We start from the raw sequence: 144,179 nt of genomic DNA, 5'->3' as shown, positions 1-144,179 counted from the left end.
AGTGAAGAGATGAATCTATCGGGTTATGTAATGAGACAGAGTGCTCAGGGCTAGACCCCTTCATGTCCACTTAACCTTGTGTCCAATGGGGGTGATAAAACTTATCAGGGGGAAAAGGTGATACTATATTTTAACCAATATTGGGTGTTGACTTCCAATGAGCTCAAATTAAATAAAAAGTTACATACCTTTGGTTCTTGAAATTCTAGATAAATACCGGACCTTGTCAATTTGTGTGGCCAAGTCGCCAAGAGTGTTCAGTGTGTATTTTGGGTAGGCATGGAAGTGTTCTGGCATGCTATGCTCAAGCATGGCAAAGTTCTTAAAGAGTTTTTTATTTTTTATTCACACTAAAAGATAAGTCTAAGGCTACTATCACGGCATAGGAGGACTCATAGCTAGATAGAGTTTAGAGATTGACATAGTTGTTGACTAGATGTCATTGGATCAACAAGGATTGGGTGTTGGAATGCCCCAAATTTTGTGCCATAGTGCCAAAAGCTTTAGGTTAATCTAGACGAGCACTTCGTGAAGAGGCTCGGGCATATTATAAAAGATGGGTATATAAACAATCCAACTTGAGAAGAGTATATTTATGGGTACAAAGTTACTCATAGAGGAGGATGGAGTTACTCAACCAAATCAAGGGAAAGATTTGGTGTTTTGATAGACAAAGTAAAGTGGATGCCATTCTTCTTTATTTCATGAAAAGAAAACTAGTACATATTTGTGTTTTGTAATATGTTTTTGAAGTGTATGCAAAGACCATTATTCTTTGCTGGTCATCGATTAAATATCGAGCTCATCTAGTGAGGCGGTGGACACTGATGACCCGCTTGGGGGATAGGCCCCACTTTTACACCACTGGCATGGTTGGTGAGAATGATGGGCGATATGCGGCTAGTGGGATGATAGGCTGTGTGACAGTCATTCTAGAGATTGCCATAGTTATAGCGCCAGCTCATTTAGTTGGGTTCACACTATAGAGAACCCTAGTATGTATTTGGTTGAGTACCTTTTCATATGTGTGTACTCTTATCTTTGTATATGGTGTGTTGAGTGTTAAGTGAAGAAGATGAAGATTTTCAGCCTCTCACCTTGTGTGTTCTCTATTAGGGTTTTGTGAGTGTGTGTGTGCTTGCAAGAGCCCAAGCTCTCTTCTCCTCTGCATCTTTTCATGGTATCAGAGCCTGGTTTATGCTAAGGGCTGAGCTGCAAGCAAGAGAAGCACAGGAAGCGGTACTAGGGTAACCTATTTGTATTAGCGATGACTACACCCTTGTCGGGAGCTCTACGGGAGGCACCGGCAAACGATCTCTGATTGAGGAGCTTTGTTCGCGAGAATAAAACTGTAGGGCAACTACCGGATAAAATTTTTTGGGCCGAAAACGTGTTTCGGGCGTATCTGGACCTCTGTTTTTCAAAAAGCAGGCGATTTCGAGCACTGCGGCGGCGGGTAAGTCATCGATTCTCTGTAGAACTCTGTTTTAAGAACTGCAGGAAGACAGATTGGCTGTGCAGACACTGTGTGTGCTGCAAGGAGGTCAACAGTTGCCATTGGGTATATGTATGCACATTGAGGTCACTGGTTGTGACATTTGAGTGTTCTGGTAAATTTGTGTGTCTGACAAGATGTTAAATAATGGTTAAAACCAAATTGTTGGTGAGAAGCTTGATAAGAACAACTTCCATGCTTGGAGGTTCAGGAGGCTGACAAATTTCCTGATGGAAAAGGGTTACCAGGACTATATATAGAAGGTGAGCATGAAGAGGCACTGGAGATACCGGAGATCAATCCGACTGCTGCAGATGTGAAAGAGTTCAAGGATTGGAACCAAGGAGCCAAAAAAGTTATGTATTGGCTCTCTATCAGTATACAGGACACCATGATTGGGCACATACAGGATGCCAAGTCCCCCAAGGAGGCATGGGACACCTTCGTAAAACTCTATGAAACGAATACCAATGCACGAAAGATATAGTTGAAGACCATACATGATGTAACTCCAGAGGAGAGGTTTACTGGGCAGAAAAGCTGATTTGTCTCATCTGAAAGTCTTTGGATGCATTACATATGTGCATGTGCCAGATGAGCTGAGAACTAAGCTAGATCCAAAAGCTAAAAAATGTGTGTTTATTGGATATTCCCAAGAGCAAAAGGGATACAAGTGTTATAACCCTGCTACACGTGAGTTGAGGGTAAGCAGGGATGTTGTCTTTGATGAGATGAGGAGCTGGTATGCTGCTGAAAAAGAAGCTGTTGGGGCTGATGTGAGTGGAAATGTGGTTGCACAGAATGCAAGTTAGTAGAAATCACAGCCTTTGAGTGGACCAGGAGAGTCCTCATCTAGTGGTTCAGTTGATAGACCATGGAGTGGCAGGCTACATCATAATACCAGTCCTGCAAATGTGATTAGTACATCACATAAAGGCAAAGAGAAAGTAGTTGAGCCCCTTAGTATGCCTGACATTTCTGCAAGGCATTCTCATGTTGATGGAGAGTCTAGTCGCTCAGAGATGAGCCTTGATGAGGAGCTTGGGATACCAGCTATGAGAACACCTGGTGTAAAGAAGTCTATGGAAGCCATGAAGATCTGGGAGAGTGAAGAATCCTATGCAGAGGTCTACCTATGATGGTTATGTGTGGCACATCACTATGATGGTTATGTGGCACATCACTATGCATACATGGCAAAGGTTGTGTAGATTGTAGAGCCCACATGCATTGATGAGGCTGTTGGAAATGTGTGTTGGGAGAAAGCTATGGATGAGGAGATAGATGCACTATATGGAAATGAGACTTGGGATTTAGTGCAATTGCCTGAAGGCAAGAAAGCCATTGGATGCAAGTGGGTGTACAAAGTAAAATATAACAGTGATGGAAGCATAAGTAGGTACAAGGCTAGATTGGTAGCCAAAGGATATGCGCAGACATATAGCATTGATTATGAGGAAACTTTTAGCCTAGTTGCCAAGATGGCAACAGTGAGAGTTGTGATAGTAGCGGCTATGTCAATGCACTGGTCTTTACACCAGATGGATGTAAAGAATGCATTCTTGCATGGGGATTTGCACGAAGAGGTGTATATGTTGCAGGGGCAGCCACCTGGTTATGAGGATGTGAGTCACCCCGAGCATGTTTGCAGGTTGAAGAAAGCCTTGTATGGCTTAAAACAAGCACCAAGAGCATGGTCTAACAAGATTTTTGAATATCTTGTCACTATTGGCTTTCATGTAGCCAATGCAAATTTCTTGCTGTGAGACACAGTGATAGAGGGGTTGTGCTTGTTGTCATCTATGTAGATGACTTGATCATTACGGGGGACCATGATGCAGAGATCTTTGATGTAAAGATCTTGCTTAGACAGAAGTTTGAGATGAAGGATCTAGGGGAGCTCAGATATTTCTTGGGCATTGAGGTGATTAGGTCACCACATGGTATTGGATTACTGCAGAGACAGTATGGTTTGGACATGTTATCCAAGTATGGTATGACAGGCTGTAAGCCTATCTCAGTGCCATTGGATCAGAATAATGGCAAGTGGAGTGCAGATTCAGGAGAGATTTTGGAGGATCCTACTATGTATAGGTGCATAGTAGGAAGCTTGATCTACATGATGATCACCAGGCCAGATTTGAGCTATGCTATTGGGTTGGTGAGTCAGTTTAGTGTTGAGTGAAGAAGAAGAAGATTTTCAGCCTCTCACCTTGTGTGTTCTCTATTAGGGTTTTGTGAGTGTGTGTGTGCTTGCAAGAGCCCAAGCTCTCTTCTCCCCTACATCTTTTCAAAGTTGGGGTAGGTTATTGCCACCTACGGGTATGTAGTGCATTGCCACTATAATGCGGAGGTAGCAAAGATTTGTTATATGCCAAACTTCATATTGATATTGAACACAAATTGGATGTTGTGTTATTCATACCAAAGCAATCTCAAAGTACATAGATTGATTTTGTTTGTTTATCAGTGTAAGGTTTGTTGGAGGCATATCTAATCCACATATCATAGCATATGTATATATAGATTGGATAAGCAATAATGAATTTCTCATTTATTTCTTAATAGTAAAGCATTTCCCATAATTGAAATGGTTTACGATATTGTTTCACCTAGTTGAGGTGTCTAGTTAGACCACACTTGTAGAGGTGTATCTCGATGGTGCTATTAGCTTTTGGATGGACCATATATAGCCCATAAACATGTCCATAGAGACATGGTTGGTCGTAGAGACATAGATATGTATTGCCAAGCAATCAAAGTGGTTGCAAGAGTGGACATGTGGATAGGCATGTATCTTCTGGTAGGTTGGGAAATAATCTTCATTGAAAGATGTGTAATCTACATGGTCAATTGAACTTTACCACATTATTGAACAATTTACTAAAGACTTGTAATAGTTGCGCAAATTTGTTGAATGAAAGTCCATGAGGTTTTTTTTGTCTGCAATTAACCAATTCATCCCAAGGATTCCATCATAAATTCCTAATGGCCAGACTCTAAAGTGGCCATGACCATTACATACATATATATATATATATGTATGTATTGATCAAAAAACATTACATCTTATCAACATTACAATAGCTAATTTATCATTTAGGTCCTATTAAGCAAACTATGGATTAGATCCCATCTATTATCCTTAAATACAAAGGAAGATTTCTCCCAAGATATTTAATATCCAAGGTGAATATAGGCTTCAACCATAGCTTTAGTGGTGCATTCTCTGGGTGCTTGTTTTTCCAGCACATCCCCTTTCTTGGACTAAATTTAAACTGTAGGTCTGGTGCCAGCTAGATTCTCAATAAAGGTAACAAAAGTGTAGTTTATCTACTTCACCTTCCTGTACCATCTCTTAGTCTTTGGTCCATACTTGATTGGTTTAGACTTTAACTTCACCTTTGAGAGACCGTGAAAGCAAATACACCAAATAATTAGGCAAAGCCCAGTATGAGTGAAGATCTCTCCCAAAGGAAAAGATCAAGTGATGGCTATTTGCAGGGCCTAAATCATCTGAACTAGGTCCATCATATTCAATTTGTTAACCAAACATATGGACCATCACATACATATACACTTATGCATCAACCATGTTATATCAATTCTTGTGTCACAAGCCTTTTGAAATACAATATGATTCCTGGAATTTCATATCTCCCACGAGCAACAAACTTGATTATGTTAAAAATGAGATTAACATGTCCAACGCTAGCTATCCATCTTCCTAATAACCATTCCCCCCATTGACCTTGTACCCCTAAGTTACTATGAATCCATTTTTGAATCTTGGTCTAAGTACTCCTAATGGCAGGGCAATCCTAAAAGACATGCTTTCCATCTTCCAAAGCAATTCTGCATCTAAGACATTATCCACTAGTAAAGTTCCTTTGTACCAACCTAGATCCAATAGGCAAGGCTCCCATGCACACTCTCCTTAGGAAAACCTGAGATTTTGTAAGAATTTTAATCTCCCATATTGCCTTCCATTTCATTCTCTAGCAATCAGAACTCGAGCTCACTCTCCAAATTTTAGTACAATAAATAACATTATCCTCACTCTTTCTCAATGCTTTGTACAGAGCCTTAGTTGATCCACTATCCAGTTGAGACCCATTAAACCAGACCTAGTCCTTTATCCAACAAGACTCATCCACAATTGTGGAGGTCCATCCCTTCTGTACCTCATCCACCAATACATGTCTATGAAGTTGCCCTTCCTTGTAAGACAAACCAAGTTCCACTTCCAGCTGCTCAGGCTCCTTCCAGCCAACTAAAGTCCCATCCCAGCAGTTAGAAAATCTTTGCAAACCTTTGTTGTTTAGGATTTTGGCTATTCTAGGATCATGCAGAGCTAAAGGAGGATTTAACTTTTCTGTGGGGAGGGGACCCCTGGATTAAAAGGATCCCTAAAGTTAGGTGGGACTGGTGTTGTTTGGAAACTAACAAAGGAGGTCTAGGCCTCAAAGATGTTACTAATCTTGCTGACAGATTGGCAGCTAAATGGATATTGCGAAGCTTCCTCCACCCCTCTGATGACTGGGCTTGGCTAATCAATAGGAGCTTTGACTAGTTCCAACTCAAACACTTCCCCAACTGGAAGAACCTCCTTCCACTCACAATCATGGCAAGCAAATTTCAAATAAAACTTGCTGGCAGCTAGCTTGTATCATCTCTTTTGTCTTCTTGGAATGTTGTAAAGGCTAACCTGGTCCTATCTGAGAAACCTAGTAACACTTGGGGAATCCATGGTAGAGATTCCCCGTGGCGGGCCATGCATTCCCCTCCCTCCTCCAGTTGATGGTGCCCAGGCTGAGTGTGCGCTTAGGATGCACAGGATTGGTATATGTAGTTGGTGGGATATTTGGGACTGGGACAATAAGTCTTGGATGTCCAGAGTTGATTTGATCAAAGTTTACAATGTGTCTAATGCACAACTTGACCTTATTGGGAAAGGATCAGTTTGTGGAACATTACTGATACTTGGCTGCTATCAATCAGAGATCTTCCACACCCCAAAGCATTCCAGTGGAGGACTCAGGTTGATATCTTTCCCATTCCCCCCAAACTGTGTACCCCCCTATTCACTGCAAACTAAACAACAGATGGGGAGTTTGTATGGACACATCTCAATGGTACTTTTTGTTTGGTAAGTTGTGGAACATATCTGTGGAGCCTAAGAAAGTTTTCCTGGCTTGGTTGATCATGCATAGAGCCCTTTAGACACAACAAAAAGCCCTCAGAATAAATGTTGGAGATGGAAAATGTCACAGATGCCATGAGTTGGAGGATGACATGCACATCTTCATTCATTGTCCCCTTGTAGAAGTGTGCTTTAATAACTTGGCCACATGCATTCAAAATTGGAATGGTTACTCCTTAGGCTGGAAAAATTTGTTACCAAGAGTAAGCATTGGGTGCACCATGGAATTATGGGTAGTTTTGAGAAGTGAAATGCTATGGTGTATTTGGTTACATAGAATTGAGTTCAGCAATCCTACTAACAACGTCTGGTTGAAAGAGAAATTGGTTCATGCATGTGAAAGATACATACAAAGGAAGCTGAAAGATTTGGACTCACGGTTAGGGAAACTTCACAGCAACGCTAAAGACAAACAAGTGGATCAGCTGAGTCAAGCAATTCAAGAACATTTGATGATAAGAAAGACTATCATTTCCAAGGATATTGTGATGATTACAAACAAGTGGATCAGCTGAGTCAAGCAATTCAAGAACATTTGATGATAAGAAAGACTATCATTTCCAAGGATATTGTGATGATTAGAGCTCTTTATATGTTGTAACTTCTTTCTCAAATTTCTTAATATAAGCAGCCTTTATTTGAAAAAAAAATCCTTTGGGTGGGAGCCCCATTAGAGAGGGAGGGGAACTCGAGTACTATTAATCCCCACTACCCCCCCTAGTACTTTTTAGGAGGCTTATCCCAGTAACTCAAGTGGGAGTGGAATTCGAGTGGGAGTGGAACTCGCTTAAAAGCTGGGTGGGAGCCCCGAGTACTATTAATCCCCACTACCCCCTAGTACTTTTTAGCAGGCTTATCCCTAGTACTTTTTAGGAGGCTTATCCCAGTAACTTAAGTGGGAGTGGAATTCGAGTGGGAGTGGAACTCGATTAAAAGCTGCGGATAAGTCTCGTAAAAAGTGGTCTCACCAGGGGTTAGTGGGGATTCATTGTACTCCTCTATGTCTGCTGTCCAACACTCAACCAGTCGCCTGAATCACAAGAGAGAGAGAGAAAGGAGTCGCTCTCTGTAGCACCTGTTGGAGTCGCTGTCTGTAGCACCTGTTGGAGTCCCACTCGAGTTCCACTCCCACTCGAGTTACTGGGATAAGCCTCGTAAAAAAGTGGTCCGCGTCGAGTCTCACCAGGAGGAATTGTACTCGACTTTACTCCCACTTCAGTTCCTACCATGTGCTTCTCCGGAGTCCGAGCTATAAGATAGAAACCATCGTTCACCAGCTTCTCACCTGCATCCATCACTTATACTGCACCGCACCTGCACTAGAATGGCTTCCCCAGCGCTTGCAGTAGCATCATATAATACTCGTATGCTGCTTGCTGCAATTCTGCTGATCATGATATTGAAGATGGAGGGGAGCCAGGGGGCTCATGATCTTCCCTCTGCATCTGCAGTAGAGTATTGGGAGAAGATCTTACCTAATGTTCCTCTCCCTGCGCACCTGCGCAAGATGGTATCGCCCTTGGACTCCTCCACAGCGTTGATCACCCACTACAAGGACATGATTTCATCAGGCCGAGTAGTGCAGCCGGGCATTTGCATGGCCGCCCGCCTCTACTGCAATGTCCAGCAGTTCGCAGAATTTCGACGCGTCCTCCCAAGGTGCGTTGTCCAATCAGGCTTCCGCTATCCTGTGTATGAGACCGACGCCAGCAGAAATTGATGCAGAGCCAAGGTAACTTCTTCAGAGAAAGTGATCTTGTACAGGGCGCCCACCTGGTGCTAAGAGACCAAAAGGATAGAGCGCCCACCGCCTCCCTTCTCCCTCGGCAGCTAGCGGAGCTGTTCCAGCCTCTAAACACCCATCTCGTGCAGGCGGCTTTCAATATCCCTTCTTCCTCTTTGCTTGGAAAGGAGAGCATGTATACGTCGCAGCTGTGCAACGCGCATGCACAAGAGCTTCTTCCTGGAGAAGAAGCCTTCTGTGCGCTCTCCTTGGAGGATCTCGCAGACCAGCTTAAAGCCAAGGTTCTCGACAAGTCGCACGGCAGCTCACTGCGGTTTCTACCGGTCTCTAGCGGCAGCTCTGCCTCCGTGCCGGCCAAGCTTCTGAAGATGGAGCTGCAAGCGGAGGCGGCACAGCCCTATCTGTCGTGCCACGCCCAGACATACCCGTTCGCGGTGCATTTCTGCCACCATATCCCCAATACTCGCATCTACAGCGCCACTCTCCAGTCCACGCAAGCAGCCGACAATGAGCTCGTCCACGCGGTCGCCATCTGCCACATGGACACCAGTGATTGGAGTCCCCTCCACGTGGCGTTCGTGGACCTGCACTCCACCCCAGGGCGCACAGAAGCCTGCCACTGGACCCATGAGAACAGTCTCATCTTCGTCCCCACCAAGAACTAGACTACAGCTCAGCGAATAAGCTCCTCTCTAATAATAACCTTCCACAAGGGATGGAAGTTTTGTTCACTTTATGAAAGTAAAGTTGTTAATCAATGTGTCCTTATGTACATTATATTAATACTAAGTAACCGTTTTCAGATAATCAAACCTCATATGGACTATTATTATATGTCATGCTGGGTATGTGTGTCGAGAGAGAAGTGAGAATGCATGGATCCTGCATCCTTTTCATAAGTAAAATGTACCCTTTTTGCTTTACAAATCTGCAAATTCTTTTCAAACTTGTTTAAAGAAAACCTTTATGTGAATAAAATATTGAAGAGATTTGATATTAAAATTGTCATTCTACCGAACTCACATAGTATATATTCACATACTTTTTCGTGAATCTCTGCAAACATGGCCGGCACACACATTGCAACAGCCTTATTTAAGCGGTGATTGATGCTGGTGAGACAAGCATCTCCTCCGCTCTCTTGAGCTTGCTGCTTTTGGGTGTGGGTTCCCCTTCAGTATAAATCCCAAGCCCTAAAGCCCCCTGTTCGGGTGGGCATGATACTACTCCATTATGTTTGAGAGGCCATAGACATTTTCCCTTCTCCTCCCTCTTTGGGCAGGTATGACCTTTCTTCTAGCGGCCATTACCCTCCCCCCCTTCCTCTGAGCCAGCGTGATCCATCACCACCTCCATCTCCACCTCCTTCAAGCACTCACATAAGGCTTCTCCCTCTTCTGCCGACGAGGCGTCCATCTCGTCGCTTGAGTCAGTTTGAAGCGCGTTTTTGTGCTGATGCTATTGCCCGTAGATATTTTGATGACATCAACCTTTGCTCACAGTCACAATTGATAGATGCTTCGAACAGTCATCCTCTCATGGAATAGCGTATTGCAACGACCCAGATTTGGAGCCCAAGATCCAGGAGGGCTGGTGCTACGGTGGTTGATAGCATGAGCCGCTCATATAGGTCACTGTCCAGGAGGAGTTCTAGAGATGCTTTGGCAGCCCGGTGCACACTGACGGCGATCGTCTCCAGTGCAGACATGATAAGTATGCTCGCACGTTGTCCATTCGTAAGTACTACTTTTCAAACAGGGTCTATTAGGAGGCAGCATTTGGATGCTGAAGGTGGATAGGATCTATGGGCTAGTAGTGGGCGTGCACCTCGTTTCGCATACATATTAGATCCTAGGATGAGGGAGTTGATAGGGCAATATTGGCAGAAGAATTGTCGTGCTTTATCTGATTACAAGAAGCATTGCGTCATAGGGTTTGCAGAGGGGAGTACATAGCTCATGGCGCATGTATCCTTGAGATGACCCAGACTCAATTATTCTTTAGGTTTCCAGAGGCACACCTTGAGATTGTCATTAGCCAACGCTCTTTTGAGGCATGCAAGCCTTGGTTTGTGCACTACATATGCAAGCATGCTGTTGTAGTTTCAGCTGTTGTACGATGTGTTTTGCGGCTTGTCTGGGATCGTCATGCAGACGCTTCAGTGGATGGTGTTGGGAGCTCTTCGAAGCAGAGTGCCATCATTTGAGAGCACCATTTTCACATTAGTGATGATCGATCACACATGGCCTACTTTGTGCAGCACTGTTTTCAACAGCATAATGAGTGTATGTGGCATCATGGCATCACATGCTCCTCACAGCTCACATGGCCAGATGGTTTTGATATGTAATTTAAAAGCACCTAGCAGTCCTTTTGGTTGTATAGGTGACATTGCCACATAGGGGTCCAAGTCATATGGAGCTTCTTTGAGTCTGGGCATGGGAAGGGTGAGCACAATGGAGTAGGTGCATACGTCAATTATGCCTTACATTATTGCTCTCTCTCTTCAAAAGAATACACATGTACACACACACACCCATTGCATTCCCTCTTACTTCTTTGAGTCTGGGCATGGGAAGGGTGAGCACAATGGAGTAGGTGCATACGTCAATTATGCCTTACATTATTGCTCTCTCTCTTCAAAAGAATACACAATTACACACACACACCCATTGCATTCCCTCTCACTCTCACACACATACATATCTTGCGCAAGAGAGAGAGAGAGAGAGAGAGAGAGTAACGGTGTGTGGTTTATTGTTTTGTAGATGACTACCATGAGGTTAATATAAATTGCACTTTCTTATTAGGTGAATTTTGCCATGTTCTTGGATTCATCTAGGTATATATATATATATATATATATATATGACGTGTGTGTGTGTGTGTGTGAGAGAGAGAGAGAGAGAGAGAGAGAGAGAGAGAGAACGGTAGCATTGTGTGTGAGTGAGAAGAGAGAGTACCATTGTTTTGTGTGTGTGTGTGTGTGAGAGAGAGAGAGAGAGAGAGACCAGCAAAGGGGTCTCTCATGAGTTGGGGGGCTCTTGTATATATATTTAGGTAGAAGAAATACATCGTTGTCATTATTTTGTAGTTGAATTTAAAAAAAAAACTGTATGCATCCATTCATTTAAAACATTTTAGAGTATCCCAACATTGCATTACAAGAAAATACCCATAGACTACATGCATGCTCTATCTCCTTCTCTCACAAGCCTTAACTTGATAAATATTGTTTTCCTTGCTCTTCAAAATGCAAATCCAAATGCAGGCTGACAACACTTGAAGTGATGTAGCGCTAGAACAAACACTGGAGAAGAAAATGCCACCTCTAGCTCAAGCAACTTCAAGGTCTGATACCATAATAGAGTGCACAACAAAAGCACGAGACAAAGTGAGAGAGAGAGAGAGTGTGTGTGTAGAGGAAACACAGGTAGAATCTTGTCGTAGACAAATGCCAAATATAAGGGTGGGATCCCGAGCAAGAGGGCACAACCTCATAAGTGAAGGATCGGCACCACCAAGGCCTATAAATAGGGTAATGAGGGCCCTACTCACCCATCAATAAGCTGCACAACCTACTAAAAAAGAAAATGCAACATCAAAAAAAAAATGATGATGTCCTCAGCAAACCAGCAAAACAGACTGACGCAAGCTAGGGATAGCCCATGATGCCTAGGAGAAAATGGAAACAGGGTGGCCAGCCATGGCTAACATGGCCTCGACATAAAGGGCACCTCGGATAGAGCGAAAAGGAAGCATCCAGGGAGGTGAAGAAGATGAATATCGCTAACAATCCTTTGTGAAGACTTTAGGGCTAGGTGGGGGAGGCAGTCTGGGTCCATGGCTATCACTACCTGCATATAGGCGATGGTCTAAAACAATGCCTCCCCTACCATGAAGAATGCAGTAAACTCCGCTAATACAATCGAGTGTGGAACTTATGGTTTGTTGTGAATCATCTATGATAGCATGAGGATCTGAGCCCTCTCAATCCCCTACCAATCTGATGCGGACAGACCAGGGGCCCACATGGAACGGCAAACATCATCGCTAGAGTGGCCAAAGTGTCAAAAGCCACTCCTTCATGCGACCGTGTCGTAAAGCCGCTCCTTCGTGCGAGGCTCTTGAAAATGGGACCGGTGGCACTGTCGCTCTCCAAGAGAGCTAACGTGACATATCCTCGGGTCAGTGTATCTTGTGATTCTTGCCTTATAGAGAAATGACCTCTAGTGCTTGTGAAGGTGACCCCAAGATATACATAAGAGCTCGTCACCTCCGCCCAGCTGTCCTATATCACTATGTCTCTCATCACTCTCCAGGAAGTATGAAAGACCATAACCTTGGTTTTCCCAAAATTCACTGTAAGCCCCCGTTGTGTACAACAATCCTCTAATGCATACATATGACACTATGAGAGTTAGCTATCAATACAATGTCATCCGCCTATAGCAACAAGGCAACGAGAAAACCTGACAGTGAAGCTCCCGTGCCTCTATCTCTATTAATAAAGGCTGAGATCTCACCAATGTATAGGCCAAAGAGTGTTGGAGATAGGGGCACCCCTACTTCACGCCAATGGTGCTAGCAACCTCGTCCTCTCAAGGGCAATGAACTCTCCCCACCACCCTCTTAAACAAGGCAATGATTTCCCAAATCATGTCAGCGAGCATGTCAAGAGGGACTCCTAGTGTTTGTCATCTCTGATCAAGCTCTCGCGCGGTAGGGTGAAGATGCGATCTAGTGCAGAGAAGAAGAAAAGGGAAAGGTAATTCCATCTCTACCTCCACTTTTTGAAATAGACTTCACTATGGAAGAACTAAACATAGACAATAATGATCGGGCCACAATGAAGTTGAATGATGCCCCTGAGTCTTAGAAAACACTACCATCATTCCTAGGAGAAGATGAAACAAAAGCACAATGCTATATTGTATCCTCTTTAGGAATGAAAATTTAAATATCTTGTGACACCAATAGTCTACAAGCAGTGTTATCAGCCCATGTGATTGTAATCATGCCTCTTTCAAAAAAATTTAGATCAAAGTCATAGTCATGGAATGAAATCAGGGATTTAATATTCACGTGATCACAAGTTTTTTCTTGTTAATAGCACATGTGAACATGTTAATAACATGTTTACATGATTACACGTTCACAAAATAGCAGGTTGCTGGTTACTTGGTAACCGGCCAAAATCCCACCGGGATTCAGAAAAAACCTGACGGGCCCGTCGGGTATAATTAAAACCCGACGGGAACATGGCAATCTTTTTGTAATGACAAATTGTACTATGTTCGGTATGTGCATTGTGCGGCATAGCAATTAACCGTGGTATTTATGCTATGTTCGGTATGGCTAATGAATACAAACCACCGGGGTCTCCCTCTGCTACTCCTAGTGTACTTCGCAATCTCTTTCAAGACGAAAGCTAAATGTACAAACACTTCTTGTGTAATGGCAATCTTTTTGTAATGACAAATTGTACTGACATTATGCTTTTATGCTAATAAAATTATGGTAAACTGATGATTTAATTCCATAAATTGGATTTAAGCCTAAGGATAGTTATTCTATCATAATTGTATTACAAAGTCTTATTCTTTCTAGAAATATTAAAAATTATCAGTAATAGTAGAGCGAAGCTATGGTAAAATTTTTAGAAATTAATACATAACTCATTTTTATGCATAATGCTAAAAGAGGACTTCCTACCATATTCTAGGATTGGATATCCATCTCATCGAATTTTCATTATTGCTTCTATTCTTATTTGTGATTGTTTACATTGTAATGATGTCTCAACTTCTCTCTTGTAGATTATCTATACACTTTAGATCTCAAAGATCTAATTTAGTTTCCGAGGTTGATGTGAGGATGCTCGATGCAATCATGAATGAAAAGGCCTCAACAAGGACCATGAATTTATTCATGATGTGAGTTTGTTTTCACATCCTTCTAGTTCTCATCGATAGATTACGGATGCTCTTTAGACTCTATATAACCATTGGTTGATTTTGGCCCTTATAGGTGGCTTGAAAACACATTTCCAAAAGGAATGCTTGATAGGGTCTGGTAACTTGATAGTTTATGGTATGATTATTTGATGCCACGTCTCCCACCACGATAATAGCACTGGAGTCAAAAACTATTTTGGTTGCATAGTTGATAGGTATGGATGATTCTTGTTTCTACTATGAGTATTTTACGCTTTGGTATTCTTCTTATGCATGGTTGTTTGTTTCTCATTTGAAGGGACCATTGGGTTCTCTTTGTGATATACAATAACCACATGAAAAAACTTGTATGTTTGCCATGGGAAGATCATGGTGTTATGTACTTCAATTCATTATCTAGATCTGACTATCAACATCACCTTCCTATTGTGCATCGGTGTTGTGCATCGGCAAGACAAGTACTTGTGCTTGAGAGTTTGTATATGAAAAATACATCATATGATTTTCTAATGTTTTACATCACTTTTACTTTAGAGAACTTCAAGTCATATCTCAAAATTGCTCAAACACCCATCTAAAAAGGTTTATGGAGAGGCCACGAAAGGCATTAGATCCACTAGAGATCCCAGAGGTATGTCAAAGGAAGATTCAATATTGCTAGGTATTTTTCAAGCCCACATTTTTATTTTGGAGATAATGTTGATTCTCTAGGTACCATGCCAAGTGAATGCCATCAATTGTGGCTACTACATCATGGCATACATAAATCATCTCATTGATGGTGCTTATGGGAAGAGATCTAAGAGTTGGGTGAGTTTTGCATAAACAAAGCTCCTTTTTTCGTTATTTTCATGTTGAAATAAAAGGTCTTCATGTCATGAAATATCACATTAAGTTCTCCTTTATTGTGTACAACTCTAAAAAAGAAAGGTTGAAGCATGAGGATGTGCTGGGGTCAAAGGAAGGACTTGTTGACTGGACTAAGAGTACTAAGGGAAAACTAGAAGTGAACTATGGTAAGCCTGGGAATATACATCAACCAAGAGGTAGGCTTGATGGGGGGATAGAGGGGTGGATATAATCAGAAGTGAACTAGGGGTGAACTAAGGGAAAACTAGAAGTGAACTAAGTGTGAACTATGGTATGCCTAGTAATGATAGAGGGGTGGATATAATCAAAAGTGAACTAGGGGTTAACTAAGTGTGAACTAGGGGTGAACTAAAAGTGTGAACTAGGGGTGAACTAAGAGTGACCCATCAAACACAATAGTTTCATTTGCCCTTTTTATTTGACTCATTGCTTTCCTTCTCTACAGGCTTGCCTAATGACTCTGATTTGGCTTGTAACTACCCTAACGAAAGGACTTACCTTTGCCTCTTTGTTGACTATCATAAAAAGATTGATCTCCCATACACATGATATATTTGTTTTCTGTGGATTGCTTAGAAGACAACTCCTCAAACTTCAAGGCATTTGTATTACCTTTCATTGATACGAGTCCGGCAATGCATTCAAGATAGTAGCCACCAATGAACTATCAGGATATATTTCATCAGCACTAGTAGTCCATTGCTCCTTAAAATCCTTGATTTTTGTAAGAAAATGATCTATGGATTCTTCCTCATCCATATGATCTGACTCTAACGCAAGTGCATCCCAAGCATGTTTAACAGTCCTGCATAACCGAATGCATAACCGAATGTGAGGAATGCATTAGGAATTTTTGGACCCAAAAAGGGCCTCCTAAGGATTCTTAATTTTAAGGGATTAGAGCTTAAAAAGCTGGGCTTAAGGGAGACAAAGGCTATGATGACCCCTATTTTTTACCTTACCACATCAGCCATATCTCCCTAGTTTCACTTTTTAAAGAGAATATTCTCATACTCTCTCTCTTACTTTTTGACTTTTCTCATACTTTTTGAATTTTTTATCTTCATTCTCTACAAGTTGAATATTTCTTGTCATTTTGAAATCTTCTTCCTCATTAACTCCCACCATATCTCCCTTCCACATCAGCAAAACATTCTCGTATTTGGGTGGGTTCCAAAAAGTGAAAATTTTTAATTTTTAATTTTTTTACATTTTGAGGTGGAAAAAACACCACCCAACCACTATGTATGATGAAAATACTTTTTTTCCTCCAAAAAGCTTGTAATTCAAGGGTCACGTGAGAAGCCTCTCAGGAGCCAGTACATCCATAACTAACTGTCAAGTCCCCACAACCCCATAAACATAACTAACTGTCAGGAACCACTACATCCATGAGATCTCGAAATTGTGGGGATCCCAAAAATTAATATTTTTTACTTAGAAAAATGGATTTGTGTTAAACCTCCAACAGCAAAGTTTTAACACTCTTAGTCTCTCTCTCTCTCTCTCTCTCTCTCTCTCTCTGAGGATCTCTCTGCTTTAGCTTCTTCCTCTGCTTAGCTATAGAGCCTTTGCAAGCTGTGTGTGTAGCCCCTTGTGAAGCTAGAAAATGGAAGGTTGATTTACACATTCGTATTCCTGAAGAGTATGGCAGCTTTTAAAAAACCCATCCTATTGATGCACAATCTGTCCAAGCTCGTAGGATAGCTAAGGAGGAGAAAAATGTAGATCTTTGGATTGATGGGCGTCTTTATCCATTTGACCCTCCATTAAGAGCAAACCCTCCTTTCTGCGATTTATCATCTTTTATGCAATTTGTTGGTGAAGGAGAGCTTGGCTTGTTAGGATACCGTAGAAGATTGACTACAAGTGGAGTTTAGCAGACCCATATTCTCCAAAATCTCAATTGCAAGCATCATAATTCACCCTTTTACAATGTCAGAAGGACTTAAAACATCATCAGATAAAATGAAAGAGATCCTCACAGAGAATGTGGAGAAGGATGCAAAGATTCAAATGCTAGAGGAACTTATCAAACGACTCAAAGCAACACCAAATGGTGCTCGTGAACATAAAAAGACATTAGCTGGTATAGAATCTCTTGCATTTAAAGGTGGAGCACGGAAGAAAAGGATTCATACAATAAAGTAAGTAACATAAACTTTCATCATGCACTTAGTGATTTAAACAAAATAGTCATGATTTGTGTTCTGCCAGGAATTTTCTACAAAGAGGTGTGTGGTTCTAACAAAGAGGGATGGAAGGATTTTATCAAAGCCATTCTGAATACCAAGGATATTCTCTCAATTATTACTGACCCTCATCGTCCTAAAATATTCCAAGTTATTGTCAGTAATGTGGTGAGCGAGATTACCACCTCCATTGATTCTTCATGCTTGTGATGCGGCTAGAATCGGCATGAAAGGGTACCAAGTAATCTGTAAGGTTGTAAAAGATGCATTTCTAAGACAAGTAATCACTGCCACTTTATTTCCTACACTCAAGGTGATTCACAATGTCAAGTATATCAATAATGATGATGTGCAGCGAGCTATAGGACAGTTTTATCACGTTGAGGTCACACTAATAGTAGACAACAAGCTTGAGCAAAAAGAAAATCAAGAGAACAAGTACAAAATTTCACTATGATGTTTACAATAACATCTTTGTTCATATTGAGAGACTACAACAAGTTATGGTGAAGTTCTATGGTCTTTCACCAGAAGGTGAGAACTTGCAATTGCTACTATTCATGTTTTTCAGTAGAAAATGATGATTATTTTGTTTTGAATATTGTAAATTACCGTTTACAATAACATCTTTGTTCATATTGAGAGACTACAACAAGCTATGGTGAAGTTCTATGGTCTTTCACCAGAAGGTGAGAACTTGCAATTGCTACTATTCATGTTTTTCAGTAGAAAATGAAGATGATTATTTTGTTTTGAATATTATAAATTACCGTTTATTTACAGTTTTGGTGGGGAGCACACTTTCATTTGTGCTCAAGCTAGATGAGTGCCAAATTGTGAAAGGTCGAAAGCTAGAATGTATGAGCATTATGCTCATGAATGAGGCCATGATATGTGCATGGGAAAAGACTACCAAACCAAGTTTTAGTGTGCAATCTGAGAAAGAGGTCTGATGGCTTGGTGCATTCGAGGTACCGAAGGAGACACGTGAGGTATTGACATGGATGTTTGAAAGGACTCCCTAGATAACAGATGTAATCAAAAAGAAAATTGATGGTCAACTTTTAGATGTAGAAAACATAGGAAAGTTCAAGGTGGATTGGCATCTTGGGGGAGATTTGAAGACAATTAAATGCATGATGGGTTGTGCTGAAGGCACGACATCAAGATGGCCTTGTCCATACTGCAATGCTCATATTAATATTCCTAGGCAGAAAAAGACAAATGGAAAAGGTATGCAGAAGGTTGGTTCTGTTGGGAAGGATACCTCGAAAGGTCCCAGGAAAGGGAAGAAGCAACAGGAAGATGTAGTAGATCCAACCGAGTCAATTGATAAGATGAGGAACAACCAAATGCAAGATGGGTGGAAGGTGTCATGTCTCCTGATATGCTAGGAGAATCAAACATGAATTCAAATTAGAGCCCCATCATTAATTTTCCACTAAAGAATATTCACTTTTGCACACTTCATACATTCATGAGAATCTTTGATCGATTGCTTAAGTGCCATATCGATTATGCATTCACAATGCCTACACAAGAGAGGAAAGTTGTAGCCCTTGGTAAATTAGAGCATCTTTTGAATTCTTTGGGCTGCCATGGCAGAAATGAGAAAATTGAAGTGAATAAGCAGGCCTCTCGTATGTCAAAGGAGGTTGCTCAAAAGGTTTCCATGACTGGAGCAAAGGCAAAGGAGATTTTCGGAGAAGCCAGCAAACATAGAGAATTCAAAGAAGACTTGGGGACTCTAGAGAGACCTATGTGCAATCACCACAAATGTAGATTGTCCAATGCTAGCTCTTGTAAATATGTGCAAACATCTTTGGATAAATTTCAATAACATGATTCGCTTCATTATGAATCAAAGTAGCACAACTGCCCAAGAACGAGCATCATTCCAACAACATATCGTAGAATGCACCAAAAGTGTGCTAGGTGCTTGGGGAGAGAGTAAAGTAACACACTATATGGTAAGTTGTATAATAAAAAAATAAACTGGTGTTTTAACTTGGACTTTTTCTAATTAAATTCTATTATCATGTGTACAGCACATAGTTTATGCGCATGGTGCATATTTCATGAACAAGTATGGATCGCTCGACATGTGGAGTACCCAAGGGATGGAGAAATCACATTATAAAGCAAGAGGGGTTTATTTCAAAAATACAAGACATGGAGGTGGAGCTTCTGTAGGAGAAACACGTATAAACTATCTACAAGAGATGTTCAATTGGTTTTATCGCACAACCTTTGGAAGGGTATTGGTTAGGGAGTAGGCTCAACAATCAAAGCTTGCACAAGAGGCATGCAAGGCTGCAAAAAGTCATGCTCGGCTTGAATGGTTGTTGCAGACCAATGCTCCCCATATGCATGGTGCTTGGCATGCACAAATGAAGAGACAAGGGAGGCATTGGGTTGTGTATGCACCAGCACAAATCTAGATGTAATAAGACTAAGAAAATAAGTTTAGTTAGGTTTTTTCTTTGCCCTAAAAAAGAACTATTAATAATTCCTTCTCTCACTTCATTTTCATTTCACTTTTTTTAGAGACCTTGAGCTCAAGATCTACGTAGGCACCCACATAAGGACACCAGCACATCACCACGTTAGCACAATAGTCATAGTCGTACATGGATATGGCAAGCATCAAGAACAGTGCACGTGTTACCATGCCTTCACAAAACACAGTGCAAGGCACCCAATGACCACATACTGGCGACACCACGGAAGAGAGTGACCCCTTGGATTCTAGGACACGCCCAATGGGACCACCAGAGTCCAACCCTCCTCCCACAACAACATCAATGCACACACATGATGCAGGCCCTTATAGTGGGAGCAAGCGTGTGAAGAAGACCCCACAATGGAGTCACCCTAGAGATCAAGATAGAGAGGCGGATGATGAGCAGTTTGACTCGGTTGGTGATAACATTCCTACATTGCACAGCACCACAGGTGGCAAGATCCTACTACACCAGGACAGGGTCCCCTACCTACCCGGGAGGAACTTGATACAGTTACCACAGCAGTAGGAGGAGGAGGATTTAGAATATGAGAGAGACCAAGGAAAGGTTCCTACAAGTGCGCGCAAGCGTAGAAGGTCAATCTCTTCAAGCCAAGGAAGTCCCAACCTCGCCAACGCACCAACACAACACAGAGAGCTCCAAGGAGAAGGATGCACCAAGGGCATAGGGCACTACAAGAAATCAAGTTTTATCAGAGGAACACTGAGTTGCTGATAAGAAGAGCCCCTTTTGCTTGCACACAATGAAGGAGATTCTCCAATGATATAGAACAGAGTTTTGTGTGCCGGGGATTGCCCTTGAAACATTGCAAGAAGTCGTTGAGGCTTACCTTGTTGGGCTTTTTGAAGACACCAACCTCCTTGCAATACATGCAAAGAGGATTACCATTTCTACCAAAAGGACATGTAACTAGCTTGGCATATTCAAGGTAAGCGAGACACGATCTAGAGATCTTAGATGTTAACCTGCTTTTTGAAGCAACTCTTTTGTTTGAAACCCCCCTTTGTAACAAGCCTATCTGGCTTTCATTTGTAACCTTTTGATAATTTAAATTTTAAGTTTCTCTTACAATGTCTCGGTGTCATCATGTTTGTTTAACATGGAGTGTTTATCATGTGCTAGTTTGTCACCCAAGGCATCAAAAATGCTCCTGGAGGACTGAGGAAGTTGTGTCAGAACAGTGCAAATTTGGCCTCTGTGCAACGGCGATGTAGGCTTAAAATTCCCATTGTTCTAGCACTTCTCCCCTAGCCACTTAGGATCATTTTTGATGCATTTTTGATGCATTTATAATGAAGTTGAGTACATTGATACATTTATAATGAAGTTGAGTACTTGATACATTTATAATGAAGTTGAGTACACTAATTGTGAGAAACAGTAGTTTACAAGATAAAAACACCTTTAATTATGTGTAAAATACATTTTTTGTCATCCAATGCATCAGAATTGCTCCTGGAGAATTGGGGAAGCTATGCCAGAACAATGCGAATTTAGGCTCTGCAACAATGCAGGCTCAAAATTTGCACTATTCTGGCATTGCTTCCCTAGCCACTCACGATTATTTTTGATGCATTTATAATGAAGTTGAGTACACTAATTGTAAGAAACAGTAGTTTACAAGATAAAAACTCCTTTAATCATGTGTAAAAATACATTGTTTGTCATCCAATGCATCACAATTGCTCTTAGAGGACTAGCGAAGCTATGACAGAACAGTGTGAATTTAGGCTTTGCAGTCGGCAGTGTAGGCTCAAAATTTGCACTGTTCTGGCACTGCTCCCCCAGCCACTCAAGATTATTTATGATGCATTTATAATGAAGTTGAGTACATTGATTATGAAAAACAGTAATTTACAAGATAAAAACACCTTTAATCATGTGTAAAAATACATTATTTGTCATCCAATGCATCAGAATTGCTCCTGGAGAACTGGGGAAGCTATGCCAGAACAGTTCGAATTTAGGCTCTGCAGCGACGGTGCGGGCTCAAAATTCACACTGTTCTGGCACTGCTCCCCAGCCGCTCACGATTATTTCTGATATATTTATATTGAAGTTGAGTACATTGATTATGAAAAATAGTAATTTACAAGATAAAAACACCTTTAATCATGTGTAAAAATACATTATTTGTCATCCAATGCATCAGAATTGCTCCTGAAGGGCTCGGTAAGCTATGCCAAAACAATGCAAATTTGGGCTCTACAGCAATGATGCAGGCTTAAAATTCACACTGTTTTAGCACTGCTCCCCTAAGTCCCCATGGTCATTTTTGATGCATTTACAAAAAAATTGATGGTACAAACTAGAAAAAACAATGATATACTTGATGAAAATAAGTTTACAAAAACTCTATTGTATTCATAAGAAGAAGTGATACATCATCTTTACAAAAGCTTTCTTACAATATTGAGCTTCCTTCTCTTGTTATTGGGCAGAGTGTGCTCATCAAGGAGTGATTGGGCTATTTCTATGCTTTTGGCTATACCTATACGAGCAAGAAGCTTACCCCTAAATCCAAAACCAAAAACATCGAAGGCAAGGGATTTTTTAATCAAAACTATACATTTGGTGCTCTGCACCATAGAGGCTACATAGAGCACCTTAGAGAGGGCTTTCAAAAAGAAGAGAGTGAAGGTAGATTGAGAAGTGTAGTCCCTGTGGATAATGGTGATGCCATCCACAGGAAGTTGACCAAGATAGTGCGCCAATGCAGCATCATGTCCATGGACCTTGGCCATGTCTCTGCTGCCGTCACCTCTCCTAGCAAATGCATCAATTTCAACCACCCTCTGCAATCAAAGGAAAAATCAAAATATTTTTCTATACATAATTACAAATGTTTCTAAGTTGTAAAAGGTTGATTATTACCTCTTGCTCAATGTCTTCTTTTGTCAAAGTGCTCATGGGGGTGGAGAGGTCAATTGGGGTCTTAGCCTCATCCTTTTTAGGTGCTTTGGTCTTTTCCATCACTCTAGCAGCAAGGGTATCCTTTTCAACCTCTAGCTTGTCTTGTAAGGTTGTGAATTCCTCCTCTGGAACTAGGGCTTGCTCCGTGGTCAGAACCAGAGTTTCCTTGACCAAAGCAACTGTCTCTGCGATAGATTCTCCAAGGGGTAATATGACACTATCTAGGTGAGGACCGAGGTTGGATATATCAAGGTGGTCCACCACCTCACATCGTGTGCATATAATGCCCAAGCATTCATCCATTCTCAAGCCACCTACATTTTCAAGGTCATGAAGAAATAAGTATTCTTCACCTTCCATCACAATGGTGCTCAAGAGATTGATCTCAAGCTCTGGCGGCACAGCACCTTGCTCTCCTTGTGTGGGAAAGATGGCCCCGCATCTTCTACTATAGCGGACTGTTCAGCTGCAGATTGTGCACCCTCTGGAAAGTGCTCTGATGCAAGCTACTCTTCCACACCAGCACTCGTACTAGTGCCTTCAATACCTTCTCGTCCCTCAAATACCCTGCCAACTGCAATGCAGGCATCTCTACCTCCTCATCCAAATCCTCATCTCGCTATGAGGAACGTAAAAGTGGCGAGCCATAAGAGGAACCTCGTTCCTAAATTTGCCTTCCCCAACCTCTTCACCTCTTGCTTATTGAAGGTACAGTAAGCTCCCGCGGGGATGCAGATGTTGATGAAGCATTCAAGGCGTTGGATGTTGTTGGATGTAGGGAGGAGCATATTGTTGAATGTACTTAAGCAACTCAACAGGCACCCATGCATCATTGGGGAAATGGGGAAAGGAGATGGAGTGGGGAGCCAAGTATTGCTCCATGTATGCAATCTGCATCTCATAATGTTGGGACGCAAGGGCTAGCGATTTTTCAAAGTCGACTTCACGAGCGAACATGGCAAAGAGCTCGCTGGCTGCCTGCCCACGGGGTAGTGGAGATGAACTCATAGAAGTTGTCAAAGTGGGTAGCCATGTGACTGCAAAGAGATAGTATGAGCTCGTGCTTCTATTGTGTGAAAATGAGAAAGAAGGCACCTTTGGCTATTTATAGTTAAAATTTAAAGTTTGACCTTTTCACACTAGACTGCTAGACAACACACTTCTCACACAATGCATAAAGCCATAATCCATAAGCTACAACACACTACATGTGTTGTGTCCCCACACTATGACTAGCTGGATGCGGTCATTTATGTCTCACATGTTACTACCTAACATGCCAGCACATAGTTAGCTGGGACAAGCTGACATCGAGCTTGAATCTCAATAGCCCCTCTCACACAATGCATAAAGCCATAATCCATAAGCTACAACACACTACATGTGTTGTGTCCCCACACTATGACCAGCTGGATGCGGTCATTTATGTCTCACATGTTACTACCTAACATGCCAGCACATAGTCAGCTGGGACAAGCTGACATCGAGCTTGAATCTCAATAGCCCCTCTCAAGCTCATGATGTAGTGCCATAGATGAAGATGTAGATGATCTTGGGCTATCAAAGCTCTCAACACTCCCCCTCAAGCTCATCCCATGTACTCCCAACATAGTACGGAAGTACTCAAACTTCTCCCTGCTAAGTGGCTTTGTAAAGATGTCAGTCACTTACTCTTCAGTCTTCACATACTGCAAATCCACTGACCATCCACTTTCTCTCTGACAAAATGATAGTGGACCTCTATATGTTTGGTCCGCGCGTGAAAAACTGGATGAATGAGAACCTTGCCATCAATAGGCTCACCCAAATCAGCCAAGAGACTCTTTAACCCCACCATACTCCTTCACATGTAGCAATGGCTGCACCCCTGTGTATTCAGCCTCTGTAGTACTAGATAAAGCAACAGTAGGTTGCTTCTTACTGCTCCAACTCACCACTGCACTTCCAAATGTAAAGGCATAACCACTAGTAGACCTTCTGTCATACGAGCTACCTGCCCAATCTCTCCGTCTGTGTAGCCGTGTACATCCAAGCCTTTACCATGCTCATAGAGAAGATCATAATGTGTAGTGGTCTTTACATAGCACATAATGCATCTCACTGCATCCAAATGAGGTTTTCTCGGGCTTTGCATAAATTGGCTTACTAGCTCCACAACATAACTGAGATCTAGTCATGTGATAGTCATGTAAATAAAACCGCCAACCATCTTTCTATACATAGATGGATCATCCAACTCTTCACCAAAATCAGCCTGCAACTTCACATTCTACTCATTGGCTTACACCCTAACATCCCATAGAGTTTAAAACTCCCCCACACATGTGAAATAGGCGCCTCCTTCATGAGGGGAGATCCCCACACTGAGGTGTCAAAATGCATCATTTCCTCTAAATATCTCTTAATTTTTAACTAATAAACCTTGTACTCAGTCAACTCTTCATCTTATGTGAGCATTTACTCATTTTTGGGGGTTTTTCTTTTATTCTTTAATTTATCTCCTCCCTACATTTGGATTAATCTTATTGGTCCATAGAAACCTTAATTAGAGCATAATTCAAAAAGTTTTAAAAATCTGAACCCTTAGGCTAAGGTCCTTTTTACCTATTTTTAATTAGTTCCAATTGCACATTGGAAAGTTCTTTTTGAATTTCTGTTTTAGGGGAAATCATTTTAGACACTAGGAAGATTTTTATATCTAAAAATATCTCAATTTTGAATTACCTCCCTCTAGACATTTTCTCTCTCTAGACCAAAACAGGGTAAAACAAGATCTTTCTTTTATTTCAGAGAGGGGAAATTATAAGATTGAAAGGAGAGGTTCTTATACCTGTACACCTCAAAAGTTGGAGGGAGGAATCTTACAATCTCGATGGCATCACTGGGTCAGCAATAGTGAGGCTCCCACACGATGGACAACAGTAGCTTTGGAAGCTCTTCATCAAGAGGCTACTGAAGCTTTTTTGGTGGACATGTTTGGTGATATAGTGTACGTAGCAGTCCATGCCAAGAGAGTCACCATCATTGACAAAGATATGCAGCTAGTTCTATGCATGCGAAAGTGGAGGGAAGATTATGGTGATGAGTCGCAGATTTAGGGAGATCTTTTATCTTGTAATCCAATGTATATGCCACAATGTAATCTCATATGATCATGATGTAAATGCTTTACTTATTAATGAAAATATTTTTTTATCCTTGCCAAATATCTAATTGATTATATCTGGCAACCATAATTGTATTGTGATTTCAATCTCAAATTAATGATTAAATATTATTTGTTGATCGCACGAATACAACAAAACTTCAAAATTATATTTTTATTAATATAGAAACTGTTACATCATGACATAAAAGCAAGTACAAAAATCCTAAACTCTGTGCCTATTAGTACTAGGCTCAGTAGAGTCAGTAGTAGGAGCTTTAAGCAAAGGAATTACAACAAAATTTCCTTCGAGCTCGAGTTGGATAACATGAAGATCAATCTTCTCGGTAGCAAGGCCTAGGCCAACAAGTGAATGAATATTCCATCCATGCTGAGCTTCGAACAAGTATAGGAGCTTGGAGCGCTTCACAAGCACCACCTTCTCTAAGCTTGATGTCACTGGCATGGACTTGAATGCAGCACCCTTTGTTAAAGCCTTGATCTCCATGAGAGAGACTTGTCCATCAGGGGAGCATACTTTGTGAAAGACAATGATGTCTTGGAAGATCTTATCCCAATATACTCCTTCAAAGCTGCATCCTGGAGTCTTCCTCTACCACCCCTTGTTCCACCAACTCTTGATGCAAATTCATCGACATAGATAATTTCTTGAAGAAAATATTTTCATGCAAAAATAAAATATCAAAAATTATTCCAAAATACAATTGCACATGCAATAAAATATTTTCAAATGAGTTGAAATTGTATGTGCAGGGCCTCAGGGGCCTAGGGACACACATGTATGTGCAGGGCCTCAGGGGCCTAGGGACACACATGTAATGTGGCATGCATCGGGGCCCTCCAGGCATGCCAGCCAAAGGTTGGCAGGATGTCTGATTGAATCAAGGCCCTCCACGCATGCCAGCTGAAGGCTGGCGAGGATGGCCCCTGCACAAAAATTTTCAGGAAGATTTTTAAAAAAATTTACATACCCTCTCAGCCTCATCATTCTGTTTCCCGATTGGTGCATCTAGGTCAGCCCCCCAGTGATCACTCTATCACCATGTAGAGGGTCTGAGAGGTCAATGCATGGTCGAGGTCAAAAGAGCTCCTCCTGCAACCTCTCAAATTCTGCATCAGAGATATCATAGTAGTCAGGAGAAGCTTTTGCAGCACTTCTTTGGATATGGATGATTGCAAAGACATCATCCATGCTCGTGTCATCGTATCATAGTAGTCAAGAGAAGCTTCTGCAGCACTTCTTTGGATGTGGATGATTGCAGAGACATCATCCATGCTCGTGCCATGGTATCGGCCAATCTCAGTTACTTGTGGAGGGACATCCACAGTGTCAAAGTCAACGAGGTCTTCATCATCTTAGACAAGGTGGCAGTACAACTCTTCCTCCCTCAAATCCAAGACCTCAAGGACATCCTGCATGAGCAAGTACTCAACACCATCCATAGTGATGGCACTCAATGATGCAAGTTTTGCATTCTCAGTAGGATGGGCTGCCTCCTGGTGGATAGTCGACAAGTCCAAAGACAAGCTATGTGCCTCCTCCTCTTGCTTATCTAGGACTATCTCCTCTGGCTCCTTCTCTTCATAGGTGAGAAGAGGCACCACTAGCTCATCATCATTCTCCTCTTCAAAATCATAGCATAATATACAAATAGCAAAGGCAATATCCCGCTCGATGAGATGGATCCGGTCTATCGACTCAAAAGTGAGGGGCACAAAGGTAGATTGGAAGGGGGGGGACATGTGCAAGTGCTCTTTGCACAATCTTTCTATGGTTGTCACCACTCTTCATGGAGAAGAGGAACTCTAGGGGTATCCACCGAGCAGTGGAGTTAGGAATAAAAAATGTGATATCATCACATCCTACGTAAAAATATGCAAGCACTGAGCTATCATCACATCCTACGTAAAAATATGCAAGTACCGAGCTATCGGGATCTAGAGTCATAAATATATTCTCTAGCTCAACACTATAACAAAACCTAGGGTAAATCTGGTCCCACATCTAACCGTAATGGGTTTCACTCATCCACTGTGTGAACGCATTATGATGAGAAGCCATGGTGAAGGCGTAAAGGGAGCAACAAGCAAGGTGGACAGAAAGTGAGAGATAGAGAATGTAATAGAAGTGAATGAAAATAACCCCTACTTATACTTATAAATATAAATTTATATATTATTTCATTAAAACTTTCATAAAGTAATATATATTTTATTAAAATTTTAATAGAGTAATATTTATTTCATTAAAACTCCAAGAGCTCCAACACATCCTGCATGAGGAGGTACTCCACTCCTTCAATGGTGATGGCACTCAATGAAGCTAGTGGTGGTTCATGACTTTGGGTTTCGTGAGGCTGGATGGATGCAATTTATACTTATGTTTATTATTATACTTTAAATATCTATAAACTTATATTTATTTTAATACATTATGTTTATAATTTAGTAAATAAAGGACACTTCAATAAAATATAATAAATAATAAATCATACTTCTATTTCTTGTTACATATTATTATTATATTATATTATATTATTTACAAAGTTACTTATATTATTATTTGCATTTAAATATATACTTAAAGTTATATTTATTTTTATACTTATATCCATAGACTTAAAATTAATGACACTCCATTAAAATATAGGAAATCCTAAATCATATTTATATTTCTAAGATAATTAATTATATTATTGTTTACACTTAAATATATATTTATAATATATATTCAATTGTACTTACTTATACTTATCTTTATTTTCTTACATATTAATGGGTTTGAAACACATTAGACTTAAAAAAACCACTACAATTTATGAAAATGAAATAAAATTAAATTTACAACACTTTTAGCGAAATAGTTTTTAATATTCACTTGGAAGAATAAGAATTACATGGACTCTACAATTTCAAGGACGTGTGGAGCAACACACTGCTTGCATGTTTTGCAATGTTCACTTCACCTCCCAATCTTCCTACTATCCAACTTGAAATAAAAATTACAAGGGGGATCATTGGACATGAGTTGGATTTCCTGCCTTAGAAAACTAAGGGGCCAATGACTTTCTACATTAACGCTAAAAGGTTCATGACCCTCCCAAAGAATATTCACATCAATGAGTGCTAAATACGTGCCGTCTTGCATGTCTTGGTGGTCCAGGCTGAGCCACTCCCCGCGTAGAAGTCGCCACCTCCTATACTTGAAGCGAATGCACAAAGTTTGTCTTGCAATGAAGTACCCGTCTCATAAAAAACAACCAACCAACATAAAAACATAAAAACAACAATCAACAATCAACAATCAACAATCAACAATCAACAACAAACATAAAAACATAAAAACAACAACAACAATCGACGATCGGTGTCTTGCAATGAAGTACTTATTATGAATAAAAACTATAAACAATCAACAACAGTGTAATCTTACCTAAAGGTAACATCTGACACAGTGATTCGGAACTCAATGATATCATCATTGGTGAGTTCTCTTGAGATGCCATGACTCACATAGTAACCGAGTCATCCAATCGTCAGATGGGCACTTGCATTGATACGTAATCTTAGTTTTCTTTACTACTTCACAGGATCCAAACAAATGTGCAAACAAACCAAATGGTACAAACCAACTTAGATGTATAAGAATATGGCACAACGGAAAGAGATAGCAAGACAATGCAATAGATACACAATGGAGAGAATTTAAAATTTTGATTATACCAAAGAGGTACAAGTGATGGTGCTGTCCACCCGTGCGCTCTCAAGTCACTAGGGAGAATTTGAGATTAAAAAGGGCCCTGTAAGAATCCCTAATTTTAAGGGATTAAGACTAATTTTGCTATGGCATAAGGAGACATAGCCCATAAAGAAGCGTACTTTCTTTGCTAAAAGTAGGGGATCTCTCTAGGCTCTCCCTCTAGGCTCCAGTTTCCCTCTCTAGGATTTCGTATCTCTTTCTCTTTCCACATCATCAATCTCGTCCATTAGTGAGGCCCGAAAATAGGAAAATCTATTTACTTTCAATTCTACCCTTTCAATCTTATTTACTGCACTTTAATGCCGTATTTGAAATTCTCACCAAATTTCACATCAACCTCAAAAATCGTTTTCATTCATTCTCCCAACTTTCCACGCCTACAATGTGATTCTCTCTCTTTCTCCCATTCCTGCAGTATCTGAGCCATCTGTTTGAGTCTCTCCCAAGCTCTCCTTTTCCATGTGAAGATATTTTCTCTCTCTCTAGAGCTACCATCTTAGAGTTACTATTTCATACATACATATTCATATACCCCCAATTCTTGTTGTAATGGCACTCAGAGAAGTAATAAACACCTCAGATAATCCATCACGAGTGAGGAAGGTAAACTTGCATGTTCACATATTGAATGAATATGCACCTATCAAAAAAGAACGTCTTAATGCACAGGACAAGAAAGAAAGAAGACAATAGGTTTGGAGTAATGTGGATCTTTGGGTTGATGGATATTTATATCCTAATGATCCTTCTTCGAGCTGCTCTCCACCTTTCACAGATCTACCATCATTCATTCAATTTGTTGGAGAAGGTGAGAATGGACTGCTTGGGTACTGTACTGTTGACTTTCTTTTATTTTCCTACAGCACATTCTCTATGCTCATGGTGCATACTTCATGGATGAGTATGGTTCTCTTAACATGTGGAGTACCCAAGGAATAGAGAAATCTCACTATCGAGCTAGAGGCATATATTTTAAAAACACCCATCATGGAGGGGGGAAGACTCGTACAAATTACCTCAAGGAGATGTTTAACTAGTTTTTTAGATACACTTTTGGATGGAAAGTATTCATGGGAAGGGCTCGTACAAGCAATTTAGCAAGGGTAGCAAGAAATCATGCCAAAATAAGGAGATCATCGAAGTGGAAAGCTGGCATAAGACCAGCACATCATGCGGAATGGAGATCTTCATGAAGTCGAGTAGGAAAAATTTGGAAGGTTTCATATTACTAAGAACTTGGATTGTAAATAGACAGCACTTTGAATACCAACATAAAACATGGAATTTTGTTTATCTAGCCGAAACATGGTTTTCATTTTATAAAATTAAAAAACGCTAATTACAAAATCCAGTTGTTTACAAAATATAAGATCTACTTGCTTTCCAATATGTTCTCTTCTTCTTCATCCCATTAGGCATTTCTCATCCTATAACATAGAAACTTCTTGCGACTATAATGTTGGAATATATGATCAATGTCATGGTCTAAGGTTAAGGCACACAATGAAATGTAAAAGGACCATGTAATATGAAGGGAATCCAGGTGAATGAAGGGTAAACCCCCACTTGAGATAGGCGAGTTTCATTAGATGCTCTGGAGGCTATATTCTAGGGAGCCATGTGGGGGGAGATGGCCTTGGATGCCTTTGATAATATGTAAGCAGTGATGTCACTCAACCATGTACACCTTGGCTATAAAATGGTGGCCCTCCTAATGAGAAAAACACGAATTTATATGCTATGAGAAGCTCCTTATTATGCTGTCATTATGTTCTCTTAATCCTTGATTAAGTGCTAGTTAATTACATTTTTGCTCATGTGACCACCATGGTTTATCTTGAACCACCATAGCTCTTTTATCACTCCTTGCTCACATTAAGCTTGCATTATCACTCATTATGCTTTTCCCAACATGGTATCAGAGCCATGATTATCCTTAGGCATAGTAATTAACCACATTAATTAGATTTCTCATTTTTTCAAGCTTTCCATTAAAGCTCCAACTCACCCCCTGCTGGTCTTTTGCTTCATACAAGCTCTATAGTTCATCAAATCACAAGCTTTTTGATTCAAAAGAAAGCTCGCAGCCGGCTCCATCGACGCCTAGCTCCCACGAACTCCACGCGACGCAATCAACTCTGCAACAACAGCACGCTTCTACGCAGCGAAATTTGTCAAATTAGCACCGTACAGTGAATGGTTTGCTAATTCCTCTTGTGAGCATAACATTGATGCTATGAAGCTCTCACATGTTGATTTTCATGAGCAATGGTCCACTGTAGCTATTTGAACTAATTTATCAGTGGCAGTACATGTTGTGTTGCAGAGAAGATTTCCAGAGATTGATGCAGCATCTTGACATGTTTGAGTGCTGAGTTTAAAGCCAACACTTTGGTTTTCACTTGGTTTAAAGCATTTTATGTTTCTCATTCGGGAAGAGCTTCATTCAATTGCTCAAAGCTCACTCTGGTTTTTGGGGCAGTTTTCTCTCTTTAAATTAATCACCTCCACTAATCATGTATTTAATAGTAATTATCTATTGAGATGACATTCTAATATGCATATTGAGTTGAATATCTCTTTGTACTCATGACTTCGGATGTGGAATCATCTAATGAAGCTTATATCAAGAAATCATTGAAACCCAAAAGCAAAATTAGAAAACCTAGGATGAAAATCAAGTCTAGGCCCAGTTATTATTACTATGCAAAGGCTTATGGGTTTGGGGAATTCTTGAGTAATATCATGCATCTATATGGTGAAGGGGGATTCTAGCTTTTAATACTTTGCATTGTTCAGTTCCAATCATGGAGTCAACTTACATATCATCCTCTTTCATCAAGAAATTCAACGGTCATGACTTCCACACTTGGCAAGTCAAAATGAGGTTTTTACTAATGAAAGGAGTTTGGGGCATAGTCAATGGTACTATACCTAAACCTGCCACACGAGAAGGAGAAGTCTCTTGGCAAACCAAGGATGAGAAAGCATTAGCTCTCATTGCCCTTGGAGTTGAAGATAGTTATATACATTACATTGGTAATGGAACATCTTCACAAATTGCTTGGAATTCACTGGATAAATCCTTTGGTGCTCAAGGCCTCCATAGCAAAATCAGTCTCAAAGTAGACTTTTACAGTCTAGAGTTCAAGGTTGATGAGACACTTGCGTCTCACATCAACACCATGAAGAGCTTGATGGCCCAACTCGAAGCCATCAATGAACCAGTCAAGGAGAGTGATGCCATAGCCATCCTCCTAAAGTCAATGCCATCGGAGTATGATACACTCACGAAGGGTGAGGAAAGAGAATGAAATGTTGATGTGTAAGAGAATCTGAAGTGGATGAGAGTTTATCCAACCTTCTGCAGTTAGAGAAAGAGAATGATGAGAGGCTTGCAAAAGTACCTGGGCAACTCATTTGTAATGTATCCTTCACAATGGAAGATGATTACTAAGTTCTCTATTTCTTTCATCCATATAAGGCTCTATATTTTCTACAGTTTTGTATGTATTATCCTTTTCTAAAGCTTTTCTTCAATTTCAGGACACTTTTGAAATCCCTTCTGCCAAACCAGGCAAAGGAGATATTCATTTGTGATCCCCTTGTGTCATTAGTCCTTTCGGACCCTAGGACGACCACCTCAGATATTATTCCGTCTTTCAAAGGACTGAATCCAAGGGCATGAGCACTGCTTTGCGGTTCTGCCATATGTAGAGAAGTAAGTACCCACTTTATTTATTTTATGTTTTATCATTGTTGTAAATATAATCTCATGTATTTATTTTATAGTTTTTATCATTATTTATATTTATTTTTTCAAATGGCAGAGGGCATTGGAGTGGCTGCATTATTAATTTGGTGAAGTGCCGAGTTCTATTCATGGATAGCATGGTTGGAATGCATGGAGAATGTAAATTGTAAGTACTACTTTGTATGATTTGTACCATACTACTTAAGTTCTTTTAATTTTGAACATTGAAATTTTGTTATAGGGCATTTAAGAGAGCGGTTGCTACCATTGAAGCTCTGTATCCTCAATTAAAAAAGAAGACATAGTATAAGTTTTTAAATCAACCCATTCCTCTTCAAAAGGATTCACACTCCCGTGGGTGGCATGTTATTGCAAATGTATGGAAATTCATTATTTCCAAGTACACTGAACTTAATAGCGGTGTAAGTTACGTTACTCGTTCTCCCATTTTTGTTGCTTTCACCTCTTTTACAATATTCAAATTTGAGCCATTTTTATTTTTAATGCAGTCTCTTAGTACACTTGATTTTTGGTTGTGGATCGTGCAGGCGAAGGCGATTAATATTATACTTAATAATGCAATTACACTAAAAGATCTTGACTCGCCACGTCCAACAGGTGAAACAGGTGAAGCCTCTACATCATCAAAGAAGAAAAGAATGCCTAGCATTCACCTTTTAAGCATTTTATCTTCAAGGAACCCCTGAGAAGGTTGGCAAAAAGGGTACTCCGAAGAAGAAGCTTCGATTCACAGGCAAGAAGGCTTCTACAGAAGAGACCCAGGCAAAGGATGTGGATGTAGGGCCAGAGACAGAGAATCCTGAGGGCATGGAGCCCAAGCAGCCCTAGCCTCCTGTAGATCTTTATTAGTACATTTCATTTTGTAAAGATTCTTCTCGATACGAGCTTTTTTCTCATATCTTTATTTTTTTAAATATCCAAAATTCTTATTGAACCCCTCATTATTTTAGCAATTTAAGACAACTTTAAAAATAATTTATGAAAAAATTGGGAGAGAGAGAGAGAGGGATCAAAGTATAATATGAGTACAGAGATAAATTGAAATGTCACAAGATATTTTCCATTAAAGTAACATTGAGATACAAATTGTTTTGAGCCCAAGTCCTAATCATCCTACTGATTAGGCTTCAATTGGCTTGTTTTGAGCCCAAGTCCTAATCATCCTTCTGATTAGGCTTCAGTTGGCTTGTTTTGGGTCTTCTAAAGGATCATTTGATACATGGCTTTGGGCTTCAGCTATATCAGTTTTTTTGCATCTTCAAGGTCTTTCTGTCTGTTTTCAGAGTACACGACAGATTTATCACATCTGTATCCCCAACAAAGGAATACACTGAGTCATCTTGTGAGACTGGAGGAGGCGTAGCAACCTTGCTAGGAGTATCCTTATCGCAAGAAGAATTTGCATCCATGGGAGGCTAGCTTTTGTTATGAGCTATGAGTAAGAAATAATGTCACAACTTTCATATGTAGGATGTCTTTATATACTGCTGAAAACCATGTTGTACAATCCTGTGTGCCATAAAACCACCCTAGTTTTGAACAACTATCATCTCCAATCATGTGTGCCATAAAACCATTTTCCCAGCCTACAATGAATTGACCATTCATGTGTTATAAGAATTCGCATCCATGGGACAGCTTTCTACAATCCAAGAAAATACATTAAAATACACATTGCACTTTTGATTGGTAAATCATAAAAGATTTTACAAAAATGATTTGAAAATGAATCTTGGAAGGTATTGTTCTAGAGAAGTTCATTAACTCATCGATATACCCTCAGCCTCCCAGTCGGTATCTACCAAGGCCATCGACTCCATTCACTTATGAATCTTCCTATTATTCACCTTGAATTCTGCCTTGCTAATATCCTCACCTCCTACAATAATTTGAAGGTGCTCCCTAACATTTAAGAGGCTCCAATGTCTACTTGCACTTACAACGTCCACCACACCACTTGGCAACCGAACACATATGGATGTCAATAGGCAAAACAACTTGTTCATCTTCCTACAAGGCCCAACTTGTGCTTAAGTTTGAAAATGAGATTTTGGTCTATAATCAAGTTTGAGGACTTTTTTGGGGAGGAAAGTGACTGTTTTGGAATAATGAGCCACGACAATTGTGGGACCACACCTACCTACTCTAACCCCCTACTTTTTGTAGTAGCAGACAAATGTAATTATAAGTGCCGAAAGCCTAGAATAGAGGAGTGTGAACATTTGGTCTCCTTTGTATATAGGGAGAGACACTAGGCAGTAGGGAGGGGGACTTGGTCCGTTACTAATTACTTTCATTTTAGTAAAAGGCCCAAAATATGTTCAAATGCCCCCTAATGATAGAGCTTAGATGGCGATCTAGACAGACTCTAGATGGAGTATATATTAGGTGTAGAAGGGGGTGGATACTTATAAGCATTGGATACCTTAGCTCATGGCAACCATGTCCATATATAGTACTGTAGCCGATGTGGTAGATGTGTATACAACGAGGGTGGTTACACTGCATAGACACAATCACCACCCGTGTATCAAGAATGCGGCCCACCAACCACCACCGACCACCGACCACTAATGATGGACCTAGTATCCGAGGGAATATTCTAAGGAATATTCCTCATACATCCCCCTGGGACCCCCTCTTAGTCGGGGCGATGCTCCAGACCCCAGCTAATGCTCGTTCCCCTGACCATCTCCTAACCATGTGCATTATACAATAATGATCCCATCGACGTCTAAGTCGGGGTTCCCACTAAGGACATTTGCACCATGGCTACTCCTCATAATGGGAGCCTAACAAATGTGCATTATACATCAAAGTGAGATACATGCTGAGAGGCAGGCATTGAGTGTATACTAATAAGATGCACATCCCTAGAGCATGTGGAGGGTTTTATGGCAGCATGAACATCAGTTTTTATCTTTACCCTACATGCTTCTGACATGTCTAAGCTAGGATTATACCATTCCTAGGCTAGACAACGGTGGTGGTAGTGGAATGTACTCCAAACTATGTCTCTCCATAACATATGTGGAATCATAAAAGTAAACATTCTAAGATGCCAATTCCCTTTCACTCTTGCTATCATAGATCAAGGCACCTATCTCTGCATGTAAAACATTTAGCTTTCCACTTAAGCACTCTACATCTTGCCATTCATGCAGAATTGATGGATATAAAGCTGTAGGCAACAAACATGCTTGATTTGCACCCAGCACATTACTTATGAAGAAAAAGGTAAAAATATAAATTGGGAGGAGAAAATAAATCTGGCAGTCCTCATCCGTCCATGATGGATTTCTTATTGTTTTTTGCAGCAGTTTAACAATCTGACTATGGCTCTCTATGCACCTCTCCTTGTTGATTCAATCCGTACACGAATAGATTATGAAGAGGATTAGTATTGAGGAAGACGGTTTTGTGGTTTTGGGAAACCCACTAATGGTTTTCCACCTAGCTTTACTCTTTGGGCAATAGATTGATGGGGATTTGTTGTCCAATGGTTAAAGACAAGCCTTCCTTCAACCATACATAAACATAAACGTATTCTTCTTCAATTTAAATTGAAAAACTACCAAATTAAATTGAAAAATTACCAAAGTCACCTATGCCTTTGTCTCTTTCACCTCTTTGTCCACAAGTCTTTGACTGTTTCAAGAAGATAAATTAAACCAAAGCTCTGATACCACTATCACACGGGACCCTTTTGTACTTCTTGAAGAAAATAATTTAAAATCTCACAAATATCATAATTGAAACAAAGACTTGAATTGAATTAAAAAGTAAATAACTTAGCATAATACAAGGCAAGAGAATTTGAATAACATCACTATCAAAAGTAAAGAATAGAGAATACCACAGAGAAGACCAGATTGGGTGCAATCTCCCCTCTCAAGTGTGTAGCTCCACTTCCACGACTTGAGTATTTAGAGAATTTTATTCATAAAAATAGTCCAAAGAGCTAAGAATAGATGAGCGTACAAATTGGGCTTACTTTTCTCACTTTTGGGGTATTGCTTTACATATTTTTAATCATATCAAAATCCCTAAGGTTTGTACATATAAAAACCTTTGCCTAAATATAATTGCTATTGGGCCTTGCTACATAAAATAACTTTGTGCACATTTGCACATATAATAATCTTGTGCTCACTTGCACATTCCATTAAGCTGAATCCTGCATAAATTAAATTAAACATATTTTTATATGATTATTATAAATTCATCAACAATATGATAAACTATATACCTATAAAACAAAATGATTGTAGACTCATTTTGTTATCCATAACCCATGTTACAACAAAATGTTTTTCTTTGACTATAACCCATGCTACAAAAAAATATTTTTCTTTGACTATATAATATTTTGTCAACTCTTTACTGAATATATTCATTCGTTACCTTTTCTTTTCACACTAAATTAGACAAGAACAAAAGGCAATGTTACAACAAAATGTTTTTCTTTGACTATATAATATTTTGTCAACTCTTTACTGAATATATTCATTCGTTACCTTTTCTTTTTAGACTAAATTAGACAAGAACAAAAGGCAATGTTTATATTTGGTGAAGTATAAAGGACATCCCATAGAAGATTCTCAATGGTTACCTGATGATGCACTCGTCGCCTATCCATCCTTGATTGCATCTTATAGGGATACTAGTCCATGATTATTATTGATGATTTTGTGACAACTGTTGTCACCCCCGAGGCATGTTATTGAGGATGAATTGATGGAATATTTTATATATTTTCATATTGTGTAATTATGGATTCTTAAAAGAATTCATGGAATATATTTATTTCTAATATTTTTATGTTATGAATTCTCTTAGATGGGTTTAGATTGGGATGCCTTTCTAAATCCGGGCGATCATAGCTTACTTTACGTGTATGTGGGTGAATCCGTACATGCATGGGTAGTATTGGTTGCATCGCCTTATTGATATGAAATTTTATATAGATGTTTATTTTTAATGGATTAATTTATTAATTGATTGGCTAGTTGATGCAAGTGCAGATCATTGGACTGGATAATGGAGGCGAGCTGGTGTTGATCAGGAAATATATTTTGAGATGACAAATTTTGAATATCAACAAATAATATTTGATTTTGTGACGACAAGAGCCATTAATTTATTTGGACTTCATTCATATTTATTACCAATGTGTATATGTTAATTAGAACATGTGAAAGATCCTTAGTGTATATTTTATTTTCAAGACAATGATGTGCACTCTTATAAGATTCAAGGCTCACACCTATTTTTAAAAGAAGCCTAGCTTACACGCTTAAAAAAGGTATTTTTGAAGCAAGCCACTTTTGAAGAATACTATTCTTGAAGAAGTCGACATTTTTGTAAAGCATACTGTTTTTGAGCCCGAAAGGCTACCCATAAAATATATTTAAGTACACCAAGAGGAAGTGTGGGCTCACTCTTTTGTGGGGGCGAATTGGACCCAATATTGTGTATTGGGCATCTTGTTTGTTCTATTTATTTTTAATATTTTATTTATTGCAATCATTATTATGGGTTCATGTCAACATCCCACAATATATTTAACAACCGGAGTGTTGTGAAATTGGTCCGTAGAGTATAAGCACTAGTGCATGTGGCCCATAGAGACTCATGCCCTCTCGCATGGCTTCTCACATGCCAAACAGATTATGCTTTGCAAGAAACGTGAAATATGTTCAAAATTTGAATATGGGACTAATGTGGAACAAATCTTTTGTTGCAAAGATGACTAGGTCAAGTAGATTTAAAGATTTGTGGTGATCTTAAATTTGGGGGTTCATAGTAATCCCAGGCTCAAAATCAGGGGATTTCAAGTATGTAAAACCCAAGTATAAGGATGTTCACTATTTTGGGGTTTACCCATGCTTAAGTCGAGTACATAGTTGCTCCAGTTTAGGCGGAACATGGTTAGATTCCATCTATTTGACAAATTTGGGAAGTACATGACATGTAATGTCATCGTGGAAAATATGAGTTGGTGAATTTCCTTGTGTTCATTTGGTAACTCCGTAAAATTTGGAATCTAAGTGGTTAGAGTTACATGTAACCCAAGATTTATTTCATTAACCGATAATTATACTCCGAAGTGAGCATTTTAGAATTTTGAGATTAGAATTTAAATCTCCTAACGGTGAACACATGGTTAGAATTTATGCCTTATACAAATGGCGATATTTTGCATCACTCTTGGGTTTAGGGATGTGGAATCATCCAACCAAAAGAAAGAAGGTACATTTTTTTTGTGTCACAATAGTTTTCGTGATCATTTGGTGGTATGGGACATCAATTGCTCTACGCAAACTCTTGCGACCTTTGTGGTATGGGACACCAAGGCGAGACCAAGGCAAACACTAGCATAGGACTTTCCTGGATTTTGATTTTGTGGAGCGTAGTCACTGCATAGATTATGTCTTTTGCGTGGGAGCCCCATTTGCATTGTTAGAGTGGGCGAGTACAATTAATCCCCACTACCCCCTAGTGGAACTCGTCAGTCGCCGCGGACCACTTTTACGGGGCTTATCCCAGTAACTCAAGTGTCGCCTAAAATTGATCCAATAGGTGCTACAGACAAGAGGCGACTCCTTTCTCTCTCTTCTGATGCACGCGACTGCTTTTGGCTCATCTCTGGGGCTGGACAGCAGACATAGAGGAGTACAATTAATCCCCACTACCCCCTGGTGAGGTTACTTTCTACTAGGCTTATCCCAGTAACTCGAGTGGGAGTGGAATTCGAGTCCCACCACCCCCTGGCTACACGATAAAGACCATGTGCTTCTCCGGAGTCCGAGCTATAAGATTGAGGCCATCGTTCACCAGCTTCTCACCTGCATCCATCACTTATACTGCACTGCACCTGCACTATAATGGCTTCCCCAGCGCTTGTAGTAGCATCATATAATACTCGCATTCTGCTTGCTGCAGTTCTGCTGATCATGATATTGAAGATGGAGGGGAGCCAGGGGGCTCATGATCTTCCCTCTGCATCTGCAGTAGACTATTGGGAGAAGATCTTACCTAATGTTCCTCTACCTGCGCAGCTGCGCAAGATAGTATCGCCCTTGGACTCCTCCACAGCGTTGATCACCCACTACAAGGACATGATTTCATCAGGCCGAGTAGTGCAGCCGGGCAATGTCCAGCAGTCCGCAGAATTTCGACACGTCCTCCCAAGGTGCAATGTCCAATCAGGCTTCCGCTATCCTGTGTATGAGACCGACGCCCATGGGCAGCAGAAATTGATGCAGAGCCAAGGTAACTTCTTCAGAGAAAGTGATCTTGTACAGGGCGCCCATCTGGTACTAAGAGACCAAAAGGATAGAGCGCCCACCACCTCCCTTCTGCCTCGGCAGCTAGTGGAGCTGTTCCAGCCTCTAAACACCCATCTCCTGCAGGCGGCTTTCAATATCCCATCTTCCTCTTTGCTTGGAAAAGAGAGCATGTATACGTCGCAGCTGTGCAACACGCATGCACAAGAGCTTCTTCCTGGAGAAGAAGCCTTCTGTGCGCTCTCCTTGGAGGATCTCGCAGACCAGCTTAAAGCCAAGGTTCTCGACAAGTCGCACGGTAGCTCACTGCGACTTCTACCGGTCTCTAGCGGCAGCTCCGCCTCCGTGCCGGCCAAGCTTCTGAAGGTGGAGCTGCAAGCGGAGGCGGCACAGCCCTATCTGTCGTGCCACGCCCAGACATACCCGTTCGCGGTGCATTTCTGCCACCATGTCCCCAATACTCGCATCTACAGCGCCAATCTCCAGTCCACGCAAGCAGCCGATAATGAGCTCATCCACGTGGTCGCCATCTGCCACATGGAAACCAGTGATTGGAGTCCCCTCCACGTGGCCTTTGTGGACCTGCACTCCACCCCAGGGCGCACAGAAGCCTGCCACTGGACCCATGAGAACGGTCTCATCTTTGTCCCCACTAAGAACTAGATTAAAGCTCAGCTCAGCTCCTCTCTAATGTGAGGTGGGATTTCTATCCGAAGGGACTTGGTGCCTTGAGGGTATGCTAGCCCGCCGTGAATAGTTTGTCTCTATATGGGGAGGAGGTGCAAGGAGAGGCAATGCACGGACCCATGGTAGGCACTTTAGGAACGCACTCACGCACCGAGTAGGCACATTAGGCCTTCCCGGGTGCGGGAGAGGTTCCGTGGGTGCCGAGTGCCCCGGGGGTTGCCCTTCCCGCCTTGACGGTGATCGGGCCGAGACCATCGGCCCGTCGAACGCGTCGAGCGCGTTTTCCTTACAGATCTCACCGATCACTTGCGTTCGTGTCCACGCGCGAGACGCGCTCGCCGGTCCGCCAGTCCACCGATTTTCCATCGTTTTTGGTCCCGGCTCCACGTTCGGCCCGATCACCGTCAAGGCAGGGAGGACAACCCCCGGGGCACTTGGCACCCACGGAACCTCTCCCGCACCCGGGAAGGCCTAACGTGCCTACCCGGTGCGTGAGTGCGTTCCTAAGGTGCCTACCATGGGTCCGTGCTTTGCCTCTCCTTACACCTCAACATATAGAAGCAAACTATTCGGGGCGGGCTAGCATACCCTCAAGGCACCAAGACCCTTCGGATAGAAATCCCACCTCACATCTTATATCCTTCCACCCTACCGCCGTAAGGGACGGAAGTTATGTTTACTTTATGAAAGTAAAGTTGTTAATCAATGTGTCCTTATATACATTATATTAATACTAAATAAACGTTTTCAGATAATCGAACCTCATGGACTATTATATGTCATGCTTGATAGAGAGAGAAGTGAGAGCGTGGATCCTGTAAAATTTTCATAAGTAAAATATACCTTCTTTTTGGAACAATAGTAAATATATTATTAGCTAGAAATCCAAATATACCATTAAGTCATTTACATCAAAAATTTCACACTTCAATTCTCTATTTTTCACACTTCACTTTATTTAAGAGATCACAAAGCAATGATGATCTCTCCTCCTCCAACAGAAAGCTAGACTGCTCCCAAGAAATCTGGTAGCCCACCATAATACAAGCCTCCATCATTGCCTCGGTGATGCACCCCCTTGGGGAGTAAAATGTACCCTAATCTACAAATTGTTTTCAAACTTGAAAAAAAAAACCTTTATATGAATAAATATTGAAGAGATTTGATATTAAAAATGTCATTCTACAGAACTCAGAACTCGCATGATATATATTCAAAAATGCAAGCCTCCTTCATTGCCTGATTGGTGCACCCCCTGGAGGAGTAAAATGTACCCTTTTGCTGTACAAATCTGCCAATTTTTTTCAAAATTGTTTAAAGAAAAACTTTATGTGAATAAAATATTGAAGAGATTTGATATTAAAAATGTCATTCTATAAAACTCACATGATATATATCCACACTCGTAAATCCGTGCAGACACGACCGGCACAAACCTTTTTCGCCAAGCACAGCAACTTCGTTTTAGGCTGATGTTGCTGGTGAGTGATTTGTGATGCTAGTGCGACAATCATCTCTTCCTCCCTTTTAAGCTAAAACTAGATAGACGTTCATTCCCCTTAAATATAAATCCTAAACCCTTCCCCTTAAATATAAATCCTAAACCCTAAAGCACAGCAGCTTCGTTTTAGACTGATGTTGCTGGTGAGTGATTTGTGATGCTAGTGCGACAATCGTCTCTTCCTCCCTTTTAAGCTAAAACTAGATAGACGTTCGTTCCCCTTAAATATAAATCCTAAACCCTTCCCCTTAAATATAAATCCTAAACCCTAAAGCACAACAGCTTCATTTTAGGCTGATGTTGCTGGTGAGTGATTTGTGATGCTAGTGCGACAATCATCTCTTCCTCCATTTTAAGCTAAAACTAGATAGAGGTTCGTTCCCCTTAAATATAAATCCTAAACCCTAAAGCCTTGTCTATCTCTATATGGGATAAACCCTAAAGCCTTGTCTATCTCTAGATGGGATAAATCACCTCGTCGGGTGGGCATGATACTACTCCATTATCTTTGAGAGGCCATAGACATTTTCCCTTCTCCTCCCTTTTTGGGCAGGCATGTCCTTTTTTCTTCTAGCAGCCATTACCCTCCCCCCCCTCTTCCTCTGAGCCCGTGTGATCCATCTAGTGCGACAATCATCTCTTCCTCCCTTTTAAGCTAAAACTAGATAGAGGTTCGTTCCCCTTAAATATAAATCCTAATCCCTAAAGCCTTGTCTATCTCTATATGGGATAAATCACCTCGTCGGGTGGGCATGATACTACTCCATTATCTTTGAGAGGCCAGACATTTTCCCTTCTCCTCCCTTTTTGGGCAGGCATGTCCTTTTTTCTTCTAGGAGCCATTACCCTCATTACCCTCCCCCCCCTCTTCCTCTGAGCCCGTGTGATCCATCATCACCACCATCTCCACCTCCTTCAAGGACTCACATAAGGCCTCTCCCTCTTCTGCCGAGGAGGCGTTGCCGAGGAGGCGTCCATCTCGTCGCTGGAGTCACATGATATATATATATATATATATCCACACATAGTTTTTCGTAAATCTCTGCAAACACGATCGTCATAAACCTTCTTCGCCAAGCTTCTCTACATTCCTTTTAAGCTAACGTTAAAAAGACGCTGCTTCCCCTTAATTATAAATCCTGAACCCTAAAGCCTTATCTATCTCTATATGGGATAAATCGCCTCGTCGCGGGTGGGCATGATACTACTCCATTATCTTTGAGAGGCCATAGACATTTTCCCCTCTCCTCCCTTTTTGGGCAGGCATGACCTTTCTTCTAGCGGCCATTACCCTCCCCCCCTTCCTCTGAGCTCGCGTGATCCATCACCACCACCATCTCCACCTCCTTCAAGCACTCACATAAGGCTTCTCCCTCTTCTGCCGACGAGGCGTCCATCACGTTGCTTGAGCCAGTTTGAAGCACGTTTTTGTGCTGATGCTATTGCCCGTAGATATTTTGATGACATCAACCTTTGCTCACAGTCACAATTGATAGATGCTTTGAACAGTCATCCTCTCATGGAATAGTGTACGGCAACGACCCTGATTTGGAGCCCAAGATCCAGGAGGGACCGTAGCATGAACCGCTCATATAGCTCACTCTCCAGGAGGAGTTGTAGAGATGCTTTGGCAGCCCGGTGCACACTGACGGCGATCGTCTCTAGTGCAGACATGATAAGTATGCTCGCATGTTGTCCATTCGTAAGTTCTACTTTTCAAACAGGGTCTATTAGTAGGCGGCAGCATTTGGATGCTGAAGGTGGATAGGATCTATGGGCTAGTAGTTGGCGTGCACCTCGTTTCACATACATATTAGATCCTAGGATAAGGGAGGAGATAGGGCAATATTGGGAGAAGAATTGCCTTGCTTTATCTTCAGATTACAAGAGAGCATTGCGTCATAGGGTTGGTAGAGGGGAGTACATATCTCATGGTGCACGTATCCTTGAGATGACCTAGACTCAATTATTCTTTAGGTTTCGAGAGGTGTGAGATCCCATTGCCCCCTCTGTGCACTGGATTCCCGGATGGTAGCAGCGGAAGTAGCTTCCTCTTGCGTGGAGCAGGGTTTCTCACTCGAGGCCTCGCCCACGAATGTCCGGGCACGAGACTAAGTTAGTGGTCATTCCGAAAATCAAAACCGAGAAAATTTTCCATGCCCGGAAAGCGGGGACGATTCCACCATTTTGAATTTCTTAATGAATTTTTCTAACAACATCAAGACTGATCTAACCTTCATGACAGAAGAGAAACTATAATAGACCTAACTTGAAAGAATCAACGCTTTTTTCCTAATTGAATTAGGCATAGCCGCTATTCATTTGAAACATCTTCAGGTTAATATTTAACTATTCGAGTTCTAAGCGTAATCTTATTAATCAATTTTATTATTAAAACTCTACTGATTCTAGTCTACCCATGGGTTACCAAACCACTCGAATAGTAGAACTGGACAAGTACTCATCCACCCATAATTGAAAGCCTTTCTTAACTTTTGCTTTAGAATACAGATACTCACACACTCCTCTTTAAACTTTAATCTATAAAACAATCCATTGACAAAAAATTACTGGGTACAGATGTCACAACTCAAAATTTTCATTCAATCCTTGTTTCTCACAAAACAGTATCATTATGGACTCTCCGTTGAGACCAACAGGTCAGCAACGAGATCCAGTAACAGATTACAATAAGTTTCTCGTCATCATACATATATATCTTCCACAACATACGCATGGGTGTCCTCGGCACCGCGAGCCCGTGCATCTCTTGGTCAGAACCTGCCAAGATCCTCCTTAGGTGTCCGGGCACTTCACTTAGAGACCTCTTCATCGGCCCTCGCCCATCGTACCGAAAGCACACCATTTTATACCATACCCAGGCTGGTCAAGACCTAGGCAGGTTTTTAATACGTGAGCCGTCCTTTGAACACTCCCCGTCAACTGTTGCAACCGAACTGCCCTTAGAACACACATATACCAAATGCTCCCTCTAGCATTCTGGCGTAAGACAGTCCTTTAAGAAAACAGGGTTTCTATGCAAGTTTTCAGTTTTGATTTTCTTTTGAATACAATGAGTATATCTTAATTTCGTATCCCAAGACTTCTAGATCACAGGTCTCGATTCCCAAGCAGAATTCCTCGAATTCTGAATTCTTGATCCTCAGATCAAAATCAAAGGTCTCAACTTAGTTTCAGATTCGGTGAATGATTTGAGTGTAGATTACTGAACTAGTCACATCGTCTATTCTTGAAACTGACGAAGGAGTTATGTCTTGGTCATAGTTTGATTCAGGGTTTGAGTTTGGAAAGGTTCTCCCTGATCTATCTTTCTCGAAGGTAATAATTCAATTACTACTTCACTGAATTCAAAACTAAACACGAATTCCTATGAGGAATAAATTAGTCATTTATCTAAAATTTCGACTTCGATAGTTTGTCTAAATTTTCTCATTACTATCCTAGAGAATATGAAACAGTAAAATTTTCTTTCACAGAGTATTTACTTAATTCCATGGGATTTAAACAATGATTAAAGAGAACTCTTATTTTGATATAAAAATTCTGTATGTGCATCTATTCATGTATAAAAATCCATTTTGATGAAAGTAACACTTTTATAATAAAAATATTCTTTTATGCATCTATTTATGCATAAAAATCAATAATGATGAAAGTAACACTTTTAAAAAAAAATTCTTTTATGCATCATTTTATGCATAAAAATCAATAATGATGAAAGTAACACTTTTATAATAAAAACTATTCTTTTATGCATAAAAATCTATAATGATAAAAGTAACACTTTTATAATAAAAATATTCTTTTATGCATCTATTTATGCATAAAAATCAATATTGATGAAAGTAACACTTTTATAATTAAAAAAATATTCTTTTATGCATCTATTTATACATAAAAATCCATAATGATGAAAGTAACACTTTTATAATAAAAAATATTCTTTTATGCATCTATTTATGTATTAAATCAATATTGATGAAAGTAACACTTTTATAATTGAAAAATATTCTTTTATGCATCTATTTATGCATAAAAATGAATAATGATGAAAGTAACACTTTTATAATAAAAATTAACCAATATGCATCTTTCTATGCAGAGAATTTATATCTAATGCAAATAACACTTTTAGAATAATTATATTTCTACTATGCATTTTTCTATGCATAGAATGAAAATGATACTTTTAGAATACACATACGATAGGGATTATTCTTTTAGAATAATAAAAGATGAAACTTATTTCACAAAATTTTAGAAAATTTTGCCAAAACCTCCTTGTATGGCTGACCATTTTTTAATTTTTCTTATCTTAAAATTACTTAAAAATTATCCCCAAATGGTTTTAAGCACTCTAAACTAATCAATTTTCACTTTTAAAAAAGAAACAATATGAAAAGTTTAATTCCAACTATTAGATCACTTAACTAGGATAAAGAAGGGCTGATTTTAAGAATGAGAGAGGGGGAAAGCCTTTCCATCAAGGCATAGCATCAGATTATCATTTCAAACAATACGAAAATTAGAAAACCATCAAAAGAATAAAAAAAAATATAAGATTTCTAACTTACATGAATTCTGGGAGCTATCCTTTGGCTTGATGGTTTGAGGGATCTACTCTTGTTTGCAACAAGAGTGGCCACCAAATCTTTAGAAGAGGGAATGGTCAAAAACTAGTGAATTATTAAGAAATTCACAGTTCTTCGCTCTTGGGAGGAGTAGAGTAACAGTGCATAAAACACTATTAAGCTTCAACAAAGGGAGAGGCTTCTATTTATAGGAAAAAGTGAGCTCCTAACCAAGCAGACTAATTCTAGAATTTTTCAGATCAGTTTAGTCAATTTTTGACCATTTTTAGATCAGTTTAGACTTGAATTAGGAGAGAGGAGAGATGAAATATCTCAATTTTTGATAATTTAAAACTCCACCACACATGTGAAATAGGCGCCTCCTTCATGAGGGGAAAATTCCCATTGTGAGGTGTCAAAAATCCATTTTTTTAGTATTTCCTTTGGTCCTTAGTCCACTCTTCATCTTATGTGAGTATTTACTTATTTTTGGGGGGATTTTCTTTCATTCTTCTATTTATCTTCTCCACACATTTGGATGAATCTGATTGGCCCCTCAAAACCTTAATTTAAAATTTTCAAAAAATCTGGACCCCTAGGATAAGGCCTCTTGAACAGATTATACTTGATTTCTAATGCACCTTCTTTTGAACTTTTGTTTCAGGGGAACTTATTTTAATAAGCAAAGATATTTTCCATCCAAAAATATTCAAAATCTGAATAACCTCTCTCTAGAACATTTTCAGGTAGAAACAAGATCTTTTATATTTCTGAAGAGGGATTTGATTACAGGGGAAGATGCTGGACATCTTGAGAGGCTGGGGAGGAATCTTACATTCTCTCCCACTTGAAAAACGCGAGATGTCCTCATCTCGCAAACTGGGGGTAATCCCGCAACAGTCCGGCTTCTTTCTCCCAGGTGACATCTTCAAAAGGATAGAACTTCCATTTGACCAATAATTCTCTCTCAGAATTCTATTCCTGAGAACCTTTTCTCGAACATCAAGGATTTCTTCAGGTTGGAGTTTCATTTGCCCTTGGGTTAAAGAAGTTAAGATTTCATCATCCAGCACATGATTCGGGCTTGGTACATACTTTTTAAGAAGGCTGACATGAAATACATTATGTACTTTGAGATGAGGAGGCAAAAGAAGCTTGTAGACTAAGTCAGCTACTTTCTTTGTAATCAGATATGGCCCACAATATCTGGGGGATAACTTCTTGTACTTCCCAAGAGATAGAGAACTTCTTTTGGGGCGTACTCGAATGAAGACCATATCTGCTTCTTCGAATTCTCTGTCTATCCTCTTCTTATCTGCATACTGCTTCTGTCTATCCTGGGCAGCTTTTATATCTTTGCAAATTGACTGCATCTGCTACTTCATGTCGTCAAGCATCTGTGTAGACATCTCAATCCTAATCAATGGGTCGGACCAAGTTAATGGAGTTAAGCAATCTTGTCCATACAGAGCTTTGAAAGGGCTCATCCCAATACTTCGGTGATAAGAAGCATTGTAGGCGAACTCGACTAGGTGCAGATACCTTAGCCACTTCTTGGGTTCCCTGCCATAGCATGACCGGAGTATATCTTCGATTACTTGGTTTACCCTTTCTGTTTGACCATCGGTTTCAGGGTGGTAAGCTGTGCTGAGATCCAAGAATGTTCCTACTGCTTCAAAAAATGCAGTCCAGAATCTTGACGTGAATTTGGGATCTCGATCACTTACTATTCTTCTGGGTAGGCCATGCAATCTGAAGATTTACTTAAGGAACACTCTGACCACATCCACTGTAGTGTAGGTTTCTTTTACTGGAATCAGATGGGCAACTTTCGTTAGTCTATCAACTACCATGAAGATGGAGTTTGTAACCTGATTGCACTGAAGGTAATCCAGTAATAAAATCCATACTGATACATTCCCACTTCATCTGGGGGATGTCTAATGGATGTAATGTCTCAGGCATTTTTACTCTCTCAACCTTGACTTTCTGACAGGTCAGACATTGACGTACATGATTAAGCACATCCTTTTTTAGACCAGGCCAAAATAAGCTTTTCTTCACAGACATGTAGGTTTTGATGAATCCTGGATGTCCTACAATAAGGCTGTCATGGGCTTCATTCAGAATTTGACCCTTAGTTCCCTCATCATTAGGAATGCATAGCCTGCGATTATAATACATAATTCCATCATCCAGGCTGTACCCTTGAACTCGGTTCAACTCCTGTGGAGTTTTGCTTTCCTGCATAAGTAGGGTAGCAATAGGGCCAAAGAATCTATCTTGCATGATCTTCTCTCTTGCTTCAATAATCAAATGTTTTGACACTACAGTAATTGCAAGCAAGGAGGCTTTTCTACTAAGGGCATCTACTACCACATTTTCTTTGCATGGGCGGTACTTGATTTCAAAATCAAATTCCTATAGGGTCTGCATCCACCTTCTCTGGTGCATGTTGAGATCCTTCTTCTGAGTGAAGATCCACTTTAAGCTCTGCTGATCTGTCATCAAAGTGAATCTTTGTAGGTAATGTCTCCACAACTTCAAGAAATATACTACTGAAAGTAGTTCCAGGTCATGGACCTGCATGAGTGCACCTCCCAGGGCAAGACCACTGGCATTAGTTTACTACCTCAAAGAGTAGAGAGAAATTTGGCAGCTTTAGAACGGGATTGGTTACCAAGGCGGTCTTCAGCTTATCAAAAGCACTCTAGCACCTGGCAGACCATTGAAATGGGATATTCTTCTTAAGAAGATTTGTCAGGGGGAAGCTATGAGAGCATACTTTGGTATGAAAATTCTATACCAACCAATCAATCCCAAGAATCCTGTGATTCTTTCACTGTCTTGGGTTTAGGCCAATCTATGACTGCTTCGACTTTTGCGGAATCTGGAGAAATTCCATCTTTTAATACTACCAGAAAGCCCAAGTATTCAACATAGTCGGTAGAGAAAGTGCATTTGCTCTTTTTTGCAAAGAGTTGGTGCTTCCTTAGAATCTCAAGAACTTTTTTGACATGATCTTCATGGTTAGCTGCATTCTTTGAGTAAATCAGAATATTATCAAAGAAAACAAGAACAAAATCATCTAAGTATTCTCTGAGAATGTCCTGCATTAAGCGATTGAATGTAGCTGGGACATTTGTCAATCCAAACGGCATGACAGTGAATTCATAATGCCAATACCGAGTATTGATGGTGGCTGTCTTCGGGATATCTTACTCATTAATCCTGATCTGATAATACCCTGATTTGGGATCTATCTTTGGGAAGATCTGCGCTCCACTTAGCCTGTCCAGAAGCTCATCAATTCTGGGGATAGGATACTTATTCTTAACTGTCAGCTGATTAAGACCTCTATAGTCCACACAGAGTCTTAGCGTTCCATCTTTCTTTTTTTGAAAGAGAACTAGCGCACCCCAAGGTGAAACACTGGGTCTTACAAACCCTTGTTCCAACAGGCTATCTAAGCTGTTCCTTGAGTTTGATGGATTCAGGAACTAGAATTTTGTATGTGCACAAGGCTACTGGCTGAGCTCCGCGGGGGTCAATTCTATCATATGATCTACTTCGTGATTTGGGGGCATCTCTGTTAGCTCTGCTGGGAATAACTCATCATAATCACTTAACTATTCAGGTTCTTTAGTTTTTAACTTTGAGTCTATCAGATTCATTCACTGCTTCTTTCTAAGTCTTTTTAGTAACTTAGAAGCCTTTACTAGCTGCAGACTTGGGGATCCTAAATTTTCGGTTCCTTGAACCTTGTTTCCGTGAAGGTCACTAAAGGAAATGGTTCCATTATAACACTGAATGTCAGCTTGATTTTTATGGAGCCAATCCATTCCAAGGATCCCGTCAAAAACTCCCAAAGGTATAACTCTGAACTGACAGTCAGTTAAATTTACATCTAAATTGAATTGAATACGATCTGTCTCAAGGTGAGTGAAAATCTTCCCACTTGCCAATTCAACTTGCATAGGTTTCCCTGATTTCTGATCAGAGACTAGCTTATGCAAGCATCCAGGGGAAATGAAAGAATGAGTACTGCCTGAATCAATCAAAAGCTTAAAAGGCTTACCCTGATACTCAGCTGGAGTATGAAGGAGAATTAGTGATTTGGCCCTTGGTTTTCAATTGCAGCATAAATCTGTCCTCTTTCCTCTTCCACTACTTCTGCAATTGTGATTGCTCTGGCTGCTGCAGTAGTCTGAGGCAGAACTCTTTCTCTTTGGTTGTCCCAGTTCTGGGAAGGAGTTCTGAGGCTACTCTGGACAGAGGGAGATGGCTGAGCTGGAGTTCTCCTGGGATTTCCCTGATTTGGGTGAGATGGACCTTGATTTGACTGAAGGGGTTGGTCTTTGCACTCTCAGTCCTTGACTTCCCTGTCCCCTTGACATGGCAGGATTCGGGCAGTCTTTCAGCTGGTGACCAAAACCCTGGCATCCAAAACACCGGCTCTCACTTCTGAGTTCATCCCTCTGGATCCTTGAAATAGGGAGGACTCCTGAGAAAGTGTTCTGGGGGAAGGGTCTTCCTTTACTTCTGAATCTTCCCGCATCTTGATTCTGAATTGGGCCTTGTTGCCTCTTTGGGGGAGGAAAGTCTGAAGTACTTCTCGGGGTTTGGAATCTTTTAAAATTAGAGGGTGCAGGCTTTAGCGGGACCTTAACAACAAAGGCTTTGGCAAAGTCCTTTGCCATTCTTACTGCTTCGGCCATTGAGACAGGTTTTGCATTCTTCACTAAGGTGTCCAATGGCTCGTTCATTCCTCGAATGAACCTGGCCACCATTAGTTGCTCCTCATCCAATTGAGGAGAATATTTGAGGAGAAGGGCAAAAGCTTGATGGTACTCTTCAATTGTTCAGCTATCCTGCTTTAGTTCCAAGAACTCATTCATTTTAGTTTCAAGGAAGCCCGGAGGACAAAACCTCTTTCTGAGGTAAGCTTTAAGATCGGTCCAGGTATGGGTATTCCGGTCGAGATGGTTAGTCTCGCACTGATTCCTCCAAGCGACCCTGGCCGTTTCCACAATCTTTAACCTGGCGAGAGCCATCTTGCTTCTCTCATTGTAGCCAGTTACATCAAAGTATTCCTTCATTTCGTCAATCCACTTTTCCACTACTTCACCTAGCTATTTCCCTTCACCCTTGAAGGGACCAGGCTGGGATCCGTGCAGGGCTTTTTGAACATCTGAATCTAACTCTTTGTTTCATCGGTTAGAGGATTCGATTGCCTTGCACGGGCCGCGCGCCTCATGATTCTGACAAAACGAGATTTTTGTCAACTTAACTTTGACAACATATTTATGATTATTTAATTTTTACGATTTATTCTTTAAACTGATAATTATTTCATCATACTTCATGAAACAAGATTTACCATATTCACAATCATGAAAAATAATTTGGAATTTTTTTGCAAAACATCATTTATTATCAAAAGTTTTCGATATATACGTAGAGCATCACGGCTCCCCAAAGTCACCATCTCAATTGTATACGCATAAAGAAGCGAAATTGCAAAGGAGACATGCGATGGTACACATGATTCATTACAGAAAGAGGTGCTGTAATTCTATCTCTAGGGATAAAGCAGCTAAGAAGCCTAAAAACTCGGCATGAAGTTCTGAAGTTCCTGGGTGAATGATCAAAGAGTTGTACATGCTGAACAAGTCCTAGCCTTATCAGAATCATGGCTAAGGAAATATTTTGCCTAAGCCTCTAACACTGACTGTTAATACATCGTCCTACATAAAACCACATATACGGATGTCGCTCAAGAGGATCAGGAAAGTAAAGACTCTCAAAATGCCGCGCGAGTCTCACTCTGCTCACTCAGGACGTAGCAGAGTTGATGAGGTGCTCAAATGCAAAGGCTATCATATCCTAATTCTGGGAGAGTTCAGGAATGCCAGATAGATTCGGGGTATCCATCTATAAAATCCAATTCAATTTATGAGTTTTCAATTTTTGAAGTTCCTTCAACATAATATTAACAAGCGAAAACATTATTTCCCTGATTTACTTTAAAATTTTTAAGTAATTTTTGCTGCTGTTACATAAATTTACAATAGCGCTCTGATACCAGCTGTGAGATCCCACTGCCCCCTCTGCGCACCGGATTCCCGGATGATGGTAGCAGCGGAAGTAGCTTCCTCTTGCGCGGGGCAGGGTTTCTCACTCGGGGCCTCGCCCCAGGAATGTCTGGGCACGAGACTAAGCTGGTGGTCATTCCGAAAATCAAAATCGGGAAAATTTTCCATGCCCGAAAAGCGGGGACGATTTCACCATTTTAAATTTCTTAACGATTTTTTCTAACGAAGTCAAGACTGATCTAACCATTTGAATAAACCAGATAGAAGGGAAACTATAACAGACTTAACTTGAAGGAATCAATGCTTTTTTTCTAATTGAATTAGGCATAGCCATTGATCTATTCATTTGAGAAGTCTTCAGGTTAATATTTAACTATTCGAGTTCTAAGCGTAATCTTATTAATCAATTTTATTATTAAAACTCTATTGATTTCAGCCTAACCCCATCCGGCCCATGGGTTAGCCACTGCCCAACCACTGGAATAGTAGAACCGGACAAGTACTCACCCACCCATAATTGAAAGCTTTTCTTAACTTTTGTTTTAGAATATAGATACTCACACACTCCTCTTTAAACTTTAATCTATAAAACAATCCATTGACAAACAATTTCTGGGTATAGATGTCACAACTCAAAATTTCCATTCAATCCTTGTTTCTCTCACAAAACAGTATCACTCTGGACTCTCCGTTGAGACCACAGCAGGTCAGCCAACGAGATCTAGTAAACAGAGTACAATAAGTTTCTCGTCATCATACATAAATATCTTCCACAACATACGCATGGGTGTCCTCGGCACCGCGAGCCCGTGCATCCATTAGGACTTGTTTGGGGTCTTCTTGGGCCCTTTTATTTGGACACTTAGTGAAATGCTTAAAATGCTAATCAAGCTTTGACCAAGCTAGTGGCCTAGGCCTGAAAATGCATTTTTCCTTTTCTACAAAAAAGAAAATAGGCCTAAAGGTAATCTAATCATTAGATCTTCTGTCCTTGGGAAGGAATATGGACCTAACTGCCTTTTTGTCTTGTAGTGAAGTACCTTTCACAAAGAATGTTTGAAAATTTTCGTCACTTTGTTCCCTCCCTTTTTGGAGGTGCTGCAGATCCCACTCTCTCTCTACACTCTCTCTCTAAAACGCGTTTAGGGTGTTTTACTTGGGTAAGGGCTTCTTTTTCTCTCTCTAGGAGCCATGGCCTGCAGATCTGGACCTCCTACTCCATCATCCTCTCCACCAGCTCTCATGGAAGAGCTCACCATCCCCTCTTGTGAAGGTACAGATCTACACATCCTTGCAAGCTGAAGCTCTCCATCTCCATCACTAGCAAGCTCTCCATATCTATCATCCTCTCCACCAGCTCTCATGGAAGAGCTCACCATCCCCTCCTGTGAAGGTACAGATCTACACATCCTTGCAAGCTGAAGCTCTCCATCTCCATCACTAGCAAGCTCTCCATATCTATCTCCTCAAGGCCTCCATTTCTCTATATCCATCTGCATCTCCTCCACCTCCATCTCCATCACCATCTCCATCTTCATCTCCTCCATCACCATCCACATTTCCATCCTCCACCTCCATCCTCCATCTCCATCATCTCCATCACCATCCACATTTCCATCTCTGTATCCATCTACATCTCCATCTCCATCACCATCCACATTTCCATCTCTGTATCCATCTACATCTCCATCTCCATTTGCTAGGTACAATGGCTCTACGGGACATCACCAACAAGCAATCAAAGTTTCGCTTGCACGTGGACTTAGACGAGGAGTATGCCACAATGCGAAGTAATCGAACGAAGGGATGTATTCCTGCTGAGGTGCTACGACTTCAAGGTGCAAAAGCCATTGATCTTTGGACTGATGGAAGAATTTATCCCCTTGATCCACAGACTGGTGCACCTCCCCCTTTTCGTAATATCACGCAGGTTGTACGCTTCTTGGGTGATGGTTATAATGGTTTCTTAGGGTACTGTCAGAGGCTCTATTCTTTGTACTTGCAGGAACTCTCAAATCAAAATCACCTCACGAAGCTTCTAAAATTATGCAAGGCAGAAAAGGAAGAATGTGCGTCAACTTTCATGGCCACAAAGGAACATATGCTGGCTCGAGTCAAGGATCTAGAGAAGGAGGATGCAGAGCAGAAGATGAAGCTTGATAAAGGTGTGGAAAGGAGGGATCGAGCTATAGAGAACTATCTCCGTCTTCGAAACTCAACTCGGAACCTTCGCCGACGTGTCGATCATTTCACTCACCTCCCCGTGGGATATAATGCAAGGCAGCGAAAGCGCAAGCCTCTGAGTCTTCTTTCCAAAGATGGGAGGGCTCGCAAGCGACGTGTGCGTCAAACAAGGTAATCACAGCTTCAAAACTAGCATTACATTCCTTTTTCATATAGTTATGTCATTGACTCTGAACTATGTGATGTCCAGGGAATGTGCTAAAGCAATATTAGGTTGTTCCAATACTGAGGAGTCTATCCTTGAGCACATTATTCCAGAGCAGAAAGTAATCAATATGATAACCAATCCAGTAAATGGTGCGTTGCGTGACAGGATTCAAAAGTATTTTCTCAAGGAATTCGAGCAGATTGTCAGTCCCATTGACATGCTCACTGTGTGCGACACAGCAGGTATCAGTGATAAGGGATACAGGGCTTTGTATACTTGCATCACAGCACGTCTACGAGGCAAAGGAATGACACGATCTATACTTCCAACACCATACAGTATAGTTATGGCAAGGAAGTCAGCAAACAACAATATTGCCGACTTGCTAGGCGGCTACAGATGGGTGGATGGTAGCATGCCAATGTCAAATTCAAAAGATTTTGCTTACAACAAGTTTAACAATGTTTACGTCGAGGTGGAGGTGCTTCAACAAGCTATGATTCAGTTTTATGATATGACATTAGAGGAGACGGATGGAAAGGCTATATTTGTCCTCAAATTGGATGAATGTCAGGTTGTAAAGGGCCAAAGGGTGGAACGTACAAGTCTGACACTCATGAGCAGGGCATTGAAGCGAAAGAGCTTAGACGGCGGAAGATGAAACAGGTGATGCGGAGAATAACTTGCACACAAAGCGACGCAAGCAAGATTACTTTGGAGTGCAGTCTGAGAAGAACATATGGTGGCAGGCGGCATGGACCCTTCCGCACGAGGACCATGACAGTCTGAGGTGGTACTTCACCCGTACAGGTATTCAAGGAGTGATACACAGGCAATCAAATGGTGAAGTCTTGCATGTGCCTGGCACTGGTCACTTTGAAATAGAGTGGCACCTTGGTGGTGATCTCAAGACCCTCAAATGCATGTTGGGAACTAAAAGCGGTGCTAACACTTTGTTTCCATGCATCTTTTGTTGTCATCCAAGGATGCCAAGTGTCGCAGTGGGGAAGACCAAACAAGCAACCAAGGTGAAAGGTCGTAAGCAGGCAAGTGCAAAGGGCTCAAATCAATTACAAAAAGGGAAGGGTATGCACGTCTGGCTCAATGGAATTATGAGCGGCAATCAAAGCAAGGCACCATCTCGCGCAGAGGAGGATGCTACTTGGAACCCTATTCTTTCAATTCCACTGTCGCGAGTACATGTGTGTACCTTGCACGCAAGACTTAGAATTCTGGACAAATTGTTGTTGCTCCACATCAATTATGCTTGGAACATGGAGCCAGAGTCACGGCGAGAACAGGGCATCCAAGAGCTTGAAGTTGTTTTATCATCCGTGGGGCTTCACGCAGGTACTGTCACCCTCTCTAAGGATCGCAAAAACCCATCAAGTACCCAAGATAACCCTAATAAGATATGTATGGGTGGTGTGAGATCCCCCTGTTCCCACCGAGCAACGGATTCGGGTACTAGCAGCGGAAGTAGCACTTCTCGCACGGGACAGGGGTCTCACATTCGGGGCCTCGTCCACGGATATCCGGACAAGAGACTAATCCGTCGGTTTTTCCAAAACCGAACCCGGAAAAAACTTCCCTTACCCGGAAAGCACGGGCGATTCCACCAGGATAATTTTTTACTCTAACGTAGTCAAGATCATTACTGATCACGCTGATCCAACTGCACCTATAAAGATACTCGGTCGGATCAAGGAAGAAACTTGCACTTGGATCATTGGGATCAACGCTTTTTTTTCCCATCAAGAGGCACAGCCGTTGATTCCTATCCATAGAACAATTACTATCCGGGACTTACTTCATCTATCGTAATAACAGAAATTGAGTCTCGGTTTACGGATCCATCAGTCCAGCCTAACCCCATCCGATCCCATGGGTTAGCCAACCGCCCAACCACTGTAGTGATGGGATCCAATTTGGAATTTGGTTAGGTTTTGTCCCGGGTACCAAGGAAAAGAGTCCCAAGGCCCCCTAGCCGGAAGTTCATGCAAACATAAAACTAGCCACACCACTTACACACCCAATATGAAATTTGCCTTTTTCTTAGCATCAGCTAACTTTAAAACAATCCTTTAACGAAACCATAGTACCACTGATCATGATCTTCCAATTTATCCGGTTGATTCATAATTTCCAATCGTTCCTTCATCAGAGTATCTATGGCATCATTGGCAACTAGAACGCTCACCACCTGTCCACACAGGGGCCTTTTCAATAGTTCCTAGCCCATAATACTTGGCAATATAATCACTTATAAAAATCAAGATGGACTCTCGTTGAAGATCAGCAAGATCAACCAACAGATCCATATAAAGAGCCATGGACTCATCCATTGAAGACCAGCAAGGTCAATCAACCAGATCCATGCCCGGTTTCACAAAACAACTCTTACTCCTTGTTCCAATATCTTCCTCGACGCACGCGTGGGTATCCTAGGCGACCCAGAGCCCGAGCACCGTATGGTCAGCACCCTCTAGGATCCTTCGCAGGTGACCTAGCGCTTCACTCATAGGCCGCTTCCTTGGTCCCTCATCCACCGTACCGGAAGCTCACCATTTTAATCGAACCGAGGCTGGTCAAGACCTCGGTCGACCTTGCTACGCGAGACGTCCTCCATTGACTCTCCGTCAGCAGTTGCAACTTTATCAGTTAGGTCTCCACGACCTTAATCACAAGACGGTCAAAATGCTTCCCCAGCATTCTTGACATAAAACAGCCATTTACAAACAGCATTTACAAACAGTTTACAAATACAGTTTCTATATTAACTCTCATTTTTCCACATTATCCCTCATTAATCCACATTACTTATTCCACATTCCATGTATATGTGTACTCATCCAATCACCTCCTTTTCCATCTCTTCACTTCAGATTCCTTCACATCACATATCATATATTCACATCCATATCCACATCCATACATCCACATCCACATCCACATTCACATCCATACATCCACATCTACATGCTTATCTCCATTTTCACATCCTCATTTATACATCCACATCCCATATCCACATTCATACATACACATCCATATATCCACATCTACATCCACATACATACATACATCCACATCCACATTCCACATTCACATCTATACATCCACATCTACATTCACATTCACATACATCCACATCCACATTCCCATACATCCACATCTATACATCCACATTCCACATTCACATCTACATTCACATTCACATACATGCATCCACATCTACATGCTTACCTCCATTTTCACATCCTCATTTATACATCCACATCCCATATCCACATTCATACATACACATCCATACATCCACATCTACATCCACATACATATATACATCCACATCCACATCCACATTCCACATTCACATCTATACATCCACATCTACATTCACATTCACATACATCCACATCCACATTCCCATACATCCACATCTATACATCCACATTCCACATTCACATCTACATTCACATTCACATACATCCACATCTACATTCACATTCACATACATCCACATCCCCCATTCCCATTCACATCTATACATCCACATCTACATCCACATACATACATACATCCACATCCACATTCCACATTCACATCTATACATCCACATTCACATACATCCACATCCACATTTCCATTCACATCTATACATCCACATCCATTCACATCTATACATCCACATCTACATCCACATTTACATCTATGCATATACATCTTCATGCATATATCCATTTTCATGTTCATACATCCACAATCCCATCTCCATATCCACACATCCACATACATACATCCATTTTCACATTCCCATTTTCACATTCCCATTTATATAACCCCATATACCTTCACATCTAATCTTTTACATCACATCCATTCTCGCCCTATCACAACCCATATACATCTTATCCTATCACATACACTTCTTACCTCATCCCCCCATACACATCTTAATTCATCTTATCACATCCTAACTTATTTCATAAGCATCTTATCACCTCTTATCACACCTCTTATCACATCCTATCACTTTCCATACGCATCTTATCAATTCTTATCACATCTCATACACCTCTTATCACATCTTATCACATTTCATATCTTTTTTTTTTTAAAGAGAATTCTTTTATTTGATATAAGATTTCTCTACACATTTATTTATACATAAATTCCATTTAAGGGGACTAACACTTTCAAAATTAAAATCAATCTTTTATGTATCTTCTTATGCATGATTTCAATTTGGTAGGGAATTATACTTTTAGAATAAAAGAATTTCTCTTATGTATCTAAGTTAAGCATAAAATCCATTTATGAGGAAAATCATACTTTTAGTATAAAAAGAATATCTTTTATGCATACCTATATGCATGAAATCCAATATGATAAAAGTAACACTTTTGATATAAAATTTTTTTCCTTTATGCATACTTCTATGCATGAAAATTAAAAATGATAAAAGTAACACTTTTGATATAAAAATTTTCCTTTATGCATACTTCTATGCATGAAAATTAAAAATGATAAAAGTAACACTTTTGATATAAAAATTTTCTTTTATGCATACTTTTATGTATGAAATAAAAATGATAAAAGTAACACTTTTGATATAAAAATTTATCCATTATGCATACTTCTATGCATGAAAATAAAAATGGTAAAAATAACACTTTTGATATAAAAATTTATCCTTTATGCATACTTCTATGCATGAAAGTAAAAATGATAAAAGTAACACTTTTGATATAAAAATTTATCCATTATGCATACTTCTATGCATGAAAATAAAAATGGTAAAAATAACACTTTTGATATAAAAATTTATCCTTTATGCATAATATTAAAATTCAATTTCTCCATGATTATAATGAAATTCTTTCAATTAATCTAGGATGATGATTCCTAGAATATGGTAGGAAGTCCTCTTTTTATGCTTTGAATGAAAAATTTTTATGCATAATTTTTATAAAAATTTTGCCATAGCTCCGCTGCTATGACTGATAAATCTCAATTTTTCTAAGGGATAAAGCTTATCATTAAGGAAATAATTAAAATGATTCTCTAATTGGATCCTTAATCCATAATGGATTGAATCATCAATATACATAAACTAAAAGCATAAGAAAAAACCATTAATTTGGCCTCAAGCATAGCTTAATCTTGGGTTAAGGAAAAGCTTTATGAAAAGCTTGATTTGGATTGAGAATGGGTCATGAGTATGACCATTTCTTGAGTGAGAGAGAGAATTTACATAAGAATCATTAGAATTTAAACATAAATGAAAATTAACTTCAATAGCATTTATTAAATTATGTAACTCTTCACTACTATTCAAACTTCAATAGCATTTAAAAAAACCATACCAATTAAACTTCTCAAGCTTGAGAGGGGTTGAGAAGAGAGAAACATTGAGAAATTATAGAAAGATGAATATTCACTAATTACCTTACAACTTGCTTGATTCTTTGTTCACGGTAGAGGCCCCCAACCAATCAATTGGTTACGTATGTTGATGGAGCCACTAATGGGGATTGAAGAAAGAGGGAAGCTCCAAAAACTAGTGAATTATTAAATGAATTCACAGTTCTTGGCTTAGGTGGAGTAGAGTAACGATGCATAAACACTATATATTTTTCAACAAGGGTGAGGCTTCTATTTATAGGAAAAATTGAGCTCCTAACCAAACAAACTGATTCTAGAATTTTCTAAATCAGTTTGGTCAATATTTGACCATTTTTAGGTCAGTTAAGCTAACTTTTTGGAACTAGACTTGAATGAGGAGAGAGGAGAGATGAAATATCTCAATTTTTATGAGTTTAAAACTCATTCAAGCATGTGAAATATGCACCTCCTTTAAAGAACTCCCCTTCCTTACATATGTCATATTTTTAATATTGCTCATAGTTTTTTTCTAATAAACCTTGTACATTTTCAACTCTTCATCTTATGTGAAATATGCACCTCCTTTAAAGAACTCCCCTTCCTTACATATGTCATACTTTTAATATTGCTCATAATTTTTTACTAATAAACCTTGTACATTTTCAACTCTTCATCTTATGTGAAATATGCACCTCCTTTAAAGAACTCCCCTTCCTTACATATGTCATACTTTTAATATTGCTCATAATTTTTTACTAATAAACCTTGTACATTTTCAACTCTTCATCTTATGTGAGTATTTACTCATTTTTGGGTATCTTCTTTTTCAAATTGGATTTATCTCCTCCCTACACATGGATTGATGCTATTGGTCCATAGGAACCTTAATTGGACCATAATCCAAAAATTTCTGAAAATCTAGACCCTTAGACTAAGGTCCTTTATACACATTTCCAATTAATTCCAATTGCACATTGGAAAGTTCTTTTTGAATTTCTGTTTCAAGGAAACTTATTTTAATAAGATGAGATAATTTTCTATCCAAAAATATTAAAAATCTGAATATTCTCTCTCTAGAATATTTTCTCTCTCTAAGTTAAAACAGTTAGAAACAAGTCTTTTATATTTCTGAAGAGGGATTGATTATAGAAGAAGATACTAGACATCAAAAAGGGGTTTGGGGGAGGAATCTTACATTCTACCCCACTTAAAAAACGCGAGATGTCCTCATCTCGCAACTTGTGATAATTTCGCAAGATTCACGAATATGAGACTTAGAGAAAAATTTTAATCAAGATTAACCACCAAGATAAGTCTTAAAGAGAGCAAGATTCAAAATACGAACAAGATTTAAACTTTATTCATTCTCGGAACTTATACAGTAAAGATAGAGGAACTCTTTACACTTCCATAAGCCCGTCCATCATATGGTCACAAAAGCAGTCCTCACAAGCTGCACAAGTATAAGGTAACTCATCTATGGGAATGATTCTGTGGGTTATTGCTGCGCCTATCTTAGTGGTATGAGGTGTTCTAACAAAAGGACCTTTGAGAGGCAAGCCAAAAACGGGGTAAAGGCATATCTTCTCATGAGGAAGAAAACACGCCAGTAAGAAGATCCGCTCAGAAAACCCAAGATGCCTTGATCTCATGACGCAGTAGTATCGGGGACCCAAACCCAAAGCTTCAATAACCATGGCTAAGCGGACATTGTTACGAAAATGTTGCTGACCCCAGGGTGTTACCCTAGTTATGTCTTGATAGGTCCGCCATTTGGTCTGTGCTACAGAAGTTCCCAAGTGAGGGAAAAGTGAGCGCTCATACTGTTCTATAAAATCCTTCTTCACAGACTCACTTGCGTCTTGAAGGTGAGGAATCATTATGGATAAAACTAGTTCTTGTTGCCAAGCCATGAAGGAGATTAAGAAAGAAAGGAGATCGATGGAAGTAAGATTACTGTGAGCGACAAGTAAAAGTTACGACTTATATAAAGGAAGGAGCTAGCGTAACTTAGAAGCCAACGGTAGCTTGCCACTGAAGCTTTACCGTCTTTCCATGATTTGGGTTTGGCACAATTTTCTATAGAAGGCATTAAGAACTTTGAGATGAGGAGATAAAAGAAGCTCGTAAGCTAAGTCACTTACTTTCTTTGAAGTCAGATAAGGCTCACAATATCTGGGGGATAACTTCTTAAACTCCCCAATAGATAAAGAACTTCTTTTGTGCCGTACTCAAATGAAGACCAAAACCTTGGTATCCAAAACACCGATTTTCACTTCTGAACTCATTGTTCTGAATCCTTAAAACAGCGTGACTCCTGAGAAGTATTCTAGGGAAAGGGTCTTCCTTTTTTTAAACAGAATCTTTCTTTTATTTTTGAGAGGGAATAATTTTAAGATCAAAAAGGGAGATTCTTACTCCTGTATGCCTCGAAGGCTGGGGAGGAATCTTACATTCTACCCCACTTAAAAAAGTGCGAGATGTCCTCATCTCGCCAAGTAGAGGACAACTCTTTTTCTTAAGATCCAATTTATTCTAGGGTTCCTTATATTCTGGCCAACCCAACAGAATACGGGGATAAATATCCCTTATATAGAACTCATCATTAAATAAATTCATTTCAGATCATATCATTCATATCTTTAACACGATAATGGTCCATCAGATCGAAATTTTTTCTTTCTGAACATTCCTCCACGGGAATTTCAGTCAAGCAAGTTTTCAATTTGTCATCCCTTAACTTGATATATCGAGTCAAGTGTTAACAGTAGTACTTTGACAGCACAATCCACTAATCTCATAGTGATTTGTTGAAATCATTATCATCATTTATCATTACAGGGACTCGTCCCATTCATCCTCATTGCGGTTTTGCTCAAGTTATTATATTTCAACTAAATTTCAAAAATCATCATTTTTCAATCAGAATCCCAATCAATTCATCAGTTCCCAAACAGAATTAAAAATCATATCAACCACATTCAAACTCATCATCTGGATAGCATTAACGCTTATAATTTCAAGTCTTAGATTTACTCGTATATACTGTCAGTAAAGAGCTGCAGTTATACTCTCGGTATATACGGATAGTCACGGCCCTTGGAATTATAAGGTAAATACCATCATGTCTAGGCCTCAAGCAAGTCAAGGATTCTATATAATTGCGGTACTTCCATCTGAAGACCCAATTACCAAATTACGAATTTCAATTTGAATATCAAATTGTATGAATTATATCACACAATTACAACCTTTTTGTGTTTCTTGATAAATTTCTGACCTATTTGTCTTCTCAATTGATCTTTATTAACCAAATGCTCTGATACCAACTGTGAGATCCCCCTGTTCCCACCGAGCAACGGATTCGGGTACTAGCAGCGGAAGTAGCACTTCTCGCACGGGACAGGGGTCTCACATTCGGGGCCTCGTCCACGGATATCCGGACAAGAGACTAATCCGTCGGTTTTTCCAAAACCGAACCCGGAAAAAACTTCCCTTACCCGGAAAGCACGGGCGATTCCACCAGGATAATTTTTTACTCTAACGTAGTCAAGATCATTACTGATCACGCTGATCCAACTGCACCTATAAAGATACTCGGTCGGATCAAGGAAGAAACTTGCACTTGGATCATTGGGATCAACGCTTTTTTTCCCATCAAGAGGCACAGCCGTTGATTCCTATCCATAGAACAATTACTATCCGGGACTTACTTCATCTATCGTAATAACAGAAATTGAGTCTCGGTTTACGGATCCATCAGTCCAGCCTAACCCCATCCGATCCCATGGGTTAGCCAACCGCCCAACCACTGTAGTGATGGGATCCAATTTGGAATTTGGTTAGGTTTTGTCCCGGGTACCAAGGAAAAGAGTCCCAAGGCCCCCTAGCCGGAAGTTCATGCAAACATAAAACTAGCCACACCACTTACACACCCAATATGAAATTTGCCTTTTTCTTAGCATCAGCTAACTTTAAAACAATCCTTTAATGAAACCATAGTACCACTGATCATGATCTTCCAATTTATCCGGTTGATTCATAATTTCCAATCGTTCCTTCATCAGAGTATCTATGGCATCATTGGCAACTAGAACGCTCACCACCTGTCCACACAGGGGCCTTTTCAATAGTTCCTAGCCCATAATACTTGGCAATATAATCACTTATAAAAATCAAGATGGACTCTCGTTGAAGATCAGCAAGATCAACCAACAGATCCATATAAAGAGCCATGGACTCATCCATTGAAGACCAGCAAGGTCAATCAACCAGATCCATGCCCGGTTTCACAAAACAACTCTTACTCCTTGTTCCAATATCTTCCTCGACGCACGCGTGGGTATCCTAGGCGACCCAGAGCCCGAGCACCGTATGGTCAGCACCCTCTAGGATCCTTCGCAGGTGACCTAGCGCTTCACTCATAGGCCGCTTCCTTGGTCCCTCATCCACCGTACCGGAAGCTCACCATTTTAATCGAACCGAGGCTGGTCAAGACCTCGGTCGACCTTGCTACGCGAGACGTCCTCCATTGACTCTCCGTCAGCAGTTGCAACTTTATCAGTTAGGTCTCCACGACCTTAATCACAAGACGGTCAAAATGCTTCCCCAGCATTCTTGACATAAAACAGCCATTTACAAACAGCATTTACAAACAGTTTACAAATACAGTTTCTATATTAACTCTCATTTTTTCACATTATCCCTCATTAATCCACATTACTTATTCCACATTCCATGTATATGTGTACTCATCCAATCACCTCCTTTTCCATCTCTTCACTTCAGATTCCTTCACATCACATATCATATATTCACATCCATATCCACATCCATACATCCACATCCACATCCACATTCACATCCATACATCCACATCTACATGCTTATCTCCATTTTCACATCCTCATTTATACATCCACATCCCATATCCACATTCATACATACACATCCATATATCCACATCTACATCCACATACATACATACATCCACATCCACATTCCACATTCACATCTATACATCCACATCTACATTCACATTCACATACATCCACATCCACATTCCCATACATCCACATCTATACATCCACATTCCACATTCACATCTACATTCACATTCACATACATGCATCCACATCTACATGCTTACCTCCATTTTCACATCCTCATTTATACATCCACATCCCATATCCACATTCATACATACACATCCATACATCCACATCTACATCCACATACATATATACATCCACATCCACATCCACATTCCACATTCACATCTATACATCCACATCTACATTCACATTCACATACATCCACATCCACATTCCCATACATCCACATCTATACATCCACATTCCACATTCACATCTACATTCACATTCACATACATCCACATCTACATTCACATTCACATACATCCACATCCCCCATTCCCATTCACATCTATACATCCACATCTACATCCACATACATACATACATCCACATCCACATTCCACATTCACATCTATACATCCACATTCACATACATCCACATCCACATTTCCATTCACATCTATACATCCACATCCATTCACATCTATACATCCACATCTACATCCACATTTACATCTATGCATATACATCTTCATGCATATATCCATTTTCATGTTCATACATCCACAATCCCATCTCCATATCCACACATCCACATACATACATCCATTTTCACATTCCCATTTATATAACCCCATATACCTTCACATCTAATCTTTTACATCACATCCATTCTCGCCCTATCACAACCCATATACATCTTATCCTATCACATACACTTCTTACCTCATCCCCCCATACACATCTTAATTCATCTTATCACATCCTAACTTATTTCATAAGCATCTTATCACCTCTTATCACACCTCTTATCACATCCTATCACTTTCCATACGCATCTTATCAATTCTTATCACATCTCATACACCTCTTATCACATCTTATCACATTTCATATCTTTTTTTTTTTAAAGAGAATTCTTTTATTTGATATAAGATTTCTCTACACATTTATTTATACATAAATTCCATTTAAGGGGACTAACACTTTCAAAATTAAAATCAATCTTTTATGCATCTTCTTATGCATGATTTCAATTTGGTAGGGAATTATACTTTTAGAATAAAAGAATTTCTCTTATGTATCTAAGTTAAGCATAAAATCCATTTATGAGGAAAATCATACTTTTAGTATAAAAAGAATATCTTTTATGCATACCTATATGCATGAAATCCAATATGATAAAAGTAACACTTTTGATATAAAATTTTTTTCCTTTATGCATACTTCTATGCATGAAAATTAAAAATGATAAAAGTAACACTTTTGATATAAAAATTTTCCTTTATGCATACTTCTATGCATGAAAATTAAAAATGATAAAAGTAACACTTTTGATATAAAAATTTTCTTTTATGCATACTTTTATGTATGAAATAAAAATGATAAAAGTAACACTTTTGATATAAAAATTTATCCATTATGCATACTTCTATGCATGAAAATAAAAATGGTAAAAATAACACTTTTGATATAAAAATTTATCCTTTATGCATACTTCTATGCATGAAAGTAAAAATGATAAAAGTAACACTTTTGATATAAAAATTTATCCATTATGCATACTTCTATGCATGAAAATAAAAATGGTAAAAATAACACTTTTGATATAAAAATTTATCCTTTATGCATAATATTAAAATTCAATTTCTCCATGATTATAATGAAATTCTTTCAATTAATCTAGGATGATGATTCCTAGAATATGGTAGGAAGTCCTCTTTTTATGCTTTGAATGAAAAATTTTTATGCATAATTTTTATAAAAATTTTGCCATAGCTCCGCTGCTATGACTGATAAATCTCAATTTTTCTAAGGGATAAAGCTTATCATTAAGGAAATAATTAAAATGATTCTCTAATTGGATCCTTAATCCATAATGGATTGAATCATCAATATACATAAACTAAAAGCATAAGAAAAAATCATTAATTTGGCCTCAAGCATAGCTTAATCTTGGGTTAAGGAAAAGCTTTATGAAAAGCTTGATTTGGATTGAGAATGGGTCATGAGTATGACCATTTCTTGAGTGAGAGAGAGAATTTACATAAGAATCATTAGAATTTAAACATAAATGAAAATTAACTTCAATAGCATTTATTAAATTATGTAACTCTTCACTACTATTCAAACTTCAATAGCATTTAAAAAAACCATACCAATTAAACTTCTCAAGCTTGAGAGGGGTTGAGAAGAGAGAAACATTGAGAAATTATAGAAAGATGAATATTCACTAATTACCTTACAACTTGCTTGATTCTTTGTTCACGGTAGAGGCCCCCAACCAATCAATTGGTTACGTATGTTGATGGAGCCACTAATGGGGATTGAAGAAAGAGGGAAGCTCCAAAAACTAGTGAATTATTAAATGAATTCACAGTTCTTGGCTTAGGTGGAGTAGAGTAACGATGCATAAACACTATATATTTTTCAACAAGGGTGAGGCTTCTATTTATAGGAAAAATTGAGCTCCTAACCAAACAAACTGATTCTAGAATTTTCTAAATCAGTTTGGTCAATATTTGACCATTTTTAGGTCAGTTAAGCTAACTTTTTGGAACTAGACTTGAATGAGGAGAGAGGAGAGATGAAATATCTCAATTTTTATGAGTTTAAAACTCATTCAAGCATGTGAAATATGCACCTCCTTTAAAGAACTCCCCTTCCTTACATATGTCATATTTTTAATATTGCTCATAGTTTTTTTCTAATAAACCTTGTACATTTTCAACTCTTCATCTTATGTGAAATATGCACCTCCTTTAAAGAACTCCCCTTCCTTACATATGTCATACTTTTAATATTGCTCATAATTTTTTACTAATAAACCTTGTACATTTTCAACTCTTCATCTTATGTGAAATATGCACCTCCTTTAAAGAACTCCCCTTCCTTACATATGTCATACTTTTAATATTGCTCATAATTTTTTACTAATAAACCTTGTACATTTTCAACTCTTCATCTTATGTGAGTATTTACTCATTTTTGGGTATCTTCTTTTTCAAATTGGATTTATCTCCTCCCTACACATGGATTGATGCTATTGGTCCATAGGAACCTTAATTGGACCATAATCCAAAAATTTCTGAAAATCTAGACCCTTAGACTAAGGTCCTTTATACACATTTCCAATTAATTCCAATTGCACATTGGAAAGTTCTTTTTGAATTTCTGTTTCAAGGAAACTTATTTTAATAAGATGAGATAATTTTCTATCCAAAAATATTAAAAATCTGAATATTCTCTCTCTAGAATATTTTCTCTCTCTAAGTTAAAACAGTTAGAAACAAGTCTTTTATATTTCTGAAGAGGGATTGATTATAGAAGAAGATACTAGACATCAAAAAGGGGTTTGGGGGAGGAATCTTACAGGTGGTGCAAAAGCAAGACACCTGCTCTCAAACTATGGTGAGGCTCAAAGCCATACACATTTTGAATTATGGAAGCAGATTTGTGATGTAACAACCTATCGAGGCAATGAGGCGACACTAGGATTGAAGCGTGCACATGTGTGGGAAGCTTGTGATGAGATGATGAGGCTTCTTGAGCGCCCGTATCTTGATGAAGCAGAGATAGCTACATTCAAGACTTCGATTGACAGATTCACAGAAGAAATGATCGATGCTTGGGGGGAAACTCATATAACACACTACATGCATATTCTCTATGCGCACAGTTCCTTCTTTCTAGATGAATATGGGTCTCTTGCACTCTGGAGCAACCAAGGCATGGAACGATCACATTACCAAGCCAAGGCGGCCTATTTTAAGAACACGGGTCATGGTGGTGGCAAGGTTCGCAGCAATGCGTTTCAGGAAATGTTCAATTGGTTTTACCGTGCACTTACTGGGAGAAAGGCCCAAAAGCGAGCCGGAAATTTGTCTTTGAGGCGCAAAATCATGAAGGTGTTAGCGAAAGAGAAGGGTGCAATGCGTCAATGGCACGTGAAAGAGCGAGGCAATGGCACAGTGGTCGACTAAGAAATGGCCGTGTGTGGTTACCCACCCAATAATTCTTGTTCGCCACTTTTTGGCGCGTTCATTTTGTAAATTGACTTTTTTGTAATTTTGGCCCCCTATAAATATCAATGAGTTTTATAGTCATTTTTAAAAGTCTTGACTTGTGAGCTCTCTCTCTTCCTCTCCCCTTGACTCTCTCGCGCGCGCTCTCTCTCTCTCTCTCTCGCTCGTGCACTAATATCTCACGCACATGGAGCCCCCAAATGATCCTCCCTCCAATACGCAGGATGACATTTTCAAAGACCTTGGGCCCTTACCGGCGGTGGCACATAGAACTGCAATCCCAAACATTTACCCACAAGCCCAAGTGGATCTGGAAGCTGAGCGTGTGAGGCTTGAGCGAGAGGCCCAAGAAGCCCAAGAATGCCAAGAAGCGAAGAGATTACACAAAGAAGCAGAGGACATGGAGGCAGCTGAGAGAGCAAGAAAAGAAGCCGAAGAGACGGTCAGAACTCAAGAGGACGAGGCAGCAAAGAAAGCACAGGAGGATGAGGCTGCCAAGAAGGAGGAAGAAGACGAGGCAGTTAGGAAGGCGGAGGCAGATAAGAAGGCTGTAGAAGAAGCTCAGGCCGCCGCAAGCAACAAGAGAAGATTAGCATTCTTTGCTGCGGAGGAGGATTGGCTTAACAGAAAAGCTCACGGATTTGTTGCTGACCTGCGAATGGCCGGATACGAAGATGACACAATTTTGGAAGCGGCTATACAAAGTCTTCGAGCAGAATATACAAAGAGGAGAAATGAAGACACAGTAGAAAGGGAGCACCTGCCGAGCAATAGGATTGTCAATGCAATGCTAGACAGAGTCTTGGCTCGTGCACTTGGTAAAGGAAAGAGAAAACTCTCAGCTGAGGAAGTAGAAAATAAGAGACAGAAGCTTGAACGAGAAGCCAGGGCAGCAAACACACGGAGGCTTCATGAGGAAAAAGACAGGAAAGATGAAGAGGAGCGAGTAAGGAAGGAGGCAGAGCAGCGAGCAGCTCCGAAGACTCCATCTGCAAAGGCAAAGAAAACTCCAACACCTGCAAAGGCTAAGAAGGGGAAAACCATTCCTAAACGCACAAAACCCCCTTCCGATAACTTCCAAGAGCAGCGACAGAAGTTTAAAAATGACACGCCAGCTTGGACTCGCCACGCGTAAGCACCACCGCCCCCAACAACGCAGAAGAAGCAAAGGTGGAGACCAGGGACAGTTGCCCTTAGAGAAATTCGCAAATATCAAAAGACTTGCACACCAATTATTCCAAAGGCACCTTTTGGGTGTCTCGTCAAAGAGATTATCCACGACCAGCGCGCGCCGGGATGTCAATCGTGTGCAAGCGGCGGCACTAGGCGCTCTGCAACAAGGTGCCGAGGATATTTTGGTTTCGCTTTTCCAAGACGCGGTTTTGTGCATGGTGCATGCAAAACGTGTCACTTTGAAGCCATCTGATCTTCATCTAGCTAGGCGTATCCGTGGAGAGGAAGCTCTCTTTCACTAGATAGGGGAAGCCTTGTAATGCAACAAACCGTGTTTTGTAATCTCAATTTGATTAATGAAAAACCATGTCTATTTTCAAAAAAGTTATTTTCTATTGCAAGTGATTGTTGTCTTGTCAAGGTAATTGTAGTCTTTTGCATGTAATTGTTGTCGCTATGTACATTCGACCTCATGTGAACGCTCGTCTGCCACCGCCCGTCCGACTTTGGCTCGACTCGACGGGCCGATTTCTCCCGCGTATGGCCCCAGAAGGGTATATCAGCTGTGCGGGGTGCGCCGGGGCCGAGGGGGGGGGCCGGTGGTCGCTCCGTGGAGCCTGTGCTCCACGGAGCGACCACCGGCCCCCCCCCTCGGCCCCGGCGCACCCCGCACAGCTGATATACCCTTCTGGGGCCATACGCGGGAGAAATCGGCCCGTCGAGTCGAGCCAAAGTCGGACGGGCGGTGGCAGACGAACAGGCTCCACGGAGCGACCACCGCCCCCCCCCTCGGCCCCGGCGCACCCCGCACAGCTGATATACCCTTCTGGGGCCATACGCGGGAGAAATCGGCCCGTCGAGTCGAGCCAAAGTCGGACGGGCAGTGGCAGACGAGCGTTCACAAAAATTGATTGAAACATCATAACAGGACACGACAACAACATATAAACACATCAAGAAGATAAAACTTAAAATCAGCTCGAAAAACATCTTGATGTCATTAATTGTTTGATTTTCACAGACGAGCGTTCACAAAAATTGATTGAAACATCATGACAGGACACGACAACAACATATAAACACATCAAGAAGATAAAACTTAAAATCAGCTCGAAAAACATCTTGATGTCATTAATTGTTTGATTTTCACAGAAGGCAAATGAGTACATTGGATCTAGCCAACTCGCTTGATGAGCTTGGTGAAAGCCTCGTGGGTGAGAGTCTTTACTGATGGTTTGTCACCAATGCGTTCGGCTATCTCTTTGGCATCAGTGATGCCTTGTCCAAGGCTAAGGCCACAAAATCCTAGGAAAGACCCTGCACCTTTATCACCAAAGCTATAGATAGCTGCTTCCCTATTTACAAAAATACATTTATGGGCATTTTGGGCTATAGGGGCTTCAGACAGGATGGCGCTTAGGGCTCTGCACTTCAAAAATTCAGCTTGCGCATCATTTGAAAAGTCGTTGTGAATTACGCGAAGCATCTCGGCATTGAAGCTCAGGATGTAGTGCCATAGCGCAGCATCTTTCCCCTCCACCTCCTTTCGTGCTCCACCCTTTCGGCTTGCGAACCAGTCCATTTCTCTTGCGGTCTACAAAGTAGATAGAAGAATGAGTTGACTTCAAAAAATTACAAATTAAGAAGGGAAGAAATTGGGTGTACTACCTCAGTGGCATCATCATGATCCGCAAGGTCTGCATCACTAATATTGATGCTCCCGAGGCTGACGGAATCCGAAATGGCAAGCGGCTTGTGAGGGGCAAAGCTAGTTTCTGGCACACTCTCATAGAAATCCTTGCACTGGGATATTTGTACAAGAGTCTCTGCCACAAGGGACTCTATTGAGGCATGATTTTCCAGGAGCGCAAGCACCTTTGTGACATCTGCGGAACTGAAGTCAATGTGGATGTCATCATCTTTGGACGGCTGTTGTGTGTCTCGCATGCCCGCGTACATAGCAATGACTGAGAGAGTTTCATCCTGGTGCAGCCCAAGGACATGGGCGATGTCATCCAAAAATAAGAACTCTACACCTTCTACTATGATGGGGTGTAGAGTTCGCACTTCGAGCTCTGGAACTTCATCCATGACATCGTCCCCTTCGATGTCCCGTTTCACAGCCTCAGCTTGCAGCTCTTCCGCCGGAGTCACAAGTGCAAGAGATGCTTCTTGCACTGGGGTGACAATCTCCTCCTTTGGGTCAGCTTCCTTGATCAAGAGATAAGGTGTGGCTTTCTTTGGAGGAGTGGCCTTCCTCTTTCCCTTGCTTTTCTCTGTTCCCTCTAAGATCAGGAGGGCAAGAGTCATGTCCCACCTCAAAAAACTTGTGCCAATGTTGCCCATTCCAAGACCTACCAGGTTATCTTCTTCCTCCTCCCTTAGATATGCGCTACTAAGGCCTTTGAGGAATCTTGCAAGCCTGAACCTGAAATTTTTGTCCGCTTTGTAGGTATGCTTGATAAGATCCACAGGCACCCAAGTTCCCTCCTCGTCTTCAAAGTTGACACAATATTCAGCCATGTATGTGTCCATGTAGCTAGTGAACGCCCCAAACACGTCATTATGGAGTTCGGCGGTGCCTTCCATGTCAATAGATGTCTGAAAGATGGGTGCAAGCTTCTCGATCAAGTGACCGAGGTCAAGCTTGTGCAATTGAGATAGGAGAGCTTGGGCGGGGGTGGCCATGCTTGAGTAGCGAAGAAGGCGAGGGGACCGCAAAGATGCCGAGAGTGAGGAGATGAACTCAAAGTGGCCAAAAGTGACTTATAAAGAGGTCTTTAAAACTTTTTTATGTTTAAAAACTCACTTAAAACCTCCAAAAAAATAAAAACACGCGACAAAACTTAAAAGTGCACAAAATTGAACGCAAATTGCGAGTAGCCAAAATTGTTTTGAATTAATCTCTCAAAATCTGTTACATAGCTTGCTTGATATGGATACATCTCGGGAAGGGAATGCTTTTACAAAAGTAAGATGCCTCTTTCCTCTTACGTAGAGGTGTGTTATCAATCACAAATGAAAAGTCACCTTTCAGTGCAAACCTAAGGCCTAAGTACTCCCTTAGGTTCGCCATATTCCAATCAACATTTACTACGATATCCCACACATCAGCTTGCGTGCTAACATGTACATCAAGCTGTTCTGCATCGTTGATGTCCGAATCGAGTGCTTGCCATTCGCCTCCAGTCAGCTTCCAACGTCTGTAAGGAAAGATAATAGAGAGTTGTTGCTTTCCAAGCTGGTACCGAACGACCATCTTCTCCGACACCACCATGCACTTTATCTTGTCACCCTGATGTTGAATAACCTTCAAATCCCACGAAGGTGGCAAAAAGGCACTCATTACTGTGCCTCCCTTTGCAATCCACATTGTAGGAGTCCGCCGGTGAACATCAGCCTCCTTGAACAAAAACACAAACAAATGTAAAGGCATGAAGAACGTGAGAGTCGCACGATGTGACCCATAGGTGCACTTCATTGCATTGCACACATCAATCTCAATCCGACGTCTGGTTAGTGCAACCAAAGTATTGTCGGGCTTTGGCCAATCATGGTCCGTGAGACTTGGTGTAGGGAGCCTCCGTAGAGTCCCAGAACCATCTCTTGACGTGGGTACAATATACTCTGCATGAAAGAAGAAAACTGAGCGCTCTAAAAGCTCTGATGTTGAACAACCAGTATATAGTAGCTTGCCGATTTCAAAGTGGTGCACCTCAAAGGTTCCAGAAAGGGCCTCTAAAGGCTCCCATTCCACAAATGTCGACGGAAAGATGTCTGCACAGAACATTACAAGAACACACTTGAAAAAATCAAGCTTCCATAACATGAAATGATATTAGCATGTCTCAGTGCAGCCCATAAAACAAGAAGCACAAATAAAACTTACAATTTGCAGGAAAGCGTTTGTGATTGGCATTGTCAACACGGAGTTGCGATGCCTTGTAGACGTGTTGGATCATCACCTGCTTGCTTCCGTCAGCCCCCTGCTTGAGATCCACTATGCGACCCTTCCAATGGTGTGACTTTAACCCTATGTATCTGCGAGAGACTTTGTGGGCTCCCCTTGTGCTTGGACGCATCGTCACCCACATTCCTTTTGCAAAGGTGCTTGTAACCCACAAGCCAGTGTCGTCTTGTTCGTTGCTGCTGCTAAAGGACTCCACCCTTGAACGAGGTCGGCGACTCATTGTGCTTGGCTAACCGACTAAGCTAAATGCTATGAAGTTGTAGGTGTGTGAGAAGATCTCTGCAACCTAATGCTAGCAGAGCATATAAGCTGGCAAGAGGAGTCAAGAATGTGTATAAGCTAGCAAGAGGAGAGTGAAGAATGTGTGCAAGCAAGAGAGGATGGACTTGATGGGGAAAAAAGGACTGTTTTCCAAGCTTTCCATAGCCAAGAAGATCTCTGCAACCTAATGCTAGCAGAGCATATAAGCTGGCAAGAGGAGTCAAGAATGTGTATAAGCTAGCAAGAGGAGAGTGAAGAATGTGTGCAAGCAAGAGAGGATGGACTTGATGGGGGAAAAAGTGGACTGTTTTCCAAGCTTTCCATAGCCAAGAAGGCACAGAAAGATAGATCTAACTTTAGGAGGGAAGGGGAAGGCAGAATGGGGAGGGAGGAGGCCAAAAAAGATTCTTTTAGTTAGAGAGAGACTCAAAACCGAATTGCTAGTTTTAGAGAGAGGAAGAGGGAGTGGGGAGAGGGAAAAGTAGCTTTAAATGAGGGATAATGATGGGGGGCGTTTCTGGCCCTAGCCCACTTTTTGAGGTGGGGTCATTTATGCCAGTTTGAGCTGTCTTTATTAAAAAAAGGTGGGAAATCTGATTTTATTGAAAGATTTTGCATTTTCAGCCCAATTTCTTTTTAAAAAAAACGTATGATTCAAGTTTGACCCCTACATATTAGGGGCAGGGAAACCCAACATTTTTCTCCACATGGCCTTCTCCCATTGCACCATTCCTTAATGACTGTCATTAGGCTTGGGGCAAATTAAAGGGCCCAAGAAGACCCCAAACAAGTCCTAATGCTCCTGCTCAGAACCCTCCAAGATCCTCCTTAGGTGTCCTGGCACTTCACTCAGAGACCTCTTCGTCAGCCCTCGCCCATCGTACCGGAAGTGTAAGATCCCTGTTCCCACCGAGCAACGGATTCAGGGTACTAGCAGCGGAAGTAGCACTTCTCGCGCGGGACAGGGGTCCCACACTCGGGGCCTCGCCCACGGATATCCGGACAAGAGACCAATCTGTCGGTTTTTCCAAAACCGAACCCGAAAAAACTTCCTTCACCCGGAAAGCACGGGCGATTCCATTAGGGGAAGGTTGAGGTCTATAGGGGCCCTTTAAGATGCCATGTGATTAAAAGGTTATTAAGGAAAAGGGCCAATCATGTGATGCCATGTATACAAAAATGTTGGGTGATTAAAGGTGGTCAAAAGAATCTCTAGAAGATGCCTTTTTGTACTTTTCATTCCCAAAAAGTGGGGGAAAAGTTTTTGAAATTTCGAACATCCATAACTTCTACATATGAGCTCAAAATTTGTTGGAGATTAGAGATCCAGAATCTACTCGGCTGAGCTCTTTCCATAGATATGTCACATGATATGGTTTTGCCCACTCAATTTTAAATTCAATTTTGGCGGGAAACTTTGAAATTCAAACTTCTAGAGAATAAGAAGGTATCTAAAGTCAAAGAAACTTAACATTTTAACAAAGTCATTAAAATCATAATATGGCAGCTTAAAGGGCCCCTATAGACCTCACCTTCCCCTAATGCCACCAGGATAACTCTTTACTCTAACAGAGTCAAGACCAGGGTATGCATGAAATCCAAATATGATAAAAGAAACACTTTTATAATAAAATAATCAACTCTTATGCACTTCTATGCATGAAATCCAAATATGATAAAAGAAACACTTTTATAATAAAATAATCAACTCTTATGCATACTTCTATGCATGAAATTCAATTGTGATAAAAGTAACACTTTTATAATAAAATAATCAACTTTTATGCATACCTCTATGCATGAAATCTAAATATAATAAAAGTAACACTTTTATAATAAAATAATTAACTCTTATGCATACTTCTATGCATGAAATCCAAATATGATAAAAGTAACACTTTTATAATAAAATAATCAACTTTTATGCATACCTCTATGCATGAAATCCAAATATGATAAAAGTAACACTTTTATAATAAAATAATCAACTTTTATGCATACCTCTATGCATGAAATCCAAATATGATAAAAGTAACACTTTTATAATAAAATAATCAACTCTTATGCATACTTCTATGCATGAAATTCAATTGTGATAAAAGTAACACTTTTATAATAAAATAATCAACTTTTATGCATACCTCTATGCATGAAATCCAAATATGATAAAAGTAACACTTTTATAATAAAATAATCAACTTTTATGCATACCTCTATGCATGAAATCCAAATATGATAAAAGTAACACTTTTATAATAAAATAATCATCTTTTATGTATACATCTATGCGTGAAATTCAATTATGCTAAAAGTAACACTTTTGTAATAAAATAATCATCTTTTATGCATACCTCTATGCATGAAATTCAATTATGCTAAAAGTAACACTTTTGTAATAAAATAATCATCTTTTATGCATACCTCTATGCATGAAATTCAAATATGATAAAAGTAACACTTTTATGTTAAAATAATAATCTTTTATGCATGCCTCTATGCATGAAAATCAATTATGCATAATATAAAAATCAATTTCTCCATGATTACAATGAATATCTTCAATTAATCCAGGATGATAATTCCTAGAATATGGTAGGAAGTCCTCTTTTCATGCTTTGAATGAAATTATTTTATGCGTAATTTTTATAAAAATTTTGCCATAGCTCCGCTGCTATGACTGATAAATCTCAATTTTTCTAAGGGATAAAGCTTATCATTAAGAAATAATTAGAATGATCCCTAATTGGATCAATAATCCATAATGGATTGAATCATCAATATTCATGAAATACATAAACTAAAAGCATAGAAAAAAGCCATTAATTTGGCCTCAAGTATAGATTAATCTTGGATTAAGGAAAAACTTTATGAAAAGCTTCATTTGGATTGAGAATGGGTCATGAGTATGACCATTTCTTGAGTGAGAGAGAGAAATTACATAAAAACCATTTGAATTAAACATAAATGGAAATTTATGTAACTCTTAACTATCATTAATCAATTAACTTCAATAGCATTCATCAAATTATGTAACTCTTCACTACCATTCATCAATTCACTTCAATAGCATTCAAAAACCATTCCAATTAAGCTTCTCAAGCTTGAGAGGGGTTGAGAAGAGAGAAACATTGAGAAATTATAGAAAAGATCAAAATTCACCATTTACCTTACAAATTGCTTGATTCTTTGTTCATGGTAGAGGCCCCCAACCAATCAATTGGTTAAGTATGTTGATGGAGCCACCAATGGAGATTGAAGAAAGAGGGAAGCTCCAATTTCTTCAATTTGGAGAGAATTTTAGAGAATAGTAGAAATTAGCATTATTTCACCATAACTCTAGTATAGTAAAATTCTTCTATTTTTTTCAAAGGACTCATGTTCTATTTATAGGAGAGGGAAGCTCTGACCAAAGCTAACTGAATTCTAGAATTTTTGAAATTCAGTTTGGTTGAATTTGGACTAGATTTGGATCTAGTTTGGTTACTTTTTGATTTGGTTTGGTTTCATTTTGATTTGGTTTGGTTCAAGAGAGAGGAGAGATAAAAATATCACATTATTTTTGAGTTTAAAACTCATTCAAGCATGTGAAATATGCACCTCCTTTAATGGACTCCCCTTCCTTACATATGTGTCAAAATGGAATCATTATACCCAAAATATCTCATATTTTTAATATTGCTCATAGTTTTTTACTAATAAACCTTGTACATTTTCAACTCTTCATCTTATGTGAGCATTTACTCATTTTTGGATACCCAAAATATCTCATATTTTTGATATTGCTCATAGTTTCTTACTAATAAACCTTGTACATAGTCAACTCTTCATCTTATGTGAGCATTTACTCATTTTTGGGTATCTTCTTTTACAAATTGGATTTATCTCCTCCCTACACATGGATTGATGCTATTGGCCCATAGGAACCTTAATTGGACCATAATCCAAAAATTTCTGAAAATCTAGACCCTTAGGCTAGGTCCTTTATATCCATTTCCAATTAATTCTAATTGCACATTGGAAAGTTCTTTTTGAATTTCTGTTTCAGGGAAACTTATTTTAATAAGATGAGTTATTTTTCTATCCAAAAATATTCATAATCTGAATATTCTCTCTCTAGAATATTTTCTCTCTCTATGTTAAAACAGGCAGAGACGAGATCTCTTATATTTCTGAAGAGGGAATGATTACAGGGGAACATGCTGGATATTTTGAGAGGCTGGGGAGGAATCTTACAGGAAGCACACCATTTTACACCATACTCAGGCTGGTCAAGACAACCTGGGCAAGTTTTTGCCACGTGAGCCGTCCTTTGAACACTCCCCACTAGCTGTTGCAAACCGGACTTCCCCTAGAACACACATATACTAAATGCTCCCTCCAGCATTCTGACATAAGACAGTCCTTTAAGAAAACAGGGTTTCTATGCAAGTTTTCAGTTTTGATTTTCTTTTGAATACAATAAGTATATCTTAATTCCGTATCCCAAGACTTCTAGATCACAGGTCTCGATTCCCAAGCAGAATTCCTCGAATTTTGAATTCTTGATCCTCAGATCAAAATCAAAGGTCTCAACTTAGTTTCAGATTCGGTGGGTGATTTGAGTGTAGATTACTGAACTGGTCACATCGTCTATTCTTGAAACTGACGAAGGAGTTATGTCTTGGTCATAGTCTGATTCAGAGTTTGAGTCTGGAAAGATTCTCCCTGATCTATCTTTCTTAAAGGTAATAATTCAATTACTACTTTACTGAATTCAAACTAAACACGAATTCCTATGAGGAATAAATTAGTCATTTATCTAAAATTTCGACTCCGATAGTTTTTTTGAATTTTCTCATTACTATCCTAGAGAATATGAAACGGTAAAATTTTCTTTCATAGAGTATTTACTTAATTCATTTACCAATATTCATGGGATTTAAACATTGATTAAAGAGAACTCTTATTTTGATATAAAAATTCTGTATGTAAGATTCCTCCCCAACCTCTTAAAATGTCCACCATCCTTCCCCTGTAATCAATTCCCTCTTCAGAAATATAAGAGATCTTGTCTCTGCCTGTTTTGGCATAGAGAGAGAAAATATTCTAGAGAGAGAATATTCAGATTTTGAATATTTTTGGATAGAAAAATATCTCATCTTATTAAAATGAATTCCCCTGAAACAGAAATTCAGAAAGAACTTTCCAATGTGCAATTGGAATTAATTGGAAATGGGTATAAAGAACCTTAGCCTAAGGGTCTAGATTTTCAGAAATCTTTGGATTAGGGTCCAATTAAGGTTCATTTCCTATAATCTGTCCTTCCCCCTAAAAAATATGACCATGGGAATAAATATTTTTAGAGGATTGTAGAATATCCCATACACGTCTTATCACATCTTAACTCATCTTATCACATCCTAACTCATCTCATATGTATCTTATCACATCTCATCACATCTCATACACCTCTTATCACATCCTAACTCATCTTATCACATCCTAACTCTTCTCATATACATCTTATCACATCTTAACTCATCTCATATGCATCTTATCACATCTCATCACATCTCATACACCTCTTATGACATCCTAACTCATCTTATGACATCCTAACTCTTCTCATATACATCTTATCACATCCTAACTCATCTCATATACATCTTATCACATCTTATCACATCTCATACATCTCTTATCACATCCTATCCCTTCCCATATCTATTTATAGAATACAAGGAAATTCTTATATTGATATAAGATTTCTTTACGCATCTAATTATGCATAAATTTCATTTAAGGAGACTAACACTTTTGAAATTAAAATCAATCTTTTATGCATCTTCTTATGCATAAAATTCAAGTGTGATAAAAGTAACACTTTTACAATAAAATAATCATTTTTTTGTGTAATATTTTTATAATAAAATAATAATTTATTTTTTTCACCTCTATGCACGAAATTCAATATGATAAAAGTAACATTTTTATAATAAAATAATCATTTTTTTTCTTTACAATTTTATAATAAAATAATTTTTTTTCATACCTCTATGCATGAAATTCAATATGCTAAAAGTAACACTTTTATAATAAAATATTCATCTTTTATGCATACCTCTATGCATGAAATTCAATTATGCTAAAAGTAACACTTTTATAATAAAATATTCATCTTTTATGCATACCTCTATGCATGAAATTTAATTATGCTAAAAGTAACACTTTTATAATAAAATATTCATCTTTTATGCATACAATTGAAGGGACTCTCCTTCCTTACATAAGTGTCAAAATGGAATCATTATACCCAAAATATCTCATATTATTAAAATTACTCATAGTTTCTTATTAATAAACCTTGTACATATTCAACTCTTCACCTGATGTGAGCATTTACTCATTTTTGGGTATCTTCTTTTATAAAATTGGATTTATCTCCTCCCCACACATGGATTGATCTTATTGGTCAAAAATGAGTAAATGCTCACATAAGGTGAAGAGTTGAATATGTACAAGGTTTATTAATAAGAAACTATGAGTAATTTTAATAATATGAGATATTTTGGGTATAATGATTCCATTTTGACACATATGTAAGGAAGGGGAGTCCCTTCAATGCTCACATAAGGTGAAGAGTTGAATATGTACAAGGTTTATTAGTAAGAAACTATGAGTGATATTAAAAATATGAGATATTTTGGGTATAATGATTCTATTTTGACACATATCTAAGGAAGGGGAGTCTCTTCAATTCTCACATAAGATGAAGAGTTGAATATGTACAAGGTTTATTAGTAAGAAACTATGAGCAATGTTAAAAATATGAGATATTTTGAGTATAATGATTCCATTTTTGACACATATGTAAGGAAGGGGAGGGCCTTCAATGAGGCGCCTACTTCACATGGGAAAATTGAGTTTTTTATCATCAAAAATTGAGATATTTCATCTCTCCTCTCTCCTCATTCGTCTAGTTCCAAAAAGTTAGCTTAACTGACCTAAAACTGGTCAAAAATTGACCAAACTGACTTGGAAAATTCTAGAATCAGTTTGTTTGGTTAGGAGCTCAATTTTTCCTATAAATAGAAGCCTCCCCCTTGTTGAAAATATATAGTGTTTAAGGCATTGTTACTCTATTTCACCCAAGCCAAGAACTATGAATTTATTAATAATTCATTAGTTTTTGACATTTCCCTCTTCCAAAGATTGGTTGGCCACTCTTGTCCAAACAAGAGTTGAACCCTCAAACCATCAAGCCAAAGGAAAGCTTTCAAAGTCATTAGTAAGTTGGTGATTCTTCTTTTCACTTATTTTATGATTTTTATGGATTTAATGGTTCTTATGTTTTATGTCTTCTCTAAAAATGTTATACCTCATTACAAAAAGGTATTTCCCTCTCTTTTCTAACAAAACCAACCATTCTCTATTCTAGGTAAATGGTTAATTGATTAATGTCAAGTTTTTATAATGATTATTTTATTATAAAAGTGTTACTTTTAGCATAATTGAATTTCATGCATAGAGGTATGCATAAAAGATGAATATTTTATTATAAAAGTGTTACTTTTAGCATAATTAAATTTCATGCATAGAGGTATGCATAAAAGATGAATATTTTATAAAAGTGTTACTTTTAGCATAATTGAATTTCATGCATAGAGGTATGCATAAAAGATGAATATTTTATAAAAGTGTTACTTTTAGCATAATTGAATTTCATGCATAGAGATATGCATAAAAGATGAATATTTTATTATAAAAGTGTTACTTTTAGCATAATTGAATTTCATGCATAGAGGTATGCATAATAGATGAATATTTTATTATAAAAGTGTTACTTTTAGCATAATTAAATTTCATGCATAGAGGTATGCATAAAAGATGAATATTTTATTATAAAAGTGTTACTTTTAGCATATTGAATTTCATGCATAGAGGTATGAAAAAAAATGATTATTTCATATTGAATTTCGTGGTGAAAAACAAAATAAATTATTATTTTATTGTAAAAATGTTACCAAAAAAATGATTATTTTATTGTAAAAGTGTTACTTTTATCACATTTGAATTTTATGCATAACAAGATGCATAAAAGATTGATTTTAATTTCAAAAGTGTTAGTCTCCTTAAATGGAATTTATGCATAATTAGATGCATAAAGAAATCTTATATCAATATAAGAATTCCCTTGTATTCTATAAAGAGATATGGGAAGGGATAGGATGTGATAAGAGATGTATGAGATGTGATAAGATGTATATGAGATGAGTTAGGATGTGATAAGATGTATATGAGAAGAGTTAGGATGTGATAAGATGAGTTAGGATGTGATAAGAGGTGTATGAGATGTGATGAGATGTGATAAGATGCATATGAGATGAGTTAGGATGTGATAAGATGTATATGAGAAGAGTTAGGATGTGATAAGATGAGTTAGGATGTGATAAGAGGTGTATGAGATGTGATGAGATGTGATAAGATACATATGAGATGAGTTAGGATGTGATAAGATGAGTTAAGATGTGATAAGACGTGTATGGGATGAGATAAGAAGTGTGATAAGATGTATATGGGTTGTGATAGGACGAGAATGGATGTGATGTAAAAGAATAGATGTGAAGGCGTATGGGGTTATATGAATGGAAATGTGAAAATGGATGTATGTATGTAGATGAATGGATGTGAATGTGAATGTGGATGTGGATGAATACATGGAGATGTGGATGTATGCATGTAGATGTAGATGTATAGATGTGAATGAGAATGTAGATGTGGATGTATACATGGAGATGTGGATGTATGCATGTAGATATAGATGTATGGATGTGAATGAGAATGTAGATGTGGATGTATACATGGAGATGTGGATGTATGCATGTAGATGTAGATGTATGGATGTGAATGAGAATGTGAATGTGGATGTATACATGGAGATGTGGATGTATGCATGTAGATGTAGATGTATGGATGTAAATGAGAATGTGGATGTGGATGTATACATGGAGATGTGGATGTATGCATGTAGATGTAGATGTATGGATGTGAATGAGAATGTAGATGTGGATGTATACATGGAGATATGGATGTATACATGTAGATGTAGATGTATGGATGTGAATGTGAATGTGGATGTGGATGTATGCATGGAGATGTGAATGTATGGATGAGATGTGGATGTGGATGTGAATGTATGGATGTGAATGTGAATGTGAATGGGGATGTGGATGTATGCATGGAGATGTGGATGTATGCATGTAGATGTAGATGTGTGAATGTGGATGTGGATGTATGTATGTGGATGTGGGATTGGATGTATGATGTGGATGTACGAACATGGAGGTGTATGTAGAATACTAAATGTGAATGTGTATTGTAAAATAATGTGTTATCGATATGAGTGAATGGATGAGAATGAGTACACATATGAATGGAAAATGGAATAAGTAATGTGGACTGAGGAGGGATAATGTGGAAAGACGAGAGTCGATATAGAAACTGTATTTTGTGACCTGTTTGTAAATGGTTGTTTTATGTCAAGAATGCTGGGGAAGAATTTTGACCGTCTTGTGGATTAACTCGGGGGGGTCACTATATGTAAATCCTCTATATCACGTGCGTTCAAGGGCTATTTAAAAAGTCCCTTATCTGTGAATTTTTTAGTGAATATAATGTATCCTTTCCTATTCAAATCTGTAATTTTTTTAAAAAAATACAATAAATAAATCCCCTCTGTAAATATATTTCTGTAAGTTTTAAATATTTAAAATGTCCTTCTGTTGAACCCACGTGATACTTACATATTTATACGAGTGACCCCCCCGAGTGGATTAAGGTCATGGAGACCTAACTATTAAAGTTGCAATTGTTGATGGAGAGTCAATGGAGGACGTCTCGCGTAGCAAGGTCGGCCGAGGTCTTGACCAGCCTCGATTCGATTTAAATGTTGAGCTCGGTACGGTGGATGAGGGACCAAGGAAGCGGCCTATGAGTAAAGTGCTAGGTCACCTGCGAAGGATCCTAGAGGGTGCTGACCATACGGTGCTCGGGCTACGGGTCGCCGAAGATACCCACACGTGTGTCGTGGAAGATATTGGAACAAGGAATAGAGTTGTTTTCTGAAACCGGGCATGGATCTGGTTGATTGACCTTGCTAGTCCTCAACGGATGAGTCCATGGCTCTTTTATATGGATCTGTGGGTTGATCTTGCTGATCTTCCACGGAGATTCCATTCTGTTATGTGAATATATTGCCAGTTACTATGAGCTAGGAACTATGGAAAAGGCCCCTGAATGAACAGGTGGTGAGCGTTCTGGTTGCCAATGATGCCATAAGTACACCGATGAATGAATGACTGGAAATAAGGATTCAACCAGAGACTTTGAGGATTGTCATCAGTGACATAATGGTTTCATTAAAGGATTATTTTAAAGTTAGCTGATGCTGAAAAAAGATAATTTCATATTGGGTGTGTAAGTGGAGTGACTAGTTTTATGTTTGCATGAACTTCCGGCTAGGGGGCCTGGGAACTCTTTTCCTTGGTACCCGGGACAAAACCTAACCAAATTCGTAATTGGATCCCATCACTACAGTGGTTGGGAGGTTGGCTAACCCATGGGACTGGATGAGGTTAGGCTGGACTGATGGATCCGTAAATCGAGACTCAATTTCTGTTATTACGATAGATAAAGTAAATCCCGGATAGTAATTGTTCTATGGATAGGAATCACGGCTGTGCCTCTTGATGGGGAAAAAAGCATTGATCCCAGTGATCCAAGTGCAAGTTTCTTCCGTGATCTGATCGAGTATCTTTATAGGTGCAGTCGGATCAGTTTGATCAGTAATGGTCTTGACTACGTTAGAGTAAAAAGTTATCTTGGTGGAATCCGTGCTTTCCGGATAAAGGAAGTTTTTCCGGGTTCGGTTTTGGAAAAACCGACGGATTAGTCTCTTGTCCAGATATCCGTGGACGAGGCCCCCGAGTGTGGGATTCTACCCCGCGCAAGAAGTGCTACTTCCGCTGCTTGCACCCGAATCCATTGCGCGGTGGGGACAGGGATCTCACACTGTATGCATCTATATGCATAAAAATCCATTTTGATGAAAGTAACACTTTTATAATAAAAATATTCTTTTATGCATCTATTTATGAATAAAAATCAATAATGATGAAAGTAACACTTTTATTAAAAAAAATCTTTTATGCATAAAAATCAATAATGATGAAAGTAACACTTTTATAATAAAAAATATTCTTTTTTGTATTTTTTTATGCATAAAAATTAATAATGATGAAAGTAACACTTTTATAATTAAAATATTCTTTTATGCATCTATTTATGCATAAAAATCAATAATGATGAAAGTAACACTTTTATAATTAAAAAAATATTCTTTTATGCATCTATTTATGCATAAAAATCCATAATGATGAAAGTAACACTTTTATAATAAAAAATATTCTTTTATGCATCTATTTATGCATTAAATCAATATTGATGAAAGTAACACTTTTATAATAAAAATATATTCTTTTATGCATCTATTTATGCATAAAAATCCATAATGATGAAAGTAACACTTTTATAATAAAAAATATTCTTTTATGCATCTATTTATGCATTAAATCAATATTGATGAAAGTAACACTTTTATAATAAAAAAATATTCTTTTATGCATCTATTTATGCATAAAAATCAATAATGATGAAAGTAACACTTTTATAATAAAAATTAACCAATATGCATCTTTCTATGCATAGAATTTATATCTAATGAAAATAACACTTTTAGAATAATTATATTTCTACTATGCATTTTTCTATGCATAGAATGAAAATGATACTTTTAGAATACACATACAATAGGGATTATTCTTTTAGAATAATAAAAGATGAAACTTATTTCATAAAATTTTAGAAAATTTTGCCATAATCTCCTTGTATGGCTGACCATTTTTCAATTTTTCCTATCTTAAAATTACTTAAAAATTGTCCCCAAATGGTTTTAAGCACTCTAAACTAATCAATTTTCACTTTTAAAAAAGAAACAATATGAAAAGTTTAATTCCAACTATTAGATCACTTAACTAGGATAAAGAAGGGCTGATTTTAAGAATGAGAGAGGGGGAAAGCCTTTCCAGCAAGGCATAGCATCAGATTATCATTTCAAACAATACAAAAATTAGAAAACCATTAAAGAAAAATATAAAATTTCTAACTTACATGAATTCTGGGAGCTATCCTTTGGCTTGATGGTTTGAGGGATCTACTCTTGTTTGTAACAAGAGTGGCCACCAAATCTTTAGAAGAGGGAATGGTCAAAAACTGTGAATTATTAAGAAATTCACAGTTCTTCGCTCTTGGGAGGAGTAGAGTAACAGTGCATAAAACACTATTAAGCTTCAACAAAGGTAGAGGCTTCTATTTATAAGGAAAAGTGAGCTCCTAACCAAGCAAACTGATTCTAGAATTTTCCAGATCAGTTTGGTCAATTTTTGACCATTTTTAGATCAGTTTAGCTTACTTTTTGGAACTAGACTTGAATTAGGAGAGAGGAGAGATGAAATACCTTAATTTTTGATAATTTAAAACTCCACCACACATGTGAAATAGGCGCCTCCTTCATGAGGGGGGATCCCCATTGTGAGGTGTCAAAAATCTAATTTTTTAGTATTTCCTCCACTCTTCATCTTATGTGAGTATTTACTCATTTTTAGGGGGATTTTCTTTATTTCTTCTATTTATCTTCTCCACACATTTGGATGAATCTGATTGGCCCCTCAAAACCTTAATTTAAAATTTTCAAAAAATCTGGACCCCTAGGATAAGGCTATACTTGATTTCTAATGCACCTTCTGAAAATCTTTTTGAACTTTTGTTTTGGGGGAACTTGTTTTAATAATAAGAGATATTTTTCCATACAAAAATATTCAAAATCTGAATAACCTCTCTCTAGAATATTTTCTCTCTCTAGGCCAAAACAGGTAGAAATAAGATCTTTTATATTTTTGAAAGAGGGATTTGATTACAGGGGAAGATGCTGGACATCTTCAGAGGCTGGGGAGGAATCTTACAAGAGGCACACCTTGATATTGTCATTAGCCAACACTCTTTTGAGGCATGCGAGAGCAAGACACATGCGAGAGCAAGACACATGTTGTTGTAGTTTCAGCTATTGTACGATGTGTTTTGTGGCTTGTCTGGGCATGATGGGGTAGTCCCTTCTAGCCCTCGAGATTTCATACACTCACTATTATGTGTTTGAGTGGAGGACGCTTCTTCCCCACTGGCGTGCGTGAAGGGGACATGTGCCACACCTGTGGTGCTCTTGTATTATTTCACATGGTGGAGGGGGATTCACAGTATCACAAGGTGGTGCCATGTCAATGTTATGATTACCACATTTACACGAGCTAGAGCATGACCGAGTCGCATAGATTGCAACTCACACCCCACACCTCACCATATCCCACCTTTATTACTACATTTAGGGAGGCCATATACCCTTACATACATCATACACATAGTGCCAACAAGTGAAAGGACCAATAGTTTTAAGCATGCTTGGCATAATTCCCAATTGGTGTGGTCTCATCTTTATGGTAGACTTTGCAAAGAACTACGCTTTCTTACCCCATTCAATCAGAGTATTATATCTCAGAGCAAGTACTAAAATATAAACATTGGTTTTTACGATTTCCATGCAAGATAGTGTAAGATTCTTATGTATGTTATTATTTTTATGAATTTAATCTCATGACTTATACCATTGTTAGGTAGGTGGCGATCATGGTGCACATCAGCTATCGTCATGCTTGTGCAGAGGCTTTAGTGGATGGTGTTGCGAGCTCTTTGAAACAGAGTGCCATCATTTGAGAGCACCATTTTCACATTAGTGATGATCGGTCATTAGGAATTTTTTGGACCCAAAAAGGGCCTCCTAAGGATCCCTAATTTTAAGGGATTAGAGCTTAAAAAGCTGGGCTTAAGGGAGACAAAGTCTATGATGACCCATATTTTTTGCCTTGCCACATCAGCCATACCCCCCTAGTTTCACTTTTTAAAGGGAATATTCTCATACTCTCTCTCTTACTTTTTGACTTTTCTCATACTTTCTCTCTTACTTTTTGAATTTTTTATCTTCACTCTCTACAAATTGAATCTTTATTATCAGTTTGAAATCTCCTTTCTCATTAACTCCCACCATATCTCCCTTCCACATCACCAAAACATTCTCGTATTTAGGTGGGCCCCAAAAAGTAAAAAAAAATTATTTTTTATTTTAAATTAGCTTCATTAGGGTGATCACAAATAGTACTCCGTCTATATCATTCATCTCTCTTCCCCTCATGTATTCATTTCTATTCTCTTTTAATGCATGGCCCATGAGGTATTCTCTTTTATGCTATAAAGTGTTTGGTCCATGATGTATATTTGTTATTTGTTAAACCACATATTGGTTAACACATTCCTAGGATAACTTTTTTTGCACATTTATGTAATGGGCACCAACATTATATATTCTAAATCCCATCATTTGATGAGGGAAACGCCCTAAATATGCTCCCAAGTATTGAGCTTCAAAGGACAGACAAGAGGATCTTGGTTAGTTGTGGTGTGCTTAGGGTTAGGGTTTGGGAGTGATTAGTGCTAATCACTTGTTCCCTCTTGCTTCCTCTCTCTCCCTCTTACTTGAGTGATTAAGCTAACTAATGAGATCCGATCCCACACGATCTTTGCGAGAGAGCTTGCATCACCCGTTGGATTAGAGCAACCGTAATGGAGTGATAATGACTACGATGGAGCTCTTGAGCCTAACTGGCGAACAGTAAACTTCCCACATGACACGATAGGATAGGGTTTCCTTAACATCTTTGGCACCGTTGCAAGGGAGTTCCAATCCACTACTTATTCAAGCTATCTTTGATTCGAATCCGACACGGAGTCTCCATAGCCTAGTGCTGTCTCCATAGCCTAGTGCTAGGTAAGCTCTTTGGCATGCAGTTTTTTATTTTTTTCATGTATTTTGATGTTTTTCTTGGTTTTTTTAAATGTTTTTGTTGTGATTTATGTATAGCTTTGTGTTTAGAGTAGGTTTACTATTAGTTTGAGTGAAAAAACTTGAGATTTGGGTGATTAGAGAGCCTAATCAAGAGGGTTTTTACTTAAACCCAAACCATTTTTCTTAATTTTTAGCTTAATCTTATTTATTTTACCTAATTCCTTTGCATAGCTCACTAATTAGGTCTCTAATTAACCCACTCAAAAAAGAAAAATTTAGATAAAAGAGACCAAATTAGTGCCACTTCTTGCTAATTAAGTCCTAATGGGAGCGTACTAAACATAGATTTGGGTCAAGACAAGTGTTTAGAACACTAATGCCACTCTAATTAGTCTAATTACAAGCAATTAGGATCAATTGTTTGGTTTTTTGCTCTCTTTAAGTCTGGACAATAATCACAATGCAAGGATGCAACAAAAAGATACTTAGGGCTCTTGTAAAGAGTTCCAAGTTGTAGATGAGTGTCTGTCTCTCTCTCTCCCTCTTTCTATGTGTGTGTTTGCCTGTGTGGGTAATTGATTGGCACCCCCTTCTTGTTTATTTGTTTGTTTGCAGGTTTCGAGTCTTGTACCAAGAGCGTTCTACGAGTAGATCCTTTGGGGTATTGACAGTGGTATCATAGCATGCCTCGTGAACGAGCAAGTCCATTTAGGTAGAATCTAAATACATCATTGTCGTTGTTTTATAGTTGATTTTTTTTTTTTAAAAATGTATGCATCCATTTAAAATATTTTAGAGTATCCCAACATTGCTCCTACTTAGCATTTTTTATTAATGTATTGCAAGAAAATACACATAGACTACATGCATGCTGTATCTCCTTCTCTCACAAGCCTTAACTTGATAAATATTGTTATAAGTGTGAGCTTGCCCTTCTACATGCCCCCAATTCCCCCATTCCATTTGGCGGCACCCTGCTCAATTGTACATTCACATGTGGTTGCCATGTCACACATGTTTGGCCATGAGGGTGAAATGATTTTTTAAGATCCCTCATCTATTGGGGACCCTCCATACATGCACCCTGGGATGGATAGACGCCCCTCCATACATGCCCCCACTCGTGCACCACCTCTCCTTGTGCCACAACTTCACATTCCGAGCTTAGCAAAAGGGGAGTGTCACAACACTTGCACCCACAAACATCACATACAAAACCTATGTGGGCAAAAAATTTCAAACTTTTGTCGAAATTCCACGGAGTTGGAGACCTCGTATACCACATTGAGGTTTTTGCCCAAATCTGTTAGGCATTTGAAATTTTATACGATGCAACCAAAGTCCATCTCCTTGGACTCAACCTTGCAGGCAAAGTTATGCAATGGTTCCAATACTTGGACCCTCGGCAAAAAGGAACTTTCAAAGCAATGAGAGAGGCCTTCATTCTTGTCTTTTCACCCTACAGGCCCAAATGGAGCCCCATCATCCAACCGTTCCAATTGGAACAAAAACCCAAGGAAACATTACGTGAATCCATCGTTTCAGTACCTTGATGCACGTTGCGAAGAGAGGGGAAAATTGAGTGATAGGCACTTAATGGACCGTTTCACCTTGGGGTTACACATTCCTGAAACTTCCCGATTCCAGATTTGGGTTGGGACCTTGGTGTGTCTTTGGAGGCAGAAGGTTGGAAGAACTTCCCGGTGTTTGGAATCTCTTGAAGGATGAGGAAGCTGGCTTGGTGGGACTTTAACGATGAAGGCTTTGGCGAAGTCCGCCATTCTTACAGCTTCAGCCATAGAAATTGGCTTGGCATTCTTAACCAGGGTGTCTAGAGGTTCGTTCATTCTGTGAATGAACCTGGCCATGAGTTGCTCTTCGTCTAGAGGTGGTGAGTACTTTAGGAGAAGAGAAAATGCCTGGTGATATTCTTCAATGGTTTTTCTCCCTTGATTTAGCTCTAAGAATTCATTCATCTTGGTTTCTAAAAATACGGGGGGGACAAAATCTCTTCCTTAGATAGGCTTTAAGATCATTCCAGAACTGGGTATTCTATCCATGTAGTCCACCAAATACCAAACCCTCTTAGAGGTAGCTTTAGCACATCATGGCGCCCCTACACGTAAGAGGGTTTGTATCCAGATGGTTGGTGTCGCAATGGTTTCTCCATGCCACCCTCGCTGTTTCCATAATTTTTAGCCTAGCGAGAGCCATTTTGCTCCTCTCATTGTATCCAGTGACATCAAAATATTCCTCTATGGCTTCAACCCACTTCTCCATAGCCTCGCCCAAGTTCTCCCCTTCTTCACCTTTGTAGGGTCTTGGCTGAGTTCTGTGAAGAGCCTTGCGAACATCGGGGTCAAGCTATTCTTCATCAGTGAGAGGATCTGGGTGATGGCCACGGTTCCCTTGCCTCATGATTCTGCCAAAAATGATACATTATTAAATTTTTATGTTGATTTTGTCCACGAGATCCTAAGACTTAAGAGGTTTGGAAAATAATTTCTTAAACAAGATAAACGATCTTATTGGAGATCTATGACATATGTCCGAGTAACAGATTTTGCTTCATCAATTTGTCATATAATAAACAATCACTTATACAACATGGAATTTTTTTTCCACAAAACATTTCTTTATTTATATAAAGGTTGCAATATGTACATAGAGCATCTCGGCTCCAGAAGTAAAAATCTCCTTGGGAGATGCATAAGACGGCAAAACTGGGCTACAGACATGCCCTAATACAAATGTTCCCTTACTACCAAGGGAGCTACTATCTTCTCCTTATTAGGAAAAAAGCGACTAAGAAGTCTGTAGATATGGCAAGAAAGTCTAAAATCTCGAGGTGTAGGGTGATATAAAATAACACCATGTATCACTTTTAGCCTCATCAGAATCATGGTCAATGAGATATTTTTCCTCAGCATCATGCGCTGGTCACAAGAGGCATGGACATATTGCCCTGCAAACCAGGGCAGGACGACTCTCATACCATGGATGATTACAAAATTTTTTTGTTTTGAGCATGCATGCCCGTGGGGACGATTTGCCCATCATCATATTTGGGTGAAAAATAAAATTACAAACCCCTTGGTTGCAACCGGGCAGGGGACCCTTGATGTGTGTGTGAACATCTTCAAAAAATACTTTGGAAATTAGTTGTGTGTGAATGTGTTCTCATATAATGCCTTTTAAAAGCATGTGAACAAGGCTTATGCTTTTTTTTAAAAATAAATGATATGGTGTTGTGTGAATGTACCCTTATTGCCAATAACGGTTAAATTAATTTTTTTTAAAATCTTTGAAATTCTCTACATGCGCGTTGAATGCGCCGAGCATGCTCAGACTGCAGGGTCTTCTTCGTCCTCGCAACCTCTTCCTCTGCTGCGTATGAGTCTTTGAAGCCTCTTCCTCTTTGTGTATGAGTCTTCAAAGCCTCTTCCTCTGCGTTGTTGCAGCCGTTGCTCCTCTTGCTCTACAGATCGAGACGCTATTCTACTACTTGATCGTTCCCTTCTCGTCACGGGTTAAGCACACAGACTCCTTGTCCAATAAACACTTGCAAGCTTTTCTCTCTAGCTAGATATTCACGGCGTGCTCATCTAGCTCTTTGTTTGCGACTGGCCATTTCCTTGCCTTCATCCTCTGAAACCTCCTATTGATGCTGTGTTGCAGGTTCAATGGTGACCATCTTCTATGAATACTCCAACTCTCTTGTCCGCCTACATCTGGTCTTGGTAGCGCTTCCTGTGTTTGCAAGCTGCACCCTGTATCTTCATCCACCTGCTCTTCAAGGCCCTGCTTTGGCTTGCATGGAAATCTCCCCGTTCAGCCTTTCTTGCATAGAGGCAAACTCACCCTGCATGTTTGACAGGCTCTTTATGAACTATCTCAAGTGGCCTGCTACTCATGTTGCCTCCTCTAAGAAACGGCAACCTTGTCTGCTTTCCAAATTGGCAGGCATCACAAACATGCATATTCCCATCATACTTGAATCTAGGCAGCCCACTAACAATGCCTCTTGCACCTGCATGTTCTTTAACCTTTGTATATTCACATGTCCAATTCTTTTATGCCACATGTCAATGTCTTGTACCACATTTCGGCTTTTAGAGAACATGGCTGATTTCAACTCAGGAATCCCAGCATCCAGCTTTAATAACCTGCCTTCTTTCTTGCCTTCTTTGGCAATGACTCTACATCAATTTTTGAAATTCTCAACGAAGCAACCATGCTCGTTGAAACGAACCTGTAAACCATGTTCCACCATTTGACCAACTGAGGCCAAACTTTTTGTAATAGAAGGCACATACAAGACATCTGCCACCATAGACTTTGTTTCACCATTGTGCATAACCAATGGTACACTTCCAACATGTGTGATAGCATGTTGGGTATCATCTCCTGTTTCCACATAGCCTTTCACATCCATAGGCTTCATATGCTCAAACCATTCACTATGACAAGTCATATGGTTTGATGCTCCAGAGTCCATATACCAAGTGTCATCATTTTTAGCATTTGTCATCATAGATCCCACAACATGTTTCATGGCAAACAAGTGATTTGCGCTGCCACCGTTACTACTTGATGCATAATTTCCACCATGTTGTGCTCTACCCCCTCTCAAATCATTTTGTTTGCGGAAACAATCACGTGCCATATGACCAAATTTCCCACAGTAATGGCATTCCACATTTTGCATAGTTGTTTGTTGGCCTTGCCAACATCCTCTACCATGAGGATTACCTCTGCCTCTCTGAGGTGTATATCCACGACCACCTCTAGCACCATATGTAGGCTGAAAATTCTGTTGTGGTGACTTGTCCTGCCATCCATGACCATTACCACGGCCACGTGATGCAAATCTCCCCCTGCCTCTAAATCCCCTTTGTGAATAGAAAGCTTGATTTCTGCCATTATCATCGTGGCTAGTAGATGCATCATGAAAGGAGTCACTGAGTTTGATTTCCTCAACAAGCAAGAGTGAAACCAACTCATCAAAATCTGGTAAACCTGTACTCCAAACCGAGATGGATGTATCAAAAGACTTATACTCCTTGCCAAGACCACACAAGGTAATGTCTACCAAATTGTTGAGATTCAAGCTCGATATCAGTGTGTGCCAGCTGCACTATGTGCTGGCATGTTAGGTAGCAGCATGTGTGAGACATAAATGACCGCATCCAGCTGGTCATAGTGTGTGGACATTAGCTAGGGTTAGCTGAGTGTGGACACAACACAGTGTGTCTTGTGTATTATATGGATTATGGCTTTATAAATTGTGTGAGAAGGGAGATGGCGTCCCTCTATGGTTAGGGTTTGTAATATACATTAGGGTTTGCTCCTGTGTGTGTGTCTCCTCTCCCTCTACCTGTTTTTCATCATGGTATCAGAGCCTGGTGGTCTCTATTAGGGTTTATGAGTGAGTGAGAGAAGAGGGAGAGAAGAAGCTGTGAAGAAAAGCCGTGAAGCTTGGAGCACACCGATTTCTATCAGATCTGAGAGCTTGGCCTAACAGGTAAGGACTACTAAACACCTTTGAGTGGATTGCAGGTGATTCAAGCACAATTAAGGCAAATTAGGGTTGCCCAAAGCAAAAGAAAATTCTGGTTTTTTGTAAGCTTTCCATTGAAGCATGGAAGCAGTGATGTATGGTGAAAATAGATGCAAATTTGGCAAAGAAAGATGTATGTGACAAGGATGAATGTATTGGCAACTCATGTGCAAGCCCTACACTAAATTTGGAGCAAGTATGATGCATTTGAGTGATTGAAAAATTACTATTTTTGAAGCTCTCAGAAAACAGAGAAAAAGAATCACTTGGTGGATGAAATTAGAGCAAGTTTTTGGCAAAAATCAGACAATAGATGGGTTACTCACATGCCTTGGTGTGTTAGGCAACTAAATACACTTTCAAATAACACTACAATCCTTCCAAATCCCCTCTACAGCAGGCGGCACAGCTCATACAGGAAAAACAGAGCATTTTCTCATATTTTTGCTAAGTGGAGGACTCAAATCAGCTATTGTGATTAATAACCTCCGAAATTGGCTTAGCAATTGTGTGGTACATACACTTGAGAAGGAAGCTACATGATTGGTTGAAGAAATTATGCCTTATGGAGCTGGAAATGAGCTGATTAAATAGGCTGTCTACTGTCATTAGTGAAACAGAGTGTGATTAATCGGCTAATTACTCTCTCATCTTAAATAATTGGTCTAATTTCTTTTACATGGACTTAGTGGACATCATTTCTAAGCTAATGAATGCCTGGTCTCTCAATTTGGACAAGCATTGAAGAAATTAGAGCAATTCTACTACTAGTTTTACTGGTTTTTCTCAAAACAAAGAAGGGGGTTTGACAAAATTTGTATGTACGCACCTTGGTTGGTGTTGATTTGCAACATTGAGATTTTTTAGGTGTCAATGCAAGTTATCCACACTTGATTGAACCACTACATTGCAATTTGAAGCCTTGGAAAGCGTGCCAAAATAGGGTATCTTGGACTGTGTATGCCAGTTCATTTTGGATGCAATCAGTTTTGATTTTCTACATCAAAAGTGAAGTTTGTTGACTACTTTGGAGTATCTGGAACACTCATTAGAGTGTGGTTGAGCTGAGGAAGGCTCGTTTACAAATTTGGACGTGTGCAGAAGGTGCATTTGCATGAGCAAATATGTCGAATAATCTAGTACAAATTGTGGGTGAAAAATTGGATAGGAAGAACTTCCAGGCATGGAAGTACAGGATTAAAAGTTTTCTGAAGGGAAAAGGTTTTTGGAATCTTATTACAGGTGTGGAGCCAGAGCCGGAACTACCCTGACAACCTACACAGCAAAACAAGCAATGGTCAGAAAGAGCATACAAAGTGTTGCATTATCTATCTATATGTATTTCAGATGCTATACTCATACATTTACATGATGCTGAGAATCCCAAGGATGCATGGGATACATTGGTAAAGCTCTTTAATACAGCAAGTCTCAGTTATTATGACAACAGATTCATAATGTGAAATGGAATAGAAGGAGCATCCATGATTATGTACAAGAGATAAAGAAGTATGCAGATGCATTGGCAACAATCAATGCCCCCATGCCTGATGATGATTTGGTAGACATTACCTTGCGTGGTCTTAAGTATTTTGATACATCCATGTCGGTTTGGAGTACAGGTTTACGAGACTTTGATGAGTTGGTTTCACTCTTGCTTGTTGAGGAAATCAAACTCAGTGACTCCTTTCATGATGCATCTACTAGCCATGATGATAATGGCAGAAATTAGGCTTTCTATTCATCACAAAGAGGATTTAGAGGCAGAGGGAGATTTGCATCACGTGGCCATGGTAATGGTCATGGATGGCAGGACAGGTCACCATAATAGATTTTTCAGCCTACATATGGTGCTAGAGGTGGTCGTAGATATACACCTCAGAGAGGCAGAGGTAATCCTCGTGGTAGAGGACGTTGGCAAGGGCAACAAACATCTATGCAAAATGTGGAATGCCATTACTGTGGGAAATTTGGTCATATTGCATGTGATTGTTTCCGCAAACAAAATGATTTGAGAGGGGGTAGAGCACAACATGGTGGACATTATGCACAACATGGTAGAAATTATGCATCAAGCAATAATGATGGCAGCACAAATCACTTGTTTGCCATGATACATGTTGTGGGATCTATGATGTCAAATGGTGAAAATGATGACACTTGATATATGGACTCTGGAGCATCAAACCATATGACTTGTCATGGCGAATGGTTTGAGAATATGAAGCCTATGGATGTGAAAGGCTATGTGGAAACAGGAGATGATACCCAACATGCCATCACACATGTTGGAAGTGTACCATTGGTTATGCACAATGGTGAAACAAAATCTATGGTAGATGTCTTGTATGTGCCTTTTATTACAAAAAGTTTGGCCTCAGTTGGTCAAATGGTGGAACAGGGATTACAGGTTTGTTTTCAATGAGCATGGTTGCTTCGTTGAGGATTTCAAAAATGGATGTAGAGTCATTGCCAAAGGCAAGAAAGAAGGCAGGTTATTTAAGCTGGGTGCTGGGATCCTGAGTTGAAATCAGCCATGTTCTCTAAAAGCCAAAATGTGGTATAGGACATTGACATGTGGCATAAAAGGATTGGACATGTGAACATACAAAGGTTAAAGAACATGCAGGCAAGAGGCATTGTAAGTGGGCTGCCTAGATTCAAGTATGATGGGAATATGCATGTTTGTGATGCCTGTCAGTTTGGAAAGCAGGCGAGGTTGCCATTTCCTAGAGAAGGCAACATGAGTAGCAGGCCACTTGAGATAGTTCATATAGTGATGTATGGTGTCCTGCACAAAACCCATCCATTAAAGGCAGTTTATATTAGGTGACATTCATTGATGATTTTAGCAGAATGACTTGGATTTACTTTCTCAGAGAGAAAAGTGAAGTGTTGGGAAAGTTTATGGACTTCAAAGCTTTTGCAGAGAAGCAATATGGCTCTTGGATAAAATGTTTGAGGACAGATGGAGGTGGTGAATACACCTCACATGCTTTTGAGCATTTCTTGAGAAAGCATGGCATAAGAAGGTAGTTAACTTGCAGGTATACACCTCAGCAAAATGGTGTTTGCTGAGAGGAAGAATAGAGTCATTTGTGAAGTAGCCATGGCAATGCTCAATGAAAAGAGCATGCCAGACTATTATTGGGCAGAAGCATGTGCCACGGCAGTGTATATACTTAATAAGACACCCACAGTAGCCATACATGGAAGTACGCTAGAGATGCAGCTTACAGGTTTTAGGCCAGACATTGGACACCTCAAAGTGTTTGGATGCATAGCTTATGTACATGTGCCTGACGAGAGAAGGAGGAAGTTGGATCCTAAGGCAAAGAAGTGTGTGTCTGTTGGTTATGCACAGGATCGCAAGGCATATAAATGTTACAATCCACAAACTAGGCAAGTGGTTATCTCATGAGATGTGGTGTTTGATGAACTTGCTAGTTGGTACAAAGCAAAGGATGAGGGTGTCATTGATTCTCTTGATGCTGATGTGCATGTGAACTTGCCACAAGCAAGTTCTACTTCTATGTTTGGGCCAGCAGAGTCTGAGAGTAGCACTATACGTGCATGGTCAGGATGCTTGAGGCATGAGAGTGTGAGCACTGGGAGTAGTGCTGTGGATAAAGGGAAAAAGAAAGTTGAAGGAATTGGAATTATAGGTAATGATTCGTCAAGTTCAGAGTTTGGATGAGGAACTTGGAATACCATTTTTACGCACACCTGGTGCAAGGTAGAATAGATATGTGCCCCCACATGCTAGAGTGACAGGTGTTCAGAGTGATCTGCATGCATTGCGGAGATCCCAAAGGGTCAGGTATCCAGTTAACAGGTTGACATATCGTGATTTTGCTATGCATTATGCATATATGACCTCTTTGGTGAAGCACATGTGGAACCTACATGCTATACAAAAGCTATTGGGAAGCATGTATGGGAGAAGGCAATGGATGTTGAGATGGACGCTTTGGTTCATAATAAAACATGGGATTTGGTTGCATTACCACACAGGATAAAAATGTTATTAGTTGCAAATGGGTTTACAAAGTGAAATGCAAGTCAGATGGTTCCATTGAGCGACATAAAGCGAGATTGGTAGCTAAGGGTTATGCACAAACCCAAGGCTTGGACTATGATGAAACATTTAGTCTAGTAGCAAAGATGGGAACAGTGAGAGCAGTCATTGCTATGGCTGCAACAAATGGTTGGGAAATGCATCAAATGGATGTGAAAAATGCATTTCTAAATGGTGATCTACAAGAAGAAGTGTATATGGCACAGCCAAAAGAATATGTACACCCAAGATATCCCACTCATGTATGCAGATTAAAGAAAGCATTATATGGTTTGAAGTAAGCACCTCGTGCTTGGAGTGATAAGATGAGCCGATATCTTATCTCCCTTGGATTTTAGGTTTCTACAGTAGATTCTTCAATACTCTATGTGAAGAAAATAGATCATGGGATTGTCTTACTTGTCATCTATGTGGATGACTTGATTGTCACAGGAGATCATGCTACAGATGTGATGCATATGTCAAGAAGGCATTGAGTGGGCAGTTTGACATGAAAGACGGGTGAATTAAGATATTTTCTTGGGATTGAAGTGATCAAAGACCATGGAGGTACATGGTTAGTGCAAAGCCAATATGCATTGGATATGTTGGCAAAATATGGCATGACAAGGTGTAAGCCAATGAGTACACCTTTGGAGCAGAATGTGAAGTTGTGGGCTGATTTTGGTGAAGAGTTGGATGATCCATCTATGTATAGAAAGATGGTTGGAAGCCTTATTTACATGACTATCACACGCCCGGATCTCAGTTATGCTGTGGGGCTAGTAAGCCAATTTATGCAAAGCCCCAAAAAATCGCATTTGGATGTAGTGAGATGCATTATGCGATATGTAAAGACCACTGCACATTATGGTCTTCTTTATGAGCATGGTAAAGGCTTGGATATACATGGCTACACAAATGCAGATTGGGCAGGTAGCTCGTATGACAGGAGGTCTACTAGTGGTTATGGCTTTACACTTGGAAGTGCCGTGGTGAGTTGGAGTAGCAAGAAGCAACCTATTGTTGCTTTATCTAGTACAGAGGCTGAATACAGGGGTGCATCCATTGCTACATGTGAAGGAGTATGGTTAAAGAATCTCTTGGCTGATTTGGGTGAGTCTATTGATGGCAATGTTGTCATTCATTGTGACAACATGAGCAACATACAGTTGGCCAAGAATCCAATTTTTCATGCGCGGACTAAGCACATAGAGGTCCACTATCACTTTGTCAGAGAGAAAGTGTTGGATGGTATAGTGGATCTACAGTATGTGAAGACTGAAGAGCAGGTGGCTGACATCTTTACAAAGCCACTTAGCAGGGAGAAGTTTGAGTACTTCCGTACCATGTTGGGAGTACGTGGGATGAGCTTGAGGGGGAGTGTTGAGAGCTTTGATAGCCCGAGCTCATCTACATCTTCATCTATGGCAGTACATCATGAGCTTGAGAGGGGCTGTTGAGATTCAAGCTCGATGTCAGTGTGTGCCAGCTGCACTATGTGCTAGCATGTTAGGTAGTAGCATGTGTGAGACATAAATGACTGCGTCCAGCTGGTCATAGTGTGTGGACATTAGCTAGGGTTAGCTGAGTGTGGACACAACACATAGTGTGTCTTGTGTATTATGGATTATGGCTTTATGAATTGTGTGAGAAGGGAGATGGCTTCCCTCTATGGTTAGGGTTTGCAATATACATTAAGCTTTTCTCCTGTGTGTGTGTCTCCTCTCCCTCTACCTGTTTTTCATCACAAATCATCATCAAGCATGGGGGCATTGATTGTTGCCAATGCATCTGCATACTTCTTTATCTCTTGTACATAATCATGGATGCTCCTTCCTTTTTGTTTCACATTATGAATCTATTGTCGCAACTAGTGTCTGTATCAAACAGTATTACCAATGTATCCCATGCATCCTTGGGATTCTTAGCATCATGTATATGTATGAGTATAGCATCCGAAATACATATAGACAGATAATGCGAAACTTTGTATGCTCTTTCTGACCATTGCTTATGAGCTATAACCTGCTGCTGTGTAGGTTGTCGGGGTAGTAGTTCAGGCTCTGGCTCTGCACCTATAACAAGATTCCAAAAACCTTTTTCCTTTAGAAAACTTTTAATCTTGGAAGTTCTTCCTATCCAACTTTTCACCCACAATTTGTACTCGGTTGTCTGAAATATTTGCTCAATGCAAATGTACCTTCTGCACACGTTCAAATCTATAAATGAGCCTTCCTTAGCTCAACCACACTCTAATAAGTGTTCTAGATACTCCAAAGTAGTCAACAAACTTCACTTTTGATGTAGAAAATCAAACTGATTGCATCCAAAATGAACTGGCATACGCAGTCCAAGGTACCCTGTTTTGGCACGCTTTCCAAGGCTTCAAATTGCAATGTAGTGGTTCAATAAAGTGTGGATAACTTGCATTGACACCTAAACAAGCTCAATGTTTCATATCAACACCAACCAAGGTGTGTACATACGAATTTTGTCAAACCCCCTTCTCTGTTTTGAGAAAAACCAGAAAAACCAATAAAAACCAGTAGTAGAATTGCTCTAATTTCTTCAATGCTTGTCCAAATTGGGAGACCAGGCATTCATTAGCTTAGAAATGATGTCCACTAACTCCATGTAAAAGAAATTAGACCAATTGTTGAAGATGAGAGAGTAATTAGTCAATTAATCACACTCTTTTTCACTAATCACAGTAGATAGCCTATTTAATCAGCTCATTTCGAGCTCCATAGATCATAATTGCTCCAACCAACCATGTAGCAACCTCCTTGGGTTTGTGTATTACCCAATTGCTAAGCAAAATTTGGAATTAATCAACCACACAAGTGGAATTTGGCCTCCACTTATCAAAAGTATGTGAAAAAGTGCTCTGTTTCTCTGTAGAATCTGCGCGCCTACTGTAGAGGGGATTTGGGATGATTGTTGTGGTAATTGAGACCATGTTTAGTTGCCTAACACTCCAAGGCATGTATAAAACCCATCAATTGAGTAATTTTTGCAAAAACTTGCTCTAATTTCATCCACCAAGTGACTCTTTTTCTCTATTTTGTGAGAGCTTCAAAAACAGTAATTTTTCAATCACTCAAATGCATCATACTTGCTCCAACTTCACTGTAGGGCTTGCATATGAGTTGCCAATACATTAATCCTTGTCACATACATGTTTCTTTGCCATATTTGCATCCATTTGCACAATACATCACCGCTTCCAAGCTCCAATGGAAAGCTTGCACAAAAAACCAGAATTTTCTTTTGCTTTGGGCAACCCTAATTTGCCTTGTTTGTGCTTGAATCACCTGCAATCCACTCAAGGGTAGTTAGTAGTCCTTACCCGGTAGGCCAAGCTCTCAGATCTGATAGAAATCAGTATTGTCCAAGCTTCACAGTAGCATCAATGGCAAGCTTCACAGCTTTTCTTCACAGCTTCTTCTCCCTCTTCTCTCACTCACTCATAAACCCTAATAGAGAGCACCAGGCTCTGATACCATGATGAAAAATAGGTAGAGGGAGAGGAGACACACACACAGGAGCAAACCCTCATGTATATTGCAAAAACTAACCATTGAGGGGAGCCATCTCCCTTCTCACACAATGCATAAAGCCATAATCCATAATACACAACACACACACTATGTTATGTCCACACTCAGCTAACCCTAGCTAATGTCCACACACTATGACCAGCTGGACGCGGTCATTTATGTCTCACACATGTTCCTACCTAACATGCTAGCACATAGTGCAGCTGGCACAAGATGACATCGAACTTGAATCTCAACAGCCCCTCTCAAGCTCATGATGTACTGCCATAGATGAAGATGTAGATGAGCTTGTGCTATCAAAGCTCTCAACATATCCCTGTGATGTGATGAATGATTTCATCATTTAAATTGAGTGCAATAAGTCCCAATGCTTTTTCATTCCTGCTCTTCCACTCATTTTCCCCTCTCACCTCTGGGCATTTTCCCCTGCTCACCTCTGGGCATTCATCTCTTCCCTCACCACAAATTTTTCCTCATCATCAGCAGATACATGGTTTTTGTCTGCCATGTGTAAAAGTGCTTCCCATTAAATTTGGCTATTTCTTGTGCTATACTCATGATAATGTGAAGGGAGTCTTACCTCTTGATCCAATTTTTCAAGGGCAGTGTCTACCCTTTAACTCAATCTGATGTTTAACAGATTTATCAGCATAAAATCACCAGAAATTACATTAAATCAAGGGTAACCAATTTCAAGATTCAAGGGCAGTGTCTACCCTTTAACTCAATCTGATGTTTAACAGATTTATCAGCATAAAATCACCAGAAATTACATTAAATCAAGGGTAACCAATTTGTACGGAATGGTTGGAGTATCAAACCATCTCTGAATTGTAATCTACAGTTATAGGGATCTGTATTAGATACCTAATGGTTAATTTGAACCCTCAATTGCACCAAAATATAATGATTAGCATTGATTAATTATTGATTAGAAAATTAATCCTCTGTTTTGTGTGCAAAAAATAGAGTATGCGGGGAGCCCAGATCTGAGGTCTTAGATTTCAAATGAGATCAAATCCTTTCAAGGCCATCAATCTATAAAGGATTAAGCCAAGAAACATAAGTTTTGACCAAACATTGAATGCTTAATCTCTGTTTTACCAAAGTCACCTGCAGATTTGATGAAGAGCTTGGATCTCACTGTAGACTTGATCAAATCAAATTTTGACTTCACCAACTTGTAGAGCATACTTAAAAACCCCTAGGGCTAAGAGAAATTAGACCCACTGCAACTGGAGAAGACAAGATCTCATTTTTCCTTAGAAAAAACGGTGCCTGCAAATCTGTGAAAATCGTGAGCTGTGATCGGCGGTTTGCTGCGCTGACTTGATGGGCTGGAGCACAACTGAGTTAGCTATGTTGGGCTAGAAGCATTTCAGCTAATGTTGAGCCTACAAGGAGAGGGACCTCCTCCACTAGCTGGGGATGCAGAGGTTAGTTGAAAAAGAGGTGAAAATATTAATTTTCTACTAATCCTAATTAGCCAAGTGATTAGCAAGATAATGGGCTCACAAATTGATGGATTCTAGGCTAGGCTCTGAAATTCTTATGGAGCCAATCCATTCCAAGGATTCCATCATAGACTCCCAAGGGTAGGACTCTGAAGAACTAGCACTCTGTTACGTTCCCATTTAGACTAAACTGAATAACGTCTGTCTCAAGGTGTGTGAAAAGAATCTTTCCACTAGCAAATTCCACTTGCATAGGTTTCCTTGATTTTTGATTTAAGACTAACTTACGCAGACATCCTGGGGAAATAAAAGAAATGAGTACTGCTTTTGCATGGAGGCTGCAAGCTGAGCTGGCACTCTTCTGGGTTAACCTGATTTTGGCACGAGAGACCCTGATTGGACTGATACGAAGGAGTTTGTCTCTGAATTCTGGGACCCTGGATTCCTTGGCCCACAAAAGAAGATGGGAAATCCTTGAGCTGGTGCCCAAACCCCTGACATCCAAAGCATCTATTTTCACTTCAAAGCTCTTCCCTTTGCATTCTTGAAAGAGCCAAAGTTCCTGAAAAAGAGCTTCGAGGAAAAGGTCTTCCTTCATTCCTCAAACTTCCTGACTCTAGATGCTAGTTGGGACCTTGGTGTCTCTTTGGAGGCGGAAGGTTGGAAGAACTTCCCGGTGTCTGGAATCTCTTGAAGGATGAGGGAGCTGGCGCAGGACTTTAATGATGAAGGCTTTGGCAAAGTCCTTCCTCATTCTTACAGCTTTAGCCCATAGAAACTAGTTTGGCATTCTTCACCAGGGTGTCCAGAGGTTCGTTCATTCCCCGAATGAACCTGGCCATGAGTTGCTCTTCGTTTAGAGGTGGTGAGTACTTTAGGAGAAGAGCAGATGCCTGGTAATATTCTTCAATGGTTTTGCTCCCCTGATTTAGCTCTAAGAATTCATTCATCTTGGTTTCTAAAAATCCAGGGGGAGACAAAATCTCTTCCTTAGATAGGCTTTAAGATCATTCCAGGACTGGGTATTTCTATCCAAATGGTTGGTGTGTCACAATGGTTTCTCCATGCCACCCTGGCTATTTCCACAATTTTTAGCCTAACAAGAGCTATTTTACTCCTCTCATTGGCCCAAGTTCTCCCCTTCACCTTTGAAGGGTCCTGGCTGAGTTCTGTGAAGAGCCTTGCGAACGTCGGGGTCAAGCTCCTCTTCATCAGTGAGAGGATCTGGTTGACGGCCACGGTTCCCTCGCCTCATGATTCTGCCAAAAATGATACATTATTAAATTTTTATTTTGATTTCATCCCCATGAGATCCTAAGACTTAAGAGGTTTGGAAAATAATTTCTTAAATAAGATAAACGATCTTATTGGAGATCTATGACATATGTCCGAGTAACATATTTTGCTTCATCAATTTGTCATATAATAAACAATCACTTATACAACATAGAATTTTTTTCCACAAAACATTTCTTTATTTATATAAAGGTTGCAATATGTACAAAGAGCATCTCGGCTCCAGAAGTCAAAATCTCCTTGGGAGATGCATAAGATGGTGATACTGGGCTACAGACATGCCCTGTTACAAATGTTCCCTTACTGCCACAAGGGAGCTACTATCTTCTCCTTAGGAATAAAGCAACTAAGAAGTCTATAGATATGGCAAGAAAGTCTGAAATCTCGAGGCGTAGGGTGATATAAAATAGCACCATGTATCACATTTAGCCTCATCAGAATCATGGTCAATGAGATATTTTGCCTCAGCATTGTGCGCTGGTCGTAAGAGGCATGGACATACTGCCCTGCGCAAACCACTTGTGCTGTCGTCTCTCCGCTGGGTCAAGGAAATATAAATCCTCAAAATGGCCTGCGTGAGATCGGGAATACCAGATAAGTGTGGAACTTCCATCTATAAAACCAAATTCTTTGATTAAAAATCTTCATTAATGAAGTTTAAGGAATGAAAATACAATGCGTAAATGCTCTTTCTGATTTCTTTATTATAAATTTCTAATAAGAATTTATTTTTCCTTATTAGCTTTCAACAAGGCTTTGATACCAACTGTGAGACCCTCGCTCCCTCCGCGGTGCCCCCTCTGAGGGGGTTCGCGGCGAAAGCAGTGTCAGCCCTCGCACGGGGCAGGGATCCACACTCGAAGCCTTGTCCACGGATGTCTGGACAAGAGACTAGCCGGCGGTTCCAAAACCAAGCCCAGAAAAACTTCCCTTGCCCGGAAGGCACGGGCGATTCCGCCAAAAAAATCATCTAACGGGAAAATTAATCTAACAAGTCAAAGTCTTAACTATTCAAACTGATCTGACTAAACCCGAAGTCACATGATCAGATCAAAGAAGAGACTTGCACTTGGTCCATAGAATCACCACCTTTTTCTTCCTTAACGAGGCATAGCCACCACTGATTCCCTCCCTCCCACAGAACAAGGGTCTTCCTAGGACTTAATCTAGCTAACATAACTAATCGTAACTTATTTGTATCACAGGAATCCCCCGATCCAGCCTCCCAACCGGCCCGTGGGTTAGCGAACCGCCCAACCACTGTATTGGTGGGATTCCTTTATAAAAATTTGGTTATGTTTTGCCCAGGTACCGAGAAAAAGAGTTCCCAGGCCCCCTAGCCGGCGCTTCAAGCAAACTTTAAAGTAGGCAAACCACTTACACACCCAATATGAAATTGCCATTATAACAGATTCGGCTGTCTTTAAAACAATCTTTCAATGAAAATCATAGTACTACTGATCATAATCCTCCAAAATATTGAGTCCTTTATATTACAAAATATATCATCTGGACTCTCCGTTGAAGACCAGCTGGTCAACCAACGAGATCCAATATCAAAATTTGATTCACGAAAGTCATTCTTTTCAGTTCATCCGAATATTCCTCAACGTACGCATGGGTGTCCTAGCAACCGTGAGCCCGCGCATCACCTAGTCAGAAACCTCTAGGATCCTACTTAGGTGTCCTAGCACTTCACTCAGGGACCGCTTTGTCGATCCTTGCCCATCGTACCGGAAGTGCACCATTTTAGCCATACCGAGACTAGTCAAGACCTCAGCAGGCTTTGCCTGAGTGATGTCCCTCGACGACTCCCCGCCAGCACAGCTGTTTTGCAAGAGCCTCTTCTTAGTTAAACACATACCAAATGCTTCCTCCAGCATTCTGGCGTAAAATAGTCCTTTAAAAGTAAACAGAGGTTCTATGCAAGTAAAATTCCCGGTTTGAGATTGGTTCTTGTCAGGACTATGGTCCTACGGAAGTCGAACCCTAGCATAAGTTAATAGCTTTCGGAGTCTCGAGAGTATTATTAGTGCTAGTGGGGTTCAGGGGTTAATGGGCGTTAGGGTTTGGTCAATGTGTGTACACATCTAAGTTAGCACGGCTCTTAAGTAAGATGGGCGGCCGGGCTAGGAGGTGTGGACACAGGCCAGGGTTTTGGTATAAAACCCAACGAGAAACCCTAACTCGTCATTATATGGTTGGGAGGTGAACCGACTTCCACCCTCTCTTCTTCTCCACGCCTAGGCTATGACGGCTTGAGGAAGACGCAGCCGTAGCGGAGGCGTTACACTGGTATCAGAGCCAGCGGCGGTAGGCGTGACCTGCACGAGAAAGAGATCGACGTTGCAGCAAAAGAAATGAGCGCAGCCGCTGCCCGTACGGTGACCTCCACGAGCGCAGCCGCAGCCTACGCGCGCCTGCGTGAATAGCAGGCGCCGGGCTAGGAGGTGTGGACACAGGCCAGGGTTTTGGTATAAAACCCAACGAGAAACCCTAACTCGTCATTATATGGTTGGGAGGTGAACCGACTTCCACCCTCTCTTCTTCTCCACGCCTAGGCTATGACGGCTTGAGGAAGACGCAGCCGTAGCGGAGGCGTTACACTGGTATCAGAGCCAGCGGCGGTAGGCGTGACCTGCACGAGAAAGAGATCGATGTTGCAGCAAAAGAAATGAGCGCAGCCGCTGCCCGTACGGTGACCTCCACGAGCGCAGCCGTAGCCTACGCGCACGCCTGCGTGAATAGCCCACAGCGAGCGTCTGCGCCGCCTACCCGTCGTCCGTATGGCCACCACAGCGGACGCCTAAGGCGGCGACCAAGGCAGACCGGCAGTCCTCCGAAGGCGATCGGTGAGCGATCGTTTTGGCGCGGCGTTGGCGAGCGCGCGAGAATTCTCCCTTACTTGAGTGGCAAGGGGGAGGCTTCACCATCCAAGGAGTGGGGTTTTGAACCCACAACCTCAAGCTCCAAGGCAAGTGTGCTAGCCACTTCACCTTTTCACTTGTGTTGTTCTTCTCTTCAAAAGAGCTCTACTTATTCTTTCAAGGGAGGACACAAACTACAAGGAAAGTGACACAAACTACAAGGAAAGTGACCTTTTCACCTTCAACTTTCCTTCTCTCAATTTGTGAGAGAAGTTTTCTATGCTCCAAGTTTGGAAGTTTTTGGTGGACGGATCTTCAACGACATGCTACATGCAACACACTTTTTTGCATGCATCTGTTGATTGACGACTCAAGTGGTGATTTCTTCTCGATTTTCGTGCATGCAAGAGGAATTCTTCTACGACGCTTCAATTGGAGTTCGCTTTTGAAGGTAATTTGTTCTCTATTTCTAAGCACGTGCATACCATGGCCTCAGCGGAACCGTCTCATGTTCACTTCGATTTTGAGAATGATATGCATGATGTTAGTGAGGCACACCCTTTGGGTGGTGGTGTGGGAGATTCGCGACAGGCCGTTGCGCCTGATCGGGATGACAACATGACCGATGCCGAAGGGGGTGCGAGTCCAATAGATGATTATGGTTTGGTAGACACGATAGAGTTTGGGCGTCTCACTTCAAGGGTAGCTGCACTTGAGCGCACTATAACAAATGTCAATACCAATCTCACAAACATAAGCACGCTTTTTACTGAATTTATGGCACGTTTTGCAAGTGGATCGACGGCAAGTGGAGGGCCTATTCCGATAGTTATGCCTCCTCTTGTTCCGAATCCTACAGTAGAATCTATTGCACCATCTGCAACGCAGGAAGGGGCTATGTTGAAAAACGTGAAGCCGCCTGTGTTTAAGGGAGAGGAGCGCGATCGTAACAAGGATGTGGTCCATACATTTTTACACAAGTGGACGGACTTGCATCGCTTACGCCGCACTCCCGCTGCTGTTATGGTCACTGAGACGAGTCTCACACTTGAAGGTAAAGCCTACAAGTGGTGGATGAGTCTACCTATTGAAACTCGCCCTAAGACTTGGGAGGAGTTTGCGACAGCTTTTAAAAAGGAGTTCTTACCGCAAAACGAGAAAGATCGGAGTTGGACAGCCTTGGACAAGTGCAAGATGGAAGGTCTTACACTTAATCAGTATGTGTCCAAATTGTTGAAATATCAAGCTCGTATACAGCTGGAGGATAGCACATGGGTGCTGACAGAGTGACAGTATGGTAGATAGATATCGTGTGGTGTGTTTATGACCGCGTCCAGCTGGTCATGTGTGGTGTGGACATTACACTAGGTTTACTTTGTAGTGTGGACATAACACTATGTTGTGTTCCCTTTTGTGTGTGTGAGAGAGATGGTGACTATGGCTTCTCTCCTTCTTTATGGTTGATGGTTATGGATTAGGGTTTGCTTCTCTTGTGTGTGTTACATCCTGCTCCTGTTTTTTATCATGGTATCAGAGCCAAGAGCTCATTAGCTGTGTTGTGAGAGTGAGTGAGAGAAGAGGGAAGAAGAAGAAAAAGCTGTGAAGGAAGCCATTGGAGCTTGGAGCAAAGGAGAAGCTGTGGAGCACACATCGGCATCAAATCTGAGAGCTAAGGACCATTGGTGAGTGTAGCAAGACCCCCTCTGCGGATTGCAGGTATCAAAGAGCAAGTTTAGTGAAGATTGAAGTGCATAAAGCAAGCAGAAAATTTCTGGTTTTGAAGCTTTCATGGAAAGCTTGTGAAGGAATGTATTTTGTCAAAAGTATTGGTGCAAATACAAAGGAAACACAGAGATTCTCATGTATTGTGAAAGGGCACATGTATTAGCAACACTGGAGCAAACCATTGCATGAAAATTGATGCATTACAGGCAATTTGTGAAGAAAAAAATTCTGGTTTTTTGGACTCTACAAAATCAGAGAACATATGCCCGGTGGAGGATCAATTGTGGCAATTAATTCACTCATTTGGACACCAAATTGAATGCTTTAAAGCTTGGAGAGTTTAGCAAAGACATTGCTAAGGCCTTGTGATGCTTGGTTGCAGCTCATTTCATGTATTTGGAGCTCATTGAAGTGATTTATCAGAGGTGTGCAAGTTTGCAGAAATTCTGTCCAGAAATAGAGTATTTTTAATCAAGGCATTAATCTTTGTCTATATCAAATTGGCCTAATTCCTTTGGTACAAGTAAAGTCCTATGAGTTGCTAAACTTTTGAATCAAAAAGTTTTGTATTTGGAGAAGATTTGAAGGAGATAGAGCAATTTTAGTGAGAGGTGGTACCTGACAGATGCAGAAAAATTCAAACCAGAGGTTACAAAAATTGGTGGTTCTCATTCCCCTTGAAGAATTGGATCAAACCCTTCTAGGATATGTTGGAGCAATGTGTTGGGAAGCCATTTCAAGTTGAATCATTGCATTTGGACAATATTTGAAGGATTTAGAGCATAATCTTGACTGGTTACTGGCGAGAATTTACTGGCGAGAAAAAAAACCAGAAAATTTTTTGTGAAGGAGTTTCATTTGATTTCAACTTTGATCGAGTGTACATTGTTGGTGAATCATTGTGGGATGTTAATGCACACAATTTGCCAGCATTTGATGTGATTTGGAGAGATTTGGAGCATTACAGGTACTTCGTACATTGTAATCGAAAGGGTACATCTACTCTATTTTTTTGCAACAATGGAAGATGGTCCGATACAGATTGTTGGAGAGAAGCTTGATCGCACTAACTTTCAAGTGTGGAAGTTTCGAATGAAGAGTTTTTTAAAAGGCAAAGGTTTATGGAGTCTTGTCTCGGAGGAAGATCCGGAGCCATACCTACCTCCTCAACCAAATAATGCTCAGTTACTGGCCCACAAGCAGTGGGTAGAGCGGTCTTCGAAGGTGTTGCATTATTTTTCAATATGTGTAACAGATGCCTTGCTTATTCACATCCAAGATGCAGATACACCGAAAGAAGCATGGGGTATATTGTGCCGAATGTATGAGACAGACACTGGTGCAAGGAAAATACAACTTAAGCAACAGATTCACAGTATAACACGAAGGAATAGGAGCATACATGAGTATGTTCAGGAAATCAAGGGTTATGCTGATTCCTTGTCATCGATCCATGCCCCCATGGATGATGATGATTTGGTTGCTCTCACATTACGTGGTTTAGGCAAAGAATACAAATCTTTTGACACTTCCATCTCAGTAAGATTGGGAGGAATGCCAGACTTTAATGAGCTTGTGTCATTGCTCATTGTGGAAGAATTGAAGCTTGGCCTTGGTGGTATGAGTGTTACAGGTGGTGCATCCTCGTCAAGCAATGATGAACATGCAAGAAATCAGGCTTTTTACTCATCTAGAGGCTCTCGAGGCAGGGGGAGATTTACCCCTCGAGGCCGTGGAGGACGTGGTTGGAATGACAGGTCTACTCAACCACAATCACATCAGAATTTTTAGAATTCACAGTCATCATTTGGATCACGTGGAGGTCGTGGATTTCAATCCCATAGGGGGAGATTTGGAACAGGTGCTCGTGGTAGAGGACGATGGCAAGGTCCTCAACAAAATTTGAATGGGATTGAATGTTACTATTGTGGCAAACTTGGACATTTGGCAAAAGATTGCTACAAAAAGCAGAATGATGCGAGGAATGGAAGACCACAACATGGAAATTATGCATCTACCAGTAACAATGATGGGAGTTCAAACCATCTTTTTGCAATGAAGCATGTTATGGGGACAATGGATTCTCAGAATGCTCGAGATGAGTCATGGTATATGGATTCAGGTGCCTCAAACCACATGACATGTCATGGTGAGTGGTTTGAGAAGATGCAACCATTGGATACAAATGGTTATGTGGTCACAGGAGATGATACTCAGCATCTTATAACACATGTTGGCAGTGTGCCTTTGAAGATGCATGATGGAAATGTGAAAAATATGTCAGAAGTGTTATATGTACCATCCATCACAAAGAGTTTGGCATCAGTAGGACAAATGGTTGAGCAGGGACTACAAGTCAGATTCAATGAGAAAGGCTGTTTTGTGGAAGATTTTAAGCATGGCTGTAGATTGGTTGCCAAGGGCAAGAAGGAAGGAAGGTTGTTCAAATTGGATGCAGGCATACCAGAATTGAGCTCAGCCATGTTTTCAAAGAGCAATGGGATTGTGCAGGACATTGACATGTGGCACAAGAGGATTGGACATGTCAATATACAGAGATTAAAGAACATGCAAACAAGAGGCATTGTCAGTGGGTTGCCTCGATTTAAATATGATGGACATATGCATGTTTGTGAAGCCTGTCAGTTTGGGAAGCAGGCAAGGTTGAGGTTTCCTAGAGAAGGAAACATGAGTAATAGACCACTTGAAATAGTGCACAGTGATGTATGGGGCCCAGCACAAAACCCATCTATCAAAGGAAGTCTATACTATGTGACATTTATAGATGATTTCAGCAGGATGACATGGATATATTTTTTGAGAGAGAAGAGTGAAGTGCTAGAAAAATTCATGGATTTCAAGGCTCTTGTAGAAAAACAATATGGCTGTTGGATTAAGTGTCTGAGAACAGATGGAGGTGGTGAATACACCTCAAAAGCATTTGAGCATTTCTTGCGGAAGCATGGGATAAGAAGACAGTTGACATGCAGGTATACACCTCAGCAGAATGGTGTGGCTGAGAGAAAGAATCGTGTCATATGTGAAGTGGCAAGGACAATGCTCAATGAAAAGAGCATGCCAGATTACTATTGGGCAGAAGCATGTGCTACTGCAGTGTATATCCTGAACAAATCACCTACAGCAGCCATTCATGGAAGCACGCCTGAGATGCGGCTTACAGGTTACAGGCCAGATATTGGACATCTGAAAGTCTTTGGATGTGTAGCTTATGTTCATGTGCCTGATGAAAGAAGACGGAAGTTGGATCCTAAAGCAGAGAAATGTGTATTTGTTGGATATGCACAGGATCGAAAGGCTTACAAATGTTATAACCCTCAAACTAGACAAGTAGTCATCTCACGTGATGTAGTGTTTGATGAGCTTGCTAGTTGGTACAAAGCAAGAGATGAGGGAGTCATTGACACACTTGAGGCTAATGTGCCTGTGAACTTGCCATCACAAGCAAGTTCTAGCTCTACTACTATGTCTGGGCCAGCAGCAGAAGCTGAGAGTAGTAGCAGTGTACGTCCATGGTCAGGACGTCTGAGACATGAGAGTGTGAGCACTGGGAGTAGTGCTATGGATAAAGGCAAGAAGAAAGTCGAGGGAATTGGGATCACAGGTTATGAGTCTTCTAGCTCAGAGAGTTTGGATGAGGAGCTCGGGATACCTGTTGTACGCACACCTGGTGCTAGGCAGGACAGATATGTGCCACCACATGCCAGAGTTACAGGTGTACAGAGTGACCCGCATGCATTGCGGAGATCCCAGAGAGTCAGATATCCAGTGGAAAGATTGACATATAGAGATTTTGCTATGCATTATGCATACATGACATCTATGGTAAAGCATGTGGAACCTACATGCTATTCAGAGGCTATTGGAGAGCATGTATGGCAGAAAGCAATGGATGAAGAGATGGATGCTTTGGACAAAAATGATACATGGGAATTGGCTGAGTTACCTAAAGGAAAGAATGCAATTGGATGCAAATGGGTGTATAAGGTAAAGTGCAAGTCAGATGGCAGCCTAGAGAGACATAAGGCAAGGCTGGTCGCTAAAGGATATGCACAAACTTATGGTCTTGATTATGATGAAACTTTCAGCCCAGTGGCTAAAATGGCTACAGTGAGGTCTATCATTGCATTAGCAGCACAAAAAGGTTGGGCTTTACATCAAATGGATGTCAAAAATGCTTTCTTGAATGGTGATCTACAAGAAGAGGTGTACATGGAACAGCCAGAAGGTTATGTACATCCAAAATATCCGACCTTTGTTTGCAGGTTAAAGAAAGCACTCTATGGTTTGAAGCAAGCACCTCGTGCTTGGAGTGACAAGATCAGCAGATATCTTGTTAGTATTGGATTTGTGGTTGGAAATGCAGACTCTTCACTTTATGTGAAGAAGACACATGATGGTATCGTGATGATAGTCATTTATGTTGATGATCTGATTATCACAGGTGATTGTGGGAAAGGCATTGATGAGGTTAAGGCCTCTTTATGCAAAGAGTTTGATATGAAAGACCTTGGTGATTTAAGGTTCTTTCTTGGCATTGAGGTGATAAGAACAAACACAGGTATATGGTTGGTGCAAAGGCAATATGCACTTGACATGCTGGCAAAGTATGGTATGACAGCATGCAAACCAATGTTGACACCATTAGAGCAAAACATGAAGCTTAGGGCTGATTTGGGTGATGAGCTTGATGATATCACCATGTACAGGAAAATGGTTGGTAGTCTTATCTACATGACCATTACGAGGCCAGATATCAGTTATGCAGTTGGTTTGGTGAGTCAGTTTATGCAGAGTCCTCGTAAACCTCACTTGGATGCTGTGAGACGGATTCTGAGATATGTCAAAACTACCGTGCATTATGGTCTTTTCTATGAGGCAGGAAAAGACATGCATGTCTATGGATATACAGATGCAGATTGGGCCGGTAGTGCATATGACAGGAGATCTACCAGTGGCTATGTTTTCAGCCTTGGTAGTGGAGCTGTGAGTTGGAGCAGTAAAAAGCAACCTACAGTTGCTTTATCTACCACAGAGGCAGAGTATCGTGGAGCAGCCATAGCTGCATGTGAGGCTATGTGGTTGAAAAAGTTGCTAGATGATGTCAGGCTACAGAGTGATATGAGCGTTGTCATTCATTGTGACAACATGAGTAGTATTCAGCTTGCTAGCAACCCAGTTTATCATGCCAGGACCAAACATATTGAGGTCCATTATCATTTCATCAGAGAGAAGGTGCTCGATGGGCATGTTGATTTGACATATGTGCAGACAGATGAGCAGGTTGCAGATATCTTTACCAAAGCACTTGGTAAGGATAAGTTTGAGTATTTCCGTACTAGATTGGGAGTCCTAGAGATGGACATGTCGAGCTTGAGGGGGAGTGTTGAAATATCAAGCTCGTATACAGCTGGAGGATAGCACATGGGTGCTGACAGAGTGACAGTATGGTAGATAGATATCGTGTGGTGTGTTTATGACCGCGTCCAGCTGGTCATGTGTGGTGTGGACATTACACTAGGTTTACTTTGTAGTGTGGACATAACACTATGTTGTGTTCCCTTTTGTGTGTGTGAGAGAGATGGTGACTATGGCTTCTCTCCTTCTTTATGGTTGATGGTTATGGATTAGGGTTTGCTTCTCTTGTGTGTGTTACACCCTGCTCCTGTTTTTTATCACAAATACCGTGAAGTCATTCTCAAGCTAGACGGTTTGGACGACTTTCAAAAGGTTCGTGGGTTTGTTAGAGGCCTTGATAAAGAATATCAGGCAAAGGTTAAAACCCAGTATCCTAAAACTTTGGAAGCGGCTATCCAAAGTGCCCTTATCTTTGATGACACCATGGATAAGAAGGACATGGATAGACAGGCCAAATTCAATGGCTCGCAATTTAATGCTAATAAGCGTAAACTTGCCAGCAATTTTACTGAAAACACAAAGAAGTCTAAAGGGTCAAGTGGTCCGTTGTCTCCACAAGACTATGAACGGGCCAAGAAGGAGAAACTATGTTATCATTGCTTAGGTAGTGATCATGAGAAGAAAAATTATCCACAGTTGCCTCGCAAGAATAAGGATAAGGTCAAGGAGAAGGCTGTACACATGGTGCAAACGCTTCCCTTGGATGCTGATCCTAAGTATTCTGCGGTAGAGGTTTCGCACACTGCCGAGTTGCATGAGTGTAATCTCACTGCATCTATGTGGCAAGAGACAGTTGGACCACACGATTTGGTCCGTATGCATGGCTCCATTTATGGTCATCGAGTACGTATTCTCATTGATGATGGTGCCACGCACAATTTCTTGAACTATGCATTAGTAAAGAAATTAAAGTTGCCGGAGACAAAGAGTTCTCATCGTTATGTGGTGTCCACCATTCAGGGGGATGATCACGCTGTGTGGGATACTCTAGTATGGCAAGTGCCTGTGTTTGTGCAAGAACACACTATGGTTCTTGACTTCCAAGTGATGAATATGTCTCGTGCGGATGTCATCTTAGGACGGGAGTGGTTGTATGGGTTAGGGTCATCACTCAAAAGGAGTTATGAACATAATACGTTTACGTTTGAGGCCAATGGTAAGCATGTTTTACTTATTGGGGAACGTGATGTACCCCCAACACCACTCATATGTAATGCCGAACTCTCTTTTTGGAGCATAGTAATCAAATAGAAGAAGTCTATTTTTGTTATTGTGTGTCTCAAACTAGTGGGTTTGATGTGCATGATGTTTCTTCTTCAAATGAATCTTCCTCAGCGATGCCTTCTTTCTCTTTACCTTCTTCTAAAATCTCTTTAAATAATCTTAAGCAACCAGTTAATGCTTTGTCTTTGCAACAACTGTTACAAGAATTTAAAGATATTTTTCCTAATGATTTACCAGAGGGTTTGCCACCAGAACGAGCTTTGCCTCATCGCATTGATGTCGTTCCGGGCACCAAACCAATTAGTAAGCCGTCGTACAGGCTTAGTGCGACTGAAGCAACTGAGGTGGAACGTCAGCTTGCTGATTACCTTAGTAAGGGCTTCATTCGCCATAGTTCTTCACCATGGGCATCGCCCATTCTTTTGGTGAAGAAAAAGGATGGATCCATGCGCATGTGCATGGATTATCGCTCCTTGAATGCGGTAACAATTAAGAACAAATACCCGCTACCTAGGATAGATGAGTTGTTTGATCAACTCAAAGGTGCGAAGTATTTTTCTAAAATTGATTTACGTTCAGGATATCATCAAGTGCGTATTAACGCTGATGATATAACCAAGACTGCGTTTCGGACTCGCTTTGGACACTATGAGTTTTTGGTTATGTCGTTTGGGCTTACTAATGCCCCGGCAACGTTTATGACGCTTATGGATAGCGTACTAAGGCCGTACTTAGGCAAATTTGTCATTGTCTTTCTTGATGACATTTTGGTCTATAGTTCGACTTTAGAAGAGCATTTGGAACACTTACAAAAAGTTTTTTAGTTACTACGCGAGAATGCACTTTACGCGAAAGAAAGTAAGTGCGAATTTCTCAAGGATAGCATACAATACCTAGGTCATGTAATTCTACAGACGGAATTGCTATGGATGCTAGTAAGGTTGATGCTATTATGCGATGGCCAACACCTCGAAGTAAGGAAGAACTTCAAATCTTCTTGGGAATGGCAGGATTTTATCGCAAATATGTGAACGGTTATGCAAAGATTGCCGCTCCCATGACTGATCAATTGAAAGGTGCGGCAATTACCTTTCAATGGTGTGAGGAGCAACAACGTAGCTTTGATAAGCTTAAAGTTGCTTTGGCTACAGCTCCCATCTTGGCAATTGTGGATCCTCAAAAACCATTTGTGATTGAAACGGATGCCAGTGCGAAGGCAGTGGGTGCGGTTCTCATTCAAGATGGTCATCCTGTTGCCTATGAGAGCAAGAAGCTCAATCGTGCTTAACAAAACTACTCAGCTTACGAGCGTGAGCTCTTTGCCATCATATATGCCTTACAAAAATGGCGACATTACTTATATGGTGCGCAATTCGAGATTGTTTTTGATCACGAAAGCATAAAGTGGTTTATGAACCAAACAGATTTGCAGGGTCGAAAGGCCAGATGGGCTGAGATCCTTCAGGAGTATGATTGCAAGCTATGCTATCGCAAAGGACGTTACAATATTGTAGCTGATGCTTTGAGTCGTATGCCAGAGATTAATTCGCTGTTATTCACAGAGTTGAAAAGCGAATTGTTAGAATCTTTACGAGGCAAATGCAAGCAGGATTCAACATACTCAAAGGTGTGGAATCATGTTCAAATGAGGGGTCCCTCTCACTCAAACGGTAGTGTTCCCAGTTCTTCCACACATGGTTCTTCTTTATCACAAGATGAACTACAGCGATGGAAAAACTTTTCCATCGATGATGGATACTTACTCCACAAGGGGAGAGTTTGTGTTCCATTGGACTTAGACACTAGGCGCCAAATTCTTTTTGAGTGTCATGATAGTCCAAGTGCAGGTCATGCGGGCATTCGCAAAACGTATGCTCTCGTAAGAAAGCATTTCTATTGGCCTGGACTTCACAAGGATGTTACTGACTATTTTCTGCAGTGTCAGAAGTGTCAAGTGAACAAAGCAGAACGTCTTAAAGCTGGCGGGTTACTGCATCCATTAGAGATTCCCGACGGAAAGTGGGAAAGTATCTCTATGGATTTTATCACGGGCTTGCCCACAACGAATCATGGACATGATGCCATTTGGGTAATCGTGGATCGATTAACCAAGCTTTGTCGGTTTGTGCCTACTAAGAAAACAGTTACAACTCCAGAATTGGGATGCCTTTTCGTGGAGAATGTTTACCGACTTTATGGCTTACCATCCAATATTGTCAGTGATCGCGATCGCAAGTTTAACAGCCATTTTTGGCGAGCAGTATTCAGTAAGCTAGGTACTATGTTGAATCTTAGTACAGCTGATCATCCGCAGACAGATGGTCAGACTGAACGGGTTAATCAAGTGCTGGAAGATATGCTTAGGGCATATGTCAGCAAAAAACAATCTGATTGGGAGTCTTATTTGCCTATTCTTGAGTTTGCTTACAATAGTGCAAAGCATGTCTCGACAGGCTTTAGCCCTTTCATGTTGATGTATGGTTTTCAGCCACGTTCACCAGTGTCGGTGGGACTGGCGAATGAGAAAATCAGCCAGGTTAAGGATTTTATCCAAGACCATATGGATATGTTGCGCCTTGCACGATTAAATGTTCGTCAAGCGCAAGATCGTTACAAGAAGTTTGCGGACCAGAAACGTAGGCCACTTCACTTTCAAGAAGGTGATTGGGTGTTTCTGAAGGTACCAGAAAACTCCACCAGTTTAAAAACGGGTCCCGTACCAAAATTGTCGCCCCGATTTTGTGGACCGTTTAAGATACTCAAGAAGGTGGGCCCAGTAGCCTATAAACTTGAGTTACCAGCACATTCCAAGGTTCATCCCATCTTTCACGTAAGCCGTTTGAGGAAACGCCTTATGGGTCATGAAAGGCCGGTGGATGATTCTTTCTTGGTAGAATATGTGGAACCCCCAATACTGCCTCATGAACCAGAAAGAGTATTGGATTACCACATGTTACGTACTCGCCACCAAGTTCGGAAACAAGCTCTTATCAAGTGGAAGGACCGTCCAGAGGAAGGCTCCACTTGGGAAAACATTAGTGTGATGAGGAAACGTTTCCCCACTTTTGTTTTCGAGGACGAAAACTCTTTTCGAAGGGGGGAGTAATGTCAGGACTATGGTCCTACGGAAGTCGAACCCTAGCATAAGTTAATAGCTTTCGGAGTCTCGAGAGTATTATTAGTGCTAGTGGGGTTCAGGGGTTAATGGGCATTAGGGTTTGGCTCGGGGGAGTCACTATATGTAAATCCTCTATATCACGTGCGTTCAAGGCCTATTTAAAAAGTCCCTTATCTGTGAATTTTTTAGTGAATATAATGTATCCTTTCCTATTCAAATCTGTAAATTTTTTTTAAAATACAATAAATAAATCCCCTCTGTAAATATATTTCTGTAAGTTTTAAATATTTAAAATGTCCTTCTGTTGAACCCACGTGATACTTACATATTTATACGAGTGACCCCCCCGAGGGGTTTGGTCGATGTGTGTACACATCTAAGTTAGCACGGCTCTTAAGTAAGATGGGCGGTCGGGCTAGGAGGTGTGGACACAGGCCAGGGTTTTGGTATAAAACCCAACGAGAAACCCTAACTCGTCATTATATGGTTGGGAGGTGAACCGACTTCCACCCTCTCTTCTTCTCCACGCCTAGGCTATGACGGCTTGAGGAAGACGCAGCCGTAGCGGAGGCGTTACAGTTCTACAAAACCCTTTTTCGTTAATCCATATTTTCTTAATGAGAGTCATTGATCTCTCATAAGGGTAATCTACCCATCATTCGACTGAATGTCCAACTAGATTCTTGTTGATTTTGGTCAAGGAAAAACTAGATTAATTCAGTCTATTCTTTGTATTAAGAACTGGAATTGGTCACACGAAGTTTTTGCTTGATTCAGATTGAAAGATGGGCAAGTAGTTACTGGCCATCCCTCTCACAGTCGTGGTTTAACCAAAATTATTCAATTTATTGCTAACTTTGATTCCAAGGATTTTTTTCAGATAAACATCTACTGAACTTCTAACCGTAAGAAAATTCCAACTTTATGAATTTCATTCTAACCATAATAGATTAAGAAATGGTTTTATATGAGAATATCAGCTTTTTATGAAAATACTCTTCTTCCATTTAGTATAATTTTTGGTAAATATCACTTTGGTGATTTATCCATATAAAATATTTAAAGATACTTCAAATCTTTCTCTACTTAAATACCATAAAAATTCTTCTTTGAACTAAATACAAATATCCATTTTTTTAATAAGCTTAAAATTCCTCTTTTTCTCATTTAATGATTGAGTTCCAAATGTCATGGGAATTCCTCTTTTATCATTTAAAAATTTCTCATACATAAAATAAATTTATCTAAAATTTCTCTTTAAATTAAATAAAAATATTCATTATTTCAAATATAGACTTCTCAAGCAAATAATGAGGGCAAGGCTTGTGACCAAGGAGTCATAGGTTGGATAATATTTTCAATTGGGATTGTCAAGTAAAGCATGAGGGCAAGGCCTATGACCAAGCGGGCATAGGGTGTCTATTCACTTGGACTTGTACATGACTATAAGGTCACCATTGCTTATTCACATGGGACTGATGGGAGAAGGCCTATGACCAAGAGGCCATAGGGTGTCTATTCCTAATTTTATATATGGCCTACATGATTACAAGAGGCCTATGACCAAGGGGCCATAGTGTATATATTTAATTGAACTTGTCTAGTAAATTATGAGAGCAAGGTCTATGACCTAGAGGCCATATGATGTCTGTTCATTTAGACTTTTCCAGTAAATAATGAGGACAAGTCCCATGATAGGGGGCCATAGGGTGTCTAATTATATGGACTTGAAACGTAAAGAACGAGGGCAAAGCCTATGAACAAGGGGCCATAGGATGTCTAGATCGACTTGATAATAAGAAGTATAAAACTTAATGAGGCCTATGACCAAGGGGCCACAGGGTGTCTATAAAGGCCTTTAGGACTGGATTGCAAGAGGCCTATGACCGGGGGACCATAGGGTGTTTATTCAATTAGACTTGTTAAGTAATAATGAGGATGAGGCCTACAACTAAGGGGGCATATTATGTCTATTCAAACTTGATTATAAGGCCTCTTAAACTTGGTTATAAGATGTATATGATCAAGGGGCACAAGGTGGCAGCTCAATTGGACTTGTTAGGTAAACTATCAAGACAAGGGATATGACTGAGGGGGCATAAAGTGTCTATTAACACTTTATCACATGGGTTGGTTAAGTGAATAATGAGGGTAATGCTTGTGAACAAGGGGCCATATGGTGTCTATTCACATGGAGTGTCATAATTGTTTATAAGGCCTATCTTGAATAGAAGAGAACTATGACCAAGGGGGCCATAGGGTGTATATCCCAATTGGGCTTGTCAAGTAATTCATGAGGACAAGAACAATGATTGAGTAGCCATAAGATGTCTGGTCACTTTGACTTGTCAAGTAAATAATGAGGGCAAGGTCTATGACCGGGAGGCCATAGGGTGTATATTCACATGGACTTGTCAAGTAAATAATGAGGGCAAGGTCTATGACTGGGAGGCCATAGGGTGTATATTCACGTGGACTTCTCAAGTAAACAATGAGAGTAAGGCAAGTGACCAATGAGGCCATAGGGTGTCTATTCACATGAACTTGTCAAGTAAAGAATGAGGATAAGGCGTACGACTAAGGGGTGCCTATTCACACAAACTTGTCGAGTAAAGCATGAGGGCAAGGCCTTTGACGCCATAGGTTATCTATTTAGATTTGATTATAAGGCCTACAGGAATTGGTTACTAGGGGCCTATATAACTGAGAGGCCATAGGGTGTGTATTAACATAGACTTGTCAAGTAAAGAACGAGGGAAAAGCCTATGACCAAGAGGCCATGGGGTGTCTAGTTAAACTTGATACTAAGCCATATAAGACTTTCATTAACACTAAAATCTACCAAATTTATCTTTATTGCACATATATTAGGTGGATTGCAACCAAACTTTTTAGCAAAACACATTATATTTGTCATTCTCAATTTATATTAACAAAACTCGAATGACTTGGACATCCACAAGGTTGAGATCGATTATGAATAAGGTTAACACTATGATCTTGCGATCGCAGGGTTATTGCAAGATCAGGGTGTCCAGTTTTATCCAGTTTATGCTGGACTGGGACAATGCTTAGAGAGTAAGTTTTGGGAGCCAAGGTACTTAAAACGAGATCAAGCAAATCATAGAAAATACGCTTGCTCTTAAATTAACCCAATGTAACTTAAATTAATATAAATTAGTCTAATTAATCAAAATTAATCAAAAATATGATGAAATGATAAAAAAATGATCTTTCCATACTTAGAGTGATCCAATTTATTTTTCCATAGATGCACCATTACAAGCACACTAGTCCCTATAGGTTTTATATGACTAGTCCCTATAGGTTTTATATGATTCACATCAAAAATGTAATTTTACTAATTAGATTATTAATATTTACAGGCCTTCTGATAGTCTCGAAGAATTTTGAAAAAGAGATCATTAAAAATCCAACCATTGGATTTATAATTTTTACTACCCACCACATTCTACTAATGTCTCAGTATCTACCCACTCTTTTGATCTACAAGATTGAGGATTTTAAGTGGTAGCTATTGTGGGTACAAAAAGTGGCGTATATTATAACACTTTAAAGACCTTGAAATATTTAAAGAAAATAGATAAATATCTTAAAATTTTCTCAAAAAATCAAGTTAAGCTCCATATTATGTGAAGATCTAAGGTACAAAGTGGGAATCTCATATGAGTTTATATGTAAAAGATATTAGCATTTTATGGAATAAGTTCAAATTCGGGACAGGGTGTATACATTGTTTTTGTACCTAAGAAAATGAGGACTTTTGACTATCTAATGCTTAATTAAATTATGCAACTATATTTTCAACTTTGAATATGATGTTCCAACAAAAGAACTTGAAACAAAATTCCTTCATTTACTAGGAGAGATTAGCAACTAAAGGTAAACAAATGCCTGTTTTTTTACTGTTTACAGGGTGCCTGAGTGGACAAAACTGGGCACCCTGATCTTGCAACCACCCCGCAGAACAAATACGGGCACGGGTTTTTTTTCTGGGGTTGAGCGCGGCCATATAGATGGTTGAGAGATATTAATGACCCTATGACCCTACGACCATAGGGTTAATAGAGCTAGAAGGATTGCAGAATTGCATCCATAACATCATTTGAAGTAAAGTCATAGGGTTAATAGTGCTAAATAATCCTACTCTCAATCCTACTCTCCTACTCTAATTCAATAATCTACACTCCAATTTGCAAGCAAGATGCACGCTAGACTCAAGGCAGGATCATCAAGACGCACATAAAACTCATAGAAGATGTAAGACGCACATAAAACTCATAGAAGACGCACATAAAACTCATAGAAGATGTAAGACGCAAGCTACACAAGTAAGCAAATATTGATTTCATGCATTGCTAATTCAGTTTGGTAATGGTAGCTTATCATCATAATAAACGAAGTAGAAAAAAACCTGGCAAGATCGGTATGTGGCCTCCTTCGTATACGGCACAATGCGGGCACGGAGAGAAAATGCTTGTCCTCCGATGGAGTGTGGGATGTGTCCACCAATGAGCTACTGTTTTTTTTTTTCAAAAAACAGCCCACTGACACACATGGACGGGAAGAGGGCGGGGGTCGAGGGCTTTTCAGGTTTGTGGATAGAGAGCTTGCACTTCAATAAGGAGAAGAGAGCCAGGTTGACTGTGAGAGGCTTTTGCAATATTATATTAAAGCCTAAGGGTAGGAGAGGAGGAGAGGGCAAGCCTAAGGAAGGGTAGGAGAGGGCAGGTAAACCTAATCATACGGAATTTTCTACCGCCAACTACGAGGGCAGAGGTGTAGGTGGCAAAGGGCAGTGTTAAGAAGGGGCGTAGGTGAGGACATGAGTGAGGTCGACGAAGTTGTTCATGTCCAGCCAGTGGCAACCGTGCTCTTTAGTGCGTTTGTTGTGCTCAAAGACACGCCTGAAGTTGTCGGCAAAGCGACGGAGTTTCTCGTAGGAGCGCGTACTGCTGTCATTGCTGTAAGGGAGAGGGTGACGTAGGTGGCAACGACGGATAGGGCGGCAAAGGATGCCTCCACAAAACCCTAACCCTCACTCCTCCCTCTATGGCGTCCTACCCTGCACCAACACCGTCATCGACAACCTCTTCCTGTTCGCGCCATCGACAACCTCTTCCTGTTCGCGCCGCCTATGGCGACCTCCTCCCGCGCCCGCGCATGTGCATTGTCATAAACAAAAATAAAATTTTAAAAATTAAAATAATAATTAAAATTTTAAAACTTGAATTTAATACCTTGTAAGGCTGGTGTCACGTACTCATGTAGTGTCACAAAAAATAAAAATTTTGAAATTTAAGATAATAATTTTAAGATTTCAAATTTGAATTTAATTTCCTTGTAAGGCTAGCATCACGCACCGGAATAGTGTCAAAAAAACTTGAAGTTTTAAATTTTAAATTTGAATTTAATTTCACCAAGGTTGGTGCCACACGCACGCGCCTGCTAAAAAAGAACTGGCTTCTGTACCCACCCACATGCCCGTTAAAAAAACCAACTCATGCGCTTATGCTCACGCACGCTAAAAAAACAACGACCATCCTTGTACATGCATAAAAAAAACAACGATGCCCGCACGGGCCAAAAAAAATAATTGCACTGATTTACACGCCCACTAAGAAACAATGACGCTCGCTTAAAAAATGGGATCATTTGCTCGCACATGCGTCCATCCCACACACCCGCACACGTGCTTGCTAAAAAAACAACGGTGCTTGCTAAAAAAAACCGAATCATGCGCCCACTAAAAACACAATGGTGCTTGCTAAAGGTATCCAAGCCCGCGGCTGCTAAATAAAACCCATGCCTACTTTTAAAAAAAAGGAATCATGCACCAGCGCACGTGCCCGCTTAAAAAATAACGATGCCCGTGTCTGTGCCCGCAAAAAAAACAATGAATCATGTGCCCACGTTCGCACTTGCTAAAAAAATTTAAATCATGTGCCCACGCACAAGCCCGTAAAAAATTACGGTGCCCGCTTAAATAAACTAAATCATAGGCCCATGCACGCACTTGCGCTCATGCCCACAAAAAAAAAACAAATCATGCGCCTGGTAAAAAACCAACGGCGCCCAGGCCCCCGCTATAGAAACTCGAAATTTCAAATTGAAACTTTAGGCAAGAATTTCAAATTCCAAATTCCAAATTCCAAATTTGGTGGGAATTTCAAATGGTTATGGGTGGGAATTTCAAATTTTAAATTTGAAATTTTGGTGTGAAAAGAATAAACATCGGCCTATGAGCAAGCGGTCGTTGGGGCGTCCTTCTAAGGTGTGTGATCTATTCTCCATAGTGTTCTCCTTACAAGCCCTTTGATCGAGTGGCCATAGGGGTCTCCTTGTGAGACAAGGCATGTGACCTAGTGGCCATAGGGGTCCTCACAAGGGTTTCCTTAAGGTGGATGGAAAAGAAAAAACCAATGACGCCTAGGCCCGCCATAAAAAACTAAAATTTCAAATTCAAAATTTAGGTAGGACTTTCAAATTTCAAATTTAAAATTTGGCAAGAATTTGAAATTTGGCGGGAGAAAAATAAACATTGGCCCTATGAGCAAGCGGTAATAGGGGCCTCTTTCTAAGGCATGTGATCTATTCTCCATAGAGGTCTCCTTACAAGGTCTGTGACCGAATGGCCATAGAGGTCCCCTTTTGACAAGGCATGTGATCTAGTGGCCATAGGGGTTCCCTCACAAGGGTTTCCTTAAGGTGGATGGAAAAGAAAAATCTTAGAGGGCCTATGACCGAGTGGTCATAGGGGTCTCCTTATAAGGCCTTTGATTCCCAGTGGCCACCCACGTAGATTTGCTTACAATGCTTTTGAACTAACTGGTCTCCTTATCATTCACATTGACCTATGAGCAAGCAGTCATAGGGGCGACCTTCTAAGGCATGTGGCATATTCTCCATAGGGGTCTCCTTACAAGGCTTGTGATCGGGGTCTCCTTACAAGGCATGTGATGGAGTAGCCATAGGGCTCCCCTCACAAGGGTTTCCTTAAGGCGGATGGAAAAGAAAAAGTTTACAAGGCTTGCGAGACAAAGTGGCCATAGGGGTCCCCTCACAAGGGTTTCCTTAAGTTGGATGGAAAAGATCTGCTTACAATGCTTTTGAGCTAAAGGGTCTACCCACCATTGACATCAGCATATAAGCAAGTGGTCATAGGGGTCTCTTTATAAGGAATGTGATCGTGTGATCAAGTGGCCATAGGGGTCCCCTCGCAAGGGTTTCCTTAAGGTGGATGAAATAGAAAAGTCTTACAAGGCCTATGACCAAGTGACCATAGGGTTCTCCTTACAAGGCCTGTGATGATCGAGTGGCCACAGAGATCTTCTTACAAGGCATGTGAGCTATAGGGTCTCCCTACCATTGACATTACAATGCCTATGAGCAAGTGGTCATAGGGATCTCCTTATAAGACCTGTGCTATGACCGAGTGGCCATAGGGGTCTCCTCATGAGGATTTTACTCAATGTGGAGGGAAATGAAAATCCTTACAAGGTCTATGACCGAGTGGCCATAGGGGTCTGTGACACATTATTTTCCATACACATTCACGTTCATTATTCTACTTACACATCCATGTATACATCCATTTTCACATCCTCATTCATACATCCACATCCACATACATAACCATACATCCACATCTCCATGCACACATCCACATCCATAATCACCTTCACATCCATACATCTACATCTACATGCGTACATCCACATTCTTATTGGGGAAGGCAATGTATCAGTTGTGGTGTGTGTGGAGAAGGATGCAATCCTTCTCTTTCCAACAATGGATGTATCGACATTCTGGGATGCTTTTCACAGTATTGTCAAATGGAGTATTGGGTCATTACAGCACGTGCATGTGATGCAACAAGATGGGACTCATATACCAGAAGAAAATGCAACAAATGAAATGCATTTTGTACAATTAAATGGGTTAAACTATCAATAGGCTTGGAAGGAAAAGAATGTTCGGTTATGGGATGAAGGCAAAACCAAAAAGATTGGAGAGGGAGCCATCGTGTATGTGTATCCCTATGATTCAGTAAACTTTGATGTGGTGGGTGACGATAACATAGGTATTGGTATTGAGAAAACATTTGAGGGTGAGGTAAGTACAGCCATGGATGATATTTGCAGCATCGGTCTTATCAGTTGGCCTATCAAAAAGAATCACAACAATGGATGGACACTCTTTGTCATAGTATGAGGACTTGTGTAAAACAAGTTAAACATATGACATGCACATTGAACATGTTGTCTTGGCAGAGCCACTCTCGAGGAAACAAAAGTATTGCTTTCTAAAGAGAAATCCAAAGACATCAATAGTGCCATCAAAGAAAAGCAAACAAATCTCTTTGGAATTGGTGTAATTGGTTTCATTCATAGATTGTTGTGGAAATAGTTGTTGTCAACGTGTGAAACATGACAATATTCAAGCTCTGCACAAGGAGTTTTGGGGTCAAAGCATGCAAAAGAGAAAGACTATGTGTATGACACACTCCTTGTTGCTTGGCACTAAAATCCAACATCCACAAAGAAGGAATATGTGTTTTCTTTAAATGGTAAGGAGGTGTGTTGCAGAGCCTAGTATGAAATGCACGGCATTTCAAAAACATTGTTCTATCGCTACCATGAAAATTTTGAGAATGGTGTTTGCCGCAAAATGCACGGTAATATGGGTGTTATACGAAAAGGACTAGAGCATACAGAAATGGGAAGGGCAATCATACAGAGTTTTGTAGAGACTAACTTAGAGAGAATGCCACATAACAGTAGAGACTAACTTAGAGAGAATGCCACATAACAGTAGAAAATGGAAGATGGCACTAGGGAGACCTTGCTTGTGATACCAAACACATACATTTTACACGATGTTAAAAAAACGCTTGAGAGGTTAAATTACAAGCCATTTTCTAGCACTACCCTTAACAGTATTTTGAATACATAGTTTAAATATGTGACTTTGTAAAAAAACAAGCGAGTTCTCCAAGTGCAGTGTTTGCAGTCTCAATTGGAATCAACAAAGGACGAGGACATGATTGAGCAGCTAAAGGAAGATTGAAGAGTACACATGATGCAACAACAAAGTTGTAGAAATGTGTACTACACATGGTGTATTATCATCAATTTAACGTAAGTTATAAAAGCTATAGAGCAACATAAGAGATTCTTTGTTCTAAACTTAATCGAAGGGGAATATGTCATTTTCTAGTTTCTCATGCATACTTCTTTTAGATTTATTTTTTGGGTAAGAAGGTATATGTTTCTTCATGATAGCACACTTTGTTAAAAAGGAAAGAACCTCTTTGGGTGGTTGTAGGATCAGGGTGCCCAATTGTATCCACTAAGGCACCTTGTAAACAGTAAAAATCAGGCATTTGTTTACCTTTAGTGGCTAATCTCTCCTAGATAACAAAGGAATTTCCTTTCAAGTTCTTTTAATGAAACATCACATGCAAAGTTGGGATATATAGTTGCATAATCTAAGTAAGCATTAAATAGTTGAAACTCCTCATTTCCTTAGGTACAATGTCAATTTATACATACTGTCCAAACTGATTCCATAAAATGGTAATATCTTTTACATATAAACTCATATGAGATTCCCACTTTGGACCTTATATCTTCACATAATATAGAGCTTAACTTGATTTTTTGAGAAAAGTTTATGCTATTTGTCTATTTTAAGTTATAATATATGCCACTTTTTGTACTCATAATAACTACCACTTAAAATGCTCAATCTTGTAGATCAAAAGAGTGTTATATAGTGAGACATTAGAAGAATGTGGTGGTTAGTCAAAATTGAAAATCCAATGGTTGGATTTTTAATGATCTCTTTTTCAAAATTCTTCCAGGCTATCAAAAAGCTTGCAAATATAATAATCTAATTAGTAAAATTATATTTTAGATGTAAATTATCTAAAACCTATAGGGACCAGTATACTTGTAATGGTGTATCTATGAAAAACAATTTGGATCACTCTAAGTATGGAAAGATGAATTTTTCATCATTTCAATATATTTTTGATTATTTTTTATTAATTAGACTAATTGATATTAATTTAAGTTATATTGGGTCAATTTGAGTGCATGTGTATTTTCTATTAGATTCTTGATCTCATTTGAAGTACCTTGCCTCCCCAAATTTGCTCTCCAAGCATTGTCCGAGTCCAGCATAAAATGGGCAGAGTTGGACACCCTGATCTTGCAACAATTCCTTTATATATTATAAAAATCGCTAGCTATATGTGTGTGTGTGTGTGTGTGTGCATGTGTGTGCATGCAGAAGGCCAAAATCATCTAAAAGACACAATGCAAACCATAAGCTTGGGGGGTTCATTCTATGTAAACCCTCTGTATTATGTGTGTTTAAGGCCTACTTAAAAAATCCCTTATCTGTGAATTTTTCATGAATAAAACACACTCTTCTTCTATTCAACCTGTGAATACCCGCTTTAAATGGTACCCTTCTGTATGTAAAAAATGTGTTAAAAAAGTATTTTAAAAATCCCATCTATTGAACCCACGTGCTACACCTTCATATTTATGAGTGAACCCCCCGAGACCATAAGGTCTTGAGCAAAATTTGTGGTTTAGAAATAGAAAAGAAATTTTCTATAAATCAACTAGTAAATGTATGATGCCAAGCATAAAATACAATCATCTAGGTATGGTTTCTATGTTAATTTTAGGTTTGGGTTGTGGTTTAAACTAAGGAAAATCTTTAATAAGTCTTCCCTCATAGTAGACTTCCCAAACGCCTTCTATTTGAGAGAGAGAGAGAGAGAGAGAGAGAGAGAGAGAGCTTGTGTATGTGCATGCATGTAGAGGAAGATAATGGGTGGCATTCACATAAATGCTAAAGTTTGTTTGCTTGTTTCAAATTTAAATTTACCATAAAATATTAGCCAAAATAAGCTTAAGGTGCTAAGTTGATTTTTCATAAAAAAAAGGGTCTCCCAACACATGAGCACCAACCTAAAGTGCTAGGTTGCTTATAGCACCACAATACAAAGTGTGCCGACATGGAGGATTTTCAAATCATGAGCTACAACTTGTACAAATTACTCTACTCTTCTCTTTAACATCAACACAATTTTCCAACCACACAATCTAGTGGCCCTGCATCTATTGTCATGGATGTTGTAAACTTGCTAGATACACCTAGCCCATAACGATTTTTCTTGTTTATGATTGGTCCGGATTCGATAAAATATGCACCATTCAAGAATGTGTCATCTATAGATTTCCAAATCCATCCTTCCCAACCCCCATCACAGTCTCTTTTGGTAACCTTCAAAAGCTCAATAACAAATGCAGTTAAGTTTTGCTTGATTGATTGGTTAAATCTTGCCAAAAAAGATAAATTGCATAATTTGATGTTTAGATTGCAATCCATAGTTCCAAGAAACCACTAACTTAAAACCCACTTGGCAAGGTGGTTTCTCTCTTTATATCTCCTGGACATTAGGAATCAAACTTTAACTACTCGATGGGTATTTTAGTGCACATCCTCCACAATGGGTGAAGCAAACATTCGCTTAATTTTAAAAAATGGGAAAAACAAAAAATAAGAAACATATATTCCATCTAATTTTCTTCGAAATTTGAAAGGGAACTTAGAAGGGAAAAAAAGTTAGGCCTTGATTTTGACTATTACTTTTAAGCATGCTCGGTTTGGTTCTAAGGTTGCAATAACTAGTAAGATTATTACTTTCTTTGGTTAGGAGAGTCCAATTGAAATAGAAATGATAGCTTGAGAAAAGCATTTATAAAGAATCTTTTGCATAGGCTATAAGAGGTATGAAACTTGGGACTACAAAGGCAGAGAGAGAGAGAGAGAGAGAGAGAGAGAGAGAGAGAGAGAGAGAGAGGACCTCCTTTGCAGAGCCTGCTAGGAAACGATTCCCTTCGCTTATGATTGTTGGATCTGCACTGCCACCAATTGCATACATGCTCCACTCATAGTAGTCATTGTTAACAATATGGAAATACCCAAAGCGACACCTGGGAGGTCCTTAAAAATATAAGGATTTTGCTAACTGCTCAGCCTCAAGAGCTATAAAAGGTTACAAAGCATGAATGCGTAGCTCCCAAAATTAGCATTGATGTTAGAGTATGTCACTACTATCATCTTGATTATTCTTCTTGGATATAATGGAATTGTGAAAATAAGTAGGATTAAAGGTGGCTATATATCACTAATAGGGATTTAATATTCACGTGATCACAAGATTTTTTGTGATAATAACACATGTGAACAAGTTATTCACATGTTCTCATGTTACCGTTCACAAAATAACAGGGTACTTGCTATTTGGGAATCCCTTAAAAGCTTGGCTACACATGGGAATAAACTATTCACATGTTCTCATTTGGGAACCCCTTAAAAGCTTGGCTACACATGGAAATAAGCTATTCACATGTTCTCATGTTACCATCTTCACATAATAGCAGGTCAGTGGCCACCTAAGAAAATTTTTTATGTCCGACAAAGATAATTTTTATGAAAGCTTTGTGAATATAACATGTGATCACAAGATTTTTTGTGTTATTAACATGTTTTCGTTTACGTCAGTGAAATCCCTGATCACTAATATTTTCACAATAGCGGGGTGGCGGCTTGACCACATGCAAGATTAAGGTCTTATAGAATCCCCTCAACATTATGTTAAATAAATTTACAATTACGCTTATGATATATGTAGGAACTATGTGTTCCTAAATACTATAGGAGTAATTAGGACGAAGGTTACCGGGGCATGCGTTGCACCAAGCCTGGACCAAATCGATTGAAAGCCACCGTTACTTTCATCGCCTTATCGGCCGTGTATGCGTCGTTGTGACCCAACAACATCACCTACATGAACAACATGCCAAGCTGGTGCTATTATCACACTCTTGAATCATGCGAAGCTGCTCTTATCATTGTACTACTAGAGCGACGAGGGGCTGGGCGGCTACCTCGTCATGATCCGTGAAGACGTTGTTGGAGATGGTGATGGCAGTGGAGGCATGGATGACATCAATGAGGCCATCATAGCACGAGGAGAGGGAGTTATGGTCAATCCAGATGTCCTTGGCTCCGAAAACACTAATCCCATCTCCATCGGAGCCTTCCCTATACCCCACGTGTGCACTGGAGCTCCTCACCCTCCCACTCTTGCCAGGTGTGCAGTCATGGATGTGCATGCCGTGGACTATAACGTTGCTTACATACTGTATGGTGAGGCATGGCCCATGGGCTATGTGCACGTTGGCCCCCCTCCCATCTATGGTCTTATCACTTGTGATGATGAGCTCATTCTCCAGGGTTATGGCCATGTCGTGGGCAAAGTAGATCCATAAGGGGCTCATCTGGGTCACTCCGTACCGCAGCGTGCCGGTCGCCGGGCTGATTGGATCATCAGATGGGTCTGTGACTATGTAATACTGCCCCCCTTTCCCACCTGTGGCCTTGCTCCCAAACCCTATGCCACAGTCTGCCAGCTTCATCCTCTCCTCTGCCCAATTGGGGTCACCCCTCCAACACTCGTCCATGCTGTTCTGCATGTATGATGTTGATGATGATACCGCATCGCCATACAGCTCCCTCCTCCCCCACCACTCCTTAGAGGCATTGGCCCTGCCAAAAGGAACAAAAAGACAATGCCATGCTGATTAGAGATAATCTGTAGCGAAATGGTTAGTAGGCCCGGATTAATATCTAGCGAAATGACTGTTTTTAGCTAATTATCTCCTTAGGTTTTGTGGTGATTAGGGACTCCAATTAGCGCAGGACTAGATTAACAAACAGATTCATGCAGCGTAACAGCATACTTAATTACCTGCTTGCAGTGTCCTCACGCATTACGGACTCCTCCACACTGGTGACATTTAATCGAGTATTGAGGCTTCTGCTCTCGGCACAAAGAGCACCCACTAGGATGAGCCCAACAAAGACTACAAAAGAAGCTCTTGCAGGGCGCAGGTCCATTGATAATGGTGGGTTTGTTTTGCTGCTGCTGCTGCGCCAAGCAGAGCTTATAGAGCTGAGAAGTGTGATGGCTGTAGGGGCAGAATTAAGTAAGAAAGATCATAGTGGTGAAGGTAGCTTGCAAGATTGAATAGAGGGTGGCGGCTTATAAAGGAGCATTCAAAGAGAGAGAAAGAGAAGTAAGAAGAGAGAGATTAGTAAGCAGCATTCAAAGAGAGAGAGAGAGAGAGAGAGAGAGAGAGAGAGAGAAAGAGAGAGATTAGTAAGACAATGCACTAAGATGTGTGTGTGTGTGAGAGAGAGAGAGAGAGAGAGTGAGAAAAGACAACGAGCTGATGAGAGAGAGGGAGATAATCTGTCAGATAATGGAGTGATGGTGGGCGATGGGCAAGGTGGCGTTGATTGTGGCGTTGATTAGGAGAAGCCCACCACCAGCACCCCCACACGAGTTCGATGTAGGCCTAGTGAGAGGAGGAGAATGAATTCTTGAAAGAAAAACGAGAGGGCTGGACGTGCATCAGAATTTGTCAACCGGATCTACTCTCCACGCCTTCCTCATGATCCTCCCATAATCCTTTTTATCTCTCTCTCTCTCTCTCACTCTCTTGTCCTAATATAATAATGTTTTTCACATTATACATTACATTCACCGAAATGCCCCACATTCAATCCTTTATCTTCGAAATTCTAAAGCTCAAACACACAAGTCTTTTGTCGTCTTTGTGAGAATTCAACCTTTTTTTCTTTTTTTCTTGTCCCCAAAACCATATTTTCTCATGCATATATGCATGCACATACAGAATCATCTCTTTGGGTCTCTTCTCTTTCTATCAAAAGAATTTGTGTTATTATTGGAGGCATAGATACATGCACATCTCTACCCTTCTTTTTCCTTGGCCAAAAACACACTCTTTCCTCGGGCCCTAAAACTTTGCCTCACTCCAAGCATTTTTCCTCATAGTCACAAAACTTTGAAATATAAGACAAGGGTACCCGTTTCTAAAATAAATATTAAAGTCTAACCTATGTAATACATCAAAAAGACCATATTGAGGGAGTTCGGAAAATTCCCATGCTTTGGGAATTCTAAATGGTGGCACTTTTGAATCTACTTATTAGAGTATCTTGGACACCCCAACTCCAAATTTGTCGAAGATTATATATTTAGAGTCTACACAGTAAGAGCTTTCCACCAACGATAAACTACATGAGGGGGTTTCGATAAAAGGTTGATAGGGTTCATTGTGCTCCCCATTTGTGAATCTTTTTTACAAATTGGGATTTGGGAATTTTCCAAACTTGCTAATATTGTCTTTTAAATTAAAGTGGAAGATAATATACGTGTTACAAGGGTAGTGTATCAAAGTAGAAATGGTAGTGTAATAGGATCTTTATTCCAAGTATTACGTGAAACCATCAAACAATAACATAAAAACAAATCACTTAATCATAGCTTAAACAAAATTATTCAAGGAGACAAAGACAAACTCATTGGGTGCAATCTCTCCCCGACGTGTGTGGCTCCACTCCTTACATGAGGTATTTAAATCATATTCAAAAAATTAGCCCTTGGAGAAATAAATAGATCTTTTCCAAATTTAGACATTATTTACAACAAAAATAACCATTTTTCAATCTTCAAAGGTATCAACAAAAATAATAACCTTTGCCCAACAACTATGTATACATCGATCTAGCCATTATAAATTAACTTGTACACATACACACACACACACATTTTTTTTTACAGATAGCGTATTAATTAAATACTCAATACGGTTCATCATATGGTTAGTAAAAATTGAATTTAATATTCAGATCTCGGTCTTCACTGTAGCATTATATGGTAGTGATGTGTGTGAACACACTTAGGACCGCTGGGGCACTTTTTCCCTCACTAGTAGGTTTTTTCCCCCGTGCGTATGTATACCCTCTTATCTACTCATTTTGGGGTGTGTACTTATCTTTTGTATATCTGACACACATTTGTTCATTCTAATCTAGTGAGTTTGTATGCTCTCAAGCTTCTCTATCTTGTGTGTGTGCATTGTTGCAACCGTAACCCTAATTCCAACAATTTTCACAAAAGCACATCAATTAGGAGGCCACGCATTTAACTAGGTGTATTCTAAACTTATTCTATCTATGCCTTATCAATCTTGTGTTTAATTTAAATGTTCAAGTTGATTGCATGAAAACACCACACATTGCTTTACAATAGTGACTACTTAGATGAACTTTAATGCTAGCTTTATTTCTTAGAATTAGTATTGCACCTATCTATACCTTGACTGACTTTAAACCTTTCCACATGAGTAATCCATGTGCTTAAGAAATAACTTTCCAATGTTGCCTTTATCGGTATTCTAGCTTTAGCCCATGCTTTCATGCAAAAAACATCAGAATGTATGCTCGTAAGACATGTTTTATTTGCTCCTACCTTTGTTTAATGGAGGGCAGCTATATATAGAGCAATTGAATGCTCAACCAAGTGCTGAAATTCAGCCTTTATTTTGCAAGTGCAAAATCAGCCTGCAAGCTTTTTGATGAGGAAATTATTGAGGATGTAATGGATGAGGAGAGAGCAGCCATAGAAAAATCTAGGCACATGCCAAAATGGCTTGTACAGACATTGAGGAATAGCAAGTTGGCAGCTCCTTCACCTAGCAGAACTCATGCAAGTTCTCATCATGCAGATTATTCTCATGTGGATCAGGTTCTCATCTCTACTTTATGTAATGAGAAGAAACCTATTTCCTTTGAGGAAGCACATGATATGATCATTGGATGCATGCTATGTAGGATAAGTATAACTCTATACTCAAGAATGACACCTGGTATTTGATAGATCTACCTCATGGCAAGAAGGCCATTAGTACTAAGTGGGTTTACAAGTTAAAACGCAAAGCAGATGGTAGCATTGATTGCTACAAGGCCAGACATGTTGCAAAGGCGTATGCCCAGTGTGAGGTGAAAAAAAGAAACAAAGACCATTGCCTCTATAGCCCTTCACCTCCCAAACTTGGAATAACAACACGAACGGGGGCACCACCAGCTACCGGCTGGAACACTTTCTCATGGTTCTCCACCCACCCACACCAGAAAGATAGCTCAAAACCACGATAGACAATTGATTATCCAGCAACAAACATACACAACACCATCCACACTGTAACAAACTCAGCAATTACACCAAAAACCAGGACTTTGGCCAGGATTTACTGCCAAGGGAATTCACCCTTGTGTCTGACAACCAAGCCTCTTTCTCTCGGTCTCTGCTCTCTTTAGAGGGCGCCCCACCAGCAACCCTCACTTCACTTCCTCTGCCATCAGCCCTTGACCCTTATGGTACGGGCCCTTCTCACCTGTCTTAGCACTACCAGCCACCTCTGCAGCAGCTGCTTTACGTGCCAGTGACCCTTGAGATGGCCTCCAACTCTGCACTGCGCTTAGGCTCTCTCTGGTCAGCATCCACTCTCTCCCTGTAGTCATCGCCCACACAAAACCAGCCACTTCTCTCTTCAGAAGGCGCCCCACCAGCTAACCCTCAACTCTAGTAGCTCTCACTCTGTGTGTCGTGACCAGCAACTTCGCCAACCACAGAGCCTCTGCACAATCTCTTCAGCACCAACAGCCACCTCTTGCATCCAGCCCTTCTACCCTCAACTTCAATCAGCATCGAGCCACACAGGCGGCTCCCTGCAAGTCGTCGTCTTCTCTGCAGTGCTACCAACCACCAATGACTCCTGTACACTGCTTCCTAGTCGCCAGCATCTCCTTGGCCTGCACAGCTGCCTCCACGTCCCTGTACACCAGGGCGACCCCTTCACATTAGGCATCTTTGCCACCCTTCGCTACTCGTTGTGCAGCTATCACCAGGCACGCCTGCTATCAGCTGCTCTCACCTGAGAGCCTTTTTACACAAGGCGGATCCCACGCTGCTATGATCACCCGCGAACCCTCGCTCCAGTGGCAACCTTCACCAGCTTCTCCTCGCCTCTGGTTCTGCATGTAGCACCTCCGCCAGGCGGCCTCGTCTACACTCGCACAAGGTGGCTATATCACTTGCGACCTTCAAACAGCCCAGCCCGTCCGCTTCGTCACCACCAGCCACCTTGATAGGACGCCTTTCGCCTACAGCTTTCGCAATCACCCACGAGCCCTGCTCCCAGAGGGCAACTCTTCCCAACCCTCCTACTGAATCCCAGAGCCCTTTTTTATCACACGGCGATCTCCTTTCAATTGTCTTTGCCTTCGCCTGCTGGCAGCCAACAAAATCTCCACGTAGCTACAAGCTGGCCACTTGTGGTGTATTTTTTTTTTTAAGCCTCAAAATGATGGCCACACACCCTTCATTACCTTGCTTTCCTTATGCTTCAAGTTAATGTGTAGCGCCCATACTTTCCTTCCAAAACAGATGCAATATCTGCCCACAGCTCATAGTCAGCAACATCAACTTACCAAACATGACCATCACAGTCGGTGCCATGCATTTGGCAACCATCTCCATATTCATGCTAAAAATGGAGTGCCATCTCTGCATCCAGAATCAACTCAGACTGACCAACCATCATTACATCGGGGTTCCCGTAACACTTTCACGTGCAGGCATCACCATCAGCTCGTAAAAAAAACCATAAAACCACCCACTCTGTACATTTGCCAGGGCATTCAGGGCAAAGCTTATCCGCAAACCATGCATCCCATATGTACACAGACCTAAAACACTTCTCAGATTTTTACCTGACACCCAACAAAAGGGCATTGGTTATGATGAGACCTTTGCACCCACATCTCATATGATTACCATTAGTTGTCTCATTGCTTTGGCAGCACATCATGGGTGGAATGTACATTAGTTGGACATTAAGATTGCATTCTTGAATGGTGATTTACATGAGGAGGTGTATGTATCACAGCCTCCTTGTTTTGATGTGAAAGGAGAAGAGTCTAGATAAAGTATGCAGGTTGAAAAAGGCTCTTCATGGCCTTAAGCAGGCTCCTAGAGCATGGTAGAGAAGATTCATGCATACTTGGTTGTAAATGATTTTTGCAATAGTCCAACAGAGAGTACCCTCTATGTGAAGAGGATTAAAGACACATTTTTGGTCATCATTCTATACATTGATGACATGTTGCTCACAGGATCCGATATAGATCAGATTTCAGCCTTTAAGGTTGATTTGCAGTCATCGTTTGAGATGTCAGATTTAGGGCCCTTGCATTATTATTTGGGGATTCAATTTATGTAGCGCAATGATGGCATTGTTATGTAAATATATACTACAGAAGCTATTGAAGAGGTTTAATCTTGAAGACTGTAAACCTATGGCTGCACCTATGGAGACAGGTACTCGACTTAGTCTTCAAGATGCGGGAGACTCTTTTGATGCTAGTTTGTATAAGCATGCTATTGGATCCCTTCTTTATGTATGCAACACGAGGCCAGATATACAGTATGCGGTCTAACAGTTGAGCAGATTTATGCACATCCCAGGTACAAAAGAATTGGCAGGCTGTTAAGCGAGTTTTTCGTTATTTGCAGGGCACTCAGTATTTTGGATTGTTTTATCCAAAGGAGGGTGAGTCATAGCTGCATGCTTTTAGTGATTTAGATTGGGCTGGATGTTATGACACACAAGTGTCCATTAGTGGGTTTTTATTTCACCTTGGTGATTCATGTATATCATAGCTCAGCAAGAAGCAGCCTACAGTGGTCACTTACAGTTGTGAAGCTGAGTACAGAGGGCAGCTTTTATAGCTACAATTAAGTGTGTGTGGCTCAGACGTCTTATGTGGCTGATTTGGGTGTTAGACAGTCATCTAGTACTACGATTTTCACTGACAGCCAAAGTGCATTAGCAGTTGCGAGGAACCCAGTGTTTCATGCTCGCACTAAGCACATTGAGGTGCATTACCACTTTGTCAGGGAAAGACTCTCTGCAGAGCAGAGATCAACTTCGTCTATGTGCCTACACATGACAACATGGCAGATTTATTCATAAAGGCTCTTCCTCGTGAAAAGTTCGAAGCTTTCATAAAGCATTGGGCTTACTTCCTTTTCACGATTGATTGGCCATACCCTGTACATGTTCACATTATCACTCTAGAGGTGTAGCATTGTATGGTAGTGATGTGTGTGAATACACTTAGGACCGCCCGGGCACTTTTTCCCTCACTAGGAGGTTTTTTCCCCTGTGCATATGTACACCCTCTTATCTACTCATTTTGGGGTGTGTACTTATCTTTTGTATCTCGCACACATTTGTTCATTCTAATCTAGTAAGTTTGTGTGCTCTCAAGCTTCTCTATCTTGTTTGTGTGCATTGTTGCAACCCTAACCCTAATTCTAGTAATTTTCACAAAAGCACATCAATTAAGAGGCCACGCATTTTACAAGGTGTATTCTAAACTTATTCTATCTATGCCTTGTCAATCTTGTGTTTAATTTAAATGTTCAAGTTGATTGCATGAAAACACCACATATTGCTTACAACAGTGACTACTTAGATGAACTTTAATGCGAGATATTCCTATCATTTTGGGAAAAGAAGAATAGTAGAAATAGCCTAATCTAGTAGATTAATCATAATTAAGATTATGATTATGACTAAATTTATGATTTAATTTCATAAATTAGATTTTAGTTTAAGAATAGATCTTCTATCATAATTGTATTGCAATGTCTTATTCTTTTCTAGAAAAATTGAAAATTATCTGTAATAGCAGCGAAGCTATGGTAAAATTTTTAGAAAATAATACATATCTTATTTTTATGCATAATGCTAAAAGAGGACTTTCTACCATATTTTACGATGGGACTTCCTATACTAAAAGCATGATTTTCATTATATTCATGTGTGAAACTAAATTTTAGTATTTATGCATAAATAATTAATTAAAGAAAAGAGAAATTTTTGGTAATTTTATGCAAAAAGAGGAATTTCCATGATAATGGAGATCCATGTAATTAAATGGAAAAAGAGAAATTTTGGTATATTAAAATAATGGATATTTTTATTTAATTTTAAGAGGATTTTTATATAAATTTATTTTATTTTATTTTATGAGAAAATTTTAAATGATAAAAGAGGAATTCCCATGACAATTGGAATTCAATCATTTAAATGGTAAAAGTGGAATTGTTGGCATATTTGAAATAATGAATATTTTTATTTAATTTAAAGAGGAATTTTAGATAAATTTATTTTATGCATGAGAAATTTTTAAATGATAAAAGAGGAATTCCCATGACATTTGGAATTCAATCATTAAATGAGAAAAAGAGGAATTTTAAGCTTATTAAAAAAATTGATATTTGTATTTAGTTAAAAGAAGAATTTTTATGGTATTTAAGTAGAGAAAGATTTGAATTAAATTTTGGTGACGAAAGAGGAATTTTCACCATAATCCCACCTAGAGAATTAGGGATTATAAATTAAATTAGTAGAAAGAGTATCTTTAGATATTTTATATGGATAAATCATCAAAGTGATATTTTCCAAAAATTATACTAAATGGAAGAAGAGTATTTTCATAAAAAGCCAATATTCTCATATAAAACCATTTCTTAATCTATTATGGTTAGAATGAAATTCATAAACTTGGAATTTTCTTACGGTTAGAAGTTCAGTAGATGTTTATCTGAAGAAAATCCTTGGATCAAAGTTAGAAATATACCGATGATTTTGGTTAGACCACGACTGTGAGAGGGAATGCCAGTAACTACTTGCCCATCTCTTGATCTGAATCGAAGTTAGAAATAAACCGATGATTTTGGTTAGACCACGACTGTGAGAGGGAATGCCTGTAACTACTTGCCCATCTCTTGATCTAAATCAAGCAAAAACTTCGTGACCAATTCCAGTTCTTAATACAAAGAATAGACTACCGTTGAATTAACCTAGTTTTCTCGACCGAAATCACCAAGAATCTAGTTGGACATTCAGTCTAATCATGGGTAGATTACCCTGATGAGAGATCAATGACTCTCATTAAGAAAATATGGATTAACGAAAAAGGGTTTTGTGGAACCAATCTCAAACCGGGAATTTTACTTGCATAGAACTTCTGTTTACTTTTAAAGGACTGTTTTATGCCATAATGCTGGAGGAAGCATTTGGTATGTGTTTGACTAAGAAGAGGCTCGTTGAAACAGCTAGCAGGGAGTCGAGGGACGTCACTCGGGCAAAGCCTGCCGCGGTCTTGACCAGCCTCGGTATGGCTAAAATGTTGCACTTTCGGTACGATGGGCGAGGACCGATGAAGCGGTCCCTTAGTGAAGTGCTAGGACACCTAAGTAGGATCCTAGAGGGTTCTGACCAGGTGATTCACGGGCTCGCGGTTGCTAGGACACCCTTGCATACGTTGAGGAAGATTCGGATGAACTGAAAAGAATGACTTTTGTGAAACAAATTTTGATATTGGATCTCGTTGTGGTAGACCAGTTGGTCTTCAACGGAGAGTCCAAATGATATATTTTGTAATATAAAGGACTTAGTATTTTGGAGGATTATGATCAGTAATACTATGATTTTCATTGAAAGATTGTTTTAAAGACAGCCGAATCTGTTATAATGGCAATTTCATATTGGGTGTGTAAGTGGTTTGCCTACTTTAAAGTTTTCTTGAAGCGCCAGCTAGGGGGCCTGGGAACTCTTTTCCTCGGTACCCGAGTAAAACATAACCAAATCTTTATAAAGGAATCCCACCAATATAGTGGTTGGAAGGTTGGCTAACCCACGGGCCATAGGCTGGATCGGGGGATTCCTGTGATACAAATAAGTTATGATTAGTTATGTTAGTTAGATTAAGTCCTAG

At 40.0% G+C, this 144,179-nt stretch overlaps 4 protein-coding genes across 4 annotated transcripts; 3 read left to right on the top strand and 1 right to left on the bottom strand.

Moving 5' to 3' along the window:
• The first annotated feature begins 8,022 nt into the window (after nt 1-8,022).
• Nucleotides 8,023-9,254, top strand: LOC147605233 (BURP domain-containing protein 12-like). The gene is made up of 2 exons (XM_086794303.1): nt 8,023-8,287; nt 8,398-9,254. Exons 1-2 carry the CDS (start codon nt 8,023-8,025, stop codon nt 9,105-9,107), a joined length of 975 nt encoding a protein of 324 aa, XP_086650429.1. The 3' UTR covers nt 9,108-9,254.
• Nucleotides 9,255-40,487: 31,233 nt separating this feature from the next.
• Nucleotides 40,488-41,552, top strand: LOC147605232 (BURP domain-containing protein 12-like). Its single transcript, XM_086794302.1, has one exon. The coding sequence runs from the start codon at nt 40,488-40,490 to the stop codon at nt 41,550-41,552; it is 1,065 nt and encodes a 354-aa protein (XP_086650428.1).
• A 14,295-nt stretch (nt 41,553-55,847) lies between these two features.
• On the top strand, nt 55,848-125,997 carry LOC147605231 (uncharacterized). The gene is made up of 3 exons (XM_086794300.1): nt 55,848-56,119; nt 56,199-56,505; nt 125,917-125,997. The coding sequence occupies exons 1-3, from the start codon at nt 55,848-55,850 to the stop codon at nt 125,995-125,997; spliced, it is 660 nt and encodes a 219-aa protein (XP_086650426.1).
• Nucleotides 125,998-132,271: 6,274 nt separating this feature from the next.
• LOC147605230 (putative pectate lyase 2) lies at nt 132,272-135,457 on the bottom strand. Its single transcript, XM_086794146.1, has 5 exons — nt 135,211-135,457; nt 134,348-135,008; nt 134,140-134,243; nt 133,261-133,390; nt 132,272-132,677 (listed from the first exon to the last, which is right to left on the bottom strand). The coding sequence occupies exons 1-5, from the start codon at nt 135,357-135,359 to the stop codon at nt 132,471-132,473; spliced, it is 1,251 nt and encodes a 416-aa protein (XP_086650272.1). The 5' UTR covers nt 135,360-135,457; the 3' UTR covers nt 132,272-132,470.
• Between the last annotated feature and the right edge of the window lie 8,722 nt (nt 135,458-144,179).

The sequence above is a fragment of the Cibotium barometz genome, chromosome 60, assembly GCF_041138505.1.
Source record: "Cibotium barometz isolate CiBa-2024 chromosome 60, ASM4113850v1, whole genome shotgun sequence".
In the NCBI taxonomy this organism is placed as follows: Eukaryota; Viridiplantae; Streptophyta; class Polypodiopsida; order Cyatheales; family Cibotiaceae; genus Cibotium; species Cibotium barometz.
The sequence above is the reverse complement of the archived record's forward strand: the minus strand, read 5'-3'. Positions and strand labels throughout refer to the sequence as shown.

What these genes read in the sequence shown, in the direction of transcription:
- LOC147605233 (XM_086794303.1), top strand. Translation starts at nt 8,023, where the DNA reads ATGGCTTCCCCAGCGCTTGCAGTAGCATCATATAATACTCGTATGCTG. An exon ending in AGGCCGAGTAGTGCAGCCGG is followed by an intron (nt 8,288 to 8,397) that starts GCATTTGCATGG and finishes CCTGTGTATGAG; the next exon opens with ACCGACGCCAGCAGAAATTG.
- LOC147605232 (XM_086794302.1), top strand. Translation starts at nt 40,488, where the DNA reads ATGGCTTCCCCAGCGCTTGTAGTAGCATCATATAATACTCGCATTCTG.
- LOC147605231 (XM_086794300.1), top strand. Translation starts at nt 55,848, where the DNA reads ATGGCCACAAAGGAACATATGCTGGCTCGAGTCAAGGATCTAGAGAAG. An exon ending in CGACGTGTGCGTCAAACAAG is followed by an intron (nt 56,120 to 56,198) that starts GTAATCACAGCT and finishes TGTGATGTCCAG; the next exon opens with GGAATGTGCTAAAGCAATAT. An exon ending in CACCATACAGTATAGTTATG is followed by an intron (nt 56,506 to 125,916) that starts GCAAGGAAGTCA and finishes TTCAAAAAACAG; the next exon opens with CCCACTGACACACATGGACG.
- LOC147605230 (XM_086794146.1), bottom strand. Translation starts at nt 135,359, where the DNA reads ATGGACCTGCGCCCTGCAAGAGCTTCTTTTGTAGTCTTTGTTGGGCTC. An exon ending in CGTGAGGACACTGCAAGCAG is followed by an intron (nt 135,009 to 135,210) that starts GTAATTAAGTAT and finishes TCCTTTTGGCAG; the next exon opens with GGCCAATGCCTCTAAGGAGT. An exon ending in TTGGTGCAACGCATGCCCCG is followed by an intron (nt 133,391 to 134,139) that starts GTAACCTTCGTC and finishes AGGACCTCCCAG; the next exon opens with GTGTCGCTTTGGGTATTTCC.